The following is a 122,287-nucleotide window of genomic DNA, read 5'->3' on the forward strand; positions in this document are numbered from 1 at the left end:
CTCGGCCCTTTGCATATCTGGGACATGAGGAATACGCCTACCGGTAATTTCAGACAAAAGATAGGGAATAGCTTTGTAATATTTCCCTAGCTTTAATTTTTTTCAGCGTTTTCCGTAGACTTTGCGGGGTTGGCTCTTCTAAGTGGTCTATGATTTTCTGCCTTACTTCATCGTCTAAATATACCGGCCGAAGACCTTGGATATGACTCATCCAGTCTCGGAAGTATTTTATTCTTTTGTATGGGGTCTTCGTACGACCTCCATTGGCGTAATATTGCTCTTTGGTAGCATTCGGTACGGCATTACGAATATTCTTACCACACTCGTAACACTGTGCTGACGTGTCGTCTTCTATTTGCATTTTTTTACCACAACACCAGAAACCCTTGGGCTTTGGAATGTTAACTTTGAATCTTAGACAAATCACACAGAAGTCATTGGTGAACTTTTTACATTCATGCATTGTATATCCGACAAATATTTTAACCTCCGTTTGCGGTACCCAACACAGCAGCAGTAAGGACTTGTCGCGCGGGAAATCCCGTAAATCTGCTGTACCCGCGTTCGTAATTCCGCGGGTTAAACCCGCAAATATACGGCATCGATCGCGAGTCCCCCTTACTGCTGCTAACTTCTTTGTACAAGAATTCGTCTCGAGCAAATCTCTCTTTCATACATAAAGAAAAGGAAATGAAGATATATCTTCTCACGCTGTTCATCTTCACTGCCTTAACTATTACTGGTATAATATCACGAAGAACTGTAAGTGCCTGGCTAGTGTTGCCTTCCAGGTAGTAGAAAAGTGCAAGCTGAACAGTTCCTGATAAGCCCTCGTCATCAAAGCCACAAGGATATACAAGTGTTAGAGATTCCTTGTACAGATGCTCGGCTCTTTTTTTTGAATCCCTTGTCGAAAGTGAATGGTAGGAATCAGCAATTTGTCTCGTTATCATTACGTGAAATACGTTAACCATATCTGGAGAAACTAGTTCTGGTAGCTTTGTTAAGATGGCCTCCATGGCTTTACATTGTGTCTTGTTCCACACGGTCATCATCACTGTCAAAGAAGATAAAATCGTTGCTTCGTTTACCAAAAGCGCTTCAGAAAATGAGACCGTGCTTTGGCAGTATTGTCGAACTATTGTGCAGAGGTTTCGACATGATCGGACAGGAATGTGTGTTGGGACATTATTTACTACTTGGTAGACGATCTCTAGCTGTTCTTCACATAGTAGCTCTGCTATTATCACTTTCATACGACCAGAAGACAAGATAGAATGAAGCGTGTCTGCAAGAGCAAGACAGTCGTTTCTTTTCTTGTGGTCTATCATGTTGTTTTGTGGGATAAAATAATTTGGGAGGCAGTGATTTCTGAACATGGACTGGAGAATAAACAAGGACGTGCAAAACGACTTGATCAGTCTGCTTGGATTCCACCATTCTTGTGGGAGAACTTCACTCATCCAAAAAATCACTGTTTTCATAAAATAAGAACACAAGATATCGGGATTTTTAAGATGAATCATCTTAAAGTTCTTCAAAAGAAAGTAACAATAAAACTGAGTTTCATTCCAATTTTTGACTAAATGGTTCTCGGCTTCGCTGAACGATAGTCTCCATTGCACGTCTGCATCCTTACTCAAAGCATGACCAGTTGCCACAGCATACAGACTCGAGCTTTTCAACTTCTCAACCAAATCGGCTGGCATCTTTGTGCGGTTAAAAATATCTTGCGCAAACGCAGGCCAATGTGTACACCTAATTGCATGGATGATATCATACGAGGTTGCCTCGGTCGCTGATAGTGTGAAAGCTGGTCCATGTACTTCATAATTGCTCCCAGTAGTTCCCCACCCTTGCATAGTGCGGAGAAACCCGTCGCTTCTCAAGTAAAAATGCCGTCCAATTTTTCGTATTTGGTAATCTTTAAAGTCGTAAACTTTTCGTGTGGCATGCGGGACGATAATTTGAATGAACCCTGGGTGACAATCTGAGGTTGTGACAAACGGTAGCTGCTTCACATTGTCTACCATCTTACCAGTGTATTCATACACCACCACCCACGATGCTATGAGCATCGTATCCAAATCCCCAGCATTTGGCATTCCTTCAGTGTAACTTCCACTATAAACGGGCCACGATTGGGAAGCTTTGAGGTCTGGGAGTAATTCACGCCACTTCCTTGCATAACATTCCCAGACTATGACAGTGTTCATCCGCAAGCGACGGGTGGCCATTTCATGTGATAATATCTCAAACACAAAGTCATTCCAAGGAGTTGACTGTAAATCCTCTGGTAAAATGGCTTCATTTATAAGACTTCTCAGCTTTTGTAGTACGTTTACCGTGCTAATCGCCATTTTCGTTATCGGGTACTGTAAACGATATATAAAAATAATGAATGACTGGTAAAAACATTTAGTTTTTTTTTTCTTTTTTCTTCTCTTTTCCTGATATTTTTTCTCTCACATTTTAAAAGTTTACAACTCTGCATCAATTTCTTTTCATGTTTCGGAACTGTGCATATTTATGGTCTTACAGACTGCATTTACACGGTACCGGACGAATTTTTAACCGCGGTCAAAAAGGTGTAATAATATTTAGGGGTTCCGTTTATACGGGAGTGTGCTATCCGAACAATATTTGTACTTTTACAACTCTTTTCATTGCTACGCGCTGATCGAGACAACAGTTGCGACCGGAAAATTGGTCAATACACTTCCGTCAATCAAATAATTTGGTCGATACCTTTATATCCTCTGACTGGCGGCGCAGTGTATTACCCTTTTTCCCTGTTGCGACTGTTGTCTCGATCAGTGCGTAGCAGTGTGAAAAGGGTGGTAAAACAGTTCACTTGCTAACGAAACATTTAGCACGCGATTTAGAATAGACCCTTCCACGACTTTTTCAACTTTTTACATGGACTAGTTAGCAAAACTCCATCGATAATGCTGGAAAAAGCACCTCAAAATTAGCAAAGTTTGAGAGCGATATATTGAAAACAGGCGAAGATATAGCCATGCAAAGTCACGAAATTTTACAGACGTTTTTAAGGTGGTTGGGTACAATTTATAGCCGACGGCATCAAGCTTGTTTATTCGCTTCGTTTATAATGTTGCTTTTATTTGATAACCATGAAACGTTCCTCAAGCATTAGACAATAATTGAAGTTTATAATGATAAATTTTTTTTTGAAATAGCGTTAAATAAATCAAAGTTATAAGGAAATATTAAAATTAGGGTCCGTGTAAGGTCCGTGTAACACTCCACAAAGAGCTTATCAATTTAGTTGGCGTGAATTGGACACATGAAATTTGCCTGATTTTTGAATTTTCATTTTTTATGATCATGTCAAAATTCCAATATTATCTCATCAATTTCAATTTTCAATTTTCGAATTCAAAAATCAAAAATTGAAATAAATATTTGAAATGACTTTTCGAAATTATAAACTTCAATTATTGTCTAATGCTTGATGAAAGTTTCATGGTAATTAAATAAAAGCAACATAATGATCATCTCGAAACCATTTCCGGCTGTACTTATCCTCAGTTTTCCCTTTTTCCCTTCTTCTGTCAGCTAGTTAGATTATTATGAATAGTAAAATGAATCGAAATAAAATTTTTAAAAGCCAGAGCTATTTGACCTCGTTATACAACAATATAAAATGCAAAATCTCAGATTTTGAATGAATATTCACTGATGCTTGCGAACAAGGAAAGTAAACAACCATCGAAAGCTTCGAATTCCTTTTGGACGCTTTATTCTTAAAAATATACTGGATATTTTTTCGTAGGCTGTTAACAGTCTAATTTTTTCGATACTATTGACTTAATCTTTCTTCTTGGTCGAAATTAAAATAAAGTATCTCGAATACCACGGTTTAATTCGTAAAGAAAAAGAAAATCAAGCGTTTCATAACCAAAGTATAGCAGTAATAAATTATGCGTTTGGTGTGTGTAATGGAATAGAGAGAATAAGAGAAAAATATTTCCGTTTCATAACCAGCATTCTTAATAAATAGAACCAAAAAACCATAGTTTATCGCTGACCTTTACTTGAAATGATAAATTTAATCGAAGCTTTCACTTTCTGTTTAGATTTTCCTTCGAAAAAAGCGGCAAGGATCTTGTCATTAGGAGCTAGCTAAACATGTTCGAACTTGACGCAGAAAATATCACTCGAATTTTAAGGCTTATTTCTTCTGTATCGACATTTACTAGTAAAAGACTATAGTTGGTATTAGTAACAACGTATCGTTCTTACCGTCTTTTACATTTTGACCTTCACCATATATATACGTAATGATACATTGTATGAAGGCGAATTCCTATTCTTCATCTTCCAACAACAAATATCCAAACCCTTTTCCTTTTTTTGATTCTGATGAACAAAACAAGATGTCCTTGGAGCTTAACTGGGTTGCCTGTATTATTGCACAGGAACAGAGCTGGAAACGTATATGTATTACGTGACTGTTTACTTTGTGACCATTCCGTAGCGTTACATGTGGATGTAGGTCACTCTTTTGTATCTCCATCTAATCCCAGGGAGGGGGTAGGGACTCCCATAGGCAAGACAAGACAAGACAAGACAAGGCAACGTATTTTATTTGCTCCGTATAAACATATTTACATTGCATTAATTGCTGCCAACAAAAATATATAATAATTCCATGAACTAGTATATATTGATAGTTCTTGTTTATAATAGTATCAGCGATCGCCGCCCATCGATCTATATGTAATGTTTTTTCCTTTTTTCACCAAAATATCAATAAGTTAAATTTGTCAAAGATTTTATTGCTTTAGATTATCCTATACGGGCCGCGATGTTCCGCTGGATACGATTTCCGTGATATTGTCTTGACGAATGCAGCAAGGGTGTATCCAGGGGAGGGGTCCAGACCCCACCCCCTACCCCCACCTTTTACAACTCGTTGTTTTCCTTTTTTAACTATTATACGACATATTACAGTTATTAATTAAGTCATTACTCTTATGTCATTGAGTCGGCTTACGACGTCTCTTTTTTTCTGCCATCCTCGGGACCCTCCTATATATGAATTCATAGGAAGTCCAAAATCGCATCGCATAGCTTCGGTCCTTTAGGATTCCATGGCGGAATAGTCTTCTCAGAAAGCAATAAAGAATCTAAGGTTTCTTGTCAAATTCCTCCAGACATGTTAGAAGAAATCGAATCAATATCTATCCAGGTGACTGCGAATTCGATTTCAAAGAAAAGAATCCATACCAGAATTCCTGGCGGCCTCATTTCCGAGAAAAATAGAGCTTTGAAGTGTCGAATTAGTATGGATCTTGATAAACATTTGATTAAGAAAATATCATTTTTTGATTTATTAAAAATAGGACCATACTTCCAGACATCTAGTGCTGAACCGTCGTATGGCAGCGCGAAGCATTTACGGCTACGCCGGAAATTTCGGCCCCGACACCGCTATCCGAAGATTTACAGACCGATCAGGAAGCTCGGCCGAAGCCTAAGGGAGAGGTTAGTCGGCCCCTAGACCGTAGATGATTAACCTCTTGCTATGACCAGCAAACTCAAAATTCTTGATTGTGACGTTGATGGCTTTGAACGCATACTCACTTGATTCCATGTGGGACGCGTTTAGTAAAACTAAACGGAACGTGCATCGTACTAAATTTGATCTATTTCAAAGTTTATCAGTGCTATGGAAACATGATTTTGGGTTTTTTACTTTTCGATTTATTAAACGAGGACCATACTTCCTGACATCGAGAGCTGAATCGCTCCATGTGAGACGCGTTTTGAAAAAATAAATCGAAGGTCATCATAGTATAGATCTCTTGTTAGATGTGACGTCAAACAAGGGTCCAAAATATTCAGTAGTTTAAAGCATAAAAGCTTTCAAATTTAAGGGGAAGTTGTTTTGCTCGATTTCACTAGACAACATTCCCTGAAAATTTTGGCATCTACTAAATATTTCAAATAACCATAAAAATCATGATAAATAGATAAAAATATCTGTATCAAAAGAAAAAAAACACACAAACCGCAGAGCATCATGATCAACAGGAATACCGTGGCCCATAAGGGACATGCAGCAAGCTAGACGAGTTGCCGCAAAAAGAAAAAGAAAAAACAAAAACAAAAAAAAAAAAAAAACGAGGGAAGCTGCTATTGAAGAAAAAACCGAGTTGCTCCAAATAAGAAACAGGTTGCTGCAAGTGAGACGAGTTTCTGCTTATTGTTTAATCAAACTGTCAGCACTCTTGAGATATTGGGTTCCCTGTGCTCCTCTTAGTCCCGCTGACAAGAGCGTTGTGCATTGAATTACTCCTTAGATCTTGACCTTCTCACCATGTCTCAACTGACTTCTTCACCAAGCATATTTTTACTCCGAAACTATTTACTTGCACTGTGAAATAAGCGGATATTCTAAAAAAATTCGTTTAGAAATGTTATTCAACTTGTCTTTATTCGTCTGCATGATAAGGCTTAGGGGCTTAACCAAGGGGGTGCACCCCTCCCCCCCCCCCCCCCCCCCCCCCCCCCCCCCCCCAAGCAAAATTGTAGCATTTTAACTATCGCTAGCCCATGTCGTAATTTCTCCTTTAAGTTCTAGGTTGGTTATTAATTAGATCATTCAATCACTAACTTTATTAATGTGTCTAAAGTGGTAACGCTAACCAGATTCACCTATTTTTTTATTTTGGTTCTGCAAATCCTCGTAGTGTTTTACCACTTCTCAAGATGGCTGTTAGTTTAGATATAGTTAGATATATGTGCACCCATCTTACAAGACCCCTGGTTACGGCCCTGCAGTGAAAAGCTTTGAATATCAGTCCACACATGTATAGACAAGACAAATATCAAGAAGCTGCAAGACTTTTGTCGTTCTTAATTTAACATATCTTGAGAAACTCGAAAGTCGAAAATTGAAAATTCCCATTCATTTAATGTCAAATATTACGCTCCAATAAGCACAGAAATCCATAGTATCCCATGTTTAATCTCTTGCCCCGTGTACAATCGCTACTTAGCCTCCCCTCCTTCAGAGTAGATAGACGTTGAACACAGACTTGTTATTTTTATGTATAACAAGAAGTCGCCATTTGTGTATTCTCACTTTTAATGTCTAAACTTACAAGATACCGCGATAGAATAAGTAAACTATGCTACTTATGGTAAAAGAATAAAAGGTACGAAACACATAAGGAAGAGCAAATACTAAACCCCGCCTCCGAGATATGCTTCGCTTGTCACGCACAAAAATTAAATTCATTCTTACCGCCTTTCACGAATGGCTGAGCACTTAGCACGTAGCCTCATAATGAAACCTTTGTGCGTGACAAGCGAAGCATATCTCGGAAGTGGGCTATTGTACAAACAGGGTAAATTCTCAGTCTCCATTTATTCTATTCCTCCTATTTATTTACACATTTTTTACTTAAAAAAGGGCGGATATTATCTGGGAAACAATGTGCGATAAATTAAATCAAGAATAGGACAGCAGTCGCAGAGGTCAGCGGAAGGTCTTGGAATTATCAAGAGAAGCAAACTGGTCCTATTTCAAGTCCAAACTCCTCGTCCGTGTCTCCAATGTCGTATACAGCAATATCGTGGATAGGGAGACGGTTTGGGTTGCCTGTGTCGATTTCCATTATTGTCTGACGCCAGGTACCATCTTTAACCTGATGAACGGAAAGAATAAATTTGGAACCTTAAATGTTGGTAGAACAGGTCAGAAAAACGGGTTCTACTTTCGACGTTTATACGTTAATAAGCTTTATGTTTCATAAACAGACTCTTTTGGGACTGATTAACAAAATACCAAAACTTGGGGAAATTCAAGGAATGCGTATTTGAGACATAACGCCCTGAACGTTGGGAGAGGTGATATTTTGATCAGCACAAAAACTAACATTTTCGCTAATACCTCGAAGAATTGCTCGAGGTTAGCAGAATTTTGTGAAAAGTTTAAAGCACAAGAGACACGAATGAAACACTAAACGATTTTTTAGCATGAATGAGAGATAAAGAAAAACATTGCGAAAGTAGCAGCCTTGTCGTTTTTCTGCTCTGTCTGTTGGTAGTATACCAGGGGCGTAGCCAGGATTTTGTCTTTGGGGGGATTGTAAAGCGTTTATCGACAAGCTAACCTATTTGCTATCAAGCGCACTAAAACGACGGCCAAAAGAATGTGGGGTGGGGGGTGAGTGAGCAGGGCCCCCTTGGTCCACCCTGGCTGCGTCCCTGTAGACTGATGTCATGGCCGCCATGATGGATGACTTAAACAATGTCAACCAATATGGCGGACATGTCAAAGACATGCTGTCAAATAAAAGTATTACATAAAACTGAAGTCAATTGTTCTCCCTTTTCTCCGAGAAAAACTAGCTTGAAGAAACAATCTGCATCTCTTGCAGTTATCTTACTCGGCAGTCATCTTTAAGAATCGTTGGTTTGTATTTCTTGGTGCTCGAGGCATGGAGCTCTACTCCATTATCTCCTTGAAGCTTGATTGACTTTCCATAGTCATGTGACTCCTCATCGTACCAGGCTGCTGAGTTGCGGCAGTGGTATGTGACGTTTTGCTTGGCGCGGTCACTCAGCAGACGTAGGAAGATAAGTTGAATGGGATCTGAGGCGTACTTGAACTGAAATAATGGAAAACCGTCAGCAATAGATTAAATAACGGTTTAAAAAATACATAAACAGCCAGCATTGACTATAGAGGATAACACGTAAAGCACGGGTGGATTGAGCTCATAATAGGGGGAGGGGGAAGGGGAGGTGTGCGTTCCCATTCACTTCAGAGTCTACAGACTTGAACTGATTTTAATACCTACAAACGACCAAATACAAGTATTAACGAGCTGAATCTCTCCGGTATTCGAATAACAAGACATTTGTCTTTGTACTTACTTGCTGGAATCCATTGAAGTATTTACCAAACCATTTGTAGCCATCAGGACCAAAAAACCATTTCTTTTTCTCTGTCTTAACACAATGAAAATTACAGGAAGCCAGTCAACGTTCATGCATTTTGCATTGGAATGATTTTTTGAACCATTCAAAGGGTATAACATTTGTACTTAGCTAATAGAAATGCTTGGACACGGCACGGTCACGGCACGGTCACGGTCACGCTACTGTTTCTCAGTACCGTAATTTTTTTATTAATTAAAAAAAAACTGTTTTGCATCTTACCCTTGTTTTGTTGGGGAAAATACAAGAGGCATTTAAACTGAAATCACAGAAGACGAGTAATGCATCATCGATGGTGCCTTCATTAGGATCAATCCAGTATTCACCTGACATAAAAATGAATATTCTGACAGTCAAATGCTGAACGTTAGTTAGTTCAATACGTTAGTTATTAAGAATGGTCCCGCTAAACATCTATGTAGAATCTTCTTCTTTCGCCTTCCCCTCCCCTTATGCTTTCCAGTCTCCCTCCGAATCCCAACCCCACGATTATGGCCGCTACACAGGCTAATTATAAAGGCTCGCACCCAAGGCACAGGAATGGTGGTCAAACACATGCGCTGTTAACCAGAACTATCATCGAAAATTAAACTTGCGATTCATGAGCATTCTGCACGAGACAGAAAATGACGTCAAATAAAACCAAGCCTGGTGAGCTACAGAAACAGTTAACATGGCTGCCGCATGAAAAAAGTCCATTTGGAAACGACATTATACTCTACTTACCATTCTCTAGATTGGGTCTACCTAATTTAAGGTCACGGCACATTCTGGCAGGGTGAAGTCTGGTGCCAAGGGGTCTTTTGAAGACTTCCACTTGAACGCTGAGAGATAAGTATGCTGCAGTTGGATCTGAGAACTGACGACAAAAGGTTTGTTATTAGCAAACCATATCGAATATATTTCTGAATGATGTGATTAAAACGCTTGTATGGCACATCGTGGCATGTTGCGCAAACCAATTAGCCATGCTGAGGTTAAGGAACAAAATGGTTCGAGTTGGTATTGCAGTGCATTGTGGGGTTCTTTTAGGGGACATATTTCCAAAATGGCGTTTATTTCATCCCTAAAACAGTCCCACAATGCACTGCAATGCCAACTCGACACAGTTTTCCCCTCAACCTCGGAATGGCTAATAAATATACTACGGATCTCACCGAACTGTGACGACACGTCAAAAATTTGTCTCGCTACCACACCCTAATTCGTCTACTGACACGCCTACTTTTGATACATGTATTACAGTGAATACTTTACTGGCAATGTGCTGGATCCAAGACAGTGACAAAAGTAGGCGTGTCAGTAGACGAATTAGGGTGTGGTAGCGAGACAAATTTTTGACGTGTCTGCACAGTTCGGTGAGATCCGTAGTAAGCTGAGCGGTTAAAGGAGACACCTGCATCCCATCTAAAATTCACTTTTTCCCAAGTAAAGTGAATAGTAAATGACAGGGGAAGAGCGATAAAGGTTTCCTATTCCTATCAAAACCAGCATAGTATTCCCTTCCCCGGGCCACGAGGTCATTCTTTCGTTTTCCCGGCATCTTCTTACGCAAACGCAATGATATTGCTTTTTATTTTCAAAAAAATACCTTGTTAATGTTGAGGAACATAGGATCTTTTGCTTGAGCTCCCTTAGAAAACGCAAAATAAACGATTATATATTGTGTATCCAAATGATTGTTAGACATCCCTACCGGCGGTTAAACCGTGTTCTTTTATCTTGGACCGCGTTTTACATGAAGGTCGGGTGTCCCTTAGCCTCTAACGTTCTTGGGGTCTCTCACGCAACGTTACCCTCCCAACTAACGACGTTGCATAATCGTTGCGTGACAGACCCTAAGACGTCTGCGTAGGAGGCTGGGTGACCCTCGGGCTAGGGACAAGTCTTTTGTTTTCTTTCCCCAATGAACACCAAAAATATAGGAATTAATTGCCCTAGTAGTAGGGACACCCTACCTTCATGTAAACGGGTCTTATATCCAAAGAAAGGGTAAGAAAAAAAAGTAAAGTGAAGACGATAACCTACAGCAATACTTCTGTACAGCCGCATCTGATCTGTCTTGGTTGTTGCTAGATTCGGGGCAGATTGGAGCTGTAGAAAAAGAAAAAAAGGAAACGTCAATTAAGAAAGGTATATTAATCAATATCAGAGCTACATTTAATCTTTCGTCCGTTCATTCGATTTTCGTCTACTCTCGTTCGTTCCTGATTCAGCCATTCATCCTTTCGTTTATAACTTACCAATGAGTATCTGCCAACCACGGAGCCCTAAAAATATATCAAAGTTAACTCAAGATACATTCCTTCATGTGTAGTACGTTTAGAGGTCGTTAATTTTCGTAACAAGTGTTTTGGCTTACTACTACTTTTCATCGTTCGTTTTACAGTGAGGACACTAGAACCGTGAATACTTTTTGTCACGAGTTTTAAAAACAAGAGTTTTTGACACTATTAAAATGCATAATGTAAATCACCCGCTGAGCTAATAGATATGAAACAAGATTTATTTTGACTGCATCGCAGTCGTTCCTGGTTGATTCTGGTTGTTCCGCCCCAATGTTCCCCGTCCTCGACCAGAACCAACACAGGCAGCCCACTGTTGGCCTGTATCGCACTCGTTCCTGGTTGATTCTGGTTGGTCGGCCCCAATGTTCCCCGTGTTTCACTATCAGAACCAACACAGTCAGCTTAGTGCAACCGCCTGCCTGATCTTTAACCACGTTGTTACAAATACATAAATAAAACAGAAAAGCAATGGACAACTTCGACGATACGGCAGCCACCTTGGATCGCAAGGCATTATGGGGCGTCCCGGGGGGGCAAATAAAGCTTTGTTACAGTAACAACGTCGATTGATAGTAACAGCTCTTTACGAATGAATACAACAAAAGACGAATGAATACGGCACATCTATCACCTTTACCCATAAAAGAAAGACAAACACACGAAACTATATATATTTTCTGTCATCTTTGTTTTGTTTTGCCCTCTGGCAAGATGGCTGCGCCCTATCGTCAAAGTAGTCCATTCTCCATGGAGGACACATACGAGATTTCATAGCCAGAAGTTATACTTACAGGTATGCCGGGTGGTCCGGGAGGTCCAGGATTGCCCTAAAGAGGGAGAGAAAGGATAGTAAGAGAACAACAAGAGAATAACGAGTGATATATATGGAAAGGAAAAACACAAACAATATTGATAGTTACCTGAAATCCTTCTTCTCCCTAAACAAATGGATTGAACGGTCAAAAATTAGTACGAAAAAATTAAGAACTATGATGTTCGATGACAGTAGATGATGATGATGATGTATATATAGTGATGAGGAAGATGGTGAAGATAATGATAATTTTGGTTATTATGATTATGATAACGATAATAAATATTAATAAATAATAATGAATTTTTTAGTATTTTTACACCAGTGAATATAATAAATCCGTCGCGCTCATTGGTCACAATTTACGTCTTATGCTGATATCGATTCACCTACAGGTGAATATAACTCGCGCACGCGCAGCTCGTTTGTCGATTTGTGCCGCTTGTAGAGATAAATACAATTTGTAAAGACAAAAAAAACTCTCTTTCCATTATTTATTAAATTCATTTGTGTTAAAAATACTAAAACAGTGAATATCTGGGAATATTATTTACCGACAGGCGAGAAGACTCGCGTCTTGGTAAATATTCCACGATATTCACTGAGCCTGAAGCGAATAATTGTTAAAAAATAACGAGTTCTTACCTGAGGTCCACGGTCTCCCTGAAGAAAAAACGTAAGTTTTTTTGCAATTTAAAAAAAGTAAATAAATAAAACATACAATAATGAACAACTGCTCACTCCAAAATACGACTATGACGCTGTCACAGTTTTGAATAGACCCCTTGCATGTGACGTCAATAAGGAGCTCAATTTGGAGGACAAAACAAAAGAATCATGAGAATGGGAAACCTATAAACTGTTTTCTCAAGGTTGCGTGCGCATCCAACTTGACGGCTCAAAAATTGAAAAACGCAAATTCAGTAAAATTGAGAAGACAGTTTTATATTTAAAGAGGAGAATAATCGATTTTATGAATTCTAGCCGAAAAATTTCATAGAAATGTATGTTAATTCTCATCTTAAAGCTCCTGTTCTGGTATCGTGGCCCGTCAAGTTCCTTAAATTTGGATGCGCACGCAACCTTGAGTAAACGGTCTATTGTTACATGTTTTCCAAATTGAGCTGCATTCCGACGTGGTGCAAGGGGTCAATATACATGTAGTGAAGTTCGTTAGATTGAGGGAATCATTACCTAGAACAAACTAGAGTCTAAAGTAGAAGTCTTGATTCAAATATACAGGCTCAGGCCCAGAAAGGAAAGCTCCTTCATTAAAATAGATAAGCAATATTAACTTAAACTTGAACCCAGTCAAGGTAAGCTTCCCTGTATAGATTCAGCCTAACCTTTATCTCTTACCTTTTGACCCATGGGACCAACAGATCCATCAGGACCCTATGAAAAGCAATCAGACAACGATTAGAGTAACATCACGCGTTACTAATTATTAACTATGGACGGTAACTTTTTTGGGGAGAGGAGATTAACAAGATATTGTCTAATAGCCTGCTAGTCTCTATACCTACTGCATGCCTTCGGGCTAGAACGTTGTCCTATGTAATCCGTACACTAAGGACGGATTGGCCTTAGTTGGCGTCAGGTCTGAAGTTTGTACGACGCCTCAGCTTGTGCGGATGTCTCGGGGGAATGATCAAAGGAAACGGTAACCGTGAAACGGTAAACCGTGTTCATCGTCCCAGTGTTTTACAGGGATCACATGTTGTTGCGTCATTTGTTCCTGTTATTGCACAAATTACCCACTACAAAAAGGAGCCATTTTGAAAACTCACCAAAACTTGCCCTGCCCTTGCAATCAACAATAACGTACCCCCCCCCCCCCCCCCCCACACACACACACCTTGGGCAAAAATAGAATTTAAATTACCTGTGGGCCAGTGTTTCCTCGTGGTCCCGCGGGACCGAATGAGCCAACAGGTCCCTAAATATTCAAGATAATGTTATACAGTGCAAAGGAATTTTAGTATACAAGAAAACTGGCAAGTAAATTATTATGGGATCTCGAGGTTTGAAGCATAACAGCTGGAAATGATATATATAATCAAACTGACTCGGCGAAATAGTGAGAAGCACACCGCTATACGTCGCGCCTTTCCAAACAACTTATTACTCGTGCTCTGCCAATCCCCGGAAGCTTTATAACTGCACACAGCACGCGCGCGTGTTTTCAAATTTTCATTAGGAGCTTATAAAAAGGCGATATATTATCAATGATGAATCCAAGATGAATCTGATCAATGGTGCACAAACCTAGATCCGCCATGGTTCTATATTCATAAGCACAAGCTCTCCTACACATACTAGAAGTAAATCATTATTATATTGATGGGTTGGAAGCATTCCCAATAGAGTTAAAAGACAAAAACATGGTGGCCGTTGTGGTACCGTTAACAATGGATGCTAATGAGAAATCTTTTGTTAAATGGTACCAACATGGCCGCGATGACGTAACGTGCAAACAAGAACAGCGACGCGCAAAAGTATGACCATATGTAAAGTAATTCAAAGTAGCTTTTTCCTGCCAAACGAGCGTTTGCAAGCTTTATTTTGTAAAACTTTCAGCTTCGCATCGAAATGTGTCTGAACGAAGTTTCTAGAAGTATGTGAATACATTAAATTGTGGTCATACTTTTGCCCGTGCGCTGTAATTATTATTTAAACTTGAAAAAAGAAAACATGTAAATAAAAATAAATCTAGAAATAAAATAATAAAGTATAATCTTATTTAGCTTTAATTTATGATCCTACTCACCCTATTACCCGTTTCTCCTCTGCTTCCTGTTTCCCCACGAGAACCGAGTACTCCCTAAACACAATTGAAAATAGTTTCGATAGATCTCTTTACCTACTTGGACTTGGTGTATTATTTTCCCGTTTCAGACCACGTGTCTTTTCCTAGAGTATCATTTCTTTCTTTAACTTGTATCAACATTTCCATGTCTTTTTATGCGCAAACGTCTTTTAAGCAACAACATGATATTCTAGGGAATGATACGTGGTTTGAAATAGGAAAACGTTACGCCCAGGATAAGAGGTATATTTTCTCAATTTTTGAAGTCAAGTAAAGAGGAAATTAAAGATATTAAAAGACATACGTCAATTCCCATCGGTCCTTGAGGGCCGGGCTGACCTTGGACACCAACTTCACCCTGTAAAGATTAAACATTGAAAGACATAAGACATCATAAGACATTTCTGACCTACACTTAGACTTATCAGTCCCTCATTTGTATGGTTGATCAGTTGTCAGTTGGCCCGTATGAGTTCATATCAAATAGATCCCTAGAGAGATAACTGGCAATAGAGATGGCAGCCATATTGGTGTACCTAACAAAAGAAACTAATGACAAAGTTATTGTCCAAGGAACACCACAATGGAGGCTGTGATGTCAAACGCTCTATTGAGACTTTGCACCATCATGTGATGACACCAATGAAAGGAGACACAACAATAGAGTCTTTTCGCCTCGGAAACCGAATTCGTTTTCATGTAAATCAGATTAGACCAGATTCAATTGTTCCTCTCTCTTGTCATGGCTGCTATCACGTGATGGTGCAAAGCCTCTATGAAGGGCGGTGTTTGCCTTTCGCCGAAGCCTGATAAACGAGATTCATTCCGGCAATGATAATAAGGAATCTGCGGCGATTACATTTCATAAGTCAGTCACTCATCCTTTAAGGCAATCACTCTGCCCGTCGATCGATCGGTCGATCACTCAGTCAGTCAATCTATTGGTCGATTTTAGCCTGTTGGCCGACGGTTCAGTCGGTCCATCAGTCTGTGGATCGTCCAGTCAGTCTGTTGGCCGACCATTCAGTCGGTCCATCAGTCTGTGGTTCGTCCGGTCAGTCAGTTGGTCGGTCCGGTCGGTCGGTCGGTCGGTCAACCAGCCATTCAATCAGTTTGTAGCTAGTAACAGTATCAATAGAGTGAAGTCAATAAACCCCTGAAATAGATATTGGGCTAATACACATTGGCACTCCTTAATTCCATTGTTTTCTTTTGTGTTAATTTGACTATTACACGTTGACTAGAATTTTTCATATGACGGGTTAAATGCCTTCACTCTATGGATGCTACATAATATCTGTATAGCTGACTCTATCTGTATAGCTGACAACACGTACCTTCTGTCCTTGGTTGCCGGTGTCACCTTTACTTCCCGTAATACCTTGCGCTCCCTGGACAAACAAGGCAGATATTTAGTCACACGGACACGAGTGAAGAACGTCTGCGCATGCTCTGAATCCGTATGCAAATTACTCAAAACATATATAAATTTGACTTTCAAACATGCCTGATAAATTGGACTTCACAAAGTGCCAAAACTTAGAGTCTATGCTTGAAACTTAAGGGTAATTCTTCCATATTGTGTTTGTTAATACAGTATCTTGGTCTGACAAGTATACTCGCGAAATTTTTTGTATACTTGGAGAAAACAAACATTTATTTTCTCACTCAAACTCTTCAAAATTCTTATAAAACGTGCTGAAGTGCACGCATGCGCAAACGTTTTTCCCTGGTGTCGGTCACAGGGCTGACTGATACAGTTGACTCTCTTTGTACAGCAAGACGCTAAAACACTTGAAGTACGTTGAATACCGTACAGCCTTATTAAGTTTGAATCGAATTGACCAATATACTAATTAGTGCTCAGATATTCACACTAGTGAGACAGCTGAGAATAGATTCTTTGCATGTGACATCAAAGCAGCTCAATTTGGAGGACAAAACAAAAGAATTTCAATCTCATGAGAATCGGAAACATTGTTATGTCCTCCAAATTGAGCTGCATTCCGACGTGCTGCAAGGGGTCTATAAATAACTAAGAGAAACAAAGAAAAAAATAAGAAGCATTACCTGTTCTCCCGGTACTCCTGGCATTCCCTTCAAGCCGGTACGTCCTTCTGGACCCTTAAAACATTACATTCATTTAACACTTGATAATAGAAATAAGCGAGTTAAGGGTATTTTTGATTCAGTTGTTTATACGCACCAATACTCCGTCGATTCCAGGAACACCAGATTCACCAGGTTCTCCTTCGATTCCAGGTATACCTGGAACACCGAGGCCACCTATTGCACCTGTTGCTCCTTGTAAGCCCTACACATGTAAAATAGTTAAGAATACTATACTTAACAATTATTTGCCGAAGGCGAAGTGATTATCAGTGAATATTCACTGAGCCGTGAGTCTTCGAGCGAGTAATTTTAGACTTGAATATCAGAGAAAAGACGAAATTCAGGATAAAAAACGTTATAGTATTACTTCCGCTTTGGCCAACTTTGCAAAAAACCTCATAATCACCGCTCGAGCAGCAGTGAATATCGTCTCAGAATCACTGGTTGCTCGACCAATCACAGCGCGCGAACTCTATATAAAGTTTAAAATCATACTAATAGTACTTATATTACATCTCTCCCTAACATGCACCCATTAAATACACAGACAGCGCAGATGGCATGGAAGACATGCGCTGTTATGGTGCTGATTCTCGTCACTGTGCTGTGTAGTTCATGCCTCGGTCATGCGCAAAGCATGAGTGGACAAAATGACCGACCCTAAGCATTTTGAAAGAACGAAGCAAACACGGCGGTAAAGTGAGGTTTTTTTTGGTTTTTTTTTCATTTATCCTTTCCATATTTCTGCTTCTTGTGGGCACGTATAATATACTTTAGTCAAAAAAAAAATAAAATAAAATAAAAATAAAAATAAGAATAAAAATGAAAATAAAAAATAAAAATGAAAATAAAAATAAAAATAAAAATAAAAATAAAATTAAAATTAAAAAAAAAAAAACAACAGAAAAATACGCAAATAGCCTGGGAATGAGGACCCGCAGCAAAACAGCTAAACGCGCTGCAATTGGCTGAAACAAAATTCACCGCTCATCTGGATATCCGTGTCGAGCTGGTTTGATGTGTTGCATCGTGCATGGTACCAGCGATCCCATGCTTATACACGCAGAGGTAAAAGACATGCAGCGATATAGCAGCGTATGTAATCCATATCAGACATCAGTTGACTGACAGGATAATGGTGCTCCTAATGTGAAATAACAGCTAGGGCATGTTTACCTTGATCCCATTTGCTCCCCTTGCTCCAATGCCCCCAGCAGCTCCACTTGGACCCTAAAAGACGTTGTAATACTGAAATATCCTGACTTCTCAACTCTTACTAGATCCTTCTTATTCCCATCAATCCACCACCCATCAATGACACCTTGGTTCATACTCGCGACGCATTTTTAGTTGGTCTACCACAGGTAGCCCAGTAAAAAGCTTGACTCTGACATATATTCTTCTTATAAACTGAATCCCAACTTCCAAAATATTTGCAAAGTAAAAAATATACGACAAAGTAGTGGAAGTCGGGGATTAAATGTTTTCTTATGAGTTCTTGACTTCCATGGTGTAAAAAAATCTTGGAAGTAGCAGCTGAATACCAGCCGATATGTTCTATGATTTGAAAAATGTCGCGTAAAAAACAACACGTTTTTAGAACTTCCATAGTATTAAAGTGCTGACTTCGATGATAGCATAACTAGTTAAATTATTACTTTACTTCCATGGTATGGAAATTGTTGGAAGTCGCCATTTCCAACATACATTTTTCCATGATTTGGAGCGCGCTAGATAATAGAATGTGATGTTCTGTACGCGTACGAGGTGTAAGCAAACTCAACCCAAGACTTGAACCACAGATTGAAAATATATATCACTTATCAAGACAAAGATAAGTATACATAAGTATATTCACCACTCACTATTTCTCCCGTTGGTCCTTTTTTGCCTGTCTTTCCAGGTTTTCCTTGTTCTCCCTTAAGAAAGAAATAGTCTTGTGACCTACAGCTAATAAGCAAAAAATATACGCTCCCTCCCCTCCCATAGTCTTGTGACCTATAGCTAAAAAGCAACAAATATCCTCTTCCTCCCCTCCCATAGTCTTGTGGCCTAAGGCTAATAAGCAACAAATATCCTCTCCCTCCCCTCCCATAGTCTTGTGGCCTACAGCTAATAAGCAACAAATATACTCTCCCTCCCCTCCCATAGTCTTAAGCTTGTGACCTACCGTAGGTCCTGGTTTCCCAGGTTTCCCAGGTTTCGCAGCTTCACCGCGTTCCCCCTGTCAGAGAAAATTACTATCATATCGTGAATATTTATGCATAAATAGATATAGTACACTTGCTTCTTTCGTCTGGGGTCTCGACATCACACGTGAGGAAAGTTTTAGGCCTTACCATTAATTCGAGGTTATATCCCAAGGTTCTCTTTTCCGTCCGTGAGTCAGCTGTGCTAACTTTGATCAGCCCAGAGGTTGTTTCAGGGTTTGATCTGTGAGTTAGCCGTGCCCTGACTTACATCAGTCCAGAGGTTGTTTCAGGGTTTGATCTGTGAGTTAGCCGTGCCCTGACTTACATCAGTCCAGAGGTTGTTTCAGGGTTTAATCTGTGAGTTAGCCGTGCCCTGACTTACATCAGTCCAGAGGTTGTTTCAGGGTTTGATCTGTGAGTTAGCCGTGCCCTGACTTACATCAGTCCAGAGGTTGTTTCAGGGTTTGATCTGTGAGATAGCCATGCCCTGACTTTGAACATCCCAGAGGTTGTTCCAGTGTTTTATAAAATTTGAATGCCCCCCAGACGACCAAACATGTATGACGATATTCTTGATAATATTAACGTTGACTTACCTTGGAGCCGTCAAGACCACGAAGACCACGTGATCCCTTCCCACCAATTGATCCCTGTCATCAAACGTGCACATTATAAAGTTAGTTTAATCTATCCATGACAATCACTGATAAACCATGACCATATATCATACCGCAGGTCCTTGAGGTCCAGACCCACCGGGAGGACCAACAGGTCCGATCGCACCCTGAAAAATAACGAACAAGAGGGGTTTGTCCTGTATTAAGATGGATATACATGGATTTCAAAAATCGTTGTCTAAAATCTGAGACCGAAAGGAATTGTGGGATGTAAGTTGTGAATACTGCAGTTTCGAGTTCTCTTTTGCTCAGCCTTAGCCTCTGTTGTGCGTTAGTCAGGTTATTCCACTTGATCACTACGCTTCTTAGTTTGGCGCGACAGACGTTTTGTCGATCAAATGAACGCACTGTTGTCCTTGCTGTTGTCGTACTCGATAGAACGCAATTTGGTGCTATGCCTTTTTAGTTTGGCGCGACAAAAGTTTTGTCAATCAAATGCACGCTTCCTTGTCCTTTTCGTTGGTAGTTTTTCCCGTCCTAGAGAAAACGGTAAAGCCGAGGACATTGAAAATGTGCTCGCGTCATCGTCTGACGTCGCCGTCCTCTCTGACGTCATGGATGTTCTGGTCTCTAGCTAATGAATCATGAACAAACTGCTCACCTGGATACCACTATCACCCGTCATTCCATTTATTCCTAGTTGTCCAGGCTGTCCCTAAAAAATAATAATAACGATAATATAACGTCCTTAGGACACATTACACAAAGTTTCAATGCGTTTACAGAATAAAAAAATGAAATGATTGTAAAATTGATTAAAAATTGTATGAGTCATAATTCGTAGGCGTTGCGGAAGAGAAGAGTCAAAAGTCCAGATTTAAATACTTCAGAATCCGTGGCTTTAAGATATTAAGGAAGAAAGTACCATAGCTTTGGATTAGCATCATATTTGCCGGCGTTTCCGGCTTAGGGCAGGGCGCTTCTGTTAGTAACATCAATTAACGATGATATATTTCAAATCAAGAGAAGAGGATCTACTTACGGGTAATCCTGCGTCTCCTCTTTCACCTGCGACTCCCTGGGCTCCTTTTCCACCCTGTAAAGAGAATAATAAGCACCTCTTAGTATGATAACAATAAAAAGTGTGGCGATAAGCACGGGTGGCGTAGCGGTGAGAGCGGTGAGAGCGCTGGATAGCACACTCTCAGTCGCATGCTATTTCAGTTGTAGCTTTATTTATATTGATATGTTTGTAATGCGCCCTAGATCATAATTGGTATATGTTGGTTGCTCAGTATAAGAATAAAGTTACTATTATTATTGATATCATTAAAAGGAATGATCATAAGATAAGAGTTTCAATCGGTAAGTTATAGAAATGAATTGGACGAAACAAACCCTTTTTCCGGGGAATCCAGGTGGACCAATTTTTCCGGAGGATCCAGCTTCACCCTAGAAGTTAAAAGAACCAACAGATAGTAAAAGAAAACGTTCAAATTAATAATAAAGAATTGATAGGCCAACAGCTCAGAGGATAAGAATTCGAGGTACAATGGACCCTTCTTCAAATTGTTTCGAACGCGTGGCTAACATGAAAAGACAAAAGAAATGCCACAAATTCCATCGAGAAAAAGTGTGAATTCTTTTGTATTTTCATGTTAGCCTCGCATTCAAGACAGTTTTTAGAAGGGTGCTTTGTACCTCTTGAACTTTGGAGCAATGTTACCTCGTTTCAGACCATGTGTTATTCCCTTGAGAATAATATTATTGTTTGAGTGGTATTTATATTCATGTGTCTTCTCATGCACAACCGTTAAATAAAGAAATGATACTCTAGGGAATGACACGTGTTCTGAAGTGAATAAACATTTTACCCAATCTAAAAAGGGTATATTTATATGAATAGTTAATAACATACTGATGTCAAATCAGTGTACTCACAGGAGGGCCCGGCAATCCAGGCCTGCCTCTTGCACCATTACGACCAGCATCTCCCTTTTTAAAAAAATCAAAAAATACTACAAAAGGGGGTTGATACACTTTTACACCTCGTTAGATCGTGTCACTCTTTGTCACACATGTGATATGCAACATGACAACCTTCCTTTTAACAAATATGATATACACCGTTACAACCTAAAAGATTGTGTTACTCTTTGTTACCCATGTGATATGCAACATGACAACCTTCCTTTTCACAAATATGATAGATACCGTGACAACCTAAAAGATTGTGTCACCTGGTTGGTCATTTCACTCTTTGTAACACATGTGATATGTAACGTGACAACCTAAAAGATTGTGTCACTCTTTGTTACCCATGACACAACGTTGCAACCTATTAAGTTGTATCATTCTTTGTAACACATGTGATATGTAACGTGACAACCTAAAAGATTGTGTCACTCTTTGTTACCCATGTGACACAACGTTGCAACCTATTAAGTTGTATCATTCTTTGTCACACATGTGATATGTAACGTGACAACCTAAAAGATTGTGTCACTCTTTGTTACCCATGTGACACAACGTTGCAACCTATTAAGTTGTATCATTCTTTGTCACACATGTGATATGTAACGTGACCTGTTAAATTTAACCGTTAGGACGTACGATTCTTTTTCACAAATATGATATATACCGTGACAACCTACTTTGTTACACGTGACACACAACGTTACAACCTATTAGATTGAATCATCATTTGTCAAAGCGTGACATGACAGCTCGATCAATATGTCGTTACATATGAAAAAACCATGACATTATTGTTTATTGACGTACCTCTCCTCCTATATCTCCTGCACCTCCTTTGGCTCCTTGGCCTCCTGTTGGGCCCTAAGAAAGAATTATTTTATGAAAAATAACAAATATTCAACGAAATCCTCAAAAACGCCATAAGAGCAGATTTTGTATGGTCATGAAAAATACGTCACATTCCAAGGTGTTGCCAGCAGATCTTAAAAAGTGACGTAGAAAATATGTCACTGCAAAACCGAGGCTAGATGTCATAGAGCCTGTGAAAAATGCCCACCATTGCAAAAAATATATAACTGTCAATCATTGTGTCATTTAGTTATCAAGCTGTTATTAGCAACATTATTTTTTCTCATTTGGTGTGGAAATCCATAATTTCAAGAGGAAAAGTGAAACCTCAGTTTTGCAAATTTTCTTGATTCTGATTGGCTAACAGCATTTTCTCTCAGATCAACTAGTGAGGCGTGGTTACTCGCATAAAGCAGAATAATTGTCACGGCACAACTCAGTACTTCCCAGTCATATGAAACCTGCTCTATTCACGTCTTGATATGAGAAAGAATACCTTGTTACCAGTTGGACCTCTTGGACCAGCTCCTCCTATGTCGCCTACTCCGCCCTAAAACAACAGGTTAACAAAAAGTATTTAGGTAGATATGTAGGTAACACTGTACCGTAACCCTTGCAAGACCTTGTGGTTGGCAAAGAGGCGCCGCTGTGTTTCTGTATTGGCTTATAGCAAAAACCATCTATGTGACATCTTTGGATACGTCCAACTCCACTGAAATCAGTCCTTATTGTCAACATGTCTTTTTCTCTTGCATCGAAGCGAGAAAAGGAATTTTTGGGAGACTATCAAAAACTTTTGAGAATTCCAATTTCCATGGCCCATAGGACTTCAATGGGCTTCATAAACATGATACATCATAGTCTAGTTTGGGTACAAACAATAACATTCTACCAGGACATAATGAACAAAAGATATTGCTTCCAAGCTAAACCACAATGCACAATGTTACTTACCCTTCTCAAAAACATGGTGGATGCGAGGCTATCATAGACATACAAAAGATATGCCACAAATTCCATCGTCAAAAAGTGTGATTTCTTTTGTATTTCCATGCCTCGCATCCAAGATACTTTAGAGAAGGGTACATTATAATCGGCTTCGATTATTATTAGGATCGGTTTCTTAGAACGGTCTTTGAAATTTGATTGGACAGCCCTGAAAAAGTTCTGTCGAAATGTTTTTATAACATGCAGTTTGTTGCATGCAGTATATGCACCGTGGAATATAACCTACCTTGAGTCCAATCAGTCCCACTATTCCAGGCTGACCCAAAGGACCTGCTGCGCCCTACAGGGAAATGACAACAATGCTGATTGGTTAACAGAAGAGGGTTATCGTTGATAATAAGTCGCTTGACATAAATAGATATTGGATCTAGCAAACAAGATGTGATCATCAAGCACGGCTTTAGGTACACGCCCTTTTTTCTTTCAGTGTGCACAAGGAAAAAACTTGCAAAACATTGCGATACAAGTTGAATTGCAGCTTGTAAACTACAGCGCAATTGAAAAAATGTTGCGACAAGTCGCAGCAATCGTTGCCAAGAGTAGAATTTGTTTCTATTTTTTGCAACGATTGTGTCTCGTGTAAAAACTCTTGCAACTTGTCCAACTTGCTTGTGTCGCAACGTTGTTGCAAGACAAGTTGAAGTGAAAAATGCTCCATGTAATCGCTCCTTAAGCTTATTTTACTTACTGCTTGGCCAAGGAAGCCTTGTTTTCCAGGAGCTCCCATGTCTCCTCGCTCACCCTACAGAAAAATACCACTTTTAGAATAAAATTGTTATAGTTCTGGTTAACACAAAATATCAGATATATAATGACGTGATAATGATAATAATGATGGTGACAATACTCCTACTAGAGGATTTTTGATAGTAAAAATAATGACGATGATAATCGGGGAAGCATGGGTGGCGTGCGCTGGTAATGCACCGCCTCTCACCAATGTGACTCGATGTTATATATGTGAGTAGAGTTGTTTGTTGGTCGCTCTTCTTCCTAGTCTCTCTCGCAGCCGCTATCAGTGTCGTCACGCAAAGCTTTCACCCCTCAGTAGGGAAAGAAAGCGTTGCGTGACAACACTGATAGCGGCTGCAGGGAAGAATATTTTCCTCCGGGTTCTCCGTTTTTTCTTCCCTGCACAGAAATGTACTTCTAAATTTTAATGATGAGGATCGATGTTAATGATACTAATGATTTTAATAATATTCAATAATGATATTAATAATATTTAATAACATTCAACTTACAGAGTCTCCCATGTTACCGTGAGCTCCAGGTTTGCCTCTTTCACCAGATTCTCCCTCAACAACAACAAATGTAGGTTAAGTTAAGACTCGCAAGACAATAAACGGACGGGGGATTTAACAATATATTATTGAGAAAGCCACTGGGATATTCAATTGTGCAAGGTGAGAAAGTGGAGCAGTTTCTATACAACTTTTGAGCTATGCAAATTGCCCATTTCAGGTCACATGACATTTACTTGAGAATTGTTCTTTTATGACAAACATTTTAAAATATTTACACATGAAAGAATCAACTCCCAAGAGTGGCATCACATGGTCTGTAACGTGCACAACAAACAACGAAGCTATAAGGTCTACTGGAAAACTAAAACTTACACCCAGTATGCGATGTTCAAGTTCAAGTTTATTATAATGAAAGAAGAAGAATTGTCACATAGGAAAAAAAACCACTGTCCCGTAAATAGTAAGCACTAATCGAGGCTGCACAGTGGTTTAAAGGAAATTGCAAGATTATAAATTTTGTTGAAAAAAGAAAAAAAAATTCTAACAATAATAAAGAAATTAAATTACAGTATTGAAGGAAACTATGAGTATATATAGCTATTAACAATATAGATACATGAAATTAAATAAGAATAATGAATAAGAAAATAAGAAAATTTATCTATTCTAACAAAAGAATGTTTTATAAAGAGAATGACAATATTGAGAAGGCTTATTCTGATGTCGGTGTTTTGCAGGTTCGTTCAGTTTTCCATCATTTTTATAATTCGTAAGTAATGATTGAATTACAGCAGCTAGGAGTGGGGAACGATACGGCCAATTCCTAGTATACTCAAGCCGTACCATAAAAATGCATGCAACAAATCTGAAGTTGAATCGAGCTCTACTCTTGCAACATTGCGCGCAACAAATCCCATCGTGTGAACATGGCTGCAATATTGCGTGCAGCATTTTGAAATTTCCAGCCAATCAGCTTGCACCAAATTTATAATCGGTGACCATAAAAGACTGAATACCTTTTGACCCTGGACTCCATCGATGCCTTGCTTTCCATCGGGTCCTGGAAGACCCTGGGACGAAAAAAAGTCGATAATAAGTTGGTTAAAACAACGGGACCGCCATTAACCTGGCCAATCAATCAATCAATCAATCAATAAACCACCAGTACTAGCTAGAATAGAGGTACTGACCTGTAGGCCCATCTCTCCATTCTTGCCCACTCGACCATTCTTACCAGGATCACCCTACAACAACAAGGAATATTAAGTGTTTTTGGTAAATTATTAGAGTTGAAATTACGTTTCGTCAAGCCTGGAACTCGAACTTTTTTCGAGAAAAATCAGCTTGAGAAAGAAAACATTCCTTTCAAGGAATATGTTCTTCTATTAAGTAGCATCAGTCTTCCCTGATACTAGAATTCCAGGTTTGAATTCGACGAATTACGACACAGGCGTCCCATAAAAAAACTTTAATAAACGTGTCGATGGTTACAAGAAAAATTGCTTTGCCATTCCAATATATATACTCCCTCTTGCTTGCAATCTTTGTCCATCGTATTTTTAACCCTGTACCTTTTGTTTGGATGAAATATATATATTTGTGGAATTCATTTGACATTATAGCAGGATATTGGCTCGTTTTCTCTAAACATTTGCATGGATGATTGAAAATGACGGGCATTATCATCATGACATTTACTCAGCTGATTATATTCTACATTAGTGAAAGGTTGATCAATTATAGCCTCCTCCGCAGGCATCTCCTTTCTCTCTTTTCTATCTTTTCCTATACTAGGCCTTCTGTCGCTCTTTTTTTTCTCATTCCAGCTCGCCTTAGTCTTCCGCGTTTTCAGCAAAGGAAACCCATGCATCTCGAATGGCCACAAAAACCCGAGCAAATAGCCTGTTGGGGAGACTAGATGAATTATCAGGCATCTGGACTGACTTGCCTCTCATTTATGTGAAAACACTTTTATTTTTTCATGTGTACACGACTGTCGTCAGTCCAGACCAATAGTTATTCAAATTGGTCGCCATGTCTATTCTGGGTATATTCCACCCTACTTACCGGCTCGCCCTTGGCTGCTGGCTTCCCAGCTGCACCACGGATTCCTTTTTCGCCCTAGAAAAAGTAAAATAAGGTAAAAAAAACCATGAAGAATATTTTTTCTTTTCTCCTTCCTTTATTCTTTCTTTCCTTGTTCATACATTTATTCATTCATTAAGTCGCAAACATAAGACTATGTGTCTATCAAAATTTGGCTTTTGACCTACGTTCGCTGTGGACATTCCATAATCCGCTGAGTATTCGCTTTATAACAAAATCGGAAACCACCTTGGCGCGAGTTAGAAAATAACTTTGTTTGCAGAATCATTAAATACGCTGTAAAACGAAACGACATCTTTAGACAAAAGAAGGGTTTGCAGCAATGGCGTTTGATATAAATGTGATCGACCAAATATCGCGGATATGAAGCAAAATATTAAGATAATATAATAAGGAGAAAAGTTAAATTCTTATGTCTTACTCGAATACCGATGTCTCCACGGCGTCCCCTGTCTCCCATCGGTCCTTTGATACCCTGTAAAAGATAAAAAGATTAGATATTTGCCATGCTGTCCTGGTGTTTCACCTATATCAACAATGGTTGTTGGACTGCCAAAGGAGATTTTGTGCATACAACTAAATATGAATAATCAAGGCCTTTAGAATGGTTTTGTCGACTACGAGCAACATTAGACATCTCAACAAAATTCTCCGTTTCTTCAACGCGAATTATACTAAAAAACACAAACCATTCCAGCTATTCTTGGATCTTGGAATGACCTATTTCCTATCGCTTATCGCTTATTATAACATAGTCACGATATAATGCGCGCTCTGATTGGTTAATTGGCGTGCGCAAGCGTGCATCTAAGAATGGTGATTATGCACACTGACATGATCGAGTAGCGTGCGCTATGTAATGAAGGTTTCGTAAATTTAGTTATTTTTTTTGATCGAGAAATATTTTTTACAGTTTTGCTATGGTATAAAAGCAATGGTCAATGCTTAGTTGTGCGTATATCCAGTTCTAGATGCACTTGGGAAATTGCTTAAGCACTCAAGAACCTAGAGTTGCACTCGGCTACGTCTCGTGAGACCCTTACGCTTCTTTCGTGCTTAGCAACCCCCGCGTGCATCCAGAACTGGACATACGCACGCTATAAGCATTGACCGTTCCATAATTACCTATTACCTTTAGGTAAATAATCCTAAAGTTATTCTACGCTATTCTACTCACAGCTGGACCTTGTCTTCCTGCTGAGCCGGGGTTACCAACGGGTCCTTGTAAACCCTGTCAACAATTTCATTAGTTAGGATTAATCATATAACAGAACGGGTCGGGTGATTGTAGTCTCATGGGGTTGCTGTGTTCTAGAACGCATTGCATGATGGTAGTTCAAGATTATTAAAGGAGCGCGTCGCTTATTTAAAAAATGTATTTACAAGAAAATAATTTGTAACCAATGATTCAATACAAAGTGAATACAAACGTTTAAAAAACACAAAGTACCAATGTTTTTTTTGTATGGATAAATGTGGCGCTTATTCGGGGGTGGCGCTCATTAATAATTTTGGTTTTAGTGCGGCGCTTATTTGAGGGCAGCGTTTAATTCAAGATTCGTATAAAAGCTTCCTTTTCCACGTATGCTCTCTTGTGTTGCTGAGGTTTTAACATGAGTGATAAGTCAATATCGTCTTATTATTTCACGTACCATGTCTCCAGGGTCTCCCTTCTCACCGGCAGCTCCTTGCTTTCCCTACAGGATTAATATATGATATTTAGCTTCATGACATGACATTAGTATTTTATGCTCGGTCTCACTATTGATGGATTTCACTCAGTCTTTGAATCTCATTATCTGCTCCAAATGGTGGTCAAACACTGACCACCCTGTGCTGTTAACCAGAAAGAATTCTATTGAAAACTTGCGATTCAGCTGATTAACATTCCCCAGGAAATGATGTGTAGTGAAACCCAGCAATTTATGGGTTACAAGCATCCCTAAGGGAGTTGAAAGACAAAAACATGGCGGCCATCGTGGTGCCGTTAACAATGGATGCTAATGAGAAATATTTTGTTAAATCGCACCAACGCTCCCCCGAGAGGCCGCGTGAGACATTCGCAGGTAGGAAAGACAAGTTGAACGTCAAAACAATAACATATATTTTTACTGTAAGGCGCTCGCACTTAATCTGAGAAAGATTACCAAGTGCAAGGTCTATTGCTCGCGATCTCTTATCCTAATAACTATTTATTACTCAACAGGACTGTTTCATGTATTAGGTGAGAGTAATTCCTATGGACTGGAGCAAACTCAAGTCCAATTGATGGTTTTCAGCCATTCCCAAGAGAATTAAATAACAGAAGACACGACACCATGTTGGATGATATAACAAAAGAATTCATTGACAATTCTTTTGTTAAGTTCCTCCAACATGGCCGACGTGAAAACCATCAATTCATCTTTTTTTCTTACCGGTTTTCCAGGCAGGCCATCTGATCCTCTGTCTCCAGGGAATCCCTAAACATATTAAATCCAATTACTATTATTAATTAACTATTTATAAATAATAATAATTAATATTGATATTAATCGACTTACCTGTTCACCTTTCGACCCACTGACTCCTTGGATGCCTTGCTTGCCCACAGAACCCTACAAACATTGACGTATGTTATAGCTTACCTAAATAGCAGGTTTTCGTATGACTGCGTAAAGCTCACGCCACGATCACGGTCGTGACACGGCAAGGGATACGCCAGACCAATCACATTGCTCGAGAATTTACTCTCCATCCAATCAAATACCCAGAACACAACATAAACACGGCGCGGACACGGTCACGCTAATGTCACTGCACTGTCAGACCAATTACATTGCGCGTGGGGAAAAAATCACTCAATTAAAATTCTAGAAAGCATCACGGTCACGGCACGTCACGCTTACGGCACTGAGCTTTTCACAGTCATACGAAAACTTCTGTAGTGCCTTATGCTTCTTACATACTGGGTATAAGCTTGTCCGATACAACTCTGAATAACAGTACGTTATTGGGAAAGGAAGGGAAGAGTGAGCTTGGGAATTGAAGTACTTTTTTCCTCCAACATTTGCCTGGTTTCCACAATTCTTAGCTTTCCGCGTGGAGTGGAGGATGTGATTACAAAAAAGGTTACAAATTTGCCACCACGTCTCCCACCTCCACTGACTTTGAATAGGGTGTTTTGATAAATTAAAGGTTTCTGCAAAATCTGTGTATAGAGACTTTGTACCATCAGGTGATAGCAGTGATACCCCTCATACAACCCTCATATAGCACGTTATACTCACCCGATCTCCTTCAGGTCCTTGGTTTCCTTGTTCGCCTAACTGCCCAGGAGCTCCCTACAAGAACAATGATCTTACGATCAGTATTGAAAACGTTTCTTGGTACCCAAAAACTCAGTGGAAGTTTGAATATTTGAAGCTCAAGCGGTGTTACCATTATTCCGCGTTTACCAGCATCACCCATGGCTCCAGCTTCGCCTCTATTACCCTGTCAACAATAAATAGAGTTTGTTACACTGCTAGTTATGATAATTTTACGAGTGAAAGCTTTCAAAACCGGTTCACGGACCGTGTTTTATCGCTCTGTAATTGCACTTGAAAAATGGTCGTAAAAACGGGAAATTGAGTTTGCCGTATAATAATAGAATGATATTGTATTATCAATACCTTAGAATATTTCGCGTATTCGAAGGTAGCGAATGCGCGCTACCTCACAATGAATACATGTGTGATAACACATGTAAATACTCACTTTAGAGCCGATTTTACCGGGTCGTCCAGAGATACCTTTAGTTCCTGACGCACCCTATAAATAATTCACGATAGTTAGCTTTTAAAAGATTGTGACAACATGCAATGCAGCGTGCGCAGCTCATTTTAGCATGCAGAAAGTGCCGAAAAGAAGAAAGATGAAAAAAGAGGGAGATAGTGAACGAGTGAGAGAAACACGAACCGCATAAGCCGTTGTTTCTCACATTTCTTGAGCGCTCTGTAAATTCCTTTAGTAAAGGAACGGAAAACGAAAAAAACTGTATTACAAAAATACATTTGACCCCTGCCTCCTGCACATTGTTAAGTTCCCATTTGGAAAAGGTAGATAGCAGATAGATAATAGATAAAAAAGAAACAAGACTTTATCAAGCGCTTGTTTTGAACTAACCGCATCTCCTTTTGGTCCCGGCAGTCCTTCAGAGCCAACTGGTCCCGGTGGCCCCTGGAGAAAAAAAATACACAGTTGAACGTTATATGAATTATTCAAATTGAACACTGACGAACCAGTAGATAGTCAGATAGTTGCTAGTGTAGCCTCGGCAGCAGCGCATTCTGTGGAGGATGCAGGATGAGGAGAAAAGGGAGGAAGGAACGTAAGAGTGGTTCTTAATTGTTCTTGTCTGCTCTGCACCACTGCGCATGTACCTATATTGCCGTATGTTGGTTTGGTAGTAGTGGGAAAGTTGTAGTTACCTGAAGACCATCTTCCCCGGCTATTCCATCATCACCGTTTTTACCCTAAGATGAAACAAAATACAATAAGAGCTCCTAAGATGACCAGACACATTTTCCTATCACACTTCTTACGATATACAAATATCCTTTGGGTCGTCACGTCGTCGCGCGCAACGTTAAAGAAAAACATTGCGTGACGACCCTATGGTAATCTATAGCCAATACTAAAGACTCACAACAGATCCAGGATAGCCGTCTTTTCCTGATGTGCCCGGTCGTCCACGAATACCCTGAAGAATCGAGAAAATATTCATAACTTTTTGTTGGTGGGTGTATCCCTTCCAATGAGAATAAAAAGACAAAAGACGTTTCCGCCATGTTGGTTGACACATAACAGAACAAACCAAAACCAAAATGGTGACTATGATGTCACATGCACCCCAGAAATTGGGCAAAAGGTAAAGTATGACGTTTTTCATGTAATCTTGACCAATTCTTTGTTTACTAGTTGGTATCAGCAGCAGGGTGGGGTGCAATGCTAATGCACAGTTTAACAACACTTGTAGTCGTGAGTTCGATCTTCAGACCACCATTACATGTAAACAAAGTACTCTTTCTTTTCCTTATGATATTTGTAGGCTGCGTTTACACGGTACGGGACAAATTTTTAACCTGTCAAAATTCTGACATGTACCTTATACCGTTTACACGGAACCATCTCTTTAATTGTATAAAAGTATGTTTTGTTTACACGGAAACGGATCCAAATTTGCACGGCTAGGAGTACGAATTTTTGTTCGGATAGATAAAAATACGACCGGTACCGTGTACGCGCAGCCGTAGTCTTTAAAAAACAAACAGGAGTGCGGTACCGTGTTAAAGCGCAGTCGTAGTCTTTAAAAAACGAACAGGAGTGTGGTACGGTGTTAAAGCGCAGTCGTAGTCTTTAAAAAACGAACAGGAGTGTGGTACCGTGTTAATGCGCAGTCGTAGTCTTTAAAAAACGAACAGGAGTGCGGTACCGTGTTAAAGCGCAGTCGTAGTCTTTAAAAAACGAACAGGAGTGCGGTACCGTGTTAACGCAGCCGTAGTCTTTAAAAAACGAACAGGAGTGCGGTACCGTGTTAACGCAGTCGTAGTCTTTAAAAAACGAACAGGAGTGTTTAATCCGGTATAAAGGCCAAGGCGTAGCCGAGTCTGTCAGTTGGTTTGCATGTTGGTATATATATATATATATACATACATACATACGTACGTACGTACGTACGTACGTACGTATACATATATATATATATATATATATTCATTGATATACTCACCGGTTCACCAGGTAACCCGTCCCGACCATCAGCTCCAGTTTCGCCCTAGAAAGATGTCCAACTGAATTAGTGAAACAACTTCTTTCCTCACGCATGCGAAATATAAGATGTATATTTTCATATTGTTGCAACGTCATCTATCCCCCCACCGCCAAGTCCTTCTTCTGTGAACACCAGCAATAAAGCCCTTGCGTGTGACGTCAGAGCAGCTCAATTTTGAGGAGAAAACGAAAGAATTTCAATCTCCAGATAATTGAAAACCTATTGTTGTCCTCTAAATTAAGCCGACGTACTGCAAGGGGTCTATTCCGGAAGTGCAACCATATGAGCCAAATTTCTCGAGATTTAACAACAATGAAAGGGCCAACATGTTGGTTGATAAGTTTCATTGGAGTAGGAATGGTTGATTGCGCCCATGATGACACCCGTTTACGACAGGGCACCCCATATCGATTGCTCAAGGCTAGTGACACAATGAAAACGGCAAGATAAATAATCCACAAGGAAGAGATAATATACTTACATGGTCTCCCTTCCTTCCACGAAGGCCTCGTTTGCCGCGTACCCCTTCAGGTCCCTAGATAGATATAAATGAATGAATAAATAAACAAAATTAAAATAAAAGAAATGGGATTTAGCAGTGCCATTTCCACAGAGTACCTCTTAACCTACTGAAATTCCAATTGGAATTTAGGAGTTCATTTTTCAGGATCGATCTAAAAATAGACCCCTTTCAGTACGTCGTAATGCAGTTCCATTTGGAAGACATAACAAAAGGTCTCCAATTTTCAGGAGATTTAAATGTTTCTATTTTGTCCTCCAAATTAAACTGTTTTGACGTCACATGCAAGGGGTCTATAAGATCCAAACCCAAACCAAAGCATTGGACATCAAGGTTTTCTATTCTTGTATCATCTACACGGAATGACAAAACATTCTGTAATCATATTGAAACACAGTCGTTAATTTAATCTTAAGAGAACTATTAGGGTCACTTCACTATATTTTGAGAGCATATTTGGAAACGCAAATTCCCTTCTAAAATGGTATTCTATTCAGGGTGGCCCCACTGCACTCCTGATTGAAAAATGGAGGCAAACCTGGTGGAGCTCTAGAAAGAGCCAAAACAGCGCAAGGGAGGGAGGGAAGGTGGGAAAAAAGACTAACCAAGGAGAGCAACAGCAGGGAGGGAGGGTGGGAAAATAGACTAACCAAGGAGAGCAACAGCAGGGAAGGGTGGGAAAATAGACTAACCAAGGAGAGCAACAGCAGGGAGGGGAGGGAAAATAGACTAACCAAGGAGAGCAACAGCAGGGAAGGGTGGGAAAATAGACTAACCAAGGAGAGCAACAGCAGGGAGGGGAGGGAAAATAGACTAACCAAGGAGAGCAACAGCAGGGAAGGGTTGGAAAATAGACTAACCAAGGAGAGCAACAGCAGGGAAGGGTGGGAAAATAGACTAACTTCAGTGAGACACTGTACTCAAATACGAAAAGTGCACTGAAACAACATTCAACCTTTGCAGCTTTGTATACCAGTCTCGTACCCAGAGCTCCACGGTCTCGTTCCTTCCCCGAACGAGACCGAGGAGCTCTGGGTATGAGACTGGATGCGTACTAGTGTGACCACCGTGAATAGACAAAATAAGGCGTTATGGTTGTGACTGTTACGATAGAGACGACAAGTAGAAATAATAAAAAAAATTCGCGGAGCACATTTGGAAACGCAAACTTCCCTCTCTTCTAAAATAAGCCCATCATATGATAAAGGTACAATGACCAGACATGAGGCCAGGGTTTACTTTCGGTGATAATGTATAAAGCATATTCAATACCTTTCTACCTCGCAACCCGTCGGGTCCAGCAACACCCTGTGCTCCAGGTACTCCCTAAACAACAGACAAATCATGAGGAAAAAGAAATAAAATAATAAAACTGAGATGTGTGAAGAAGAGAAGTATGAAATGAGCAAGCGAATGAAAAAGAAACAGACAAATGGTCGCGCGCACACACGCACGCATGAACGAGCCGACGACTGACTAAGCAAACGATCATACTGATCGAACGGTCGTACAGAGAGTTTGTGGCACAGGTAAAAGTATGAGGAGAAATTCTTACCCTTTCTCCAGGATTTCCTTCCGGACCCTCTTCTCCGGAGTCTCCGCGTGCACCCTAAATAATAACCAATCAGATTATATAATAAAATAGCAAAATTAAGAAATATTTTCCCACACTTTTAGTCAAGTGTCTACGGTAGCAATTTCTCTGTTTATCAAACGGATTTCCAAATTAGGCAAAATTATTTCCTCGCGTTAGTTACGTGATCGGCTACTGGAGCTATTTCGATGTCTATTTCTTAATTTTAGGGAAGCATGGGTGGCGTAGCGGTGTGAGCGCTTGCCTCTCATCAATGCGACCCGAGTTCGAGAACCGACGGGTTCGGTGTTGTGTATGAGTAGAGGTGTTTGTTGGTTCTCTCCTGTGCTTCGAGGGTTTCCTCCCTCCCCAAAAATCAACTCCTAAATTCCAATTCGATCATGGAATGAGGGCCACAGGTTTGTTAGCCACTGGCTAATTAAGTGCTATCCACGTGAAAAAAGGACGGATTTTTTAAAAATTCAAGTTCTGATATTTTCCCCGCGCTTTTAGTCACGTGACTATAGACCCTTTCAATAAATCCCACAATGCTCTAATTTCCGCATTTGACGTCAAATTTATTCTTTTTCATTTCGTTTAAAAAAATTCAAGCGGATAAATTTAACGTCAAATGCGGAAAATTAGGCATTGTGGGATTAATTAAAAGAGTCTATAGGAGCAATCACAATGTCTCTTGAATTCTGAATATAATTTCCCGCCTTTTTGTGAGTCATGTGACCGCATAGCAATCCAAATTATATTTATATTCACGTGACTTTTTCGACTACAACAAATTATTGGGATTAAGGGGGGAAAAATGGGTCGAGTTGTCATTGCAGTTCATTGCGGGACTGTTTTAGTAGACAAAACAAACACCATATGTTCCCTAAAATAGTCCGCCAAAGCACTGCAATCCCAACTCGACCCAATTTTTTCCTCAACCTTGGAAAGGCTTATGCTGTGACCCTTGATCAGCTAGTTGGTGCAAGGAATTGATTAAAAAGAGAGTCATTATCTGTAACGAGACTTGAGTACTGCAAGAACACTCACCCTTCGTCCAGGTACTCCTGGTAATCCTCTCATGCCAGTAACGCCTGGTCTGCCCTGAAGAAGAAGAAAGAAAAACAATAAGCAATGAAATAACAGTAAGAAAAATAATAACTGTTCTGATTGATAAAAGTTTATCCAAATTTTTCAGACTTGGACTAATTCGAACTTTACATGAGCCGAACCTATTGCATCAAAGAAAAATCGCCTCATTATCCATTGTTCCAATTAGGTTCGGCTCTTGTGAAGTTCTGGGCCTTAATGTCATCATCCGTTACACTTTAAACTATAAACTATGCTTTATACAGCGAACTAGGTTTAAGGTTGGTGTAGCGGTAGTCCACTCGCCCGTCTCACCTCTGGGGTATCCGGTTTGATTCCTGGACTTCATGTGCGCGTAGAGTTTTTTAAGTCTAAATACTTATTCTTTTGGTATGACAGGCCCGAGGTCTTGAATTCTAACGCAAAACCGAGCCCGTGCGTTTGAACTGGTTTAAAATAATTACTGATCTTATCAAAATCCATTGTTTTCAGTCTGCATTATCCCAACGAATGCATAGAGGAAAATCAGACATATTTAGTTCATTCATTATTGGCTTTGTTTCTATGATAAACAAGCTAGAAAGAAAACAATTGGATTTTGATAAGAACAATAATTATACTAGATAATCACTTCGGCACGCAGCATTCGTAGGTATAATGCAGGCAGCTGAGGGCGTAGCCCTCAGCTGCCTGCATTATACCTACGAATGCTGCGTGCCTCAGCAATTATCTATTAAATATCAACTAAGCCCTAAATTCCATTGTTTCGATGCAAAACACGAAATATTAAATTATATTGAATTCAGAGAGGTAGATTACTGTAGCTTTGTTCTTTTGGAAATAAAGTGCTTACAATATATCCGTGTAATTAAAAACCTATCCCGGGTTTATAATTCAGCCCCGTTCTCCCCTGTTGATATCAATTCCGCCGATGGCTTTAAGAATCTGGGTTTTCCGAAGAATTTAAGAACCTTTTTTAATGACAAAGGAAACCGTGTCAATTGAGAAATAAGGCGCATTAGTACCCTGAGCTGAGACTTGCCAACCTTGAAAATCATGCATGAGCAGTGTAGTCCTTAGAGGAAGGACTTGTTGGTGGTGAATGCAATCAGAGATTCTAAGGGATACGATCATCTTCAGTGGAAAATGAACAGTGAGCAAATGAAAGAATGGAAATGTCATTGTTTAATCTTTGATCTCCCATCCAACCATTTATATATGTTTGGTAACAGTGAGCAGAGATATCTAAGGGAAATCTTACCGGTCGTCCTTTGTTCCCCACGGGACCTATGCCGCCATCTTTACCTCTGTCGCCCTAACATATAGAAAATAATATTAAAAAATAAAAAATATATAAATAGTTTTGAGTCTGAGATACTTGGATCTGAACACGTGAACTGCTGAGAGAACATGAGAGAAGCTGGGAAGCATGACACAAAATTGAGTGGTTTACGGTTTCTCAGACAGGTAGGTTTCTCGGGTCTTTCTTGGTGTAGCAAGCTTTATTATATAGACCACTTGAAGCACGTCGGAATGCAGCTCAATTTAGACGACACAACAATGTTTTCAGTTCTCATGAGATTGAAATTCTTTTGCTTTGTCCTCCAAATTGAGCTGCTTTGACTTTACATGCAAGGGGTCTATTCAGGGTTAGGTTTTTTGTTTTACAAGGTATTGTTTAGCTCCAAATTCTTTATCTTTGGCTATTGTAGTATTGTCTTCATGCCTCAGGTGCCTTCCAGTAACAATAAAGAGCCGGTTTCTCTCTTTACAATACTCCAATTTCGAGTTCGCGTTTGCTCAGTCTTAGCCTCGATTGCGTACAAATGTGTTCTTTTCTCTTATTAAGGTCCATTGTGTAGTAAGGAATGTACGTACTACGGAACAATACGAGTTGATTAAAATGCCAGGTGTTTCGGTTGAATGGCTGAAGACACACACAACTATGTCTGAGCAAAGAAATTTCGAAACTGGAGTATTTCTTTTTTTGGTAAAAATGTGTGACACAAGCACGTAGCCGCAACTTACCGTTTGTCCTGGGCTACCCCGCGGTCCCTCGGCTCCGTTGTATCCCTAAACCGATATAAAATTATGCTTATATCATTTGTCGGAAATTAAATCTGGGTCATCCTGGGCATCTTCCGCATAAGAGAGATAACCATATATCCGTGAAAAGTAAACAAAATCGTACAAACTAGTAGAAAGTTTTGTAGGTTTACGGTCTACTGTTTCCACTGAGCATACTAATTTGTGCAAATGTGTGCAATTTCTTACAAGGGTTTTCACGGATATATGGTATGCACTCTATGACAAGCCAGTATATCATTGAAATCACTTTTGGAGAATTATATTAGGAGGGTGGTGAAATGTTTTCCTACTGCAAGGCACGCATCATTCTCTTGAGAATAAGATTCTTTGTTAAAGTTATGTATCCATACTCGTGTATCTTCTCATGTGCAATCGTTAAACAAAGAAATCATACCCTAGGGAATGACACGTGGTTTGAGGTGGGAAAACATTGGTTCAAACTAAAAGTTCTTTTCCATGGTGTTTTGGGGGGTATCTTCCATAGAAATTTAACAATCAAGCTGTTCCAATCGATTTTTGAGGAAAAAGGGATGGGTTCATTACTCCATGAGCCCTTTTCAGGAGTTTCAAGAAGGAAAACAATTCAATAAATTAGTGAGACAAATCTTGATCAATGTATCACACGGAATAAGGCTAAGATTATAACAATCATTTGTTTAGCTTTTCTGGCTCCACTGAACCCCAGGGTTGTGTATTACTTTTTTGTCTGCTCTTTAGCCCTCTCTCTCTCCCCCTGACCTCTCCCCGACCTCTCCCCGACCCCTCCCCGACCCCTCTCCGACCCCTCTCCGACCCCTCTCCGACCCCTCTCCGACCCCTCCCCTATATTTCTCCGACCCCTGTCTTTAACAGGCGAATGAGCAATATGCCACCTTATAAAAAAAAGTCAAAGACAAAACTTCTCAAGGAAAGCTTTTATATTTCTCGGCACCAAGCGTATCTTCGCCCGTAGCCTCGCTATGATGTACTTGGTAACGACATCTCGGTAATGGGCTATTGACGTGACTTACCCGAGGTCCTGGGTTGCCTTGTATACCAGAGACACCTTGTTCTCCGCGGTCACCCTGTGGAATTATCAATACGAGAAAAAGATCACAAAAATTTTGATCTGGGCCCGGATGTACAAAGGGTGGATAGCGCTGCTGTTATCCAATAAATTTATCCACTGGAAAAGATTTAGCCGTCGGATAGCGCTATCCACCCTTACAACCGGGCCCAGAAGTATAGAAATTACGGAAATATCCTAGCCCTTGGTCATCTATTCAAATCCAAGTCCACGTTTTCATAGATTTTTTCCCCTGCGCGGTAGCGTGCCGGTGCTCTGCTAATGTGCCCCCTCTTCAACCAGTGTTTCGAAGGTTTCAACGATAGACGCGTCATCATATGTGAGCAAAGTTTTTTGGTTCTATTATGCGTTTCTAATACTCTTCTCCCGGTTATCTGGTGTTTCTTACTCCGCAAAAATGGACCGCGTTGGTCGCTTAAATAGACGTTGGTCGTCAAGTACAGGTTCTACTGTAGATACATAGAAATGTTTGCTCACGTGAACTCCTTTTGCCCCAGGTCTTCCTGGAACACCAGCTCTACCGATGTTACCATTAGCACCCTTGACACCCGGTTTTCCTCTGTCTCCTCTATCTCCTTCAACGCCAGCATATCCCTTCTCCCCTCGTGGGCCTTCTTTGCCCTTGGGACCTGGTACACCAGGTTTACCAGGAGCACCACTCGGACCAGCTGAACCCTGATAATCATCAAACAAAACAAAAATTTTTCAATAAGAAAAATATTTATTAATATATTCTTTGTTGATTTATCCTTTCGTCCGTTTATTTATTCATTGATTCATTCGTTTGTTCTTTCGTTCCAAATAATGGAAGAAGCTGGAAAGGCAATCACTTTGAATTTATCGTCCTCATAAAAAATATGGCTTAAAATGCCAACAAAGCTTACCTGAACTCCCATTCTACCAGCCGGGCCACTATTCCCAATAGGACCCTGAAGACGTAACATAGAATATGATTACAACGTAAGGAGGTGATTTACATTGATTTACATACTAAATATCGGCGGGTATCTAAGTACCTATATAACGATCTATTAAGTTTCCAGGAATACAACTAGTGAAACCTCACCAATATATAGATTCTATGATTTTAGCAAAATACCGATGACTTTTTAAATCGAAAAGCAACACGAAAAATAGGGGGGAAAGCTCGAGTAAGTACGTTTAGGTCACCTATCCAGGTACCAATCATGCTTAATAGGGCCCATATGACTTAATGCCTTGAAAAGCCTAGACATGCATGTACCCAATACTACCCAGTCTAAAGACTAAACCACTCGATTAAACCCACCTTGCACCCGATACTACCCAATATACCCAACTAAACCCACCCTGTTACATGCACCCAATGCTACCCACTACACCCAACTAAAGCCATTTGAATCAATGCAAAATAATATTCCTGCCATGCACTTGACTGGTAATAGAAAATATCATATATCATATATACCGTATATACCGTATATACCGTATATACCGTATATATTTTTATACCTGCATTCCAACTGTCCCAAAAGGTCCTTGAATTCCTTTACGTCCAGCTGGACCCTAAAGAATAGGAAGACAAAGAATCAAATTTCTCGGCTCAAAATCTTGGGCACCTTGTGGATTAATCCAAAGTTGTGGTCACGTCTTCGTCACGGAACTAGATGCAAGCCGCTTTGAGCATCGAGCAACTTAAAGAAAGGCCTTCCTCCAAAATAGTCGCACTATTTTCGGTTATTATTTTTATAACAGGTACTTCTAAATATTCACTCATTCTACCAAATCTTTTAGAAATTCGTCCAACCACTATGACGTCACAAGATGCAAAACCAAACATGTTCGCAAAGATTACACAGTAATGACCTCTGCTTCAAACCACTTGTCATTCCCTTCAGCATTGTTCCTTTGTTTGTAGCCTTCGTCCCCAGGCTACTCTCGTCGCTTTCGGGCCTGATGTCACGCATAAACCTCTGTTAGCTCTGACGCGTCCGCATTTTGAATTTGGGAGAGCTGTAAATGAGAAGCAGGGACGAGACTAGTTCGTTTGGAAGAAAAGAAGTGTATTCAATCCGAAATGACAAGTGGTCTGAAATGGGAAAACACTACGCACAAGGTAAACAAATTTATGTAGCTTAACACAGTTTTGATGTATAAAATGGTTTTAAAACGTACTTGTTTACCAACGGGTCCTTCTTCGCCTGGTTCTCCATCTGGTCCCTGAAAATATACCATTTAACCTTTACTTGCGTGACTAGCGTAACGCAATACAGTACAGTCACTCATACGTTATGCCTACATGGATACGTTTGTACAGGTAGATTCTGGAAGGAATACTAACTTTTTTTCGTGATTCCTATCCAAAGAGGGGGGGTTAAGCGGAGGAGGGAGGGGGGGAGGAGAAGGAGGAGGGAGGGAGGAAGGAGGGAGGGAGGAAGGAAGGAAGGAAGGAAGGAAGAGGGAGGGAAGGAAGGAGGAGGGAGGAAGGAGGCGGAGGAGGAGGGAGGGCGGGAGGAGGGAGGGGGAGGGAGGCGGGGGAGGGAGGGGGGAGGGAGGAGGGAGGGAGGGAGGGAGGGAGAGGGGCTGGGGAGGGGGTGGAGTTGTGCAGGGTGGGGGAGGCGGAGAGTGATGGAGTGGGGAGGCGGGTTTCTTCTCTTCTTTTTTCTTTCTTCTTTCTTCTTTCTTTCTTTTTTTCTTTCTTTCTTTCTTTCTTTCTTTCTTTTCTTTCTTTCCTTCTTTCTTTCTTTCTTTCTTTTTTCATTCGTTCTTCCTTTCTAATTCTTTGTTTGTTTATTTGTTCGTTTGTTTGTTTGTTTGTTTGTTTCTGTCTTTCTTTCTTTCTTTCTTTTTTCCCTTCTACTTACATGCACTTCCTTCCTTCCCTTTTTTTCAATTCCTTCATTCAAAAACCAAACAAGTAAAAACTGACGTTCCATTTTTATAGATGATTTGTACAAACAAAATGTCGTCGTCGTTACCTTATGCTTACTACTCTAGAACATACAATCTATTATTACACTTACCCTCTCACCATCCTCTCCCGCCCCACCAGCTTCCCCTACGCGGCCACGCTTTCCTTGATGACCGGCCTTCCCATTATGTGCGTCTTTACCGGGGTCACCGACAACGCCCTTGGGTCCAGGGTAGCCACGCCTTCCTCGTTTTCCCGGAGCACCTCGATCACCCTTGATTTACAATAAACACACATCTTATCAATTACCGCTGTGTTCCTTGATTACAGCCTTGTTTACTCAGGCTTAGCTTCGAATCAGTGTCCAAATATTTACAAATATGAACGGAAAAGTAAAGAATGCACAACTTCAATACGAACACTTTGAAATAGTGCAGTTTTCGTATGACTGTGGAAAGTTCACGGCACGAACACGGTCGTAACACAGCAAGGGATACGCCAGATAAATCATATTGCACGTGAAAAAAATCAGCCAATTAAAATTCTAGAACGTATCACGGTCGAGGCACGTCACGCTTACGGCGCTGAGCTTTTCACAGTCATACGAAAACTGAACTATAACGGACCTTCACTAGAATGCAGGAATATTTAGTACAAAGTCGAGGCTTTGAGAAACAGAGATCTCGAAACTGGAGTATTCAACTAACATAAAGCCACAGGGTTCCCACCCCAAACTTACAGATACTTAGTCTAATAGTCTAGTGGGGCTATGGACTCGGCTACTTATATATGAGTAGAGTTTGTTTGCCTGCTGTACTCACTCACCTCGAAACCTTTTGCGCCTGGCTGACCAACCGCTCCGGGATCTCCTCTTGGACTCTTAAAAAGTAACATATAATTTCTACTTAAGAAAAGACAAACAAACAATACATATTTATTGAGGATACTGGAAATTATTTATCAATGAATCCTGTTGTTAGATAGATATATAAGTTCAATGGAAGAATGTAACCCACTTAATAGAAAATTTATTGACAATCTATAAAAAAACTATATAAGCTGCATATTGAATAAATAAATAAATAAATAAATTTTAGATAAAAATTAATAACAAATATAAAATAAAAAAACAAACAAAAAATAATGGACACCCGAATGACGGGTGGTATATGTATATGACTAAAAAAATCTATTACATTCTATAAAAACTATTTACGAGTTGTGCATTGTCTATGTCATAATTTAATTTCTTAATAGTTCTCACCCACTTATAATGCATGTTAATAGGACAATTGTATTATGGCGTCATTAACTACTGCTACTACTACCAGAATCCCTTGCACACTTTCTCTTGTTCAGTTAATTAGCAGCAATTGTTTTACTATTCTCATGAGGAAATACAAATTTGAATAAAAAAGGAAATTCGCAAGGCATTTTGGTAGTTGCACGAGCAGTAAAGGGACGCCAAGAGGCCTATGGACCCCTTTTCATTTCCTGAATGCAGCTGAATGTGGAGTATAAAAACAACAGAATTTTATTCTGAATTATTGTATTGTCGTCCAAAATGAGCTGTTGTAGGCTCTGCTGCGAGGAATCTATAACGTCCTATAATGATATTTATTGGTGATTGAAGCAAAGGATACCGTTTATGAATACTGATATGTTTGAAAATGAAAAAACATTAAACTATTAGGCTCAGATTAAAGTGCCCCTCGTCCCTAACTCGATATCGTTAGTATTGATTCTACGTGAAGTGAATAGTTGTGATTCGAGTGATACATCTCGGAGATATCAAGGTTTATACTTCCAATATGCTAATGATGTGATATCATTGGAGGCATGATTAAATATACAAAATTAGTAAAAATACACCGGTGATTATTGAAAATCTTGCACGCTGATTGGTCGAGAAACTCACACTATCACACGATAATCACCTCCAGCGATAATCCAAAATGGCGACCAGCCGCTTTGTTGCTGTTACCGGGAAAAAAATGTCTTTTATCTTCTTTTATTTTCTTTTTCTTTTTTGAAAAAATCACCTGTGTATTTATACTAAAACAATTATTTGCCTCAGCCTCAGCAAATATCGGAGAATATTTACCTCGCCGCTCGAAGACTCGCGTATCTTGGTATATATTCCACGATATTCACTTCGCCTACGGCGAATAATTGTTAAATATTCTGGGACAGTAAAACATCTGGTATAAAACATCATCGTCTTACTCGCGGCTTATAGAAAGGTTATTGCAAGTTTGTTTTCTCATAATGCTTCAATTTACAAATTATAGTAAGTAAACTCCAATGCCTCATATGTCATCAATGCATCACTCAAAACATATAAATATATTTTACTATTCAACTATTCTTTCTTTTTATGTAGAATCAATACTATAAGTGTTGAGTTAGTGATAAGGGGCACTTTAAAGCACAGGTAGCCCAAGCTTGGTTTCTGTGGTGTCAGGAAATGTATGGGGATTCTTCAAAAATTTCAATAAACTTCAATAAACCCTTGAACTGATTTTCCGTAATCATTGAGAAATAGAACTTCTTTCGCTCGGGCTAAATTCAATAATTAACCTCGCAGAGCGAAAGAAGTGTTATTTCTCAATGATCGGGTAAAATTTCGAGGCTTTATTTTACGTTGATTTGATTGAAATTTTTGAAGAATCCCCATACATTTCCTTATAACATGACACCACAGAAACCAAGCTTGGGCTACCTGTGTTTAAAGTTAGGACTTCTTGCCGTACAGAGTATCCTTGTTCTCCTGATAATCCGTTACTTCCTGGTCCACCGGGATATCCCTATAACAACGAGACAAATCATGGGTTAAAACCAGTTTGCGCTGTATTGTACTTGTTCGTTGACTGAATTCTCGACTTTCACATCCCCATAATCCTTTGCGTCTTTGGGGGGTAACCAGAGGGTAAAAACCCACTTATTTTGCTGAAGGCTGATCAGACAATGTTGAAAATACCTTGTTTGGTATCCAAAGATAAAATGAAGAAGTAAAAAACAGAAAAAGATAGAAGCTTGAAGACGTTTAAGGTAAATTTTAAACATTTTTTCGTAAGTCAATACATTTTCTGTAAGACCAAAACTCTTCATGATCTGTACACGCAAAAATAACTTGGAATAAACTGATAATCAGTATTGTACAGATAAAACCAGGTATAGTATAAATTCATATAAGAAACCTTTCAATTTGGGACAGTTTTTTGATTGGTTACCCCCCAAAACGCAAGGCATTATGGGGATGTTAAAATCGAGAGTAGAGGTATTTCGAGTTCCTAACTACCGCTGTGTTCCTTGATTACAGACTCATTTACTCAGGGTTAGCCTCGTTTCAGAGCCTAAATATTCACAAATACCAACGGTAAAGAATGTACATCTTCAACAATAGAAACACTCCGAAATTCCACGGACCTTCACTGGAAACATCAATATTCTATACAAAGTCGAGGCTAAACCCAAGGGCAGATCCCGGGGGGGGGGGGGGGCCAAAGGGGGGCTGAAGCCCCCTTCACCAGGAAAAAACAAAACAAAACTGAAGAATTAGATGCTTTTTTAAAATTGTTTTCCGTTGTGTTGACGGAAGAAATTCAATTAGCCCCCCCCCCCCCCCCCCCAAACTCAATTAGCCCCCCCCCTCCCCTAAAATTTTGGCTGGATCCGCCCTTGGGCAACAGAGACCTCGAACCTGGAGTATTGGTCACAGATTCACTAGACACAGAAATGGAAGGACCAAATCTTTTGTTCAAGTCAAGCAATGGCGGCTGTGACGTCATTTACCCGTTTCAGATTGAGGATTTTTGACTGTATACCATTATAATTAACGAGCTTAAGACATGGCCGTCATGCTAGTTAACATAACAAAAGAAAACAAGACCAAATGGTTTTTTCAAGTCAACCAACATGGCGGCTATGACGTCATATGCACCCCAAAAATTTAGAACGCGACAAGGCACTTTCAACTACAAATAAATTGCCTTTTTTAATACAATAGCGCTCTGTATTCCTAGTACTAATGCTAGTGCCAAGGCTCATGTTATTACTAAGATAAAATTAATATCATATACTAACCATGGTTCCTTTTGGCCCCGGTCGGCCTTGAGGTCCCGGTATTTCCTAGCAGAAAAAATGACACAAGATTAAACGATAATACAAGAGGATCCTTGTTTGAATTCATCTTGTGATGTTAATCAAGTAGCGAAGCATGTTATAGCTGATACGATTCTTCTTTTCAGTTGTGACACGGATTCTGATGAAAAACATTACGACCAAGCCAGAGAGGTCTATTACACAGTTATCAACGACAATCTGCCCCCCCCCCCCCCCCCCCCCCCCCCCACACACACACGACCTTTTCCGTAATCTTCCCGTTTCTTAAAGAGCACAGTAGTCTTTAGGTGGCAAAACCTCTTGGTATCTTGGTGGCAGCCCCACACCCCACCCCACCCCTACCTGACTGCAATGTCCTTACCCGCACGCTTGCCATCGTATCGTGTCGTATTAGCGGATTATAAACAGGACCTTTTTCGCCTGGATAAGTTGGAATCTAAAAGATCAAAAAAATACAGTTTATTTATATGCTAAGTCAGTATGGACAGTTTACAAGCAGATTCCGCCTCATGGACTCGATTGACCACACGGCGTAGCCTCATCCTGAAGCACTTGGGTGCGAGGCCACGCGGAGAAAATCTATTGTTCCAGTAAACATGGCTGTCGCGTGACAAAGGTGTATTGTAATATATTCCAGGAAACATTTCTCGTACTACCACTAACATGGCTGGCATGTTCTAGTCTTTCGACTTTCTTAGGAATGGCAAACTATTAATGTTTATATGAAATAGGTGCTCATATTATCATAGCTCTCGCTTTCTGATTGGTAGAGGCAAGTGCGTTATAAGAGCACAAAGCACACGGGCGAAAGAGGAGGGAAAGTGCAATCTTCAAAAATCAACGCTAATACCATAGATCTCGCTTTATGATTGATCGAGGCAAGTGGGTTTTGAGAGCACACAGCACACGGGTGGTAAATCTACGATAATACTATACACGTGACTGACCTGTCCAATGGACGGTGATCCCGGTGGCCCTGGAGGTCCTGGCACACCTCGAGAGCCGGGTTGTCCACGGGGTCCTCGTGGTCCCTAGATGCGAGACAACATAAAAAATATCTCGTTTCTAGGTCTATATTAAACAAGACTCGAGTAGTTACTTATCTAACACTTACTTAGGCAACCTAAACCAACTTCTTCCAAAGGCTGAATTTAGTTTCATTTTTTTCATGCTAATGTAATGAGACGGGAAACATGGGTGGCGTGCGCTGCTAATGCGCCGCCTCTCACCAATGCGACCCGGTTGTCGTATGTGAGTTGAGTTGTTTCTTGGTTCTCTCCTGTGCTTCGAGGGTTTTTCGTCCATGTTCCCCGGCTTTTCTTCCTTTCTTTTCTTATTTTTCTAATTCGATCTATCGGCTTCCTTATCAATTGAGTTGCAAAACCTGTTAGGCATTAAGCCGTCCACCCAGGAGTGGTAAACGCATTAGAAGACAGATTCGGCAAAGACGACGCAGACTCGATACCAAAGCGTAAGCACATTTATATTATGCGCTGCTTCGTTTTCAAGGTTGACATTCTCACCAGGACGTGAAAAGGCTATAGATATTGTCCTAGAGAGGACGCCCACGCCACATGCTTCAAAACGAACCCGCTCGAATGATCATGTTGTGGTGGCGTCTCAGTGCCAAATCTACTTCCGGTGATCAAAAAACCTTCACCCAACGCGCACGCTTACCAATATATCTATTTATTTATTTATTTATCTATTTATATACTTATTATATTTAATATTAATCAGAGAGATCATTTCTTCGAGGAGTCTTTCAATGGGACCCTGTGAACAAAAGATGTTAGTCTTGGTTTTCTTTGACTCTTATCCTTATTATTATAACATCCTGGCACTTAGATTTCGAAGAGCAAACATTTGTATTCCCAAAATGAGTTACTCACTGATAATACTTACGGGAGGCCCTTTTATTCCCTCACCAGTGCTTGCCTAAAAATTCAAAAAGAAATCAGATATAAGTATCAAGTTAGTATCAAGTATCAGACAACACGTCAGTAGGTAGTTCATTGAACTAACTACTCTTCTACTAGCCCCACGATGTTTTCTCTACTATCTGCATGCGCTCTAACTAGGGGCTTTGAAAGCTTGCCAAATGTTTGAAAGCACGAGAGATAGAAATACGGCAATGCACTGGAATGCGAACTCCTCGAAGTGAAACTTCGTCCTCCTATCGCCAGGTGTAGTGTGTAGCATGCGTAGCGACTCGTAATGGGGAAGAAGAAGGGGAGGGTGGTTGCCCGGAGAGGAAGGAGAGGGAGAATAAGCGCTTCAAAAACGTTGATCATTTTCATCGAAAACAAAAGAAAACATTCCAGACAAAAGAGACAATGGAAAGGTCACAAACAGTCCCTTGACTATTTCACATCAAAAACATTTTGAAATTCATTTTGATTTATTCACACTGTTCCCACAGGTAATCAATGAAAAATTACTAAATGACAATTGTCCTTTTACGCACCACATCACCGCAACCATGTTGATGTTATTTATCAAAAGATGTTAATGCCACCAACATGGTGTTCAAGTCTTCGTATCGACTCTCTAGTGAATGACTGCAAACCTTCACTATGAATATGTGAAAAATCATCAATCAAATACTTACACCTGGGGGACCTTGTTCTCCAGGAAAACCTTTAGGCCCGGGGCTCCCATTTCGACCATTTGGACCTATCACGATTTGTTCCTAAAAAATACAAAACGCGAGTATAACTCTGTAGATCTTACGGATGGCTGCAATAAATGATGTTAATCCAATCTCATTATCTGTTGGTCTCGATAGATCTCACCTACATTTTGATCAAAATTCAAGCCCCACTAAAGTACAAAAGAAGCTTTGGTAGATACACCTATTTCAATGAGCGTTCAGTCATCGCCTTTGACGATCGGTCATTCCAACATGGAAATGGTTTCGTAAAAACATCGAATCAGTATCAACACTAAGATCCTTGTTCTTGACTAGAATAAGAAGCAAAAACACAGGTAATTCCACCTATTTTTAGTCTCCTTTGCAGCCGCTGTGAGGCGCTTCCGGAAGCGCCTCACAGCGGCTGCAAAGGAGGCTACCTATTCTTGGATCTTGGAATCTCCTATTGCTGTTCGCCTTTCGCCTATTGCCTATCGCCTATCGCCAATCGCCAACGTTTTTATTGATGGTTTTCAACCATTCCCAAGAGAATTATAATAACAAAAGATACGGCGGCCATGTTGGAGTATATAACAAAGGAATTCATTGACAATTCTTTTGTTAAGTTCCTCCAACATGGCCGCCGTGAAAACCATCAATTGAAATAGGTGTATATTTTCATCTCTTTACAAGCGGAAATTTCAGGAACACCCCATTTCCCACTTTAACGAGTTAGTACAACACCCTCATGCAGTAAACTGTCACACGCTCTTCCCAGGCTTAAAATGTCGTATAGTACCATAGGGTGCCCATGTCCTAATACTGACAAGTCATACGTACCCTTGGCTCAGGTAGTGGCTCTGAAAGAAACAATATGTTATTGCTCAGTGTCTGTTATTTTAACCAAGAGGAATGGTAATAAAGTGTATATCATATATTCGTGAAAACGTTGACTAACAAAATTGTACGAATTAGTGCAAAGTTTTGTAGGTCTACGTTCTATTGTGGGGCCTACTGTGGTCTACTGAACCTACTAATGTGTGCAAATTTGTGCAATTTCTTACATAGTTTTTCACGGATATTAGGTATGCACTCAACCTGGAACTTATTTTAAAGCTGCTAGCTACCTGACAATTCCCCCGGAGGTTCTACTGTATTTGCCAATCAGAACGCGCGTTCTTGGGAGGTTGACAAGTTGGTATAATACACACTTAACAGCTCTATTAATATCAGAATTCTTTGCCTTGAATGGGTTTGATAATAGACCCCTTGCAGCACTTTTGGAATGCAGCTCAATCTGGTGGACAAAACAATATGTTCCAATTCTCGGGAGATTAGAATTCTTTTGTTTTGTCGAACTACTTTGAAGTCACATGCAAGGGGTCTATACTAAACTAAAGAATATATCACTCGGAATAGTCCCCTTCACGCTGAGCTGACAATGATAGAGACCTTTTTTTGATACCTTGGACAATTATTCACATGTCTCTATCATTGCAAGCTCACCGTTCGTCTCGCTTCGATGCAAAAGCACGGCTACCATTCAAGATGGCGCAGGGAACTGTGAAGGGGACTATTACAATTCACCATTTTCCATACATCGGTTCACTGGTCAAACACAAAGCATTTAGTCGAGGTTGCAAGGCTCAAATTTGAATAATCCTTTGAAAGTACCTTGGCGCCTCGCTTGAGCGCTTTGTGTTTGACTAGTGAATCAATGTATGGAAAATGGTGAATGGTAGCGAACTCAGAAAAACAATTCTGAGTTTCAGATGTAGAACTGAATCGAACCCACTACCCTCTGGGACTGATATTTTTCCCCAGATCAGTTTCCCTATGGTTTATTTCATTATTTCATTCTTATGTCATATCTATATTCTATTAAAATAATAGCAATGAGTTCAAAGAATGACTGCTAACGACGTTCTTTCCGTGACAACACCAGAGAATTTTTTTACGATTTCCTATACTCCATTTATCAAGAAAAAATGTATTAATATTTACCTATACACCTTTTTCCACAGCCATCACTGCAGCACTTCAAGGAGAAATCACAATCTCCGTCAACCAAACAATCGTTATCAGGTGTGGATGGACATTCCTCGGGGGGTTCGAACGAGGGGCAAATACCTCTACGTACAACTTCTACAAAGGTAAAGTCAAAAATATTAATATCCGTTTATTTCAAATTTTATTTTCAAACCGCTTTTATACATTAAAAAAAAATGATTATGTAAGGGAGCGCTTATCGTACGAGTGGGAAGTATACGATACTGTCGTACCGCACGTACACATTACGACATGCCAAGAGCGGTTTTGGTATCAGTGGGAAACATACGATCTGCCTTACAGCACGTACACGGTACGACATGCTGTAGAGCGGTTTTGGTATCAGTGGGAAACATACGATCTGCCTTACAGCACGTACAATGTACGATATGCTGTAGAGCGGTTTTGGTATCAGTGAGAAATGCACAATTTCAACAATACATGCACTTTTAAATTCCATGGGCCTATATTCACGCTAAACGTTCTCCTTCTTGCTTGATAATCTTAAACAGCTTTCTCATTTCTCATTTACCTCTTTCTCATTCTCTATAGGAGGAGGACACACTGAGGAGAAGAGAAGAGAGGAGAGGAGAGGAGAGGAGAGGAGAGGAGAGGAGAGGAGAGGAGAGGAGAGGAGAGGAGAGGAGAGGAGAGGAGAGGAGAGGAGAGGAGAGGAGAGGAGAGGAGAGGAGAGGAGAGGAGAGGAGAGGAGAGGAGAGGAGAGGAGAGGAGAGGAGATAAATGTAGGGAACATAGCCTCCGGCGCAAACGTCGTGAGACGCTTCTGGTTCCTATCATTACACTCTCCACTCCCCTTACCAATTATCTAATGAACAATAAAATGACGAACAATGAAAGAAAAATAAAAAATAAAAAACACTAATAAAATACTTTAGCCCGAATAGAGTCACTTTGAATATTTAAACTGGGTTTAATTTATCCGTAGTAAAGAAACACGGCACTCTTGGAAAGCAGGTACTTTATTTCATATTACCAATGCCGGATTATTAGTCATAGGTTTAGTTAATTAGTTTTATAGAAATGATTGACAACATAGGATTCGGTTAAAAAACGCCAACAATATATAATTAGAAAAATAATGAATATAACCATACGATCAACATACTTTATCTTCTGTTGTAGAAACCAACCTTGGAATAATCCTGATTTGATGAAATTTTAATCATCCCCCCCTCCCATTCGTTTGTCTGTTTTTGTGAGGTGTAAACGCGTATTTGTGTGTGTCTTCAGTTCACGTAGTCAGTTGTAAATTACCTATTTGTAGTGAGATTTACAATTGTAAATGAAAAAAATAAATGAAATAAAGTTCCCATTATTATTGTTACTACTAATAAGTCTGAAGCGAGATGACGTTTTACCCCCGTCTCTAGACCATAATCCTTTTCACACTGCTTTTGTTCTTTAATTATGACTATTGTTCCTGTATTCTCTAAGGAATCAAAAAATTTTAATACGAAAGAATTTTAAAAACTATTATGGTATAGAGCAAGGGCGGATCCAGGGGGAGGGTCGGGGGGGGGTCGCGACCCCCCTGTCATTCCTGAGGTCAAATGGGCTTCCTGTGGTAAAAATGCGACTGGGATTCCTTTGCCCACAAAATTTACCCCTGAGACCCCCCTTCAAAAAACCCTGGATCCGCCCTTGTAGAGTCTGGGGTAAAACGTCATCTCGCTTCAGGCTTATTGTAAATCCTGGAGAGTTCACCGTATTTAAATAAGCATCTATCTATCTATAACTCTTTGCCTTCAGGTTGATCTAGGGGGTGTAAGGGAACATGGAACCCCTTTGTGGATCTGTCTGAGGAAATTCATGTTCAGTTAGCTGTCCCGTAAAAAATAAAATAAAAATGCTTCGTAATCCTTGTAGCGGTACTCTTTAAATATATATACATTTAATTCCACTGGGAAAACTGCTGAAACGGTTGATTAATTTTCATTATCCTATAGGGAACTTGTTGAAATTCTAATATTTCCGCAGTTGCACCCAAGACGGATGAAACCGTCTTTCATCCGATTAATAATGCCCCCCGAGAAGCTACCAAGGTCTACCCGCCCTTAGGGCATGTGCCCAGGGTTCCACAGAGAAGCTTTTTCCCTTTTCCCATACTAGTCTCATATATTTTACAATGTAACCCCTCCCCCCCCCCCCCCCCCCCACTACTTTTTCCCATACTAGTTTCAAATATTTTCCAATCTTATCTCCCCACTTTTAAGGGTGCTCAGCGGCCGCTGAAGAATTCTCCCAGCATGAATAAAGAGAGTAAAATATGAACCTTTGATTCGAGAAGTGAAGTCATCATTATCTGTCCTTCATAAAACTGAATCCGCTTCTTGGATCTAGCCGAGCTACAATCTTCTGCAAAAATAATGTGCCAGTTTCCCCCCTTTCCCCCTAGCAATGTTGGTCAAGGAAGTTTTCTACACTGTGAAGCGGTTGGCTGGTAAAATGTATGCGAGACAACATTGCTACGGGGGGAGTGGGGGATGGTCCTCCAGAATACTAGGTGCCACATTTTATTTTGCAGAAGATTGTAGTTCAGATAACACAAAAGCTGAAACTCCGTTGGAGTGAGTTTAAAGATTGATTAAACGAAGTCCAAGGTAAGTCAGGGGTAAAATCAATAGAACTGATTTATGATTAGACTATGATATCCTGTCATTCTCGTAATGATAATTTCTATAACATATGAATAGCAATATAGAAATGATTACCCAAGCAATCTGATATCAACACGACTTCGTTAAGTTGGTCTCAAGTCGTTCATTCGCGTGAGTTTGATATCTGAGGTCCCGCATTTTTCATGTGATAGGATAGAGAGCATGTGCATCAATCCAATAGATTATTTGGAGAATTCCTTTGAAATAATAGTTAATACGTTTGCCTGCGGATATCGAGTATTCGCATTTGCGCGACGTACAATGCTTGAGGAATAATCGTTTTAAAAATAATTTAACGAAATGCTTCCGGCGTACAAATAAAATTTTTGTTAAAACTTCTTTAAGGATACGAATAATTTATGACCCAGACGTCTGGATTATATGAGAATTAAGTGCTTCAAGACGAGTATTAAAGGTATAAAACGAATCTAAATGGCCACAAAACAACGAAGACTGTCTGAAATAAAATACCATAAAACTATAAACGAAGCACAGTTTGAAAAAAAAACAGCAAAGCAAAATAAACTAAATGGGCCGATAGAAGTAGTTTGATAAAGAAGTCTTGTATAGCAACTCAAACGGCATATATCTTATTCGCCTGACCTTTTGTACAATGTAGTCGTAAAACACACAATCGCTACTTAGACGAAAAGCAAAGCTAGTACTTACGGGCAGTTACGATCTCAGACTTGAGGAATACCCAAAACATGAGAATGAGTAACTCTCGAGGAAATGCCATGATACAAGGAGCTACAGAAGCGAGCTCGGCCCACTAGAACACAAATCTCGTAAGACAAGTCGCCCCGTTTCCTTGTAAGACGAAGCGACCCAGGGCAGAAAAGAAAGCAATATGTCAAGTAACGCCACACTCTCAGACAGTTTGCCGTCGCTGTTATAAAGTTGGACTGAACGAGCGACGTCAGTAACAAAGGTTCACTGTGTATTGCAACCGAGATGTGTCATATGTAATATGAGTTTGTTAATGACCATGTATGTCACTTACGGCCGCCTTTACTGTCGACGTAGCACACGCACACTAGGTAGATTTATTGATCTAAATACACGTCAGTCATCGAAATAAGCTTGTTTAATCTAAATAATAAACATCCAAGGTACTTTATGCTAAGTATTGATTTTGGAAATGACAGTCTAGAAAATATTCGGCATTTATAATTCAAAATTTTCATGGAATTTTAGCAAGTCGGCCAAATAATTTCTGTTTCGAGGTATTATTTATCGTATAAAAGCAAGAATTATTTCCAAGTGTTGAAAAATGACGGGTTTTTATGAACCCTGAAGGCAAATACCCAAATCCATTGAGAATGTGAAGAGGCAAGTGCGACGTACAACAGGCATCCCAGCCACTTTTTAGACAAATTTGATAGGAAATATCGGCTGAAGTTCTAAATATAGGATTTTTAATTTCCCAAAAATATATGCACTTTATAGGAGCTAAAATAGCTTTTCAATGGCGTAACCAGGGATCTTGCAGGGAGGGTGCACAGGCAATTGTTTATTTGCAGAACCTAAAAGCCATTAAAAAAGACAGAACCAAATAATAAAAAAAGAAAGAAAGAAAAAAAGCAGCACCGTTTTATTAGGAAATATAGGAGGCTTTTTCTTTAATTTTAGGATCCTTATAGGATTCTAAACAAATGATAGGAAAATATAGGATATATAGGAGGTCTGGGATGCCTGCGTACAGTAATCGATTCACCCGTCCCGTACGTTGTGAGTCAGTGCTTACTGAAAGTTGTAAAGTCCTTGTAACCAGATGTTACTGACCTTTGTAAAAAGCGATAAAGCTAGCGCCCAACCTCTTCTGGGTTTGCCGAATGGAACGCCTGATCTTTATCGCATTATATATGTCTTTTTTTTTGTAATTAGTGTTTTATTTTTGCCTCTAAAGCACTTAGATATTTTATTCTTTAAAACGTTTTGTGAGTGATGTTCTTCAGTCGTGGCTGTAATAGAGGAAAATCGAAGTTAATTGTCCGAGATTATCAAAAGTTTGTTGACGAGGACGGCCAAACAAAAGTGAAACGAGTGAAGAGCACCGTGAGAATACTAGAAGGTATTGTGAATAGTCGACAAGATGATGATGGGGCAAGTTCATCTTCAGCTGACGATATACTAGACTTGCCAGACGCTAGTGATCGCTTCAATGTTGAAGTTGACCCTGGTCCATCCCACTACGAAAAAAGTAGTGCTAGTGCTGTCAAGCACTGGCAGGAAATTAGAGCAAACTTAATTAAAGTTTCTCTAAAACGAGAAGGTTTACTGCAGCTTGATAAAGAATGCAGCAAGTGCAAAGCACAAACAGCTCAACTGAGATGTCTTGATTGTGGTGGTTCGTCAGGTTTTTTTCTGTGTGAATCCTGTTGTATATGCCTTCACAGTACAGAGAATATTCTACATTGCCCTGAGATATGGAAGGTAAATTTCAGACTATTGCATCCTGTATAACAAATTGCATACTCAATCTCTTACTGTAAAATACTGCATGTTTGTTCTAAGGATGGAAAGTGGGAGCAATACATTTTTACAAAGACGTTTGCTACATCCTGCTTTGATCCTGATTGTGCTGAAATGGGCCACCAAATCAATTTGTCCTTAACTTTGATTGATGACAAAGGTAATGTACATCAAATGAAGCAGCATACTCTATTTATAACATTAAAATATATATTGCACCTATATATATATTGGTCACCTGTCAATCTTAGCCAGTATTTTTAAAGGGGGACTTGAACGAAAATCGCTCAAACTTCAATTGAGCTGAACTTCTTCAGAATAATCTTTAGTGGTTAAATAAACACGTTATCAAGTTTTATCGCTATATTCAGGTCGAAAGTATTATATTTTTACGGTTCTTTTTTGGAGTCTGTGACGTCATATACTCAACATCACGCATCGCTCAATACATTTCTTCGTATTTTATGATCAAAATATCAGTTTCAAAGAAAAGAAAGACCTCTCGGCCTAATAGAAATAAAATAAATCAAGGATTTCTTTACAATTTAATATTGTATTGATAGGTATTGTTTCCTCGGAGGTAATACAGCAGTGGCTGGAGGAAGAAAAGAGTATTCTAATTAACAAGAATGCTCCCAAAGGTAACAAACCCCACATGCAGGATATATATTTTTTTCTATTTACTTACTGCATTAAAAATCTATTTCCAGTTACTTTTCCAGAAGGACATGAATGGATAATGGAGTACTTCCAGCTGTTACGCAAATTTTATGCATTGAGGTGTGAATTATTGTTTGGTATCACAAAGGGATGTATGTCATTCGATTTAAGATTGCTTCATTTTTTGCTTTTTAGGGAAAATGTTATCCTTCAGCAGGTTGATGAATCCTGTGAGAGACATATGGGAAAGTGGGTATAATAACTGTAATAACAATACACTGTGCCCCAATAGACCTCTTTATCTTTGCATGCAAATTGCCCATTTCAGACCACATGTCATTATCATTTCCCTTGAGATTTCTTCATCTCTTAAAATATTTACACATGAAAGAATGAATTCCCAGGCTTAAGGAGTGGCATTACATGGTCTGAAATGAGGGAACAAACAACAAAGCTAAAGAGGTCTATTACATTGTATTTGATATTTTAATCATTACAGGCTAGTAAACCAACTGCTTGCTATTGAAAAGGCCCATAAAATCCCAATGAGATGGAAGCCAACTGATCAAGAGTTCCAGAATACACTTGTTGCCAGTGAAGCAGCCTCTGCGAGGTCTACACTTAATCTGCTACTTATGAGTGGCCGCAGAAGATGGTTTCTTTTAAGCCTAGTGAAGAAATATGCAGGTCACCTGTTTTGTTTCATTATTGTTTTATGTCTACATCCTCATAAATTTAGTATTTACTACTTCTCTTACTGCTACTACTGCTGCTGCTGCCACACCTACCAGCGATTAACATTATTGTTAATATTTATATTAATATTAGTGTGAACTGTTGTTTTTATTTATAGATGGCCAAGCCCAAGCGTACCGCATCACCAAGGCAGTCACAAAGGAAAGCAAGATCTTGAAGAACCTGCTTAAAAAGTTCAATGCATCTGTTCAAATCTTGAAGGAGCATGGGCGTTTTATGAGCACTCTCTCTTGGGATGAAGTGACTAATGTAGCCAGTTCCTCCCTATACACCAGTACTCCAAAAGTTGTGACCAGGAAATAGTGCCAGATGCCATTAAGAGAGAAATCATCGATGCATACAATCTTTGCCAAAGGGCAGGTGAAGAACTCTGCACGCTGAACCAGGAGATGTCCAGGATTATTCATTTCTTTTACGAAGAATGCAAAGACTTGGAACAAAGAAATGAAGTCACTCTAAGAAGGAGGCCGGACATTCCCATTACTCTTTGGGCGGGTCAAAGAAGTGTTCTTTTGCGTAAATTGCACTTCTGTCAGAGACATCTATCATTTTCAGTAGAATCATTTAAAGCCCTCATAGCAATCCCTACAAACATCGATGATTATCTTAAAAATAGCATATGCATCAACATTCCTTATGATCATTTGATGAACGAGATGGATGAGTGTGGACCAACTGAAGATGTTAAAGTATTGAACCCTTTAGAGTATATTATTGATGAAGAGAAGGGTGATTACTTGTTCAGAGATGACAATGATAGTGGCTTTGCATCTGCTTACGAATCCTCAATCCCACCCGATATCACTCACTAGAAACAAGCATTAGGTTATTAGCTTTTATAGGATAAATTTATCATCCTCATCGTCATCGTTGTCATTATCATCATCATAATCATCATCAAAAATTAATATATTTTTACAGTTCAGTGTCTATTTTGTCTTTATTTATATGACAAACTTAAGAAACAGTTAAAATTAAAAAAACCTCTAAAATTGATTTCCTAGCAGCCCGAAGGGAGTTCTTGGCCTGGGATCTGATGGGGGTGTCCCGCCGGAACCCCTAAAACCTGACCCCATTTAAGACAAAAAATTCTCGAAAACCCATACCCTGTTTAAGACACAAATCATATGGTAAAACATGAAACTATCCACGACATAAAAAATTGAAATGTTTTACAATACTAGTAGTTGCTGGCTTACAAACATGGTTTACAATTGCAGTAACTACTGGGCTATAACATCAAATGTTTTACAATACTAGTAGTTGCTGGCTTACAAACATGGTTTACAATTGCAGTAACTACTGGGCTATAACATCAAATATTTTACAATACTAGTAGTTGCTGGCTTACAAACATGGTTTACAATTGCAGTAACTACTGGGCTATAACATCAAATGTTTTACAATACTAGAAGTTGCTGGCTTACAAACATGATTACGAACTCATTAGTTCAGTACTGAATTACAACTTTTCACGGCCCAGTGAGTCTTAGTGAAGATTACTGATTTAAAACCCTACATGATAGAGTGCAAGCAATATATCCGTGAAATTTACTAAATAGTACAATAGAAAATAGTAAAACAATAGAAGTTGTATAAAATTGTACAATTTAAACTAAACTGGTTTCACAGAAATAGTACTCTTTGCACTCTATATAGTTCGTACGTAAGTCGTTATAGAGTGTGCGCTTTATAATCTAAATATACAAGGCATATTGTGATCGACGATTTTCCTTATTTTAAAAAAAAAAACTTATTATTTAATTTGTCAAAAATATAGCCTCTGCATACAAAAAAAATACAACAATTGTTTTTGATTTTGTTTGTTGATATGCAATTTAAAAAAGAAGTATAAAGGAGGACAAGTGAACAGCACTATACTGATAATGGGTTGTAAAACTTTTATCTTCTCCTACGCGTTTTGTCTAACTCTGAAGACTTCCTCAGGGATCGAGTTTTACAATAAAGTTGAGACTGTATTTAAAGACTAATTATCTACTACTTAGTATAGGGACTACACCCGGGGGGGGGGGGGGGGTACTCCCATATATTTGCTATACGGGGACTTGCCGCCAGTCAGGGTAGGGTTTTTTGCTCCACCGGTCTTAGACAGGGTATAGAATTTACGAGAATTTGTCTTAAATAGGGGTTGATTTTTTGGCATAAGTCGTATTCCAGGTGCTATTTTTCTTTGGGAGACCACAAGAGATATTGTTGCGACATTTTGTAAATTGTAGCATTAATTTTTCGTAAATTATTATCTATATTTGTCTTAAAAAGGGTACGTAATTTCTCTCGTAACAATTTACGCATACAGGGAAGAACATAGCAGCTAGAACATAGGCTTTGGATAGTAAGAGTATTTTGGGGCGCAGTTATAGCCTGAGTGAAGTAATTACTAGGCATTAATCCGAGAAATAGAAATTGCTTGTTAAGGTATCAGGATACGTTGAAGACCGCTTTGCGCGGAAGCCGAATTTCGCGCTGTCTTTTCAATAGAGTCGTTTTCGTATGAGTGGGAGACAGCTACGATACTTTTTGTCCTTGTTGCAGCCGTATCGTAACCGTATCGTAATTCTCGATTCTGATTTGTTGTTAATTTTTACTTCCTCTCTGTGATTGGATGATGTGCCGCTAAATAATTCTTCGTGGGTAGCGCGGTATCGTAAGTATGACCTCTGATTGGATGAACTAGGCCGACTTGCCGTATCTTAATTATTTTAACCGTATCGTAAGTTCGATTCCTGATTGGATGAATACGGATGAATACGGTACTTTTTCCGTATCGCGCAATCATTGTTGCCGTAAGGTCGATTCCGGATTGGGATGAACACGTCAAATCCGTATCGTAGCCGTAGTCGTACCGTAAACCGTGATCGTAAGTTTCCCACTCATACGAAAACGACTCTATCATTCTATAAAAGTATACACTTTCTGAAAGCTATTGACTTGCCCACTAGTGGTCAAAAATCGTGTATTAGTTTATATTCCTATCACAATCTGGAAACCTAATTCTAGTATAATGAATAGCCTTAGGATAAGGTAATACGATTAACAAAATACGCGAGTTGCAGAACAAATGTTGCTCGTTTTACCACCCCAAGCGCAAAGAGTTTTCTTGGTTACACAGAATAGTAAAGAGAGCTTCTACTTCGTGCAACAAAATGACGCAACAAAAATCGGGGTGATAAGGTTCTATGTTGTGCGACAAGGTGCACGATTTTGTTGTTCGTATTTTGCCACACCTTTTACACTTATATCTGACTGAAAATCATTCCGGTTTCGTCTTGGGGATGTCCAATGCTTTGCTTTTTTAACAAAATATTAAAAAATTGAAATTTTTATGATGATGTATATAAAACGAATTTACAACCTAAACCGTAACGTTGTAGTTTCCACTCTGAATTTGTACTTATATAAATGAAGTTACAAAATGCCCTTACAAGAAGATTTTAAAAAATCAGACTTAAACATCTGGTATGCACTGGTTTTCCGGGTTTTGCACGGAACCGAAGGCTGAGCCTTTCTTGTCGAGGTTCTTTGTCTAGATTGTCCCCGACGTTTCCTCTCGTTGCCGATCCATTGCTATGATAGAAAAAAAGAAAAAAAAAAATCGTAAAATGCCATTATTTCTCATAGGCTGAGCATATAATGAAATCATTAAAAAATTTTTTTTGCCCACCTTGACTTTTGTTGGGCTTGAGAGAGTATCTTTCGCTGCCTTTTCAATTTTCTTTTTTTGGGAGGTAGAAGTCATTCCATCTTCCCAGTATTTATTAAAAATTTCTTGTTTCTCTTTATCGAGAGCTTTAGGCATCTATCGATGTATCAATAAGATACGAATACATCTCGTAATCCAAATAAGGAGTAGTAAGCCAGTAGTTACTGGAGTCTATTACGTGTCTTGTACTGTGTTGTAAGCCAGTAGTTACTGGAGTGTATTACGTGTCTTGTACTGTGTTGTAAGCCAGTAGTTACTGGAGTCTATTACGTGTCCTGTACTGTGTTGTAAGCCAGTAGTTACTGGAGTATATTACGTGTCCTGTACTGTGTTGTAAGCCAGTAGTTACTGGAGTATATTACGTGTCTTGTACTGTGTTGTAAGCCAGTAGTTACTGGAGTATATTACGTGTCCTGTACTGTGTTGTAAGCCAGTAGTTACTGGAGTGTATTACGTGTCTTGTACTGTGTTGTAAGCCAGTAGTTACTGGAGTCTATTACGTGTCCTGTACTGTGTTGTAAGCCAGTAGTTACTGGAGTATATTACGTGTCCTGTACTGTGTTGTAAGCCAGTAGTTACTGGAGTATATTACGTGTCTTGTACTGTGTTGTAAGCCAGTAGTTACTGGAGTCTATTACGTGTCTTGTACTGTGTTGTAAGCCAGTAGTTACTGCAGTCTATTACGTGTCTTGTACTGTGTTGTAAGCCAGTAGTTACTGGATTATATTACGTGTCTTGTACTGTGTTGTAAGCCAGTAGTTACTGGAGTATATTACGTGTCTTGTACTGTGTTGTAAGCCAGTAGTTACTGGAGTATATTACGTGTCTTGTACTGTGTTGTAAGCCAGTAGTTACTGGAGTATATTACGTGTCTTGTACTGTGTTGTAAGCCAGTAGTTACTGGAGTATATTACGTGTCTTGTACTGTGTTGTAAGCCAGTAGTTACTGCAGTCTATTACGTGTCTTGTACTGTGTTGTAAGCCAGTAGTTACTGGATTATATTACGTGTCTTGTACTGTGTTGTAAGCCAGTAGTTACTGGAGTATATTACGTGTCTTGTACTGTGTTGTAAGCCAGTAGTTACTGGAGTATATTACGTGTCTTGTACTGTGTTGTAAGCCAGTAGTTACTGGAGTCTATTACGTGTCTTGTACTGTGTTGTAAGCCAGTAGTTACTGGAGTCTATTACGTGTCCTGTACTGTGTTGTAAGCCAGTAGTTACTGGAGTCTATTACGTGTCTTGTACTGTGTTGTAAGCCAGTAGTTACTGGAGTCTATTACGTGTCCTGTACTGTGTTGTAAGCCAGTAGTTACTGGAGTATATTACGTGTCCTGTACTGTGTTGTAAGCCAGTAGTTACTGGAGTGTATTACGTGTCTTGTACTGTGTTGTAAGCCAGTAGTTACTGGAGTATATTACGTGTCTTGTACTGTGTTGTAAGCCAGTAGTTACTGGAGTATATTACGTGTCTTGTACTGTGTTGTAAAGCCAGTAGTTACTGGAGTGTATTACGTGTCTTGTACTGTGTTGTAAGCCAGTAGTTACTGGAGTATATTACGTGTCGATCGTGTGCTCTCGTACGAATGTGGAAGTACCTTACCTTGATGATATATAACTGCGATCAAAATCTGTCAGAAACACGAACTATATGGGATGATTTTAGCAATACAGGCTGTGTAAAAAGGTAAGGAATACAGTATTTGCAGGGGTCAACAGGCGTTCCATTCGGCAAACCCAGAAGAGGTTGGGCGCTAGCTTTATCGCTTTTTACAAAGGTCAGTAACATCTGGTTACAAGGACTTTACAACTTTCAGTAAGCACTGACTCACAACGTACGGGACGGGTGAATCGATGCGGGCTACCTGTTTCTTGCAACACAGGAATCCCAATAATAATAAAATCATATATGCAAAGTACTCCTTAAAAGAGATAGATACCAAATATGATATGGTATCACAATAATACAAATATATAAAAAGAATCAGAATATAATAGCTTGAGAACATAAATGAATAATTTTCAGGAAAAAAAGATAGAAAAATTAATATATGAATAATTAAAAATGATAATTTATATATATATGTATTTTCTTATAAGTCTTCTTGAACCACAGTTCAACAGATCAGGAATGGCAGAGATGGAGGAGCTGGTGGGCCTTTGGCCTGCCCACTTTTGAATGAAATATTATTTTGACCATTTAAGAAAGTGTTCTCTCACCCCTGTAACTAGGCCTAGAAGGAGAGGATTACCTCATTAGTCCTTACCTAACTCTACTCTCTTCCCCTGTTACAGCCTGGCTTCTCTTTCTTCCAAACATCTTTAACCTGCATTCATTTTTGTTACTCGGCAGTTGTCTTGCATGCAGCACTCAGACATTCAAACTGTTTGGGGCTGACAGTTTTATACAAACTTTGAGATGTGCTATGTCTGAATACCTAGAAGAGGAGAGTGGAAGGTACTTTTTTCAAACGAATAATGTATACGTAGCATATTTGTTAATAAAGTGCTGTCAACACAATAAACACATGAAAATGTTCCTATCAATTTAGTACTAAATATATGGATTCTAAAATAAATAACCAGCAAGATGTAACAAATAGTAGCATTATTTTTTGCAATTTTTGTCGTAATTTTCGCGGGTTTATTTTGTGCAATATGATAAACCAATCATTGATGGATTGCAAGCATTCCCAAGAGAATCAAAATACAAAAACATGGCGGCCATTTTGGTGAAGTTAACAATGGATGCTATTGAGAACTCTTTTGTTATATGGCACCAACGGTCCCCTAAGTGGCCGTGATGTAGTAAGGTGCAAACGAACAATTTACCGGTTTGCAGTGCCTCCGTTATTTTTTTCTTTTTTACATTTCCTTCTTTGCTTTCAGGATATTCATGGTTAGGGAATATTCAACCCTTCCATGTGTCTTCATTTCACTATGTCGTAGGATATTTATAGTTAATCCAAAGGAAATTTCTCATTGCACTTGTCAGTGTCCTAGCAACTTGTGTCCCATCTTTTTCCAATCTTCGAAAATCTTTGGAATACCTTAACCGGGTGAGCCTGGGTCGGACGCTTTGCGTGGGCTTCCTGTTGTTAAACACAGGAAGCCCAATTCAAATAGTTTCAAACACGTGCTGGAGCCTGTAAAATGCTTTGATTCTCAAAATATATAGCAGTTGAACTAAAGGCTGAATCAAAATAAGGTGTTTAGTAGCCTTTTAGATCGAACTAGAGGCCTGGTCTAGTAAAGTGTGAAGCAGTGGGTCATCACCCCGGGGACATCAAGGCTGTTAGGCCTTGTTAGTGTACGACATCATAAAAGCCATTTCCAACCGCTAATGACCGATCTATGGATCCAGGAAGTAGTAATAATGAAGCTTCGAGGATTACTCTTCAACTGATGCAAAAGGAGATGGTTAACAGTGTTAATTCAGAGACGTATTCTCGCTTTGTCCTGGCTGGGGCATCTTGCATGACTGCAACTATGGGTGAGAAATTCTAGTCACTACAGCAAATTTATTGTTATTATATCGTACACCTTTATTTCGGAATACTGTCGTGTTTTATTGAGTCTGTTGACTCGAGAATTGAAGAATTAAATAAATAAGCTTTTCAGGAACTACTCATCAGAAAAAATTCTGATAGAACAGATTTAAGTCTAGACTAAAGAAGGCGGGAATGGTGGATCATCAAATGACTGAAGTACAAGAAACATCCTGCTAGTTAATACATTAGACTTGCTTTAGACACTAAACATAGTAAAATTTCATCGATAATGCTGCAAGAATCACCTCAAAATCAGTAAATTTACCAAGTTCGAGAGCGATATATATATTGAAAACAGGCGAAGATATAGCCAGCCATGCAAATTCACGAAATTTTACAGACGGTTTTCAAAACAAACAGTTGTGCAAGTAAAACTAGTTCTTTATTACATTAACTTTAAAGAATCAAAGGAAAAACTAACCATTCAAAGAACTTGATTTTCTGTAGATATTTATTGTACAAGAAATGGAAATGAAAAGACCTTACAGAAATGCAACTACAGTATGCAACCATGTTATGTCTGCAGTCTGATCAGTCTGATCTTCTCACTGCTCATTCGTGGTTCTGCTCCAACGGCCTCATGATGAATCCTGATAAATGTACTACCATGTGGCTAGGCAAGAGCAAGGGCATAAACACACCTTGTTTTTCTATTGGTAGTGAGGTGGTCAGTCTTGCAGATGATGTCAAGTTACTAGGTGTGACTATCGATAGAGATTTAAAATTCAGCAAACACATTACAGAGATAGCACGGAAGGTTGGCAAGCAAATTCAAGTCTTACAAAGACATAAGAAACTAATTAATACTGATGCCAAAGTCAAATTATATAATGCCTATTTTTTACCTCATTTAGATTATTGTTCTATTGTATGGCATCATTGCGGGAGAGGTAATTCAACCAAATTAGAAAAACTTAATGAACGCGCTTTGCGTTTTATTTATAATGATCATAAAAGCACATATGAGGAATTATTGTTGCGTATTAATCATCCTACTTTGTATAATAGGAGAATGCACAATATTTTAATATTAGTATTTAAGGCTCTGCACGGACTGGTTCCTGAATATATTTCTAAGTTATTTACACTACGTAATTGTAGCATTAATTTACGGGGTGATAACATTCTTATAGTACCTAGAGTAAACACCACTAGTTATGGTCTTCATTCCTTGGCTTATCAGGGTAGTAAGTTATGGAATTCTCTTCCAAACAACATGAGATTGTTGCACGAATTAAGTAAATTTAAATCGGAAATTTCCAAAGTCAAATTTGATATTGACTGTTGTACCTTTTGTAGAGGATAATTCTATTTTAATTTTATTTTACATATATACATATATTTATTTCATTGTTTACATCCATATTTTTATATTAGCATCATGTAATTTTAATTTTTAGTTTAGGTTATTTATAACTTGGAGATATTAGCATGTACTTGCTATCTTGTAATTCAAGTATAAATAAAGTTATTGTAATTGTTGTAATTGTTGTATGTGTCTGCTAAGGATATTTGCATGCACTCACAAAGGTCATGCATGATTTTATACAACATTAATTATACATTTTAATCACTACCCCACTTCTAATTTGCTTAAAGCTTCAGCCATCATTCCCTGATATCGTGCTAGCTTGACATGTTAAGTGTATTATCTTTAGGTTTTCCTGCAGATAATATATTTATCATGTCAAGTTGACTCAAGGTCACAACAGAGATTGAAATATGTAGATGACGACTAGTTTTGGAACTACTTTAGCTTGAACTAGCTTGGAGATTGAAATATGTTTGCTTTTTTTTTTAAGCAGAATTATAGTTTTTTATAGTTTTAATATTTTAGATTCTCTTTATTAGTTATTATTTTAGGTTTTGTTTGTTATATATTATTATTTTAATGAGGTCCTTTTTGAAAATCATAATTATGAAAAAGTTATCTCAATAAAGATTATTATTATTAAATCTTTAGTTTATTCTTAGCTTACATAATGTCATAAACCAATTATTGAATTCAATTTTTTGAATGATATTCTAAATGAAGACTTCGGCTCTTTTATCCACCTCAGCCTATGGCTTCGGCAGATAACACAGCCTTGGTGTTGATAAATAAGGATATAGCACTCAACCTTATCCAATACTTTTTTATTGTCTTCATGCTGTAAGCAGAAAAAACAATTAAACTGCATTGGTTTTAATTTCACCAATATCATTCATATGTCTGAAAGTCATGCAGTGATCAAAAACTTCCCCAAAGGAAAAATTAGTTTTGACTTTGGAATCACTGGTAAACCACAAAAACAAGCAGGGAGAGATAATATATATTGTTTGTTAATTATCTTGAATTTCATGGAACTTTTGAAGCATAAAACTATATTACAGCTGAGATATTTGAATCACAAAAATGCCTAGGGGTGACCTTTGTTGCAAGCAGGGGTTATTTTTGTTTAACCCCCTAGGGATGAGCAGCAGCCTTAAACCAATTTAAACAAAGGGTAGAAAAATACCTCTTCTAAGAAGATACTTGCTTGAGGGGTTTGACATAGGGTAGTGATGACTGGCAGGCAAGGGCAGATAAAAGCAAACATTTTTTTCTTTCAATAAGAAAGTTTTTTTCACAATCTGTTGTGTTAATATGTGATTATGATTTTTACTGCGTCTCTGGTGACTTTCATTGTTGAAACTGATATAACAGTATTTATATAATTTATTGCTATACTCCAGTTATAAGTCCAGTTCTTTAATTGCTCAGTGTTGGCCTCAATAGCATGTGATATAATTTTGAGAATTCTTTTCGTATTCAAGCAGTGAGTGCCAAAAACTATTTTCTTGAAGAAAGGCTGATGTACAAGGCTAAAATCTTGTTATTCAGAAAGTTTAACTTGTTTGGAAGTGGAGATGACTGATGAAAGTGGAAATTTCAAAGTGTTAACCCAAAGCAAAAATTTGAATCGAAAATGAGGTTTAGGCCTTCATTTGCTTATTTCCCATATATTTTCTATAAAAAAGCCTGACAAAGCAACGTTCTAACACAAATGCAACAAAACATTGTACAATTGAAAATACCGCTTCAAAAAGGCATTTTATCATAGTACATCAGTTTCTAACTGTTTAAAAAAGATTTTGAGTGTTAACCCAAAACGAAAATTGGGATCAAAACTCATATGAAAGTGTAGGTTTTGGCACTTTTTGCCATTATTGCTCATTATCGAAAAAAAATTCCTCTTAATACGAAAATAACAAACAACACTTCATAAACTGAGGATTTTACTACTAAACATGTTTTCGCAAAAACGTTTACTATCTTCAGAAGTGCAAAGAGAGTTGAAAAATCTTGTTATTAAAACAGACCATGGTAATTATTATTAATATGGTTCATACGATTCAATTGATTCAGGATTGCAAAAATCCCACTTTTCCCTACAGACAGTAAAAATGAATGTTTTGGGATTCCTGTGGACGCACGCCATTGAATGAGATTTGCCTGTGAAATGTGCACATTTTCAGGCACAACATCAAAAGTATTCAATAGGAAGCTGAAGCATAATACTGACATCACCAGCAAAAAAGAATGGGTATTGTTAACTGTGATATTGCATGCCCCTTACATCAGGTGCATTTCACCGACAAACTCACACCAAACTCAACTGAGAAGCATAGCACTATCAGAGGCTAATCCAGGAAATTCCAAAGGGGTGAGGGTTGAAGCAATCTTGACAAATTAAAATAGTGTGATAGATATAATGACCTAAGGGAAGAACAAAGACTATGTTCTTTATTATTAAGAATCCCTCAAAAAGGGGGACTGGCCAGCCTGGGGCACTTGAACCCTATCCTTAATCTGCTCTGGTTTATAGTTCTAAGACTTTTTAATTATTGTTATTTTTTTATATAGTAACAAATCCTATTGAAGTGGTCAAGATACGGATGCAGCTTGATAATGAATTGGGATCCAAGCACCAAAGTAAGAACATATTCCATGATAGATACTATAAAGGACTAATACGGACTGGCCTGACACGGCTTTATAAAGAAGAAGGCATCAGAGGATTATATAGAGGGTAAGTCTTCTGTTAAACTATTCTATAAAACGTCATTGTTATTGAACCCATGGTGTTGAATGGGTTGCATTACATAAAGTCTTTCACAGCTGTGAGTCCAACGGATTGGGTTGCTAGTTGGAGCCCTGTGGTCACCACATGTGAACAGAGTTTGTTTGATGTGTTGTTCTGTCCCTTGCCACCAGGGTTTTTCTCCAGGTTCTCCAGTTTTCCTCCCTCCATAAAAATCAACATGTGACTTAAGTTATGTGTATAAAATATTCAAATGTTGTGTTAGTGCATGTGAGTGGACTCGTAGATATTAGCAATCTCTGCTACTCTCAAATCTGAGTATAAATAAAAAGCTTATTATTATTATCATTATCATTATCATTATCATTAACCCTTCCACCATCTATGGGTTAATCTATGTCTGGTCATGGTACTAGCTTAATGTTTTCCATTGTCATTTGGAAAATCTAAAATATCTGGTAATAAAGGTGTTTCTTCTTTCTGCCTTTTCAAAGATCTAAAAATGACTAAAGTATGACTGACTTCATGGAAGGTGGAGATACCCTTTTATGAGAATTACATTTTTATTTTGCCTAGGAATAAGAAAAAAAAATTCACTTCAAAACAGGGAAGGGAGAGGAAGACTGCAATCCCCCCTTCCCCCCATTTTAAAAACTGTTCCGCCATCCCTGGACTTAGCCCTCTTATTTTAACAATTCACTAGGATATCACCAGCTTTGTTACGTCAAGCCTGCTATAGCTCAACCCGGCTTGGTGCATATGAGCCTATCAAAGAAATCATTGGAGCATCAGATCCTCACTCTACCCCCCTGTGGAAAAAGATTTCTGCTGGTATGATATCAGGAATGATAGGCAGCTTTATTGCCACCCCAACAGATTTGGTTAAAATAAGGTTTCAGGCTGTGAAACGTGGCGATGTTTCTCCTTACAAGAACATGTTTCATGCATTTTACCAAATAACCAAGAAAGAAGGCTTTTTTGGGTTGTGGACTGGAGTAAAGCCGACTGTCCAAAGAGCAATGGTCTTAAGTGGAACACAGATTCCTGCATACGACCACACCAAACACTTTTTCCTCAATGCAGAATTGCTGAGTGAAGGTATTCTCCTGCATGGAGTTTCTGCCTTTGTTGCTGGGTTTGTAGCTACAAGTATTGCTTCTCCTTTTGATATTGTTAGAACACGTTACATGAACCAACCCAAGAGTAGTACAGGCAAACCATTGATTTACAGTGGGACATTGGATTGTATTTTTAAGACAGTCAGACATGAAGGACTCCTGGCCCTTTACAAGGGATTCTTTCCTAACTGGACAAGAACAGGTCTGGATACTGTCATAATATTCTTGGTTTATGAACAGCTTAGGAAATTTGCTGGAATAAATCCTATGTGAACCAAACTAACTCTATATAGATATATCCTATTGGTAATTTTAGGATGAAAACGTTTTTTCAGGCCAAATGAATTTGAATTTTATCTTTGATGATTTATAAAAACAAATGTTTCATTCTTTTACTTGTACACACTCGAGATGACTTGCACTAACAGGTCACATGACCCTACCTCCCTTAAAATGAGCAGCTGTGTCAAAATGAACATTAGGAATGAAAAGAGCACCTCGATATTAGTAGGGTGGTGGAGTTTTAGCTCATAACAAACGAAAGAGGAGAAATGGAATGAATATGAAATCAAATATTTTATACGGATTTGTATGGGAAAATATGCTGAAATGGCAAGCTTTGCCATCCAGCACATCTTCCTATACAAATCCTTATAAATATTTCATTTTATATTCAATACCACTTATCCTATAGTCAACTTTATGAGCTGAATCTTCACCCTCTTACTAATGTTGAGCTGCTCTTTTCATTTCTAAACTTCGTTTTCACACAACTGCTCGTTTTTAGGGAGGTAGGGTCCCGTGTCCTGTTAGTACAAGTCGTCTATTGCAACATCATTGTCAAGTTGGTTCAAAACATCTAACATAGAAGCTAAGATCAAAAGGTATTTTTGGAAATGATGTAATTGTCCTCTGATATGTCAATTTGAGACCCGGGGTGTGACTCTGGGGTAAAAGTATTGGTATGCTTGTCGTATGCGATATGGGATTTTTAATTTTTTTTGAGATTTATAATTTTTGCATTTCTTGGTATCTTTTAGGGTATCTCTTAGGGGTTAAAAATCGTCCATTGACGCCACTTTTTAAAAGACGTTTGGTATCTTTTAAGAGCATTTTTGAGAATTTCCGACGAGCATACCTGAAACCTTTACCCTGGAGTCCCCCCTGGTTTTAATGTTTTTCAACTGGACAATAATTTTCTAACTGAGTGTATGCAAACTATGAATTTTTGACGAGCATACCTTAAACTTTTACCCCGTAATTCCCCCCCCCCCCTCCCCCAACACTGCTTTTGATGTTTTTCGACTCCACAATAATTTTGTAATTGAGTGTATGCAAACTATGAATTAATTACTTGAATGAATTAAGTAATCTAATTTCCTCAATTAAAGAAGCACTTGGATGAAAACGCCCCAATTTTTGAAAGTCCAAATAATTGAAGTATATGAGGATAATATGACACAATTATGATTATGTAAACCAGATTAGTGAACATTTTAGCCTGGGAGCCACTTGCAGTTGAGATATTTTGGTTCAAAAGCAGAAAGAACAATAGGGTTGAGTAAATGACGTCATTCACTCCAAATTTAGATGCTGAATAAAACTGATAATTTTTATCCGCTACATTTTACTGTTAAGAAAGTATGTTGCTTGGCTACTATTGGGGCCATATAGATACGTTTAACTAAGTTTAAAGTCATTTCCAATTTTTATTCATTTTCATCCAAGTGCCCCTTTAACGAGACAGCTTTCTTTGGATACTCGTTTTGTAGGCCCCAGTTTTTAGACCCCTTGCCGCACTTTGGAATGCAGCTCAATCTGGGGGACAAATCAATAGGTTCCAATTCTCAGGAGATTGGAATTCTTTTATTTTGTCCCCCAGAACAAGCTGTTTTGACGTCACATGCAAAGGGTCTATAAGAGAGAATATAGTTATGTGGTGGCAATTATTCTCATCTAGATAATTTGCTTGAGGGACATAGCAACAGAAGCCATGAAAATTCCCGGGAGCCATCAACCCGGCGACTTAAGTATTACCGTTCACTTTTGCTTGGACGGTTTCAACATCAGAAACACCTCCCGCCCACACTTGGGTTATTTCTTAACTTAGGGGCCGTTCACACTAGCCATTTAGATCCATCTGAAATCCTTTCTACGCATGAATTTAGTGAGCGCGCGCTCATCGTGATGACGTCATTCCAATGTTTTGATAAGCAAAATATCATGAAAACGTCTTTAATCTCTCATAGCTCTAAAACAAAGTCGGGCATCCCCCTTTTTTATTTTGTTTTTCGAAACTACTTTAAAATACCCAGCTTTAGGGTGAAAATTTAAAAAATCTGACAATGGGATCAAATCGAAATTACATATTTTGTGCATAATTGGAATACAATTTCACGTAACGCGAAGGCTTCAAGTCCACACTTTATTTATTTATTTTAACAATATTTATACAGGGATGTCTAATTTAGAAGAACTAGTTTAAAGAGAGCCCTGTAGCTCAATAACATTTTATATTTCTACTTTTTAACACAAATATAATTTTGAATGCTAACTAAATATTCGGGTTTTTTTTTTTCTAGAGTTATTTAAAAAATGGGAACGTTTAATTTATATTTTCAGTAAAATATGGCTTATATTTGATAGCTTTCCATGTTTACGTTGTTCGCGCGTTTTTACCGTAAAATAGGTGAAATTCCACACATTCTGACGAGGAAGTCGGGGACCCCCATTTTATATTTGCTTATTTTATATCTAGTATGTTCTTTAATCATGCAACATTTTTTTAAATCGATCGGATTTTTTCCCCATGAACGTCCTTAATAGACATCTATCATGCATATATAGACATAATAAACACATGCTATGGAAACATGATTTTGGGATTTTGACTTTTTGATTGATTTAAAAAAGGACCATACTTCCAGACATCAAGTGCTGAACCGTCGTATGGCAGCGCGAAGCATTTACGGCTACGCCGGAGATTTCGGCCCCGACACCGCTATCCGAAGATTTACAGACTGATCAGGAAGCTCGGCCGAAGCCTAAGGGAGAGGTTAGTCGGCCCCTAGACCGTAGATGATTAACCCCTTTTTGTTTTAGCTTCGCACCAGTGTCCCAAGATGTGCAAAAGGGACAGCATGGTGGTCTTTAGCAAGGGGGGGTCCTACATGGACGCCAGAGACACGCCGGGGTAATGAGCCCCGCCCCCCATGTAGACCTACACACTACAGATTACTACAATAAACACTAATACAAAAAGATAATCAAAACATCATTTACATATAGAGTATCATCCTGGTCTACCTAGGATTATACTCATCAAAACACTTCATAGGTATATTCAAGCGAACACAACGTTTTCCCTTGCATAAACGTTACACAAGTACAAGTGAAAAGAAGACAAAGAAAACTACTTTTAGGCTGACCAGGTTATAACAGTAATATCCGGAGAAAACTTTCCCAAAACATTCCAGGATCTGTTGAAAAAACGCCTTGATTTTCGACTAACCGAACGTTTAGAGTAACAGAGCAGATGGATATTAAGTCGTTTCACAACCTTTGCTTTAACCACAGAGGCAACAGGGAGAGTACCTTCAAAGCAATACTCATTCCTAGCCAACCACACAAAGTACTTCAACAGATTAAGAAAATAGGAAAAAACAGGTGGAATAATCTGCCGTTCATGATTGTCATATCCAAATAGCATATGACGAGATTGAAGGGATGGCGACAAGGGAGTAACATGCAGAAATAAGGTCTGAGCCCATAGTAACAGTTCTTGCATGAGGTTACATTCAAAGAATAAATGAACTGGAGTTTCCAAAGGATGTCCACAAAAGCATGAAGGATCAGCAATGTTCATACCAAACTTGACAAGTCGATCACAGGTATAGAGCACTCCATGGCAAATCTTCCACGATAGATCACGAACTTGACGATCCAAAGGCATAATGTTCACTTGTGACCATGTGTCTGTCCAATAGAGCTCGCCAAAGATTGGGCGAAATTTCAGAACGCAATTAGGAAGCATAACATTCCTTTCAATGATATTTGAATAAACAGATTTTGTAGTAAGAGATGAGATAGACAATGCACTACCATCAGAGGACCGCAGAATAGCAAAAGTTTTCAATTGAACTGAGAAATGGCCACCGACGTATGCCCAAGCATCTAAAAGTGAGGCATAAAAATCCGGTAGTAAATGAGAAGGATAATATGCAGGATATGAAAGAACAGAACGTAAATCATCACCAAATACTTTCTCCACAAAAAAGGAGAAGAAAGCACACCATTTCGATGGGGACAGGGCCCACCGCTTTATCCACTGACAATGAAGTGCGCGCACCTTTGATTGTATATCAATTAAACCAAACCCACCTTGAGTGGTGGATTGGAAAAGAACGTTTTGTGACACCAAATGCTTTTTCCCCGACCAAAAAAAATCCAAAATACACTTGGAAACTTGCGCCAAGACCCAGTTTGGCATGGCTAGTACTGAGGCACAAAACAATAGACCTGCCATGCCAAGTGCATTCAGGACAAGAGCCTTACCAGAATAGGAAAGATTACGATGTTTCCAAGAATCTAGTACACTAGAAAGTTTGTTTAAGCGACCATCCCAATTTGGATGAGAGACATCATCATTTCCTAAACATGTGCCAAGACAAGGAATACTGTCTGAAGACCACTGCAAGTCAATGGGAGGATCACTACGACCTCTCCAAGAGCCTGCCCAAAGCCCTTTAGATTTCTCTTTATTAATCTTAGCCCCAGATGCCTTTTCATATTCCTCATAGATGGAGAAGACAGTGGATATTTCATCGTCATCTGTACATAACAGGGTCGTGTCATCAGCGTATTGGGAAATAAGTGCTGGTTCATAATCAGGGTGCGGAAGAACCAAACCTCTTTAATAGATTGACGCACGGATACGACACGCTAAAGATTCGGCAATCAGTACGTAAAGGGGCGCTGACAGTGGACAACCTTGTCTTACACCCCTCGATAAATTTATAAAAGGCGTAAAGAAGCCATTTACCAATACCGAAGACTGAGGTCCAGTATAGAACAAACGTACCCACGAGCAAAAGGAAGGTCCAAACCCCATGCCTTCAAGGACTCTGAGCATGTAGGACCATTCCACCCTGTCAAAAGCTTTTTCCTGATCCAAAGACAATAAGGCCAGAGGTGAATTAGTTATTTTGCCATATGTAACAGCATCTTGAAGAAGCCTGATGTTTTCACCAATAAATCTGCCAGGTACCGAACAGGTCTGGTCAGGAGATACAACATAAGCGATCACTTTTCGTAGACGGCCCGCGATTGATCTTGAAGCTATCTTGTAGTCTGTACATAATAGGGAGATGGGACGCCAGTTTTTCATCAAAAATCTATCTCCCTTTTTATATGAGAGCGTTATAATCCCTCTCCTCTGAGAAACTGATAGTACACCACACCTAAAGGCATAATTAAGTACAGCTACCAGGTCCTTTCCAATGAGATCCCAAAACTTTAGATAAAATTCTTTGGGAAGACCATCAAAACCAGGCGTTTTACCTGACGGCATCCCCTCAAGAGCCTCAAGACATTCCTTCATGGTCAAAGGACCCTCACACACATCTTTCACTTCTAAAGGAATTCTACGTTCCAAGTTAGAAATAAAATCATCTGCAATGGTTTCATCAGTTTCTTGTGAAGTAAATAAACCCTTGTAAAAAGAGAACCAAGCCTGCCTCAAATTCTCAGGATCAGAAACGTATTGATCATTGCTATCTAGAATAAGATCAATCATTTTGTTGGCCCTATTCTTCTTTCCCATACGGAAGAAAAAGGAAGTGGATCTCTCACCCTCTTCAGTCCATTTGGTACGAGCTCTTATTTCTGCCGCCTTGGCTGCCTCTCGATCAAACAATTCTAATTCATTGAGTACACTATGGTATTGATTTAGAACAGAGAGATCTCCCCCATCTACCAGAACTTTTAATGATCTTGCTTGAGCTTCCAAGGAATGCCTGGATGCCCGTCGTTTGAAAGATAACTTGGAACAAAACCTAGTGGTGGCTTGTTGGATCTTTCTTTTACCTATATCCCACCAAACAAGCAATGACGTACATGACTCTTTCTGAGGTTGCCAGGACTTCCATAAGTCCCTTACGAGCTCCACGTATGCATCGTTATCCAAAATACTAACATTGAGTTTCCAAAAATAAGGGCCTCTGGGTGGAACTTCAGGCAATATGAAATCAAGGAAAACAGCAGAGTGATCAGAATGCGGACAAGGTAAAATACTGCACTCAGAAACATGAGGAACAAAACACAATGGAAGTCCGATCATATCAATGCGGGACGCAGCCATGCCATTAGTACTGATATAAGTAAATTCTTTGGTTCTAGGATGACAGTGCCTCCAAATGTCAATCAAGCGATTTTCATGGAATAAGATGGGAAGGACAGTAACACTGTCATAACTAGCAGGTAGTACAGAATTAAAGGATCGACGATCCAGAATAGGTGAAAAAACCGTATTGAAATCCCCTAAGAGGAGAATGTCAGACGTAGGATCAAGCCTATCATTTACTTGTGTCAAAAAACCATCTCTTTCAGGATTGTGATTGGGAGCATACAGGGAGACGATAGAAACTTTGCAAGAGTCATATTGGACATCTAAATAAGTGAAGCGGCCATTGATACCCGAGTACTGTTTAAGTACAGAAAAAAAGGAGAGGCACGCTTTAACAAAATTGCAGTACCACCAGAATGCTTTGTGTTGAAATCTCCAAAAGCTAGATAAGGAGAATTATCAAACCAATTATTGAGTTCTTGTTGTGAAATACAGTGAGTTTCTTGGATGCTCACAATATCAGGCGGGCGAGATAAGGAAGACAGCCAAAAAATAAATGTTGTTCTTTTCACACACTCTCGCAGACCATTTATGTTTATAGTGAGAGCCCTCATTTTAAACAAAAATCAACAAGTATTTATGATAGTTTCAATATTCTGAATAACTGCTTATTAATAAACCATCAATTTCAACATTTTCAATAATCATAACATTATTTGTAACATTATTCATATAACACATGACATTACGTAAACAATTCATACTTCAATACAAATCCTTCAATATATGATTAGAAATATAGATAACTATATAAATACGCAAGAAAAATTAGGGTTTCTTTTTAGAACTTTGAGTAATAACCTCCTTTGGATCCACAGATCTTTTGAGGTTACGTAAATTAGTAAAGCAAATGTCCATCCCTTCAGCAGGTTTTTCCTTCGTCGTGTTTTGTTTGACCATATGACTAAATGAAGGAGAGGACAAAGATGTTCCCAAGGAAATTGAAGAGTTAGAATCACACGACAGAGATAGTACTTCAACATTTTGAAGAGAATCCTGAGAAGAAGGATTAGGAAAAAGCGGTTGCGAAGAAATAACTTCTGAGGAGGAATCCTTTTGCAAAGAAGAACGCAAATCTGTAGGTTCCTGTACAACTTCAGTGATCACACCTGACTGAGATATATTTTCTGTCAACTCTTGAGACTCCTCTGGGAGAGAAAGAGCAGGATGTTGCGGAAAGTCCTGTCCTTCTGGACGATCTATAGCGTAACGAGGGGGTTCAATAAGATCCTTCGAGCAAGCATAAGAATGGTGACCTTGCGCACCACAGCGGTTGCAGACACCTTTTAGGGGACATCTTGTATTTGAATGTCCCCACCAGTTACATTCTTTCATTCATTCATTCTTTCTTTCTTTCTCTCTTTCTTTCTTTCTTTGTTTTTTTCTCTCTCTTTCTTTCTTTCTCTCTGTTATTTCCCTTTCTCCCCTTTACTCTTTTATGTTATAGATATTTTCCTTATATCAGCTTAAGTTTCCCATCTCATTTTCACTTGTCCGGTAGACGAGTTTCACGAATATAAATTTTACGTAATCCCAAACCATTGCGCAATAGTCCCCTTCACAGTTCCCTGCGCCATCTTGAAAGGTAGCCATGCCTTTGCATCAAAGCGAGACGAACGGCGAGTTTGCAATGATAGAGACAATAATTGTACAAGGTGTTTTAAAAAGGTTTCTATCATTGCAAGCTCGCCGTTCGTCTCGCTTCGATGCAAAGGCACGGCTACCTTTCAAGATGGCACAGGGAACTGTAAAGGGGACTATTGTATATACCTGACTATAAACTATGCGCGTGCGAAGGGAATTTTTTTGAATCTTATAAAATGTCTGTTTAATACGCTGACTGATATAAGCTTATGTCAATAATGGGTGGCGTTTGTTAAACCACCTTTCCATGTGGTCTAGTTTTTTATGTATCTAATCACTCGGCTTAGACAATAAATGTCATTTATTTTCTCATTCTCTTATCAGTGAAATTGCAAACAGGAAAGTAGAAGTCGTTTAGTCTAAAAGTTTAATGCCTTTATAGAGCGTGTGCAACCACATGGCTCAAAATTAATCCCTTGAGATATGAATAACAATGAAACAGCGGCCATCTTGGTTGATCTAACAAGAGGAGTTAATGAAGAATGCTTCGTTATCGTCAACCAAGATGGCTGCAATGACGTAACATGAGCTTGCTCTATTCTATGCCTGTTTCAGTGGACGATATTGAACAATTATATACAAGGAATATAAAATTTTTCATGCTTCAAATATTCCAGCTGTTTTTCAGAATACTGGAGTTATCGACAAGAAATATTTGATAATAAAAAAAATCCTGAATGATACTCTTATTTTTTATATATTGTCTCATTTTGGTAGCTAGACATTTTCTTATCGCGAGGTACAATTTCCATACAAGGCAAGAATGTCACCGAACACGGCATATGAATGTTTTCCACATCGTTCGTAGCTTCCAATGGCGATTCCACGATGGTTGGGGGAAGGCTTGTCCTTACGCTTTTGTTTGAAAAAATCATTCTTTTCGTCGTATTTCTTAATGGTAAACGTAACTCTCTTTGTGCGATCCTTCGGCTTTCCTGGATATCTTTTTCTATTGCCTCTGCTACTGTATAGTTCGCGGTCCAAGAGAAGGCGCGCTTCCGATGAACGCGTACATTTGGCGTGCCACTTTGTGATGAGTTCGATGAGCTTGTGTCGAAAAATAGTCTTGAAGGAGTTTCTGGAGCTGGGCGTATTGCAATGCTAATGGATGACATCCTTCTGTTCTTTGTCGAAAGGATTGGTAATGACTGTGCCCTTCTTTTCCGAGGCTGCCTTTCCAGAGTCTGTAGAGAAGTCGACCTTCCTCGCATCATTTCCTTGAAGGTTGAAGTTCGCATGCAATAAACAACAGGGTTTATGCAGCAGTTAATGTAACCAAACCAGTATGCAAATCTTCCTAAGGCGTTCGGTAAGTCTGAAGGACTCTTCAAGCAAATAGCCATCGATATCAACAGAAAAAATGGGCTCCAACAAGTCACGAACGTGCCAAACATCAGACATAATGTAATTGTTAGTTTTTTCTTAACAGGGATAATCTTACGGATATTGATTGTGCCTGTATTACTCAGACGTCGTTCATGATGGTTCACTTTACTGTAAATACGCCAATAGGCGTAAGTCATGAGAGATAATGGTATAATGAAGGCCGTTGTGGCCAACACAGCCAGGCGAAACTTCTGCGTTATCGACACAGGAAAAGAAATCCCACAATGGGCTGTTGTTGAGTTAAAAGTCATGTAATCCCAACCCGAAAACGGGCCAAGCGCTATAAAAGAAACCATAGCACAAATGATCCAAATCCCAACTAAACAGAGCTTCGGCCTCTTGTCTGTGAATTGCAAAAACGTACAAATTGTAGGCTTCACAACCGTGAAGTACTTGTGAGTTGTTATCAATGATAGCGTAAAAATGGACGCGCAGAAAAAGAAGTTGTTCAGAAAGCCGCTTGTTATGCACCACCAATGATCGCCAAAAAAACGTCGTTTGATACTGACAGCTAAAGGAAACGGTGTGCAAAGAGCTAGTGCTCCAATATTAGCCAGTGCCAGGTTTAAAATGAACATGACAGTCGGATTTTTTAGATTGTTACTTTTTTGAATAATACTACAAACATAGCCGTTACCTGCGAGTCCACAGAGGACGATAACGACCAGAGAAACTGTTTGAATAATCGAGGCTTCAGTGGAATAAATAAAAGCGTTTCTATCAAGGTTTGATGAAGAATTACTAGAAGAAATATTGGTCTTCATTTTTAATGCCATTCAGCGTTGTTCTGGGAAATTGTACAATATACGATGTCCACGTCAGAGCGGCTGTGCTTTGTAAACTCTAGAGACTCAGCGATGTCCGATAACTTGACAAAAGAAGTGCCATAAAATCTGCCATATGGATGACTAAACGTCTTTTAACGTCCGTTTTATAATAAATGCAACATTGAAATTTCCTGTCAGTTTGTGTGTACTATTCAGAATAATACTTGAATCCCAAGCAGGATGCTGGCAAAAATTTGTTCAATTAAAGTCCACAAATTTGCACACACACAAAAAAAAAGACTCGGGAGATGTGAAGGACACTGCTAGGTTGCAATAAAAACCTTTAAGCACGAACTGAGACTTCAGTCAGCTGACTGACGTCCAGTCAATAGCAAATCACAATAGAGATGGAACATAATCACGAAAAGCATTAAATTATCGCCCTGGGGAATTAGAAAATCTTCATGTAGCACCCTTACAAACAATTTTTGTTTGTTTCGTGTCAGGTTCGTTTTCACCGTTTGTCGATATTCGAACGCTTGTTATTGCCAGATATCATTGTGTAATTTGGTCTTAACGCTTGTTATTGAAGATATCATTGTGTATTTTGGTCTTAACCATCATCACCGAGTAATGTACATAGATTTTATCGGACATTTATCATCTCCAGACACAAAATACTACTTGATGCACACCTGTAATGTTTTCCGAACAAGCGTAAAAAAAAGATTATTTCTGATGCATGAATAATGACTCTACTAATTAGTACAACCTCATACGTTACTTAGGAAAAACATTAATGTTAAGCCTTTCTTGTAAAATACAATTAGCATTACTTTTGATGATTTTCGTAACATATGCTATATTCGCTTTTTATAATGTTTATTTTTTTCCCCTTCTAAATCATTAGCACACAGCTAAATACATGTTTTCATAACTTTTTTTCTGAAAGGGGCTCTAAATAATTCGGAAAACTTAGCTTAGATTTTCTCTTCTTTTATAAGCATGTTTTTCTGTTATTCCATTAGCGTCCGGAATTAATTTTAAACCGTTTCTAACCGCAAATATAACGGAAGCAGTACTGTTTTAATAAAAAGCGAAGCATAAAACAAATATACATTTAATCAAGTCTCTAGGGAAACTCCGACTTTTGTGACATTTGATCAAAGACCGAAAAACAGAGACTTTTTTGAAAAACTCCACCGAGTTTATAACTTTGTATGCAATGAAAATGGTTTTGACTTAGAAGAGGAATCAAGTGACGACGAAAAGTGTCGTTTGCGCGTGAAAGTGATTGTGGAGATTCTAGTTTTCAGCGAAACGTTTTCAAATCTGTACTTGCGTGCTGAACAGAACACGTTCTTTTTTGTGGGTCATGCACTTTACCATCGCAACTATTCTAAAATTAGCTACTGGTAATGACATTTTAAAATATAAAACACTCTCCTAATCTTATCCTCGATTCTCCCGGTAACGAAATAAGCCAATGATCAAGTACTGTACAACAATACAATGATTAACCGTACGTTGAGAATGACTCGTTATCACCAATTTTCTCAAAAAAAATTCCCTAGTCAGTGTTTATGGTTAATGGTTATGGTTTTCTTCGCGTTTGACTACCAAATTTGGGACTCTTTATGCTAAGAATTAAAGTTAACTTATTTTAGCGTTTCTAGGTCTGAGTCGAGTTCAAGTTACACTGTCACTTAAAATTCCAATTCTTATCTATAATTAACGCTTTCGTTCTTATTTGGATAAAAATACGAAAACAAAAGGCATATAAAAGCCTTCAATCATTAAAAGTGATTTTAGCACAGGATAATTGAAAACAGAAAGGTTACATTTATCGACTAAAGCTGACTTAGCTTCAGCGTGTTTTGTTTTAACTTCCGCCTTTCTAAGAACGCTTTCCTCAGACTCTTAACCAAAAGGCTGATCAATAGTCTCAGTAGCGTGCTAAGTAGAATATTTGTTCTCATTTATGTTTTATTTTAGGTCCAATTCTTTTTAATAAATTTTAAATGAATTCAGAACCAGTGGGGTGTCCGTGCCAATCAGTCGCGATATTTGTCAATGATATCTAGAATATCAGCTGACGCGCGTTGTATTTTTGGCAGCGTGCAAAGATGGCAGAATTTCGCAGGTCACTGAGACAACCAACAAACAAATATCGGTTATAAGCACCCGACGTCTATATGCCCATTAGCCTCAGTGCTAACACAAAAACCCTCCTAGCCAGAAGTTTTTAACTATAACTACTTCTGTTCTAGGCCTCTGGAATCACACGTTCATGGCGTTTATGATACATATAAGATTGATTGGCAAAACAAAAAAATGAATAAAAGGATGGAATGACCGTTTTCCAGTTCAACCAAAACCGCCGGTCATAAGCCCATCAAAAAACCTTACGAAAGATTTTATTTCTTCTCACGAATGATTGTACTAGCCCTAGGCTTGGATGTGACCTGGGAGAAATTACTGGTTCGACGGCGGTATTTTACGGCAGTCCTATTGATTGATTGATTGATTGGTCGATAGATCGAGAGCGTTCTTCCTTTCTTCCTTCCTTCGAGTTAGGGTGGAGTACTCTGCTCCAGTCTCGCTCGATCAATCGGCGCAACCATCATATTGTACAGCGGCTTTCTACATTTTTCTAAAATGGCGGCTAAATTTTCAAGGTTTCACGAGGATCGTTCTTATGAGGTAATATAACGACATTATTCTTCTTCATATCCAGTGCTTGACTTCTCTTATCCGCTCTTTAGGCTTTGAACTGTTAATTTTATTCTGTATTGTACAGACTGGTGATCATGATATGTTTACACAAGAAGATGATGAATTCGAAGTAGAAAAAGCGACTTTGGATGTTCCAATATCTGAGGTAGGATTAGAGATTAGAGACTTGAATCCTTTATCTGCTCTTTATCTAACAAGGACACTTGAAATCATACCCTTTCTAAATATACTGCTGCAAGTCTACTTCTATAATCAGATGTGGTGTTTATCGTCTGGGTTTTTAAATAATATAATAATTTGGCTTCAAGAAATGTGTTAGAAATCCAAAGATATAAATAGCAGGGTGTTTTATAATTCATAATTATTATTATCTCAAAATGTAAGGGAATAAATGTATTTTGCTCAGTATAGTGTTTTCTCATTTCAGTCCACCTGTCATTCTCTTGAGAATGATGTCTTTAAGGAGATGTATTATCAATAAACCTAAAGATAATCTCTTCCACATGTACTTCATAAAATGGGAAGACACTTCAATCATGTTGAAGTGATCTACTGCGATCATAGATAAATATTGTTGCATTTCTTAGAAGTTGGAGTCATTTTCATGCAATTTATTTTCATGCAACATTTACTGTACCCAAAATCCTACAGTTTTTCAATTTGTTGCTTGTAATTATTCTTTGTTAGTACTGCACGCATTATGTCATCCTCATCCTAGGATAATAAGGGTTATCAGCTCATTGTAAAGATGGGTTGGAAGTCAGGAGAAGGACTTGGAAGAAAGCTTCAAGGTATGGAAATCTTTCAGCAATTTCTTTTATACAAAAGTTGTTTGCATCTAGGCGTGACTACCAGACATCAAAATATGTTCTAACTGTTTCATAAGAAAGCTAGACTTTGTAAAAGACAATGTTTCGCTGTCATCTTTTAAGTCTTTTACAACCACCAATCTTTTTTTGCAGTCAGAACATAGAAACAGCAGTTCTATCTGAAATTAATCACCTGACCAAAATGATAACTGTTGTAAATGCACACAAGTAAGAGGAAAATAGTCCCTTACCTGAATCTGCTTGAAAGATTTCAAGTTGAGGTTGCACTTGATGAAACACAGTAAATGCATTTATGAACAAATTTATGGATTCAAAACTTGATTTAGAACCATCATTCCATAGTGGAAAAATACAATAGCTTGTTATCCTTCACTGCACATCAAAACTATTGTATTTTTGCAAAGTGCTCCTCAAAGTTGAATCAAATGAGTCAAATCAAAATGCTTTAGGGGTCATAAGAAAGCAGTTTATACTAGCTACATATAGAGAACAAATATCTGTATATTTTCTTATATTTGCTATGAAATTCATTTCAAATTAATGAGACCCACAAGGCCCTTTGGTCTTGGAATGCACTATTCAGTATTCAAATTTTTTGAAATAGCTGTAATACATATTACATATCGTGTAAACAGGAAGAACAGAGCCAATTCCCATCGTACTCAAAGAAGATTTCACTGGAATTGGGAGAATGAAACTTGAGGTATTCACATTTCAATGAGTACAGTCATAGTACAGTACTGCCCTGCAATAATATTATAATAAATCTTGTCCAAATAAAGCTTTCACTTGTACCATTAAAAGTTCTTAGATCATGTGTGCAAGATTTGTAATTCAATAGTTTGCTTTATATATACCGATTATAAGGTACATTTTTGTTACTGCTGCCTCACAAACTTGGTTGGAATTTATTTTTAATTATTACTAGCGGTAACTAGTTGAGACTGAGTTGGTGTGTTGAATACAACAAGCAAATAGGAAGAAAATGTAAACACTGTGTAAAAGAGTTTGTAAATTAATACTGATGTTTCAGACATTAGCCCTTCGCTGGAGTAAAAGTGGATATTTTGTTTACAGTTTCAATTTTTTATGAGAAATTTTGTTTTTGTTTGTCAGATTGAACATGCTGAAGAGACCACAAGCAAAAGAAAAACTCTTGAGATAGAGAAGGAAGAGACAGAAGAATTAAAGCAGAAATATCTGGTATAAAAGTTTATAGATTTTAGTCTTCAAATCATTTGTTTTATAGGATAACTGTTATTATTAGGTCTTGAAATAAATATATAAGATCATGAACTGCTGAAGAGTCCTGGTGACAAAGTGAGCTTTTTACGAATTACTGAGCCTGAGAATCTTGCTCAATAGTACCGGTGCACTCTCTGAATGTACCATTTTTCAGCCAATACACATGTGTAGGCATCTTCTTTAGATTTTCCTGCCTTATTCATAGGTTTAGTAAAAACTTTTTGGGGGGACAGCCACCCCCTTGCCTCCTTGATATGCCACGTAAGAAGAACATTTAATATTTTAAATATTTTTTTAAATTTTCCTTTAATTTTTGATGAAGATGAAACAAGAGAAGGAAAAGGTTATTGAGGAAAGTCTTCAAGATCTCAAGGACATGTTTTACTGTGAGCTATGTGATAAACAATATTTCAAGTACAAAGAATATGACAACCATATCAACTCCTATGACCACGCACACAAACAAGTAAGTAATTATCAAATATCATTTAAATAAATAATAATAAACATGATAAAGAGGATTTAGCAGTTGCACTTCTTTAGAGAAGCTCTTCATCCACTGAAATTCCAATAAATTTTTTGGTGGGAGGGAAACTGAAAAACCCAGAGAAAAACCATTGATGAACAGGAGAGAACCAACAATCATCTCTACTCACATACCTATACAACACAGAGCCCAATGAGACTTGAACCTGGGCTGCATTGGTGAGAGGCAAGCAATCCAACCACTATGTTACCTGAGCTAACTTTATGTTGAACAGCGTGTAAAGTTGAAACTTCTGTCAATCAATTCAAGTTTACAAGCTTAGATCACTCAAAAATCTCTACAATGGAGTCCTGTTATCTCGAACCTTCTGGAGACCAGGGAATTAAAGGTTCAAAATTGTAATGAGGCTTGAGATATCCTGCTTAAAATTTTTATGATGCAAGTACTGGTCCAGATGGTGTGGTTTCGAGATCAAAATAATGGGAAATTTGAGATATCCAGGGCTTACATTTTATAGTTGAGCCCGCACTATTGTGTTTTGAAAATAACATGATTGTATCGTGACGTGATTGTATCGTATCCCTCCCCCCCCCCCCCCCCCAATGTAAATTATCACTAAATCCAAACTGCTTACTCATTTTTTCCAGAGATTGAAAGACCTCAAGCAAAGAGAAGCCACAAGAAATATTTGTGAGTATTTTTTAAAAGTTCCTTGATCAAACACTACTTCCCCATGGCAATGAAAAGCTTGGCACTCTCAAGGGGTACCCACTTTTTGATTTAAAAAACTTATTGATAAAAATTTTATCAATACCCTGGAACAACCTCTGAGCTAAGCAGTCAGGGCATGGCTAACTCACAGATTAAACACTGAAACAACGTCTGAGCTGATCAAAGTCAGGGCGCGGCTAACTCACAGATTGGCTCACACATCGGATTGGAATTTAGCATGTTGCGAATCAAGGGAGACCTAACAAACTTTACTCACATGTGGTGCTGAGTCCAGGCATTGAACCCAAGAACCCAGAGGTGAAAGAGGATTGCATTAGTACTACATCAACCTTGATTGACGACCAAGTATATCATGCAATATCACCACTTATTTGATCCATCTGATCCTGTTATTGCATGACATTTAAGTGCCAAAGATTCAACCTGATATAATGTTGTTTCAGATGCGAAAAAGAGAAAAGAACAAAAGCAAATGGAAAAAGAATTACAGAGGCTCCACCTTATAGCAGGACAGAACTCAGGCAAAAAGTAAAATACACAAAAATACATGTACCTTGAGTTGGTAGATTGATGATATTATCTTCCTACCTCCCAACATCTCTTATTCCGTCTTTTCTTCTCCTGGCCTCCTGTGGAAGGTTGAAAGAGTGAAAGAGTAAAGCAGTCCCTCTCAGTCCTAGTCTCTCCAGTTGCATAAAGCTCTCTTAAGATAAGAGAGTTCCTAAGTATTGTTCCAAGACAATAGGCCATTGTACTAAGACAATACTTACGAGTGTTTTTAAGCTTTTTTTATCTTAAGAGAGCTTTATGCAACTGGACCCTAGGGAGGATCTCACGCCAAAACTAATGACAGTAAGTTGCAAAGGACACAGTCCCCTTGCAGCCAAATTATAGACATGTGAAACCCTCCAGTTAGAAAATAGAAAAGAGACAAGAGAGAAGACTGAGAGGGATCTGCATTCCATGAAGGCTGGGATGACATATCCTTTAGAGAATTGGACGAGTGTTGTTTCAGAAAATTACGATACTATCCTATAGGGCATGATGATGGAGATTTGTGGAGCTCGGAATGGAGGTTTTGAATATTGCATGTTCTTCATAGAATTTAGGGGGAAGGGTATGAGGGGATTGATTTGATGGACTTTTATTCCATATAGTGTTGCGTTTCATTGCTAAGCTCTTAATAGCCAATGTGCACAAGCAGGAATCTCTAGCACAAAGCGTGATTGGAAACAGAGTACTACACAAATTAGAATAAAGAAATCAATAGAATTATCACACAAAAAAATTACTCCTTCATTTACATCTGTTGAAATACTCTGTCAGAGGAATTTTAAGAGGAGCTGAAAAACCGTAAGTACTTGGTTTCCCATTATGCTTTGTGCTAGAGATTTGTGCTTGTTTACATTGGCTATTTTCCTGTTCCTTTGTACTATTGTATTAATATGTGCTTTTCTTGAAAAAAAAAAAACTTTAAATTTTACATTTGCCTTGAAATATTACGTCTCATAGGGGAACACAAGGAAGCTTCAAGTCAATCTCTGAAACATTTCAACCAGGTGACAGAAGCTCAAAAGGAGGATTCAAGCCAGTGACAAACTCAGGATTTACAGCAGTTCCCCCACCCCCACCCCCTGAGGATACTGCAGCACCACCACCACCCCCTCCCCCTGAGGATGCTGCATTACCACCACCACCACCCCCTCCCCCTGAAACCAGTGTTGTGCCACCACCGCCCCCTTCTGATGACACTCCTTCACCAAATAATACCAACTCCTCAGCATCTTCAAAAACCTTTTCTGTGAGTTTTGGTGGAAAGTCTTCAACTACTTCCTTTAATAGTGCAAACACTAAAGGTACCTCATTTGGATTGAGTAAGAAACCATCCACCATATCCTTTGGATTGGGCAAGAAACAAGCTGGTAACACATTCGGACTAGGTGCAGCTAAGAAAGGAGTCATGAAGGCTACTCCTTCAGTATTCAATGAGTCAGACAGTGATGAAGAAGAAGCAAAGGATGATCAAAATTTAGGCTCTGGTCTAATGCCAGATGAGGAAGTCCTTCCCTCAACAGAACAACAAAAAGAGCTACTTGGTAAAGTCATTGAATATGCTGAAACACTTCGTGTTAAGGAAGCCCTTCATCCAAAATTGTTGATAAGATTTGTTCGAGGAACTGAAAGTCCCATTTTACCTGGAACTATACAGGATGGCGATGCAAAATCAAATGACAGTAAAGAAAGAAATAATGCAGATAAATATGCAAGTGGAAAGGACTCGCAACGTACTAGTCAAAAAAATATTAGATATAAGGATGAGAGGTACAAGAGGAGGGATGAGAGAAGGGATGAGAGGAGAGATGAGAGGAGAGATGAGAGGAGAGATGAGAGGAATGACGAGAGAAGGGACAGAAGGGAAGCAATTTATAAGAAGAGGTGATAATTCTAGGTCTAGTAACAGATTGTTTGGATACTAAAATGTGTGGAAATAACCTTTTACTTGCTGGTATAATATAATAAAAATATCACTGGAATTATGTTTTGTATGATTTGCTTTCTCAAGTTCATAGAACCAAGTCGTATTGAAACTAAATAACATGTAATTTATTTTTTTATTGAAAACATCATTTTTAATATATCAAAAAAATTACACTTCTCTATTTAAAAGCTGTGTCAACTTTAGACAAGTTGTTTTCTGATTTTTGGTCAAATATTTCAGTCAAATTGATCCGACTTCTCATATCAAGAGACAAATTAAAATTATTTAACCAAAAATGTTTAATTTCTTGATGTTTAATTTTTTGAAGTCTTTTTTTTGTTTTTTGTTCCTCCATATCATGATCCTTACTTTTTAAAAAACGGACTAGCTATAATTTAATTCAATGGAGGTTATTCACTATAGCCTGTGCCATGCCCCCACTGGGCAAGCAGGTATTGTGGGCCACAGTGCAAGGAACAGAGTTCTAGAGGGATGTCACATAACATTTCCTGCAATAAAACTATAAACTATGCAAGGCTAGCCAGTTCTTAGAAAGTTGCAATTATTCTTTGACCAACCACATTTATGCCATTGCCAGCAACGTTGCAGATGGGTTTGCACAATGAAATTTGCTACTTCTGCGGTATTGTGTAAAACATTTGCAGGGATGGACACATTCAACACTGGATGCAACAGTATAAGAGCCTTTACAGCACGTTGGAATTCATTTTAATTTGAAGGACATAACGATAATTTTCCAATTTTTAGTAGATTTAATTCTTTTGTTTTGAGCTCCAAATTGAGCTCCTTTGACAACGCTTGCAAGGGGTCTATTGGTCATCCAGGTCAAGCCCTTTGATGTTACTCTGGCAAAAGGATTTTAACTCTCAACCTCCCAAATAACATTGCATATAATATCTATCTAGGCATCAGTAATTACAGGCAGGGCCAGGGCAATCCTACTGTGTTAGGGCTAACTCTTGTTTTTGGTGTCTCCTTGGGAAAGGGGAAAAAGACATCCCTAGGAATAGGGTCACCTTCATGTAAAAGTAATATTTGATGGATAAAGAATAATTTCAAGATACTATAAATGAGTTGTGATATACTTTTATTGCAATTGTTTTTCACTAGTTTTCAATCAATCAATCTCAACAGGTCTTAATTTTAACAATAATTCTGACAATCATTTCATTTTTCAAGTTTCAAAAATAGCTGAAGTAGTCATATAAGTATATAATTTTATATATTGTAGTAAGTTGTATTTGCATTTTTTCAGGCAGATATTTTCATACGTAGTAGTTCATAGATAAATATAGTCAAGTTCAGAAGAGTTAAGAATATACAGTTTCATCTGAGTAATTGAAGAATATACAAGATATAAAATAGAACTAACTTTGATTCATAATTTCAAAGCAATAAGTATTCTTGGAAAATTTAAATACACCTTACAACATCTCAGGGAAACACACTTTTTGTTACAGATAAATTTTGCTGGAAAATTACATTTAAAAAAAACAGTCATCTATCACAGGTAGCATTAAAAAAACGAGAATGGTGAGCAAAAGTATGTCAAATATACGGTTAGGTAAAAGATAGAGTGACTTTACTTCACCCATTAATAAATAGTCCATGTTATAAACAATTATTGGATGAGAATTTGATGATATCCAGAAAATTACCAATGTTATTGTTAATTTATACATTCTTAACAAACAACCTACAGATAACCGCTTTCCTCTGATGACCTACTATGATGCAGGCTCGTTTTTAAAGATAACTGCCTACAGATAACTATCAACCACTGGAAAAATGCTGGCTCATGCTGATAGCTAGAATTATCTGTAGGTTGTTGGCCAGTGAGAATTTAGATAGTGAGTACAATGTATAATAATACATATTTAATTAGTAGACACTTAATTCCATTGTTTTCTTTTAGTTTTACTTGGAATGTTGATCATAAATTATGCAAGTTTGTTTAATGGGCCAAGTAAAATCACTCTAATAACCATGGCATTATGGCATTATTATGAAGATTAGCTGAAGCAAATTGGCATCAGGTAAGATTTAGCCAGTATGCACAATAAACTTATCAAAAAGAACTTTCTAATTAGAGCTATAAGCATTTTGTACAATTTATTGTTGAGTAGTTTACACTTTTAGTACATTTTCATGTGTTTACACCAAATCAAAATATGGCAACCAATAATTGTAAAACAATTCTGGACTGACTGGCCTCTCATACATGTGAAAATGTTTCTATGTGAACACAAGGCTATAACAGTCCAGAACAATAGTTATTCAAATTGACCACTATAAATCTCGATTAGGTGTATTGTTAGTGGTCTCTATATACCAGCTAACTATAAGTGACGTGCATCTTGCCACAATTCAAACCATAAATACAAGGCAATTCTTCCTCAAAATCTAATACGAATTGCTAGCTCTTTTTGTTTGTAATCATGAGGGAGGGAACTAAAAAAGGTAAAACTAACAACAACAACAAAAACCTGATAGAAAAACAAACTAGAAGCTATTAAGCAAAACTTAAGAATACAAAAATGTCTTGCGTATCTGATAAAAATAGATTTGCATAAACTTTCAGAACTGAAGTGTCTTGTATTGATGCTAGATGCCTGCATCTGTGATAAGCTGAATATACATGACCACTGGTTATCTGTATCATTCTATAGAACTGCTATTTTCATAATCATGCGAACTCTGAGGTTGCAATTTGCCCATTGGCATTTGGTTTTTGGCTGCGGCCAGTCAAATATATGCAAGGTACCCACTGATTATTTTTTAATTGACAGCAGCAAAAAAACCACATTTCAGCATGCAGCTCGCCGCTACCAAATTCGCATGTTTATGAAAATAAATGTCTAAATGCTAAACTAAATATAAAAGATGTACTGTAAAAAATAGCTGTTTTTCACTTTTGGCTTATTAAACAGACGACTTATTCAGCTTGGGTGTTATAAGCATGTTCTCTTTTTTGACCACATTATATAAAGTGTTATACTTTTATTCACTAGATGTAATATTAGTATTGTGATTGTCGAGATATTGGATGTGACGCAAACAAACATTTCAAAAATGGAAGTGGTCTGAAATGGGAAAACATTACGCCCAAGCTGAGTGGGTCCATTGTTTTATTACTGTAATGTACATATTAAAGTAGCACAAGAAATTGATATCAAGGTATGAGTTTAAATAAATATAACAACCCAATATAATTATTATTGAGACTATTGCAATAATTAGAGATTTTGAAAGAGGTTTCTGAAAATGGTCGAGCCAATGATAAATTATAATCTTTTCTTAAGACTAGTATTAAAGAGCAATGCAAGGAAAAACATACCCTGCTGGCAAGGCAGGTATAAAAGTTAGATATGATCGGATTGGATTGGATCAGAATATTTGAATTTTATTTGAATTTTTTTATTTAATAATATGACTGGTTCACCGTTAAAAAGAGGGCACGAACGTGTCTTGAGAAAGGTATGTAGCCCATCAAATGAAATATTCACAAAATGAAGGCTATCAAATCAAATATTTCAATAATTCAAATAAAATTCAAATATTTTGATCCGATCCGATCCGACTCTAAAAAGGAGGCTCTGCCTGCAGCACGGCAGAAAAAAAGAATAATATGAGCTAGCTAGGGTATAATATGACCACCATTCTTTTGGTTTTTCAATATAAATCGTTCTACAGCTGTGTTAAAAATAGCGATTATTTGGATTAACAATAACCCAAATATAAGGACATTTTAAAGCATATGAAATATAAACAACTTGATTTGCATTTAATAATAATTATTAATAACTTAACAATGTTAAATGAAGTCAAGTTATTGAAGATTGATTCTGAAGATGAATTGAATTACTTTGCAATAGATTTGGAATTATTTTAATGATTTACATTTAGCAAAGTAATGTGAATGTGTAGATAACTTATTTATTGTAATTTTTTAATATTTTACATTCTTTAATATAAGATAAATATAAAGCCAGAGTCTAATTTTTTTCATATTGATATACTGTGTCTTTCATTAAAAGGTCCATCTTAATAAACTGGTTTAAAATATTTTTTTCAGATGTTGCATGTAAGAAACAGTATTAACTGCTAGTACTAGATTTTCGTAAACTCACTTAACTATTGCTGGATATAAAAAATAGCATTTAGAAATTGTCGTACAAAAGATGGAGCTTAATTCAAAGTTGTCCTTTGAAAAATAATATGAGGTTGTTTGAAGAGAAAATCATCAAGCGGACATTTTTGACACTTTGAAAAATCAGACAGATATAGTTCAATTATTATAATAAAGATAGTTGTCATATAAAACATGACAGCTTAAGGTAGTTTTTCGATGGTGGTGGCTACACTGATATGATGCATGATTATTAGAAGTAAGCTGGGTTTTTAATGTTTTCCCATTTCAGACCAGAGTGTCATTTCTTAGAGTATCATTTCTTAGCTTTGTTTAATGGTTGTGCATGATAAGACACATGAATAATATGAATGCAACTGAAAGATTATAGGAATCTTATTGTGTCCAGAAAATTATCCATACTCCACTCATGGAGGAAATTGGAAATTCTGGAGGGGAGGGGGTTCAGAGAAAGAAGAAAATTATGCAGACTTTGTATGGAAGAAAATGGAAGTTTCTGGGGGTAGGGGGGTCCTTTTACAAATTCCCTCCATATGGTAGGGTTATGGATATTTTCTGAAACTACACAATCCCAAGAGAATGATGTGATATGAAATGGGTTAACATTATACCTGAGCTAAAAACAACAGCATTTGCCATATATGTCAGACTTCATTTTTAAGTAAGTTCCAGTAATTTGCCAATATATCCAAGTATTTCACAGACCTAACTAGTTGTAAAAAAATAGTTATCACAGTCCTAGATAAAATCACACTGTTTTATGTTCCCGACAGATTAATTGAAATGAAACAACAGCTGAACAAACCATAAAGTAAATGCTAATTAAATAATGTTTGATAAACCTAATTTTTTTGTCAATAATATTAATAAATGGTTAAAATGACTATATATAATATATGTGACCTATCTTTCAGAAAAATGTTGTAGATCGGAGATCTAAAATGGGCAATCAAGACTAAGCTAACTTGAAAGTCATGTATCCAATCTAAAAGGATACTATGTTGCTCGGCTGTGAATATATTACAATTTGCAGCATGCTACTCGTTCTGAGATTTCAGATTTCCGACTGACAATGTTTTTTCTTTTTGAAATAGGCGATACACACAATTATTTAAACAATTTGTACACTATAATGTACCTATGACTGAAAAGAAGTTCACACTCCATGCATGATGAAATGTTTACTAGTTTACAACTATTGTACAAGAAAGTGAAGACGATGATTACAGTAAAAGTGTTTTGTAAAATTAATGCAGCAAATGCCTTGATAGCAGAGGTTGATGTAATGGCTTTCTATTAGGAAAAGGATTTTTTTTTTTGCTGGGAATTTTTTATCTAATTTCATAGTCTAAGCAAGCAAAATAAAAGGACCCACACAATGGGGACATTGCAAATTTAAAGTTAAAATCTTTGACAAAAAGCCAAGCAATAAGGCCTCTGAGGGCAAGACATTTAAACAATTATACCAATGACGAATAATATACAAATAACAATGTCTACATCACAAGATCAATATGTAAGCCACAGCTGACTTACATTGTTAAATATATTTATTATAATATAATATAGATATATTTATGTATAGAATATATAATATATGCATGATATTTCACCAATTAAACCTTGAAAAAATATTGATACCAAGTTTCAATTTTTGATTTAATCACCCCGTAGATGAACCTGTGGCCATATTAATGGAATTATTTAGTTTGATATATAGTATCAACGAGTCTTTTTATATTGAAGATTCACAAGGAGATTCCCAAGACTATATTAGCCCTAGGGTTTTAGTACGGGCAATAAGACACCTACCCTTAAGATGGGAAGTGACCTCCAAGTGTCTCTATATCAGAGATAATTCAGATAATTATGTGCCTGCACAAAAGTCCATGAAGATTAATAAGCATAATTATTATTGCGCCAATCAAAGCAGTACCTTTCCATGCTGCTTCATGATCAAATACTCAAATGAGTATGTCATATGAAGGCGTGACCACTGATGTGGTTCAGTGGTCAGATATGAGAATGTAGTGTGTGTCGCGGGTTTTTTGGTGGCGATGTAATTCTCTACGGCAGGAAAGACTTTATATTTACTCAGGGAAAGCATTATCGATGTTGCTTCAGAAACTGGTTCCAGTTCAATGGGTTCAACCTTGACCTGAGGAGAAAAAAGAAAAGCCATTAGAATTCTAGTATTTTCAAAGATTAAATTAAATCTTACTATGTTATAGATTGAATAATAAATTAAAGAACATGGGCTTGAGAGAACATAAGAGAAGTGTTAGGAGAAGCATGATGCATAGCACCTGCTGTTGCTCTCATAAAGCATGCACTTGACAATCAACTGACCACAAAACGTTAAAAACTTTTATAACTAATTTTCATAACTAATGTTTAATTTTTTAAACTAATTTTAAAATTTATTACATATAGTCAAAGAAGATCTCTGTCCCACAAGAAAACATGGGAGACAGAGGCCCTAAATACAGGTTTTTATTATTCCTTCCCCTCGGTCCATACTCATTGCCTGGGTGGATTCATTTAGACACTACTGACTAGGGAGGGATTTCTTTAATTTATTCATGTTTTCCATTTCAGAACGCATGTTAGTCCTTTGAAAATGATATTAATTTGTCCCAGTTATGTCCATAGAGGACTACAGTCATTTACTAAAATGTTATCAGGAGAGAACAAAGAAATAGCATTCAAGGGAAGTACACAGTCATATGGTTGTCTTAAATAGGAAACCTTACACTCAAGCTTTTAAAGGCCAATTCTAATCCTCTCTTTAGTGGATGGGTTGGATATATATTGGTACTTTTTTTCTCATGCTGTCAGTAAGATTTGCCCTACTTTAGTTTTTGGTCATCGTGAGGCCAATATTTCGAATCTTGATTTTTTGGCTGTATTATTTATTTTATTAGAGCATCAGCTATAAGGTCATACCTCTTTCTTGTAATCTCTTTTGATGCTTTCAACTTCATCTCTACAGAGTTTGCACACATAGATGATCCTGGCGTCTAGCTGAAGTCTTTCATAGATTTCTTGAGTTATGTTATCACATGAAGCATGAACCCACCTTAAGAAAAATGCAAAAAGGGATCAGTAGGTCCAACAGAAATAGCAACACAATAGATATTGTAAGAATACTATTAATATTGAGGTCAGGATTCATAATAATACTTGAAATATTTGTCTCTGACTTAAAATATTTACAGACATTTCGATGAGTGACCACAGATCTACTTCAGTGTGCAGTTGGTATTTGGGCATGTGCATTTTGAATGTTGGTATTAGCGCACGTTAGAGTCCCATACAACAGTTCTATGAATTTCTGGATGCTTGATAAAGTCATTCTTTGACTTAGGATCTTCCATAGAATATCAAGCTTCTTAAAATTTGAAACATTGAGACATGAGCAGCACCTGTACCTACCTAGTACAAGAGTCACACTGTACTACTTTCTCCTGTACATTATGATGGTGACACAGTGGACATCCATTGGCTTTATGAGTCTGGTAATAACATCCATTACACAGTGAATAGTCCATGTACCACTGACTTGCTTTCCTTGACCCACACTGCCTGCATTTACGACATTGCTGCAAAAATATACCATTATGCTATATAAGCAACAGCAGATCCAGGATTTTGGAGGAAAGTAGCAGTTAGCAAGGTCACCACCATTAAACATGAAATCTTAGGGTTGCCAATCGTAACTTTGGGCAAGTTGACAAGCAAGTGCCTGACAAATGCACAGGAGCCAATTAACACTACAAGCCATAAAATGGACCTTTTATTTTGTAAGCACTTTTTTTCCCTGACAAGAAACTATATAAATTTCTCAAAACATTTCCCTTTTTGTCAAATTTTAAATAAAATTACAGAATGGTAACCTGTATTTTAGGGCTACATTACTAACACCACTAGAAAACTATGAGGTTACTGGTTAGAAGCATAAATAGACACATCACACACTTACTTCACACTTCCAGTTCAGCCCTTTCATTGATGATAATAGCTCACAACAAAATATGTGACAAGCCTTGTTACATGTTCTGCACACAACAAGCTTTTCTAGGCTGGACACTTGCCTTTAAGTAAAAAAAGGTAGGTAAGGAATGCATGTATTAATAAGAAACAATGTATCATTCTTCTTTTCTTCATTCCTTCCTTCGTCCATTTTTTTTCATTTGCCCATGCCATTCACTTTGTCTCCCTTCTTTCCTCCCTCTCTCCCTCCCTCCTGCCTGCCTTCCTTCCTCCCTTCTTCCCTCCCTCCCGCCCTTCCTTCCTGCCTTCCTTACTTCTTTCCTTCCTGCCTTCCTTACTTCCTTCCTTCTTTCCTTCCTTCCTTCCTTCCTCTCTCCCTTCCTTCCTTCTTTCCTTCCTCCCTCCCTTCTTTCCTTCCTTCCTTCCTTCCTCCCTCCCTTCTTTCTTTCCTTCCTTCCTCCCTTCCTTCCTTCCTTCCTTCCTTCCTCCCTCCCTTTTTTCCTTCCTTCCTTCCCCCTTTCTTTTCCTTCCTTCCTTCTTTCCTTCCTTCTTTCCTTCTTTTGATCATTTGTTATACCTTACTTCTTCCTTGCCCCAACCCTCTATTTATCCTCCCTTAGTGTCTTTTTTCCTTTGTTTTTGCCTTCCTACATTCTCTCTACTACATTTCTCTCAGTCTGTTACTTCAACTTTCTCTTTCTGCCCCACAAACAATAATTAACAAAATTACCTGCAAGATTGACATGACTTGCACATAAAACATTCCCATCCAGCTCTAATTTGTTCAGTTGGTCTAAGAGGGGGGTTACAGCATTGGCCATGATAATGGCACCCACAACGTGAACACAGCAGCAGTTCTGACAGATCACCTCCACCTAACTTGCACTTTTCACAATATGCTAAAAAAAGTCAAAACCAGACTTGTAAAATTAATGTTAATGTTATTTTAGCATGTTATGTGTCCAGACTACTCTGGACTATTCATTTTTCAGGGAGGGAGGGGTTTGAAGGGTAGGATTTGATTGGTAACCCATACAAAAAATATTCATGAACCCCTAAAATTGTTGCATAAAAACATGGCCCCTCACTTGTTTTTCATTTTTTCTCTAACTAAAAGTGAAGTGGAAAAGGGGGAGAATGTATTAATATACAAAAAAGCAAGATTTGGGGAAAAAATTGATGGAAAATAAATACTAACCTGTTGAAGCTACCAAGGAAAAATGATCTGGACAGTGCAGTTTCATAGTCTTGACATCCTTCAAATAAGCACACAAAAATGTTAGATTCCCTGCAAGCAGGAAAAAAATCTGCAAACTTTAGTTAGGTAATTAATTTCTTTAAGCATGCTACATGATTGCATGCTTAACAATTTTAATTTGACATGAAAACATTTTGAAAATCGAGAAAAACCTCAAATCTCTTAAAAAATATATGACAACAATTTTGGAGTACATCTATTGATAATACACTCAACAAAATTACTCCATTCTGATTGTACAAGAGGATTTACATTTAAATCCCATTACATTCAAATTGTACTCTGTAGAGTCCCAATTAATTTGCTCAGTTTTGTTGACTGTACACAAAAAGTTGCACAATCTTCTTGTACAATTTGGAATTGATAGATACTCTTGATGTATCTAAAAGGCTCATCCAATTTCGAAAACTTTCAAAATATCACTCCTCGTACCTATAAATTCTGAATTGTATTCAAGATCTTGCGATTTCCTATACAGATTAATACCTGGTAAGTCCCTGCTGCCATCGCACAAGGAAAGTGATATAGTTTTTGACAGCCATCTGCTTCACACTTTATACTGGCTCCAAAACCACCACAATGATAACATTTCTGAACAAGAGTTCAAGAGAAATAACAGTTGGTGAAACTCAGTTGGTTATTGCTTTTCACCAACGCAAGTAAAGCAGTGATGCAGCTCAACTGGGTCAAACTAAAGCATGTGTAGGTATCTCATCTAACACTCAGGGTCTTAAAATGACTGAGGAGAAGGTGATGCCCTTGTAATTACACCTGCAAATGATTAGACCTTCAAGTCTTCTTGGACAAGGACTTAAAACCATAGGCCCTGTCTCCCAACCCTTCCTAACCAACAGTAAATGGGGGACATGAAAGAAACTGTTGAATTATTCGTGTAAGAGTAGGGGATTGTCTTCCGGTTCAACAGCCTATCCCAATTTGGAGGCATAACACTAATGTACTAACAAATCACTCATGATTGTAAGCTGCACGGCTGCCTTAATAATATGCAGCCCGTAAAGTCCTCCACTGCTCATAAATGTAAAGCGCATTGAGACAATGTGAAATGTGCTATACAAGAACCCCATTATTATCATTATTACTATCTCTGACAGCTGCTATACAGGGGATTGCTGCCCCTGGAGTACAGCTCTAATCAGTTTGAATTAGTTAGTTATTCTGTAGTAAATTTAGTAGTTGTAAGTTTAGCGTCAGTGCGATGTAATGTCTCTGGGTAGGACTTGGCAATGATGCCCTGTATCAATTTTTCTCAATGTAATAATCTATTTTCACCATTTTTATTGTAAATTGCTGTTGAAAAGCCTTTTTAGGAGCATTCAATAAAGTATGTATGTAAGTATGTATGTATCATGATCATAACATAAAAATAAAACTTGGGATGGTTCCATAAATTAAAGTGGCTGTTAATTGATAATCCAATAGGAATTTAGGAGACAGCAAAGCCATTTTGCTTTGATATTCTTTACCTTGGTTAATATTTGATTTGTTATGTCCACTGTCAACCCTGATGGGGAACTTGAAGCAATAGAGGAGAGGGTCCACGTGGCACACTTTTCATGCACCCACACACGCCCAGATGCATCACACAGATCAGACAGCTGCTGTTCTACCTTGAATCCAACACTTGTGATGCCATTAGGTGTTTTGGGACTAGAAAAATGGAAGCTTCATATTAATACCTTTTATTACTTATGTTTTATTCTATTTTTAGATAACTCACTGGGTTATTACGTGGGTCACCCTTTTTAAATAAAATTTATCGTATTGTATTGCTTTTTACTATTTACAAGGCATTTTTTAAAGGGGATAGAATGAAGGGGCCATAAAGAGTACAAATCTCCATTATTATGCAAGGGTATGGAAAAATTGATAGAAACCTATAAAAGGCATTAAAAAACTCATTAATAATTCATGATGGAAACATAATAGAAATCATGACCATGAGGGGGTTTTATATTAAATATATTAATTATAATATATTTAATTATATCAAATTTTGATATAGATTCGGCCAAGGGCGCTAAGACAGACGGATTGGGTTTTAAATATGTGTGATTGTTTCAGTTTTATTCGTAGATTTCTCATTGCATTGATATATGTTTGTTTCTAAATGGATACTAAATAGTGTTCACTTATCTTTCCATCCAACGGTCTTTCTGGTTCGAATCAGCCGTACAATATGAATATATTTACCACGTCCACCAACGGTCTTTCTGGTTTGAATCAGCTCAACGCTCTGTGTATTTACCGCTGTACTATCCGTGCCAAGCAGCGCCGTCGTAGCTTCGTTAGCGATTACTCTCCTTTAATAAGTTAATCAAATTTACCTTCAGTACAGTAAAATAGACCGGGGTAGGAAAGCAAGAGCGGTTCTTTTGTGCTCTTGTCTGCTCGGATAATCCAATTATTTTGGCAGTACATAGGGCACTTTGTTTACACAGCGATGACAGATATGACTTTGGCGAACGCAAAATGAACTGCCCAAACCACGGTTCGTTCTTCGTAATACGACACTCTCTCGATGACAGACCCGTCCTCGAGAACAGGCCCGTCTGTGCCTCAGTGTAACGTACATTTTTCAATAGCCGGTAAAGTAATCGCAAATAGATCATAGGAACAAATCAAATGGGAAATCGAAAGCAAACCCTGCTAGATAAAAAGCCATTTGTACATAGACAGGAACCCACACAATAATAATCGACATTCCCTAGTGCAGAGAAAGTTAGATGATGATACATATTTAACTATATCACAGATCATATATCATATCTCCATCGGTTGGCTACAAGTGGGCCCAGATAGCGCATTTATTTTTTTGAGAATCTAAAAATATTTCGGGCATTTATTTTGTTATCGATTTTGAAGGTATTTCAGGAACCCACTACCTTACCCATTACTATGATCCCACGAACCGCACCATAACACACTTTGTAAATCGATCACAATGATCGTTGGCTAACTTGACCTCGAGTTCGTATTACGAAGAACGCACCGTGGTTCGGGCAGTTCGTTTTGCGTTCGCCAAAGTCATATCTGTCATCGCTGTGTAAACAAAGTGCCCTATGTACTGCCAAAATAATTGGATTATCAGAGCAGACTGAGAGCACAAAAGAACCGCTCTTGCTTTCCTACCCCGGTCTATTTTACTGTACTGAAGGTAAATTTGATTAACTTATTAAAGGTTTAAAGGTGAGTAATCGCTAACGAAGCGGCGCCGGCGCTGCTTGGCACGGAGAGTGCAGCGGTAAATACACAGAGCATTCAGCTGATTCAAACCAGAAAGACCGTTGGTGGATCGGACGTGGTCAATATATTCATATCGTACAGCTGATTCAAACCAGAAAGACGACCGTTGGTGGACGTGGTCAATATATTCATATCGTACGGCTGATTCAAACCAGAAAGACCGTTGGCTGGAAAGGACGTTTATTTTTAAAGATAAGTGAACACTATTTAGTATCCATTTAGAAACAAACATATATCAATTACGATATAATCTACGAATAAAACTGAAACAATCACACATATTCAAAACCCAATCCGTCTGTCCTGGCACCCTTGATTCGGCTTCATTTGCATAAACTTTAACTTGGATTTTCTCCATCAAACTTGCATCATACATCATGAGTTTTTTAAGCCGTTTAATAAACTTGCAGATCGTGTTTTATCGGGTCTAAAACCACTCGGCTGCGCCTCGTGTTTTATACTCGTCAAAACACTCCTTTATCAAACAGTATTAAATGGTAGCTCTGTTGCCATGGCTATTATATTGTTGCTTTTCTATACAGTAAATAAAATCAATGACTAATAACCAATTATCTTTACTTCATAAATATGATCATTAACTAAGTATCTCACAAATACTGTGCTTGAGGTGAATAATTCTTTTAGTATTTCTAACACAAGTAAATTTAATAAATAATGGAGACAACATTAATAAATAATGGAGAAAACGGCTCATCGCCATTTTTCAAAATTGTAGGTGATAATAACAACATAAAATGTAAACTGTGACCAATAAGCGTGCCAGATTATTATATTCACTTGTGTTAAAATACTAATAGTACCTATTATGGATACTGCTGCCTCTGGAATCCTCATCTACTGTAGTCATTGTCTTCTCTTCTTCTTGCTCATCACCTTCACTCATGTTCTCTAATCTGTTTTGCCATTTTTCAGAAAGGCCTGTAACAAGCATCTTATTACCAGATGTTCCGTTGATTCCAGATGACGTCTGTAAAAACTTGCTTTGTTCTGCAATTGGCGAGTGTGTCTGGTGGACAACTGATGTTAACCTACCAAAACAAACCAAGTGACCCTGGCCAAGTCTGTCATCATTTGAGCAGTTGCATAACGCACATCGCATTCTGAAAACAAAGACAGCATGAGGCTCATTTTAGCTGGTGGTGGGTAAGCCTGAAGGAAGCATGAAGGAAGCATGATAGTGCAGCATGAAGAATGAGTAGGGGTCAACTCTAGCTTCTTTTATGCTTATATTTAGTATAGGTCGTGACAAGGGCAACTTCAAAACTTGAAAACACAAGTGAAATTAATCCTAAAATAATTTAATTCAGAATTCAAACGTGTTTCTTCATTACATTTGCTCTCTTCTATCAAACTTTTGACAATAATACTTCAAGGTTTTCTCCTTTACAAAAGAATATCATCAATCACTGAGCTTAAGCGTTGCTAGGCAACTGAACTAACAATCATAATCTAGTAATTCAGCCCTGCGAATGACAGAAAAAAGCTCTCCTTCATTAGCCAATCAGCATTGAGTAATTTTGCCCTATATGTGATAAAGGAAGTAATTGCCCCTTTTCGTTTGGCAAAATTTCAGGATTGACGATTAATAGTGACATATATAATATGCATAGTAAAAAGAATAATTTATAACTTACTCTTTTTGATAAGAACTACATTTATCTTGCTGTGATATTCTATTCCTGTCATCATTGTGAAAATACCTCAACTCTGGAGAAAACTGGGGAAAAACAACAACAGTTAATAAACAAATAAATAAATAAAAATAAAAATACATGAACGAACGAACGAACGAACGAACGAACGAACGAACGAACGAACGAACGAACAAATGAACAAGTGAATGAATAAATAAATGAATAAATAAAAAAATGAATAAATAAATGAATAAATAGTAAATAAATAAATACATCTTGCGCCGTGGGATTTCCCCGTGGAAATTGGGTCGCATTGAGAGAGGCCAGAGCTCATGATGAGAGGCAAGAGCAGTTATAATTATAGATGCCTTTTTGCTATTCCTACATTGAAATTTGATCTTCAAGTCTACCTTTCTTCTCTTGTGTTCAAGTGAATCAGAAGATTCAATATCAATTTCTTGGTCATCTTCACTTGATCCCGTAGCTGATGAACTTGTAGATTCCATTCTAAGAGTGTTAATGCCTTTATGTCAGTATTCATTGCATATATTACACCCAAAATGACAATAAAGGATTGATCACTGATTAACATGCTTGCATCCAGTTTTGGGTACACTCACACAGGAATCACTAAGCATGAAGGAAGCATGAAAGTGAAGCATGAAGGAAGAGTGAGAGTGAAGCATGAAGGAAGAGTGAAAGTGAAGCATGAAGGAAGAGTGAGAGTGAAGCATGAAGGAAGCGTGAGAGTAAAGCATGAAGGAAGAGTGAGAGTGAAGCATGAAGGAAGAGTGAGAGTGAAGCATGAAGGAAGAGTGAGAGTGAAGCATGAAGGAAGAGTGAGAGTGAAGCATGAAGGAAGAGTGAGAGTGAAGCATGAAGGAAGAGTGAGAGTGAAGCATGAAGGAAGAGTGAGAGTGAAGCATGAAGGAAGAGTGAGAGTGAAGCATGAAGGAAGAGTGAGAGTGAAGCATGAAGGAAGAGTGAGAGTGAAGCATGAAGGAAGAGTGAGAGTGAAGCATGAAGGAAGAGTGAGAGTGAAGCATGAAGGAAGAGTGAGAGTGAAGCATGAAGGAAGAGTGAGAGTGAAGCATGAAGGAAGAGTGAGAGTGAAGCATGAAGGAAGAGTGAGAGTTGACTCTAGCTCCTACAGCAACCTCTCGTAGCACCCAAAACCCAACGGAAGCACACTAATTATTGACCAATCCTATATTATACAGCATTTATGTGAAGGTGAGTTGTACATATAGGTATTTTGCTCTAGTTCAGCCATATTAACTTTATACTCAAAATTACAGCTGAAAGTGTTACTGAGTACTGCCAGTTAAACAAAAAAACATACTAAAGAGAAAAACCATTGAACAACAAAGATAAGAGAACCAAAATTAATGATACCAAGTCCAATAATCAAACCAGATCAAATGGTGAGAGGCAGTGTGCTACCGCTACACGGTACCCTCGGGTTAGGAAGAGTGTAGTTTCCTACGCACGTTAAAATATTCTATATGTAGTTTTACCTTTCTCTTTTCCTTTTAAAAACAATTTGTCCATGGTATAGGCCTGCAGAGATTGGACTTTTCTGATTCCCAGGTGACATAGGGAAAGGATGAGCCACCGCCATACGAGGGCTGTGACTTTCAGATGTTCTAGAGTAAGCATGAGAAATAACTCCTCCTCTGGGACTGTGGCTTTCAGGGGATCTTTCAGATTTCTGCAAAGAAAAAAGCACTAAAAAGGTTAATGGGAATATACATTGTGTGATTTTAAGTTAGGAACCAAGGATTAGGGGCATGGTGCAAATAACATTTTAGATTACTAATTATCTGGACTAGTAGATTACTTTGCTAGCTGGCTACTAGATTACTCTGCTAGGCTATAATATTGACTAGTAACACTGAAAATGTTAGTGTTGAGAACTGTATACTATTGCTTGTTCTGAAGCTAGACCACAGGTATCCCAGAAAATGAAGACCTTTTTTACACATAAAAAGGACATCTGGAAAAATATGGGAGGGGAGGGGAGGGGGTCATGCACATTCAAACTTAACTGAGAACAAAACCAAGAGAAAAAAATTCTAAAGTAGTGTGTCATTGTTGTCTTAAGCAGGAAGCACTTTATATTTATTGAGTTGGGAGGGAACTAGAAAACTAGTATGTATATTCTGGAATAGTATACTATCATTACCTGTGATCTTGGTGAAAGGTGCAAATGCCTTTCATCATCTAAAAAGAAAGAAATTTCATTGAAAAAATTCAATATAATCATTCTTAACTTTTCTGTCATACATTATAACAAATAGAGGAAGAATAAAATACTTTGCCATAAGACAGCTAGTACAGTGCGCTATTGTAAAACTGTGGAATGCATTCTATGATATATCAGTCATTTTTAAATGTAGTAAAACAGAAAATAATCACTATAGCTATTAAGAGCATGTGAAAATTATTCAAACTTTGTAGTTTAAAGAAGAAGAAAAATATTTTCAAAACTTGCAAAGATATGATTTTTGAAAAGTGTGATTTTTGCAAGAAAACCTTCATGGGATCGGAGCATAGAAAACTTGATTCTTGAAAATTTGAAAATTCATATCTTTGAGATTTTTGACATTATTTTCTTCAAACTTCACCATTTTTCTAATTTTAACATTATCTTTTCAGCTATGGTAATTAAAATTCTTCTGTCCTGTTAGTTTTAGAATTACATGATTGAAGCTTATTGTCACTGTTAATCAGATCCAAGAAATACCCAGAGCCCACATAAAAAGCAATAGAACTTCAATAGAGCAAGGAAATCTGAAGAGGAAGTTCTAGGACATTCTGGGGGAAGAAAGTGTAAGATAATTCTATCCTTATCAGGTGAATGATTGATGTGCATGATTTCTGGACCTATTAGAATTTAGTTTACCTGAGGAAGATGCGTTTGTTGTTCTGCCAGAGGAAATATAAAGTGAGTTTCTAAACCAATCTGCAGAATTAATATTGAAACTCATTAATCAAACTTGTTTGTCTCTGATCAGAACCTCTACTAAAGGTCTACTAATAAGAAGCAATAGGCCTCTTAAATTTGGACATAATGTTTTCCCATATTTTTCAGACCACATGTCATTCTCTTGGGAATAAGATTTTATGTTTGAGTTGTATCCATTTTAATGTGTCTTCTCCGCCTGTGCAACTGTTAATAAAGAAATTGTTCTCTAGGGAATGACTGATGAAATGAAATTGCAAAACATTTTGCCCAAGGTAAAGATGTCTGGCGTACAATTTGTATTTTCTGAGATTTTCATTATTCTGGAAACTGACTTATTTCAACGGCTTGAGAATGAGTCTTTTTATGGCTTGATATTTATCAAAAATTAACATTTCAGTATCACTGGTGAAAACAATCATCAAAAATGTGCTATTTTAACAGGTAGTTTGGAAATTGGTTCTTGTTGCTGTCTATCAGAGTTTTATTGAATCAATCAATCATCTTTATTGAGAGATGGTGACAAGTGACAATAACAACTGATAAGCTTATGGGACCACATTTTTCATTATCATCCAAGCCGTGGCAAAGGTCTAACCATTTGCAGATATTTTTAGAGCAATGGCAACAATTTCTACTGAGATATTTTAAGACCTTGAGTGTTGGTCCAGCTGAGGCTTGAAACATGACCTCCCACACAATAGTCCTATGACCAACCAATTGAGCCAACAAGGAGGCGGTTGAATGCATATCGCCCAGACTCAATTTACAGATCAAAAGCAAAATGAAAGATACACCAACATGTAGTATTGAAGTCTCTAGTTTGCATTTGGTTTTAGTTCAGAAAATTACGTTTTTGTATTGATGGGACCAAAAAATGAATGTCATAATTTTCTGAGTTCAGAGAATATTTAGAATTGCAGTAAATGTAAAACAGTTAGTCTTACATCCAGTGATGGCAGAGGTCACTACCAAAACATGTATGTTAAACTCAAAAGTGTAGTTCTGTTCTTAAAATGCTTAACTTCACTGATTACCTTCAGACCAAATGTAGAACAGTTAGCATTCCCCATCAACTAACTATTATGAAACAAATGTGGTTGTGCTGCAGTAAAAAGTGTAAACAGGCCTTAAGAAAGAGGGGCAAAAGTTACCCTCTTTCCTACCCATGGACCAATCCATGATTTAATACATGTATTCCACAACAAGGAGAAATCAATAAGAATAAAACCTTGCTAGAACACTCACCAGGAGGTTGTACCCTATCATAATGATAAGGATTCACACAAACTTTTTCATGCTTAAGGTCATAGCCGTACTGACAAAATTCTTTATGTCTCATCTCCATCTTGTGCACGTCAGCCCATCGCCATAATCTGGCATAAATAACATGAGGAAAATCTTTCTTTTCTCCTACTTGGAGTCTGCCATCCATAGTTCTTGGGACAGTGATACATTTTGATGCTGTCCTTCCTTTAGAAGTAATTGCAACAATTAAAGAATCTAGCTCATGGTATTTTTTTTTAAGTTTTTTCACTAGTGATTCTATTGCCCTTCTGCTGAAACTATCAGCTTCTGGGCTTTGATGCCGTAGTACCGAATGCCAGAGCAAATTGCGAACAATGATGGGACAGGGATCTGCTGAACATGGTATGGAATTGGAAGATGGGTGTGAGTTTGTTGAAACCGTAGGTCCGTAGTGTGAAGACTGTTGAGGTTCATATACAGAGGTAGTAGCAACAGTAGAAGGGGAGTGTTGGTCTTTAACGGGAGAATCTTCTGATTTTTCTGAATTTGATGACAATGATTTAATGGGTAAACTTGAAGCTGGAAGATGAAAAAAAGAAAAAAATTAGGATTATTTAAAAAAATGGACTAAAATGGAAAGTGGATAAGCATGATGAAGAATTGCACTGAATGACAATTTCTAAAATCAAGTTATTCAACACATGACAAGAAGTTTAGTGGTGTGGTGTAAATCCCTTTTTTTCCTTTTATTGCCATTTTCGATATTCTGCAACCCACATTTCAGGGCTTGCTGGAAGTTGTTTTTTTACTGCCACCCATCAAAAACGTAAAAGGTATCAACTGATTATTTTTGAGTGACGGCAGAAAAAAACAAATTTAAGTGCTCAGCTTGTAACTACCAAGTTCATAGAATATGGAAACCGCAGTAAACTGGTTTTCCATTTTCAATATTGACCACACACTAGTGCTACATTTAATATTCTACACATGCAACTCTCAAGTCATATGGTGATTTTCGTGGCAAGAGCAAAACTACAGAACACAAGGAAAGTAAACCCTTGAAGCAAGGGAGGAAACAGACCAAACAGACTGGGTCTTTCAGAATGTTTTGGAGTAAGTGGCCCAAGTCTGTGGTTTTTACGAGGGTAGCATGCAATAGCCAGTGGCTAACAAACCTGTGGCCCTCATTCCATGATCAAATTGCAATATAGAAGTTGATTTTTTGTGGAGGGAGGAAAATGGAAGAACCTGGAGAAAAACCCTCAAAGCACAGGAGAGAACCAACTACATGTAGACACTCTACTCACATACAACACTGAACAGTACAGGACTCGTTCGCATAAATGAGAGGTGAGCGCTCTCACCGCTACGCCACCCATGCTTCCTGATTTTAGCTGTCTTTGATTCTAAACAAGAAACTGAAGGTTCTTATTGAAAAGAAAAAGTAGCAGGTGCTTAACTTTAAAGCCATCGCCAGAGCTCTGACAGATGCAGGCTATTCAAAAAGCCCTTACAAACTTTATTTACATGTAGCATCACTGGATTTGAGTCAGCAAAATAACTCCCAGTGGTAAAAGACATATTTTCCTGCTACACCACTGTTTACTTGCCACCTTTGATGCCGTTGTTTCATGTTGATTCTGTTAACTTCCTGATACAGCTGATGCATTATGTTCAAATGGGATTTGTTAAAACATTAAATAACTAAACCTTGTTATTTTCTATTTCATAATTTCTATGGCATTTCTAATCCACATGTATAATCTATTTATCTTCAAGTTGAAAGTATTTTTTTGTTGGTGTGTTATGGTTTCAGGTGCTGTATGTAATCACTCAAATTCAACCTGTCACTCATATTCTTGTATAGCATGTGGTTAAATAAAAATTCAACTCATAATAAATTTATGACACCTTTTTTATCATTTCTACCTTTACCTGAAATACTACATGAAAGAGCAGACACTGAAGCAATGGTGGTCAGGAAACATTAACACCATCGTATTGTTATTCGTAAAATTGATCTTTTAATACACTTCTTAAAGGATTTTTTTTAAAGATTAACAGCAAGTTTACAGCACAGTTAATGATGTTTATAGAATTCAAAAGCAAATTCAAAGTAGTAATATTTTAAGAATTTTATTTTCCTTCAAGCAAGTGCTAAAATTTAAGTGATCATATTTGTAAAACAATAAAAAACACAAACTATAAATAAATTTGTTAATAGAAAAATGGTTCTTGTTTTACTTTTAAAAAGCAGGTGTTCTTTCTAGTTTAACAAATTGAAGACAGCAATAATATTTAAGAACAAACAACAATATGGCAGCTTAAAACAATATTATTTCAAATATGCGATATTAAATGGTCTGACAGTCTGACCAGTAGTATAGAGAAGAAGTTTAAATAAATTTAAGTTGATTTAAATTTTTTTTTAACAGAGCATGATTATAGGCAATATAAATGACCACTTCAAATGTGTTGGCGTTATTTCAATAATGGTTTACTTTGGTGATGAATTTAAATCAAAAATATATAAAAAATTGCCTCTAAAGACAACCCAAAATAATTTTAACATTTTATATCAGTTTCAAATAAAGAAAGTTTTAATAAGCTCCATAACATGCTTTACATTCTAAGAGATGGTTTTACAAGTGGTTTTATTTCTATAGTTATAAAGATTGACAATCAACTTGACATGACCAGACTGTTTGTCACCAGATAATCATCTTACAACAAGATGAGTAATGGCGTTAAAGGAACACTTACAGGTGCAACCTACCAAACTCTACCAACTCTTCAAATAAATGTTAATTATAGTTTAAATTTTTAATAACATGTTGTGCTTTGCCAAGCAAACAATTAAATGAATTGCATCCGCTATAAATAAAGGATCAATGCATGTGTTTTTAGATATATCTATAAGTGCCATTTCTTTGCAAGAATCTGTTATTAATATGATTTACTGGTAACATAATATTGTTGGTCCAAGTTGCGCTTATGAAAATATTTTTTTCATATTCATTAAGAACTCTTTATAATAATATTAATAATAATAAGATTGTTTAAACAGGAAACTCTCATCACAGAGTTTTTCAGAGAGGTCCAGCAAAAAATTTTTTTGATTGTCCGCAAGGACAAGCAAACATGAATTGAATTTAAGTTTAAACTACTGTGTTTGACACTAGCTTGGGCAAGTAATTGCTGAATAAATCCTTTATAATATAAGCTAGTCAAGCAATAAAACGACAATTACACCTATTATAACCATGACCTTGAGATAAGGCTGACTGATGACCTTCAAAAGTTAGAGCTGACAAACGTTGTTATGTAATATATACCAAGCACATGGTTTATGCTGATATAATCATTGATATTTTGACATACGCTTTAAGCTGTTTGCTATATTAATAAAAGTCATATTATGTGTAATAAAAGCAAACTTTTGTACAAGGAAAAGATGTCGACTTCTAAAATATCTGAGAAGGAAACAAAACAATTTTCCTTAAGGAAGACAACGATGACGAAAGATCAATATAGATTTTTGAAGTAATAAAAAGCATATTTTTAATATCTAGGTGTTTTAAAGATTTCTAACTATCTGAATACTGAAAAAAAAAACATTTTAATTTGAGAATATAAAAAAATGACTGAGCAAAATATTTATTTCTTGCAATCATTCATTATAGATGATTTCTTGCAGACAAATTAAAAGGAAAGCATGCATTGATTTTTTTTCAATGTACTTGTATATGTTTCAGAAATTCAGGACTATTTTCTCTTCTTACTTAACTAAAGCGATTTCCAGACATTTCTTTCTACTTCCTTCGAAAGCATAAATGCCTTGGACAACGTTTCATCTTCCAATAGGTATTTGGCCATTTAAACTTAAATCATATATTGACCTATTACTCCAGAGGAGGTGAACATACATGCATTTACCACACACTAAGCAAGAAAAACACTAGTAACACTAGTAACACTAGACAAGTCAAAGGGTTCACCAGACTTAAGCATTTCAGACACAACATGATGCTCTAGACATTCGTGATTATCCTGCACAAACACCAATATATTATTACCTTATTGGCCAACGAAGTTTATAAAATCAATTAACTTCATGTGTAAATCCAGAAATAGTATATAACAGTAGTTTAAGAGGAAATTTTTTTCAATAACGACAATAATGGCAAAAAGCGCCGAAAACTAGACCTTCGTATGAATTTTGATCCCAATTTTCGTTTTTTCTGATGTACTATGATAAAAATGCTTGTTTGAAGCAGTATTTTCAATTGTACAAAGATGTTTTGTTGCATTTGCGTTAGAATATAGCTTTGTCAGGCTTTTTTATAGAAAATGTATGGGAAATAAGCAAACGAAGGCCTAAACCTCATTTTCGATTCAAATTTTTGCTTTGGGTGAACACTTTGATTCCACTTTCATCAGTCATCACCACTTCCAAACAAGTTAAACTTTCTGAATAACAAGATTTTAGCCTTGTACAACAGCCTTTCTTCAAGAAAATTGTTTTTGGCGCTCACCGCTTGAATCAAGCTATGACAAATAGCTAATACTTCTAAAGACAAAACAACTTCAAGTAGAACAGAACAAGCAAGAGCATATATATCAAGTTTGTCTAAAAATCCTGAATTTGGCTTGTCTTGAGGAGATGTTATCTTAAGCTTTGACCCTTCTGAGACTCAAGAGTTTGATTAAAAGTTCCAAAACGATTTGTAATTTACTCCAAAGATCGTCTTTGGGGGAGTAGTAGATCTTAAACCTTAACCTTTTGGCAAGCATATGCAACACGTCCTTGAATGGGTAAATATTAAATTTCCAGGTTTTGATATTCTGCGAACTCGGCAGTTATAAACTGCATGATGAAATTTGATTTTTTGCTTTTGTCAATCTAAAATAATCATAACCTTTCATATTTATGACTGGAGGCAGTAAAAAAAACAATTTTACGACAATAGGTTGAACTACCTGAGTTCACAGAATATCAAAAACCACCGTAATCTTTCTGAGAACATAATTTTTGACTTAGACAAAACAAACATAACAGGGTGTTAAAGGGGGGTATGAATCACATTTCACAGAAAATAAACCAGTCAAATCATGTCTAGCAAAATAATGAAAATGGCCACTTCACATTTCAAGAAAAATAAAAAATGGTCAAATCATGTTTCATGAAATAACGTTACCACCATGACAATACCTGAAGACCTCAGTGCAAGGTTGAGAAACTCAAGCTTTACAATTTATTTTTAATTGGAAAAATCTCAACTATTCATGATAGAGTAAAAATTTTTCCTCTTTTTTCCTTAATTATATAATCAAGTGGGTGATATCGTTCACGCAAAACATCTCCTTAGTATGTGTAAGTTTGCTGTTAGTGTTATGCAATAGATAACAAAGAAATAAAACGTCGTTTCCTAACCAAACTTCTTTCCTCGCCACTTTGGCAAAAAATATAAATAGAATTTCACACGTTTTCAAGGAATTTTTCGAGGTTTATTCAGGCTTGCTACGTGACCGGAAGTTGCCCACCATTGCATTGGCTAAATATGACGGATAATCTTTATGTAAAAACCATCAACATTTCAAGTATATATTGATTTATCACCGAAGCCATCATTCGAATTTTCTCTCAATAATCGAAAATCTATACATTTTTTTCTTGTACCAAAGTAAGCTTACGAGTTCACATCAAAAACGTGCACCAGTTAGCGCAAATCCTTCATAAAATTTTTACGAATTAAAAGATCGGCAATACTAAGGATACAAAGACTGTATAAATTAAAAATCTATTTTAAAACATAAGCGCATTCTTTGAAAACCTTGGGTTTTTCAAATTCACTTTCGATAGAAAAGACAACTATAACTCGAAAGGTTGAATGTTCATTCGAAACGAAGGATTTCTCCGGCCGTATTTAAACGAATACTTCTAAGTTAATGTATGCTAAATAGGGTCTCCGGGGCTCCCGAATATAAATAATGAAGATTATGTATGTAAGGACGTAATTGGGTTGCTTGTTCGGGAGTTTAAGCAAAAGTTGTGGCGAAATTCTGGTGTAAATGCGCTTAAAACCAAGCGGAACTAACGCCCCAGGCCTATACAAAAATAGAATCGTCTGCAAAGTTAAATTAATCGGGTTGCAGACGACATTTCAGACGTTTTCAGACGAGAACTATCCCAGCCAGACAATGACCACTAACCAACAATAATACTTAAACAAAACCCAGACAAAATAAGTCTTTCTAAGTTTAGCCACCGATTTACGCTCGTTGGACTTCCATGGCGGTCAAACCACACGGCCCAAGGTCATAGGAAAAAACGACATATAAAATACTCGCACTTCTCGAGCGAATCTCAAATGCAAAATAGCTCTCAAGCTGTGGTGCAAACAATAGCTGCGCAGCTTTAGGAACGACAGCCCACTCCCAAAAAATTTGCATTCATCTTCGACGACTACATGAATTAATGAGTCGAGCGGGACAAATAATTCTAGCTGATTCAAAGGGGTGTAAATACGCCAGACTCAGACGCCTACTCAGACATGTCCCGACTACACTGTCGTGATCTCGTAAGCAATTCGACTAGGAAAAGGTCAAAAGTGGCCTCTACCTCGGTGGCGGCTTTAAAAAGAAAGCGGAAAACCAAAATGCTTTGAAGTTGACGTTTAATATTTACGGGGCAGGCCTTGGTGCCCTGCTGGAGTTGTGGCACAAAGAGTTGGGTACCTTCGAAACACGTACGAAATTAAACACACACCAAGGAATTGGAGATTTTGGGTCCCTTACAATAAAATTATCAAAGGAAAAATTGAGTGGGGTTGTACTTTCGAGAGCGGTGAAAGATAAGTCCCAAATATTATTTTATTCCGTAGGCTTTTAGTTCGTGTCTCCATCAAGACGAAGGCACATCTCTCACGCTGAGGTGGACATAAAACCACAACACGGGTTCACCTCAAATGAATTCAAAATCAATGTGAAATAAAGGCAAGCTAGATGGCTAGAGATACTCACCGGCTGGGCTACGAATACGCTCATAGTGGTACGGATTGACACAAACACTCTCATATTTCAAATCATAACCATATCGGCAGAAGTCCAAGTGTTTCATTTCCATTTTTTGAATATCTGGCCATCGCCATAACCTAGCGTAAATTACATGAGGAAAGCCTTTACGCTCACAGACTTGTAGTCTTCCGTCCAAAGTTCTTTGTATCGTAACACACTTGGACGGTTTAGCTCCATTTGTAGTGATCGTAGTTATTAAAGACTCTAACTCATCGGTCTTTTTTCGAAGTTTCTTGACCAAAGACTCTATAGCTCTCTTGGCAAATTTCTCGGGTTCACCCCCTTGCCTATGACAAGTTGTATGGCACATCAGGCTGAGTACGATACTCAAATTCGCATCTGATGAACTTGGCGCTCTCTTCTGACTCGTCGACGGGGCCATACTCTTCTCCATTTTCGGATCCTTCGACCCTCAGTCTTTATCTTTTCAAATCCCAGCCATTATTGGGTCATTCTGAAGTAAATAGCAGAGGTTTTTAGGACCCATCCTCATCGTAGCTCTCTCATGAGAGAAAACAACTTGAAATGCGCAGAAACACGTCTAAACTGAGACCATAATTGACATGTACTTCGGAATCTTTCGACCAATCACATCTCAAATTGTACAATAATAATTGCCTCTTACACGAGTTTGTGTCCATCAAAATGAGTGACAGGTCATTGTAAACAGCTCTAGATTCCTAAAGGACGTTGAGTTTTTGGTCGAATTACGTACGCGAATATTAGTTTTTTGCGCCTAAAAATTATAAGAGTGTATTTGTGTTGATTCCAACGATGTTTAGAAGTATATTAGGACAAGCATTCTGTCACGTACAATAATTTTTCTGATAAATTTCCGGTTTTGAGTCACTCAGCTAGCATCTGTTTTTGCATAATAGGCCGTCATGTATTAGATTTATTAGAGCCATTTCTACCTTCACCGCCAATGACTATAGGAAACATTTTTCAACGAAGATTTCCATTCTGTTTTATAGTCGAACTATTTCGATAACATCTCGTCTTAACTTCCAACAGAATGGTTGAATTCATAATGATAATTTGCATGACTAACCACTTCAGTGCAACAAATTTATCTTTATTATACACGATTTCTTACCCCCTGTAAGATTCTTAACACGAAAGCAGAAAAAGACCAGTATCTAGGGCTTGAAGATCGAGAAATATGGCAAATCTTCGTCATTCTTAAAGGATCTTTTATTGTGTAAACAATACCTGTTCGGACACATACAGACATATCAATATGAACCAAATTTAGCATATACTTTAGCCAAAAACTTTTAAATGAAAATGATTAAAGATTGATATCGTTTTTAAAGAATTTAAGAAGATTTCTCGATGCTTTCTCGAAGAAGAAGGCTCGAATCACGAGAAACGACCAGCAAATGTCACATTTTGAGCCTCAATGTGGTGCTGGAGAGTAGAAGGGGTCGGGTAGTAAAGAGCGGTCGCGTGAAAAAACTCTGTTTTGATCGGTTTATTTTGGTCCAAATTGACCCAGTGGCTTGTAAAACGCTTCAGACACACTCCTGGTAAAGCAACGGCGGAAAGACCGTCTGGAAAGCGTCCTTGTTTCTGTCTGGTTGTACGTCTGGTAGACCGTCTAGGTCGCTTATGTCTGCTTATGTCTCGTTTTAGGCCATCACGGCCTGCTAACGTCGACTCGCTTCGCCACGCATCCAAAATAAACCCCACTAATTTGCATTTCAAAGGATTTAGCGCTTTTCGTTTAAAACCACCTTTATTTGATTTAACTGTCGGTTTTTCTGGAACCTCGATGATCAAGATTGTTTTTGGAGTTCGTTTCCTTTACAAATTAAGAAGAATATTTTGTATTTTTTTAGTTAAAAGCGTAAAAAATATGTTTGTTTGCATTATGACGTCATTCCATCGAGATCTCATGAGGTCTTTTTGTGTTTCAAAGAGAGCCATCAAAAATCCCCCTAGGAATATACAGTTTGGATTTACTTTTTCGACAAGAAAAGAAAAGGGAAAATTCCAATATTTTTAGTTATTCAAATTTGACTTAACTAAATCAATAAGATTGCAAAAAAATGTTTTCTGAGGGATTCGGGTCATGTTTGTAAGGCGCGGGGGCGTATCAGTGATATTGTTCGGGATCAATGCTAGACATATTGGCGCTACGTTTATTCACTCGATTCTCGTAGCTAAGAGTAAGTCCAAGTAAAATCAATAATAATAATGAGAAACAAGTAAATTTAGATCGAAACAGAACTCAAACAATTGGCTCAGAATTGGGAAAATTTTTGCTCGAAGCGTCGTACGTGGCCGGCTCAAATATAAGTTTCTAAAAGCAAATCAATAATAAGCCACTGGCCGTATCATATTTTCATGAACATCTTTTTTATTGGGATTTTTGCTTGGGATAACTTTTAATTTTCATCCTTATATATAGATATTCAAAAACCTTGTGAACGGTTCGATGTACACCTGTCTAAATCATGCAGGTGCTCCAACACTTCAGGTGTCAAACTTCTTTTTTCAACAACCAGAAAAAAAGGAAAATGCATCATTGGTGTTAGAGAAAAATTCTTATCACATTGAAAAAAAAAAAAAAACCCAGAATCAAAATATAGTGACTTTTGGAAGAAGATTGTCATGCGTGGCGGCCACGTGAGTTATAATAATGTGGAGGGAAGTAATTTGTCAACGTTTGACCATTTTTGCTACTCCGAAGCAAGATAAATTCAACAATAAATCTTAATTCTTGACCGGCACGTCAGTATTGCCAGCATTCATCGCCTCGCATTTATGATTTTGATAAATGTTTTTTTTCTTTTGTCATTTTTGTTGTTTAATCCTTATGAGCTTAAGACTTTGTTCGTTAGTTGTTTTTTTTCTTCTAATGATTTTTATTGCGTTCTTTTCATTTTATCACTAGTGAAACCACCACGGATTAACACTAGGATCATTCGGACGTTCAGAACTGTCGTCAGGATTCAGTCTTATGATAATTACTGAAATGACAATAGGCCACTTCGAATTGTGTTTTAGTCGTTTGAAATTACGCTTCCTTCTCTCTTTCTTTTTGTACTTTCTTTAAGCAATACAAAGCTGCTTCTCTACTTGCGTGTTATTTGCTTTGAAATTCAAAAACCCCGGCATTCTATTTAGTTATTACTCCCGTTACGATATTAAACGAACGCTGAAACAATCCTAATGATACATGTTCTTGTCGTGTGAACACATTTCATAACATGACCATTAATTTTCCGCTACAAACTATATGAAGTTAATATACAGGACTCGTGAGTTCTTTTTTGTTGGAAGAGGACATTTCTCTGTTCTTTTTAAAAAATATAAAAAATACTAAGCCTTTTTAGGTGGGCCACACTACACTGAGACGTGTGGTGTGGTAGCTTTGCCTTGTTTAAAAGAAGTCCTTCATGACGGTTCGACAAAGCCGGAAATTCTTCGAATAGTCGGCTTGAGTCACTCATTGTTGATATGTGTTTCTTTTACTAATTCCAACTCTCTGGCCTTTTGAATGATGGCGACCCAATCAGATGGTCACTTATGACACAAAGAAACCAGTTTCCTGGTAATTGACGGTTCAAAGAGAATAGGTATCAACGAAGGTGACAAGAGCTAAGTCGGTCAAGGTCAGCTTACGTTGCTCAGTAGTCAAGATTATCAATTGTTTTTTTTCATTATTCACTATTCCTTTTCTTGTTCTTCAAAGAAAGATATAATTGCTATTTTCTTCATTCAGGCTCCGACATCATCCTCTGTTTGAATCATGTGGCCTCACCTGACTGCGTTTTTTAAAAGTTGCGCCTATGGCTTTTGTATATAATTATAAATTAATGTTATCATTAATTTCTTCATTTTTTTCCTTATCCTTACTTTCTTATCATTGCTGTTTTTTATATTTCTTTTTCCTGTTGTTTATTCCTTTTTTTTCCCTTCCTTTTTTCAGTTTTCGTTCTCAGATATTTCCTCTTTTTCTGTAGTGATACGTTGTTAAACAAAAGCTGGTTGGAAGAAACTCAGAAGTAAACCAAACTAAGTACCCGGAGAGATGAAAAAAACTATATTTAGTAAACCCCTTCTGGAATATGGACTGATTAATTTATATAGTGTCCTTCGATGAGCACATGGTTCACAAAATCCTATCACATAATGATATACCCTCGAAGGCTTCGGCTTCTCGGCCAACTGCTCTTTTCTCGGAGCAGTTTTTCATCCTCGGACATTGAATATCAGCCATTATTTCAGCCGCGAAAAAATATTTATTTGCTAAATATCTCAAGGCCGTAATCAGTTTTATCATATGACCCGTACGGCCCTGCTCGCGCGCTCTAATAAAACCATTGGAAAAAGTCACGTGATGGGGGCCGGACGGGTTGACGTAAGCGGGCCGGAAAAACCCGTCCGGCCCTGCTCGAATCCGCGCGCTTTCTTTTTCTTATTTATTTTTATTTTCGTGAGGGTCATATGATAAAATGCTTATTGACTGAGTTAGGTCGGGCCGTACGGGAAAATATTTGGCTCTCGGTCATTTGTACGGACCTCGCTGCGCTCGGTCCGTACGGCATCACCTCGAGCCAAATATTTTCCCGTACGGCCCTCCCACTCAGTCAATAAGTACATAGTCCGAGAGGATTTTATTTCGGTTTTCCTTGTGCTCTCTCTCTCTCAGTCAAATTTTATGGGGTTTCCAGGAAACTGAACAACCAAAGCAAGACAAAAGGACGAGACAAAATTTATAAAAATGATCAATGAAAAAAAAAAAAAAAAAAGACAAAAGGAAAGGAACTGATACCGACTGAGAAAACCGGACCACCAGTAGTAGAACAAACCGCAGCGGTTTCTTGTAAAGAAGTAGCCATTTGTATCCTAGGCAAACTATATACATAGCATCCCAAGCAATAAACAACTCTTACAACACGAATCTCTATAATCTTCATGATACAGTTTCGTGATCATGTTAGGATAAAAAACGCACTGTGCCCGTGGCCCTGAGGCCAGAACAGACACAATGCTGGGAAGGGAGGAAGGGGAGGGGGTAGCGCTGTCTGAGTTTTCCATTGCACCAATATCGCTTTAAAATCACTTAATCCTCTCAAACGTCCCTGCATTTTTCATCTAATGCCTCGTATCCCAACGACGGATACAGCCTCTTTCTACACACATGAGTATCAGTCAACGACTAAAGCAAAAAATCTAAGGAATTTTATATAGGATTCGCTGATAATCAAATGGTAAATCAGATATTCAAATAACACCAGACTTTTTTTATCTATTTCTAGAATTGTAAGTGAGTTTTGTATGAAAAGACACAACATACTTGATTAGCCGATAGTAAAATAATGTGTTATGATAAACATGACGAATATTAATCTGGGCTCCCTGGTGATCCTTCACACTTCAATCGGTTGTTTCTGAAATAATGTAGTCAGAGTATACGTAGGGCTTTACTGACTATTATTACATAACCAGTGAAGGCACAGTAGAAAAAAGATCAAAGAAACCAGCGTGATAGCACAATAATTTACAATAATTCATCTTATAAGTATTAAAGCGATAAGATAAACAAGTAAGTCCGAAATTGAAGGAGAAGTTACCTCACGAAAGATCGCGTGCAGGCGAGCTTGTTTTTAAGTTGATGAAAATCAAGCTAGCAGTGGGGGACCGCTGTCAGAGGCTCTTATTGTTGTTAAATACTAGCGTCTAAACGCAGATGTCTCATCGAATAAAACCCATAGATTGAAAACCCAAAGACAGGAAAATCAACTTGGATTTTTTGTAAAGCTACGAGCACGATTCCACGGATGGTTGTGAGCTGCGCGGTTAGCGCGGGTGAACCTGAAGTCAAACCCTACTCTTGTCGCTTGCTGAACGCGGGGAGCCAAACTTTTTTGACATGTCAAATTCTTCATGAAAAATGGTATAAATAAATAAATATCTTTTGTAAATATAAAAGATGGTCTGAAATTTTTCCCCCCAGATTAAGTTAACAATTATGCATGATAAATTTAACGTTCGTTGGATTCAGTCACATGGCTCGTGATACTGGAAGTTAATGCATTTATTTTCGATCCTTAAAATAAGAAATGTTAGAGTTCTTTTATCCAATTATTTAAAACAAAATAAAATACTTCTCGAGGCTGTGACAGAAAGGGAATTTTTTCTTACGTGAATAATTTATCCAGTTTATATCATTGGAATATTACATAGCCGACCTACACACTTAGAATCAACTAATGCAAAACAAAAAATAAAGAACAGTTATTTGGAAACTCTTATTCTTACTGAAGTATTATAGCGAATAAATAAAGTAATGGCCAGTTAAGCCGACGAGAAAAATTCCTGTGGCAATCAGTAGAAGTTGCACTGAAGTGACCTCCATGTTGGATCGAAATCATTTTGTATTTATGCGGGTTTCGACATTGTTTAATGTTTTTTGCAGTAAGTATTACAATTATATTACTCTTTAAAACCCAAGGTGTGAATTAATAGTAAAAGGCTTATAAAAGCCGAATAAAAGAAAAGGGTTCGTATGTGATTAAATTATTAGGAGGCAGATAATAGGCTGAATGAATACTGCACTCAAGAAACAAGGCGACATCAGGTGACATCGTGTTCAATGACCTATTGATGTGAAACACGTTCTCAGGAAAAAGGTTGAATGTTAGTCAAGTGTCAAACTTTGAAAAAGAAAAGGTTCTCCAAATATGGCTTTACAGTGAAATAAGAATGGTCGTCATTGAAGTCACCACGGGACTCTTCCAACATAATAACCATCTTAGCTTCTTCATCTTATCTTATTCTTATCCCTGACACCTTGTACTGAGTCTTCTTTGACCTTTAGGCTGTTAGTAAGTCAGCTCTGAAGCAAAGCTGCCAAACTCAAAACAAGGGCAAATAACTTAGGGCCTCGTTTTTACTGAGTAATTTTAAAAAAAATTCATTTGTGGATTTTAGTAGTTCCGTGATGGCGTATTTATCGCAACAAAAGAATACTGAAAAATGAATGAGGTTTTGAACAAAGCACTGACCACTTGGTCGGTAATGGATGACTCGAGGTATTTGCATGTGTCGAAAACATTTAAGGTTTCTTTCTTTTTAGTCGTGCGCCATGATAGGAAGTTTTGACACCTATACTTGATGCCAACAAGAAAAGATGGCGCCTCTCCGAGAGATTCAATGGCCGTCGTGGTCATTTTGTCCAGGTTTTCAGGCATTCATAAAAAGCGCTAAAGTATACCGAGCTCACAATTAGTGCTGCTCAATATCTTACGCGTCAAATCGTTGATCTCTGAACCACTTATGGAAATTTACTAGCGATGGTCATTACAATCCACCTCAATATACAAAACGAAACGGACCGCCATCATTTTGGGTGGGTCTCATTTTGCTAGAAGCCCGCCTAGTTGCCTATCGCTGATTTCTCTAGCTAAACATATTTCCCCAACCAGACTTCGTTGATAATAGTTTTTTTTTTTTTTTTTTTTTTCACAAAAACAAAACCTTGAAGGTATTTTAAGCGTAGTGTTGTCAGACATGTTCAATATCCTTGCGCCAGCCATATTGGAGCCAGTTTGTTAGTAATCACCGCAAGATTGCTAATAATTTCCTATTTTTATTCCATTAAGTGTCGCAACCTTCTGTTGATGTGCTATAATTCGATTAGGCATATTCGGAAGTAGACGCAGTGGAAGCGCTACATGGACTTCATGCTGGATTTCTGTGCATCTGATACAAGATACGAAGCGCTCTGTTAATAAATAATACATCTATTTCACGACCGAAAGGCACAGTAGGCTTGCACCTAAACACGAATAATCGAACTTAAAAACTGCTTCGTCGATCTGTGTTATTAACAAGAATAAGAACGCCAGTCATTCCAGCTATTCTTAGATCATTCGTTCGCCCTTCATGTGTTGGTCTACACATGAATAGCTAGGCCGTGCGCGCACGCGGGAACCAGGAACGACCATCGGTAAATATACAGTTCAGTACGTCAAGAGGCGTTGAGCCATCTTCATGCATATGAAAACGCGGCTAAAAATGGCGTAAGCAGTCGATCTCTGCCTAGAACTGCTGGTGCCAATAAAAAAAAATTCATAATCGGGAAAAATAGC

At 37.9% G+C, this 122,287-nt stretch overlaps 7 protein-coding genes and 1 long non-coding RNA gene across 12 annotated transcripts; 3 read left to right on the forward strand and 5 right to left on the reverse strand.

Moving 5' to 3' along the window:
• Nucleotides 1–434: 434 nt before the first annotated feature.
• Nucleotides 435–4,459, reverse strand: LOC116308158 (uncharacterized). Its single transcript, XM_031718544.2, has 2 exons — nucleotides 4,267–4,459; nucleotides 435–2,375 (listed from the first exon to the last, which is right to left on the reverse strand). Exon 2 carries the CDS (start codon nucleotides 2,358–2,360, stop codon nucleotides 483–485), a length of 1,878 nt encoding a protein of 625 aa, XP_031574404.1. The 5' UTR covers nucleotides 2,361–2,375; nucleotides 4,267–4,459; the 3' UTR covers nucleotides 435–482.
• A 2,640-nt stretch (nucleotides 4,460–7,099) lies between these two features.
• On the reverse strand, nucleotides 7,100–54,414 carry LOC116308160 (uncharacterized). Its single transcript, XM_031718546.2, has 69 exons — nucleotides 54,169–54,414; nucleotides 50,777–50,917; nucleotides 49,613–49,632; nucleotides 48,752–48,832; nucleotides 48,046–48,078; nucleotides 47,088–47,171; nucleotides 46,502–46,576; nucleotides 46,102–46,146; nucleotides 44,769–44,822; nucleotides 42,841–42,894; nucleotides 42,128–42,289; nucleotides 41,280–41,324; nucleotides 40,617–40,670; nucleotides 40,010–40,054; nucleotides 39,603–39,800; nucleotides 39,070–39,123; nucleotides 38,000–38,044; nucleotides 37,233–37,286; nucleotides 35,933–35,986; nucleotides 34,865–34,918; nucleotides 34,582–34,635; nucleotides 33,271–33,324; nucleotides 32,748–32,792; nucleotides 31,665–31,718; nucleotides 31,447–31,491; nucleotides 31,142–31,195; nucleotides 30,734–30,787; nucleotides 30,416–30,469; nucleotides 30,265–30,318; nucleotides 29,539–29,592; nucleotides 29,413–29,457; nucleotides 28,648–28,692; nucleotides 28,173–28,226; nucleotides 27,417–27,470; nucleotides 26,957–27,010; nucleotides 26,080–26,133; nucleotides 25,906–25,959; nucleotides 24,887–24,940; nucleotides 24,331–24,384; nucleotides 23,869–23,922; nucleotides 23,131–23,184; nucleotides 22,593–22,646; nucleotides 21,750–21,803; nucleotides 21,207–21,260; nucleotides 20,851–20,904; nucleotides 20,470–20,523; nucleotides 19,922–19,975; nucleotides 19,788–19,841; nucleotides 19,170–19,223; nucleotides 18,865–18,918; nucleotides 18,176–18,229; nucleotides 17,094–17,201; nucleotides 16,958–17,011; nucleotides 16,225–16,278; nucleotides 15,192–15,245; nucleotides 14,849–14,902; nucleotides 13,964–14,017; nucleotides 13,438–13,473; nucleotides 12,724–12,741; nucleotides 12,185–12,202; nucleotides 12,056–12,091; nucleotides 11,220–11,246; nucleotides 11,005–11,070; nucleotides 10,568–10,609; nucleotides 9,703–9,835; nucleotides 9,199–9,302; nucleotides 8,914–8,988; nucleotides 8,424–8,645; nucleotides 7,100–7,679 (listed from the first exon to the last, which is right to left on the reverse strand). Exons 1-69 carry the CDS (start codon nucleotides 54,236–54,238, stop codon nucleotides 7,533–7,535), a joined length of 4,362 nt encoding a protein of 1,453 aa, XP_031574406.2. The 5' UTR covers nucleotides 54,239–54,414; the 3' UTR covers nucleotides 7,100–7,532.
• A 780-nt stretch (nucleotides 54,415–55,194) lies between these two features.
• LOC148907028 (uncharacterized) lies at nucleotides 55,195–58,315 on the forward strand. Of its 3 annotated transcripts, XM_089036279.1 has the most exons (7): nucleotides 55,196–55,935; nucleotides 56,017–56,134; nucleotides 56,538–56,615; nucleotides 56,685–56,754; nucleotides 56,830–56,883; nucleotides 57,134–57,321; nucleotides 57,488–58,315. In XM_089036279.1, the coding sequence occupies exons 1-7, from the start codon at nucleotides 55,447–55,449 to the stop codon at nucleotides 57,691–57,693; spliced, it is 1,203 nt and encodes a 400-aa protein (XP_088892405.1). In that variant the 5' UTR covers nucleotides 55,196–55,446; the 3' UTR covers nucleotides 57,694–58,315. The 3 variants fall into 3 exon arrangements, with proteins under 3 accessions (XP_088892406.1, XP_088892405.1, XP_088892404.1); XM_089036280.1 differs by lacking the exon at nucleotides 56,830–56,883 and having other exon boundaries at nucleotides 55,195–55,935; XM_089036278.1 differs by having other exon boundaries at nucleotides 56,685–56,883.
• A 1,120-nt stretch (nucleotides 58,316–59,435) lies between these two features.
• Nucleotides 59,436–64,126, reverse strand: LOC148907029 (uncharacterized). Of its 2 annotated transcripts, XR_016121056.1 has the most exons (4): nucleotides 63,942–64,126; nucleotides 63,377–63,547; nucleotides 62,713–62,784; nucleotides 59,436–60,975 (listed from the first exon to the last, which is right to left on the reverse strand). It is a non-coding gene; the product is annotated as an uncharacterized LOC148907029 (long non-coding RNA). The 2 variants fall into 2 exon arrangements; XR_016121055.1 differs by lacking the exon at nucleotides 59,436–60,975 and having other exon boundaries at nucleotides 62,496–62,784.
• Nucleotides 64,127–64,249: 123 nt separating this feature from the next.
• Nucleotides 64,250–70,121, forward strand: LOC116307686 (mitochondrial substrate carrier family protein ucpB). Its single transcript, XM_031717970.2, has 3 exons — nucleotides 64,250–64,602; nucleotides 68,547–68,712; nucleotides 69,428–70,121. Exons 1-3 carry the CDS (start codon nucleotides 64,464–64,466, stop codon nucleotides 70,113–70,115), a joined length of 993 nt encoding a protein of 330 aa, XP_031573830.1. The 5' UTR covers nucleotides 64,250–64,463; the 3' UTR covers nucleotides 70,116–70,121.
• An 8,051-nt stretch (nucleotides 70,122–78,172) lies between these two features.
• LOC116307190 (uncharacterized) lies at nucleotides 78,173–80,378 on the reverse strand. Its single transcript, XM_031717341.1, has 2 exons — nucleotides 79,913–80,378; nucleotides 78,173–79,618 (listed from the first exon to the last, which is right to left on the reverse strand). The coding sequence occupies exons 1-2, from the start codon at nucleotides 80,049–80,051 to the stop codon at nucleotides 78,576–78,578; spliced, it is 1,182 nt and encodes a 393-aa protein (XP_031573201.1). The 5' UTR covers nucleotides 80,052–80,378; the 3' UTR covers nucleotides 78,173–78,575.
• Nucleotides 80,379–82,688: 2,310 nt separating this feature from the next.
• LOC116307671 (uncharacterized) lies at nucleotides 82,689–88,606 on the forward strand. 2 transcript variants are annotated; one of them, XM_031717949.2, is made up of 9 exons: nucleotides 82,689–82,745; nucleotides 82,843–82,923; nucleotides 83,497–83,569; nucleotides 84,244–84,311; nucleotides 84,725–84,811; nucleotides 85,176–85,319; nucleotides 85,988–86,030; nucleotides 86,516–86,600; nucleotides 87,585–88,606. In XM_031717949.2, the coding sequence occupies exons 1-9, from the start codon at nucleotides 82,701–82,703 to the stop codon at nucleotides 88,510–88,512; spliced, it is 1,554 nt and encodes a 517-aa protein (XP_031573809.1). In that variant the 5' UTR covers nucleotides 82,689–82,700; the 3' UTR covers nucleotides 88,513–88,606. The 2 variants fall into 2 exon arrangements, with proteins under 2 accessions (XP_031573809.1, XP_031573817.1); XM_031717957.2 differs by having other exon boundaries at nucleotides 82,726–82,745; nucleotides 83,466–83,569.
• A 3,890-nt stretch (nucleotides 88,607–92,496) lies between these two features.
• LOC116307566 (uncharacterized) lies at nucleotides 92,497–114,685 on the reverse strand. Its single transcript, XM_031717858.2, has 16 exons — nucleotides 114,129–114,685; nucleotides 107,106–107,684; nucleotides 105,798–105,857; nucleotides 105,078–105,115; nucleotides 104,410–104,603; nucleotides 103,303–103,399; nucleotides 102,893–102,975; nucleotides 102,059–102,358; nucleotides 99,458–99,641; nucleotides 98,460–98,564; nucleotides 97,914–97,971; nucleotides 97,446–97,614; nucleotides 96,705–96,816; nucleotides 96,158–96,324; nucleotides 95,669–95,801; nucleotides 92,497–94,880 (listed from the first exon to the last, which is right to left on the reverse strand). Exons 1-16 carry the CDS (start codon nucleotides 114,574–114,576, stop codon nucleotides 94,647–94,649), a joined length of 2,961 nt encoding a protein of 986 aa, XP_031573718.1. The 5' UTR covers nucleotides 114,577–114,685; the 3' UTR covers nucleotides 92,497–94,646.
• Nucleotides 114,686–122,287: the final 7,602 nt, after the last annotated feature.

The sequence above is a fragment of the Actinia tenebrosa genome, unplaced genomic scaffold, assembly GCF_029948245.1.
Source record: "Actinia tenebrosa isolate PJP-AT-01 unplaced genomic scaffold, QUT_ActTen_1.0 PGA_scaffold4__44_contigs__length_22323623, whole genome shotgun sequence".
Taxonomy (NCBI): Eukaryota; Metazoa; Cnidaria; class Anthozoa; order Actiniaria; family Actiniidae; genus Actinia; species Actinia tenebrosa.

Coding starts and splice junctions, on each gene's coding strand:
- LOC116307566 (XM_031717858.2), bottom strand. CDS start 114,576: ATGGAGAAGAGTATGGCCCCGTCGACGAGTCAGAAGAGAGCGCCAAGT. Junction 96,325..96,704: donor GGCTGAACTGGAAGTGTGAA/GTAAGTGTGTGA, acceptor ATATTTTTGCAG/CAATGTCGTAAATGCAGGCA. Junction 95,802..96,157: donor CAGTGTGACTCTTGTACTAG/GTAGGTACAGGT, acceptor ATTTTTCTTAAG/GTGGGTTCATGCTTCATGTG.
- LOC116307190 (XM_031717341.1), bottom strand. CDS start 80,051: ATGGCATTAAAAATGAAGACCAATATTTCTTCTAGTAATTCTTCATCA. Junction 79,619..79,912: donor CGTCCTCTGTGGACTCGCAG/GTAACGGCTATG, acceptor TGCAATTCACAG/ACAAGAGGCCGAAGCTCTGT.
- LOC116308160 (XM_031718546.2), bottom strand. CDS start 54,238: ATGGCATTTCCTCGAGAGTTACTCATTCTCATGTTTTGGGTATTCCTC. Junction 49,633..50,776: donor CTGTGGAAAAAGGTGTATAG/GTAAATATTAAT, acceptor TGTTTCTTTCAG/AGCCACTACCTGAGCCAAGG. Junction 38,045..39,069: donor AAGGCAACCCAGGACCTCGG/GTAAGTCACGTC, acceptor ATATCGGTTTAG/GGATACAACGGAGCCGAGGG.
- LOC148907028 (XM_089036278.1), top strand. CDS start 55,447: ATGTTCTTCAGTCGTGGCTGTAATAGAGGAAAATCGAAGTTAATTGTC. Junction 56,135..56,537: donor AACTTTGATTGATGACAAAG/GTAATGTACATC, acceptor TTGTATTGATAG/GTATTGTTTCCTCGGAGGTA. Junction 56,616..56,684: donor TAACAAGAATGCTCCCAAAG/GTAACAAACCCC, acceptor ATCTATTTCCAG/TTACTTTTCCAGAAGGACAT.
- LOC116308158 (XM_031718544.2), bottom strand. CDS start 2,360: ATGGCGATTAGCACGGTAAACGTACTACAAAAGCTGAGAAGTCTTATA.
- LOC116307671 (XM_031717949.2), top strand. CDS start 82,701: ATGGCGGCTAAATTTTCAAGGTTTCACGAGGATCGTTCTTATGAG. Junction 83,570..84,243: donor ACTTGGAAGAAAGCTTCAAG/GTATGGAAATCT, acceptor TCGTGTAAACAG/GAAGAACAGAGCCAATTCCC. Junction 84,812..85,175: donor AATTAAAGCAGAAATATCTG/GTATAAAAGTTT, acceptor TTTTTGATGAAG/ATGAAACAAGAGAAGGAAAA.
- LOC116307686 (XM_031717970.2), top strand. CDS start 64,464: ATGGATCCAGGAAGTAGTAATAATGAAGCTTCGAGGATTACTCTTCAA. Junction 64,603..68,546: donor TTGCATGACTGCAACTATGG/GTGAGAAATTCT, acceptor TTTTTTATATAG/TAACAAATCCTATTGAAGTG. Junction 68,713..69,427: donor ATCAGAGGATTATATAGAGG/GTAAGTCTTCTG, acceptor ACAATTCACTAG/GATATCACCAGCTTTGTTAC.